We start from the raw sequence: 144,179 nt of genomic DNA on the forward strand, positions 1-144,179 counted from the left end.
CACGTACTCCGAGAAAAAAGCTTCTATGATCGAGAGACTCGTTCGCACGGTAAAATCAAAATTTTTTAAAATAATTACCAAGACCGGCGATTTACACTATCTTAATAAACTACCATTAATTGCAAAAGCTTATAACGCTCGAAAACATTCAACAACGGGAATCGCCCCTAAAGATGTCAATAAAAACAATGAATCGGCAATTTGGGAAAAAAACTATGGCAATCTTAGTATGATTGGAAAGGCAAGTTTAAAAATTGGGGATAAAGTTCGATTAGCCGTTGCAAAAACAACATTTGATAAATCATACAGGGGAACGTTTACAGCCGAAATATTTGAAATTCATAGAGTAATTACGAGAGATCCCTGTATGTATATTGTGAAAGATTTGACCGGCAATATAATTAAAGGAGCTTTTTACGCTCAAGAAATAGTTAAAATTCAAGTGTAGAGCGCTACAGTCTTTATTCAACATTTTGTTAAGCATGGGTAAAGTACACATTCTCCTGGGTCTCGCGATTGTAATATTTGGAGTGAGCGCAACAATAGTTTCCTCCGCGATGAAATTTAAAAAAAGAAGTCCAGAATACAGCTTAGATATTGGAATTTGCGACAAAGCCTTCAATTTAGGAAGAGACACGTACCTTGTAAAATGTAACGAAACTTTTGACGTGCGACATTTTAAAAAAGAAGACGGTAGTTTAAAACCATCTATCAGAGGAATCAACTTAACAAAAGATCAATATGAGAAATTATGCATTTTGACAGTGACGTGAAAGATGAATACTAATCAAATCCAAGCTATACTTAAGTGTGACCCCCGTTCGAGAGATAAATTTATCGGAGTGTTTCCCGCTAATAGATTACCAAAAGTTCCAATTAAAAAAAAATCATATTGTTTCGTAATCAACACCGATCCCGATACGCTTCCAGGGTCTCATTGGACGGCTGTTTACAAATCGGGCGACACTCTGGACTTTTTTTGTTCTCTAGGAAGATCACATCGTGACTATGGATTTTTGCTAGAGCGATATAGCAAGCGTATTCGACACAATACTCATAAATTTCAATCAAATAAAAGCCAAAACTGCGGACCACATGTGATTTATTTTCTAACCTCGAGATGTATGGGGATTTCTTACAGTAAAATAATTAACGAATTGTATAATTTCGATTTAAAAAGAAACGATAGTTTAGCGTTGTTGAATATATGTATTCATTTGATGAAAGAGTGGAAACGAAATAAATCAATTTGTTTAAAATAAAAAAAATGTTTATTTATTTCACACATAATTATTTTTACACATTTTTTATTATTCTTGCCAACGAGAAGGAGGGCGGGTCTGTCTTTTAGGCCTCGGCGATTTTTTTGGGGGGGATGGTAATTTTAATTTTTTTTGCGGCGATATTGGAACGCCACCGACAGCACCCTCCTCCTCCAAAGACAGCTCTCGATCCCAATCCTCTTCCTGGCTTAATTGACTTCCAATATCGGTATTTTCTAAGTATTCTTCAAATATTTCATTTTCTCGACTTAATCGTTTACGCATTCTATCATCGGTAATTGTCTTTTGTTGCTTAACAATCGGCGTAGATGCTTTCCTCTTCCAAGATTCTACATTTTTTAAGAGACTCGGGAATTTTCTACTCTGATCGTTTTCTCTCTCGCTGAGATATTCTTTCATTTTGCGTGTCATAGTATTTAAACGAACCTCGGCAGCGTCGCCAGCGTTAACTCCCTCGGGCGTTTTGAAGGGTGAATAAATTTGCGAGGTGAACGGGGAATTTAATGGAGCAACAGGTCCGGGGGCTTGAAAGTTTGTAATTTCAACTTTAGGTACCGGTATCGCTTTTCTCATTTCCCGGGCCTCGCTCAGTATTTTTAGAAATTCTCGCAATTTAGAGCGGCTGTTTAAATTAGAAGTTAATATATTTTGCAACTCATTATCTAATAAGTTATAATACGTTTCCTGGGGAGAAACAAGCTGTTTATTTTCTTGAGATATTTGTCCGACACTCGAGGCGGGAACTAAAATCATTTTTTTCATTTTATCTTTTATTGAATAAATTGGCAATTAAAGGAACAATAGAGCCTAATAAAGCCGGTATGAAGAATCCCGTACCTTTCTGAATTATTAGAGCACGCTTCTTTTTTTGCGAAATTTTCGGACTGGCTAAGAAGCGTATTGTTTTTTTATATTTAGAAAGTTGTTTTTTTTTGGCTTTAGATAATATAATTCCACCACCTTTCAAGTTTTTGCAAACGCTTTGTAAGGCTTTTAATTGCTTTGGAGAACTGTTAGCTAATAAATTTTTACGTACCCCTCCTTTAGATTTATACAATAAATTTAAATATGGATAGTGTGTTTTAAACCTGTCAGAGGGATTTGCAATAGGAGTAGTTTTTTTACGTACTGTCTTTTTTGGTGTCATTTTCTTTAATGAACTTGATAATAATATAGTAAATTATTTATTATTGGAAAAAACTACCATTTGTGGTCCGTTTTGATTAAATGTGTACGATCTTAATCGTAAGCTATCTGGAGTGGTTACAGATGTGTCTATAAATAGTGAATTGTAAGGTTCTCCAGTAGCCATATCGTAGGCTAATTTAATTATTTTTGTATTATTTGGAGATATTTGATTGGCCAGATATTGGATTTGACTTAGATCTCGAGGAGATTTAAACAGATTTAGATATGACATATTAAGAGAGATTAAACGAGATTGTTTGCCTCGAGGAAATAGGGTTTGTGAGATTAATACAACTGAAATTTCATAATGATGACTGTCTACGGTAACTAATTTCGCAATTTGATCATTTTTGTAAAGTTCGTCTGCTAAATCGTCAATAATAAGTAAAGAATTTCTATTTGATTCCCAGAACTCGCTGTCCATTGGCGGAAGTCCTTGAATAAACTCTATATCGGTTAAAAACTGAGATAAATCGTGGTAACCTGATTGCCAAACCGAATAACAATAAATAATTTTAATAGGAGGTTTATCAATTAATTCATTCCTCCATCTAATTAGTGAGTTTGCCCATGCTGACTTGCCCGACATAGTAGGTCCTGATACCATCATTCGAAACGGTGAAAGAAATTTTATATAAGACATTACTGTTTAAACAAAGACAACATACTACGTATTTTGTTAGTACATTGTCTGTTTTATAGAATATATGAAAAAACAAACACATTTTTAAATTTAAAAAACTATTTTATTAAAGTTTAATGTTTCTTATCAAAACTATCCCTTCACCAGTTATATAAAGTTTCAAAACAACATACAAAAATAACATTTTGAATAAAAAATAAAATCATAATATCTACTTCACCAAAAAATTATTAATTCCCGTTTTTTAGTAAAAATTCAATTTTGGAAGTTAAAAGTTTAAATCTTAGGTTATTTAAAAATAAAGTATTTACTCGATTTTCGGAAGAGATTTCATTTACGATAACTATGTGGTTAAATGACACCTGTTTTGCAAGTTTTTTTGTTACATGTTTTTTAGATTTATAATTAAAAGACAACTTTATTTTACAATTCGCCATTTTCACATTCTAAATAGCCATAGGGAACACTGGAAATATTATCTTGTAGCACACGTTTACAAAAAGTCTTTTTGAAAGTTTTACTTAAGTTGCCAACACGTAAAAGCATTTTGTACTTATCTTTTATTACGTTAAAGGGAATTTTCACCTTAAACTCGGTATTTGGCACAAAAATCATTTGTTTGAAGGCGTCGAAATGTATGATTTCTGAGTTTTCCCTGGTAAGAGTTATTCCTTTAAGTTTTATAATTGTCCGATTATTTTCAAGTTTATAGCTGTAGCTTTTTGGTCCAGTTGATACGAATTTTGTGATATATGAATTCGGAGTCTCGCACGTAAGTTCACCTAAATTACCACCAAGGGGGGGTAGCCACTCGTGTGGTTTATGTGTAAATTTTATTCCGTCCGTGTCATAATAAATTACACGCTTCCCCAGCCTATTAATTAGCTTATGCAGATGAATACGACCGTAACTGGTGACAAAGGAAGCCACTATAACATTACCTTTGCTAAAAGTTGGCGCAAGCTCACTTTTTTTTTTATAGCTTACCATGGCAACATCGTTGTTGATTAAATGAAAGTCTGTTAATTTATTCGATGTGTCTGCTATAATCTCGGTTAATTGGGAGTAGCGATGTATAATTTTAGTTGATGATTTGTCCATTCTTAACGCCATTCTGCCATATAACGAATTTTGCGCCAATTTCGCGGAAGTTCTTAAGGATGGGTTATCAACAATTTCCTCAGGCTCTAACCGTACTCCATCAGCTTCGTATATCGCGTCTAAATACTCTTTTTGCTCTTGATATGTTTTAATATTGGGTGGAAATCCTGAATTTTTAACTTTTGCTTTAAAAAAAATGTCTATATATGGTTTGAAAAAATTTGTTGTAATACTATAGTGGTATACTTCGAAAATTTCTAACAGTTTGTAGTTACATTCTTTTATTGAATAGTAGATTTCCACCGAGGGTAAGACTACCGTTATAGCTCGTTCGTCAATACTGTGGGTACATTTGTCGTCATTTTTTATTACACAACTTCCGCATAAAGGATAATAAAGTTTTTTATTAAATCGATATGGAAGAACGGGTAAGTAGAGATCTCTGGGGGGGAGGATTCGACAACTAATTATTCCAAAATACGCGTCTGGGGCATAATCAAAATTGTGTGTGATAACTTTAACATTTTTACAACCGTATTCCATTTTTTGTAAACAATAGGCGTACAGACTACAAAAGTCAAAATATCGGATTTGTTCTCCAAGTAAGGGCTCTACTTCATGATACAGTTTAATTGTTTCTACACGGCCACCCACTAGCGAATCTCTAGGGTTAATTTTAGGAATGATTTTAATTGTATTAAAAAATGCTTTCGCCTCGACATTTTTTCTCAACAGTTCTAATATCTCACATTCAAAAATTTGAATATATGTGTGTTTTGGTAAACTTTGTTCAATAAATTCTTTTCGGTCTAATTCCCTTTCTCTAATTTCTTTGAATGTTTTTCCGATAATTGAATTAAAGCTCGAGCCAGAAAAATGTTTTGGACAACCGTGCCAGAAATCACCCATTACATCAATTACTATGGGTGGATTTTCACAGTACCCATCTACAAAATACGGACCTACAGACTGTTCTCCCCCTGAACTTCTGACAGTTTGCAAAATTAAATTATTTTCCTTTTCATACCAAGATAAATATTTTAATGCAATCTCGCTTTGATTCTGTCTACTTGCCAAACCGATAGCAGGAATAGTACATAGTGTATATGGTTCTAAAAACTTGTCAATAAATACATTATTAAGTGCCCCGGAAAGAGAAATACCCCCATAATTACTGATATCAATTTCAATTAGTTCTTTATATAAGATGCAAAATTTCTGCATAGCTAAGCGTAATAAATTACAATCTAAAAGACAATACGCTCTGGATTCTGATTTAATACAATAGACCGGTTCGAGCTGTTTGTGTGAATACCAATTTTTAAATTCTCGGTATTCAAATTCTTTCATTTTATGGGGTTCAAAGTATTTTTCGTTCGGAATTTTACCTGAATAGTTCAAAGTGTCTTTCGTCCAAAAAATATAGGGAAAATATCCTTTAGATTGAGGCAAAGAAAACATTTTAGGAAAATGTCTTAAAGGAGCACTAACATAGTTTAAAGAATCTACAAAACGAATGTCTACTCCTTTAATATAAATAGTTAGTATCTTGGCTCCATCGTAAATAACCTCGGGAATGACATGATTAATTAATTTAGAAATAATAAACATTCCGTCGAAAGATCTTAGATTATGGGCCATTACGATGAGGTTGGTAAATTTTGGTCTAATAGTTTTTCGCTTTCGTTTCCCATCCATAAGTAAAACAGTTTCATTTTGAAACAAAAAATTGAGAAAGTTATTTACACAATATTGTCCTTCAAAAACCGTGGTTTCCACAGGCTGATTTAAAATTTCACTTTGGGCCACTAAGAGCATGGGTTTATGCACATTATTCTCGATTATGGTTTCAATATCGAAATATACATAGGATCTTGGATTCTTTTTAAATGTCGACTGTTTAACATAATGTTGGTTTGGAGGATGATCGATTTTACAAGATTCGCAAGCTGATTCACATTTGTGAGTTTTTGAAGTTTCAAATTGAACACAGCATTTTTCGCATCTGTGGAAAAGCTTGCAAGTTTCATTTTTTAGGTGAAAACTATAACATTCCCCTTGTTTTAAATATCTATTGCAAAGTTTACATCGAATTAAAGGAATTTCTAAAATTTCGTGAAATTCTCGACCTAAACACCTTTTACATTTTATATTTGAAGCAGAAAAACAGTGGTGTTTGTTCCTATGTGTGGTGGAATAAAAATTTTTTTCGCAATTTAAACATGAAGCTACACCGCCCCAAATGGAATGTAGATTTTTAGCTAAATGAACGTGCGTGCCAATTTTTACAAGTAGAATTTTGTGTTCGGCAGGAGGAAAACCCTTGAAATAAATTTGAAAATTTTCCGTGGCGTTAAATATTATTATCTGATACTTTGGGGCTAAATATGATTGAAATTTAGCTATATCACCAATTTCTACAGCGCCTCGAGCAATTCCTACATCATCGTGCAATTTCTTAGCGGCTTTAGTTTGTAATTTACTACGAAAGCGTGTTAAGGTTCGATATTCTTTAAGAACGGTTGTTAATGGAAGTTTATTCTTTTTGTACTCGGCAATTTCACAGAGTTTTATTCCTACTGTAAGGGCTCTTGCTACGCACAAATTATCGATATTATTGATATAGTAAAAATTGGTTTTAGTTTTTAAAAAAGCATCAAGATCGATAATATCTCTATTTTTTAGAGATAAAAATTTTTTTCCCATTTTCTGTGGGGATTTCAAAAGAATTATACTAAATTTAATTTCTCCATCTAGTAAGAAATCTTTTTTTGATTGAGCAACGCGAGCTATATGGTTAAATATTCGAGAAACAGTTAACTGATCAATTTTAATAAATTTAATGTTAATTGGATGTTCTAAATTTTCCGATTGAATTGCAAATCTGAGGAAATCGAAACCGGGTGCTTCTTGTCTTACGTATTTGATAATTTTGGACAGAATCTTTTCAAATACTGTAAAAAATAAATGTGTGGGGATTTCGTTTAAGTCTATTAGATCTAGGTCAATGTCCAGTTGTTTACATTTCCACTTTTTTGAATTTCTAGGGCTTAATTTTTTAATTTTATAAAACTTTTTATAATTAAAACTATTTAACGATGAAAAGTCTAATTGAGAGTCCGAATCGTAATCACTCGAGTCTTCCATGTTCTAATTTCGTTTCCAGGTCTAAAATATTATTCTAATTACTATTACGAATAATTAATTAATGAGTTTAACTTGCCTTCGTGGGTGGAACAACAATTTTTCCTTCCGTCTGCTCAATTAATTTTTTCAGCCTGTTTGTTGAGTTTATTATTCGAATAACATCCATGGATAGGGTGTTAGCTAAGAATTTCACCCTCTTATAATCACCCTTCCAGAGTTCATCTTGGGGAAGATGTTTGATGTTTTTATATGAATATATCTGGATATCTAGATATAATCCCTTGTCGCTCGCTTTTTTTCTCGGAGTTTTAGTTTCGTTAGACACTCCCCCTTTCTTGACTTTCACTGATTGTTCGATTCCAACTTGTTCGATGTTTGACATGCGACGAACCTCTTGAATATAGTCCCCATCCGATTCGTCAGACTCTAATAACATCTCCTGTTCAGGACTATCGAAAACTGAAACTACCTGACTCTCGGAGATTTGACTATTACTTGTGGAAGCCATTTTAGCCTGTTATGATTCAATAGAAAATTTTGCCCTTTTATACCAAATGTATTTTTCATTAATTTTTTTCAAAATATAAAACCTTGAATATTAAAGTGATTAATACTACAAGGATAGAACCTAGTTATAATTTATCAGTATGTAAATGGTATTTAAAATTGTTTGTGAATAACAATTTAAATATGTAGACATGTATAAAAATATAAAATTATTAATTATTTTTTTGAAGGACTTTATATTTAATTTTCGTGACAAAAAAGACAACGCCCTAAGAGTTTTAATATTATTTTGCTTTAAAAATCGATTATGGATGTAAGAATTTTGGTAATTACAGGGTTAGATGTTTTAAAATTCTATGGGAAGAAATATATTTCTGCGAGGTATAAAATTTAAACGAATGGATAAAATTATATTTCTGCAGGGTGTATTTGATAAAAAATTGTCTTTTGACTTGATTTTAAAACAGGTTAAAATCAGGATGTAAAAATTAAATATTCTGAAATCTTTCTTATAAAAGCGTGATTTTCAACGTATTCCTTTTATAAACCATGGGCTCTCGCGAAGTTTTGACTGTTTCTGGTAAGATTACTCATCCTCTCGCTATTAACCCTTTTTCACTAAAATATTTAGCTTTACGTAAAGTTAGGAATTATAACCTTTTTAAAATTAACGATATTTCAATTAGAGTTGAAAATTACTGTATGAGAACTGTCTTTCTTGAGTGTAAAACATTAATAGAACCCTTTAACAAAATTGTTTTTGCCTGTCCCTTTATAAAAAATTCTTTCAAATTATCACCAGCTGTTTTCGCTTCGGTTTTTTCTAGAAGAATCAATAACAATTCTTGTCTATTTGACGTTCATTCTGTTAATTTTGTCTGTCCCCACGAGGCTTTTGAGTTTGACGGCTTATTGTTCCACACTCAATCCTCTCTTGAAGGCTGGTTTTCTTACGAAATTTTACGCCTAATTGGAAAACATATGCGCCTATATAAAAATTTAAATAAGATCCCATGGTTCCGTCAACATAAAAATCGTAGGAGCCTTCAACGTGATCTTTTAATACTCTTTCAATTACAACAAGTTTCCTTTTTCCGAAAAAAACATTTATCTATTACCACTGACTTTCGCCTAACACGGTATAACATCCGTTTGGAATTAGGCATGATCGTTCTATTTTTTATTAATGATTTGGATCGACAAGAAGTTAAAATAGTTACAACTTTAGAGTAAGGAATACTAATTTTAAAAAAATAATTACAATAATTAAAATAAATATTTTTATTTAGTTGCAAATTATCTCGACCGAATCAAAATTTAAACGATCGTCGGCAACTTTTCCAACTGCGACTCAAGGTAATTACAAAAATTTATTTATTTTTAAAAAACTAAAACTATTTATTTTTTGAAATAGGACTCAAACCTGATAAAATTTTAATTTTTTTATTTAAAGACTTTTTTGTGTTTTTATTTTTTAATTTGTTTATTTTGGTGAAAGGTTTTAATTTTTAAAATGTTTTATATTTTTTATTTTAAATGTTTTTATTTTAGAAAGTTTAAGTGTTTAAATATGTTTTCCAAATCAACTAGCTTTATTAATTTAATTCAGGCGGTGGAGGTTGTTTTTAATATTTCATAATCTACTTTTTCTTTTTTAACTAGCTTTATTAATTTAATGTTGGGATTGGTGTAAAGTTCTTTTTTCTCTATATTAAAAAATCCTTTGTTTTCATCTTTTTTATCCAACGCATTTTCAAGAAATTTTATTAGTACATTTTGTACTAGATTTAATGTTTTTCTATTATTATTATTATTTTTTTTGTTTCTTCATCTTTTTCGCTATATACACTTGATCCTACCGCTCATATCAAACGACCCATTGATTATTTATTATTCTTTCTGGTTTTTTTCCGGTTCTTTTTCATGTATTCTATGTACTTTTTTATACTAATATCTGTTAAACTTTAATGTTTTATGTTTGTTTTTGTAATTGATTAGTATATTAACTGAAAAATGTCTAAGTACATTTTGTACTAGGTTGTTTTTTTAAAAATTGAATATAATTGTTTTTATTAATTTATAAAAACATGTTTAAGAAGGATAGTGATAATTAGTTAACCTTCGTTGTATTAAAAATTAATAATTATTCCCAAAGACAATATTTTTAAATTTTTAAATAAAAGTCGGGCTTAAACTATAAAATCTCAATGTAAAGGATTTTACCAGGAGAAATCTAGACTCAAGATGTCTGGTGAATTACATCTAAAGCCTGTACTTTCTTTGCCGCGATCTTTAAAATTGTTTCTCTTCGAGTAGTAAGAATGTTTATTCTTTGTAATACTCGTCAAATTTCGCGATGGAATCACAAGAATTTAAAGTCTGAACTTCGTATGTTAGATCAAATTCAACATGTTGGCATTGAACAACATTCGATCTGTTTTAATTCAGACATTCTCGAACTGTATACTTCCGAAGCGATTAAGACCAAAACCAGTGTTTTATTCGTGCGATGATAGAGCAACAAAAAGAATTCTTGTGGTAAATATTTTTTAGATATATTCGTTTTTAATAGGTTAATTTATTTATATTTATAAATTCTAGCCTGAATTTCCAACCCGACATCTCGTTTTGTACCGAAGAGGAAAAATACCTTCTACGAATTGATGTAATTATAATTATTTTTATTATACACTTAAAATATTTTTTAACATTTGTGTTTTTATATTTTTCAGCCTTCAAATTATTTATACAACCTTCTTTAATTCTTTATTATTAATTTTGTTAGCTTTTAGTTTTATTGTTAGTGTTTCATATGTTGTTAAGTGTTTAAAAAATATATTGAAATATCATAGTTATTAAATATTACAATAACTAATTGTGTTTTTTTAACTACTTAAACTAGCATTGTTTTTAAAATAATAAAATATTTGCGAATAACTTATTTATATTAGTTTAATTATTTAAAGTATTTTGGGTGGGGCCAAAACCGCCAAGGGTATAAAGCGAAGGTCTCGAATTCGTTTCCCCATCTCGCAAATAACTAATTAGCATTTTAAACGGCGAAAAAACGAAAAAACGAAAAACGATATCAAAAGTAATTTAACATAAGTATTTGGTGTGGTTACATATTACCGCCGATATCTCGGTTCGACCTTGTCCGATCGTGACCAAACTTGTTGATTTGATAGACCGAGGCTTAGTGGTTGTGTACAGGTGTCAGGCGTCGAGGTCAAAGATTATCTTCAAGGTGAAATTTGAAAACAAAAATATTTTCGATTTTTCCAAGGACAAAAATTTTTTTGGAAAATATTTTGGGGGGGTGGGGGGTTGTTTTGGTGGCCATCTTGGCGGCCATCTTGGAAAAAAAGGGTTCATATTTAGTTTCCTACTACTAGTATTCTAAATATTTCATTATGACGTCTAAACATATTGGTCGTGATCATGTTTGTAATATTCGCGCCAGAATGAATAAGGCAACTTCTTGATTTCAAACCAAAAGATCCACGGCCATCGTTAGTTTGAGCCGTGAAAGGCAAATTCACTCTGAATACACCAGTTCTCGACCGATCACCGAGGACAAGCAGCGTCGAGCGCGGTCAGTACTTAAGAGGGACACCACCTGGGAACACCGCGTGCTGTTGATTGCTCTTTTTATTATTAACGTGGTAGTAGCCAAGGCAATTTTTTTTCGGTTTCCTCTTGTTCTATTTTGAAAAAGTGGCAAAATCGACCCGTGCTTAATCTAAAAGACCCCGCACGTTTCACATGGGAAATGGCTTAAGATAATTTTTAATTAAAATTTGGAAGTTGATCGATTTGGTTGCGCTGAACAACGTTTCAATGAGGTGAAACTTCCAGTTATCTACCGTTTGCGCTCCACAGGCCGCCGAAAGTCATGTTTTCCGGTAACTTCTTAGGCTTTACCTCACTACCGATTCAGAGAATATGATAAAATAAAGCATCTTCGAAACCACTTTGTAACGCTGAATCGGGAAAAAATAACACTGATGTTTAATTCTTAATAGGTGACTTTGTATCCATAACACCAGAATTTGGTCAAAACTTTATATAACTCTTATCTCGCTACCGATTATGAGAAATCGTATAAAAATGGCATTTCCAAGTTATTTTTTAATGCTGATTCAAGTCATGTGGGTGTACCCACGAAAATACGGCATAACTTCGACTTCTGCGTCTGTATTTGCGAGTTCACGGGTGTATCTTGCCCGAATGGTAAGATACAATTTTATACCCTTTTTAGTTTTTAGTTGGTTTTTCAAAGAGTTCCCTGGGGTATCGCGGTGTTCATTTATGTACAGCACTGGGTCTGTTGCTCCATCTAGGGCGGTAATTAGCGCTGAAAATATGGCGTCACCAAGCGTGTTGATTTCCTCTATTTGGTTGATAACTGGGTTAACTATGGTTTGATTTCCCTCTGGAATATCTACAACCCCTTGATGTTGATGATTTAAATTTTCCAAAGACTCATTTATCCCCACGTCACCTTGCGAGAAGAATAAGTCGTCATAGTTTTTTGGTTGACCAGGTTGAAGATTATCTAATGGTCTGATAAGCGGGGGATATTCAAAAGCTGGTTCGAGAAATTCCATTGAGAAATCCATAATAGAATAATCCCCGGCATTTTTACCCTCGTTGACCGCGGCGTCAATACGAGGTGTGGGAAAACGGGTGTCAGTGGTTGTGACGAAACTGGCATGGAAAACGATATAGCGGCCGGTTCTGGCTGCGATACGACGGCGGCTTCGAGTCTAGGAACCACGACTGGTTTCGGGGTTGAAACCCCGTCTAAACTTATAAATTAAGTTTCATAAAGTACATTTTAAAGAATACAAAATTTATTAATAAAAATCACTCAAAAACAACGTTTTTTCGTACACTATAAAACTCTTTAATTTGCCTTAAAAATCATTCGATTTTGTACGCGTTTGAAAACGGCGGCGTAATTCGCCAATGCCGAAACATGTCACGCGCCTCTTTTAAGGCAAATTAAAGAGTTTTATAGTGTACGAAAAAACTTTGTTTTTGAGTGATTTTTATTAATATCATATACACTAGTTTGGAGTATCAAGTTATAAATACAAAATTTAATAAAGTAATATTTACCATTTTCAACTCTAATATTTTTTTGAGAATGAGTATCCGGTGAGGCAGCCCTTTTTACAGGGGGGTTGGTGTGGATACTCGGTGTGACAGCCCGGGTTGCAGAAAGACTGAACGAATCGCGGGTTCCGAGTGTTCGATACAAACGGTATGACTGTTCCGTTGATGGCGGACTAAATTATCGTTCCGGGAAAAAGATTTTCCGCAAACGGGGCAAGATAAATTTCTATTACCGTGTTTAGTATTTATGTGGCGGACAAGGCTTTCTTTGTGGGTGTAGACAGTCGAACAATTTGAACAGGGAAACAATTCAAGAGAAAATGTGACCATAAAAATCAATCCCACCCTTCTTATACTTAATGTTTGGGAAAATATTTCGTATTGATTAATTAAAAATAGACAATATCAAAATACTCTCTAGTTATCTCTCATATATTAAAGATTTTCAAATGAATTATCTCAAGAATGCACTTGACAAATAATTCCACTCTTTGGTTTTACCCTAAAATCATGAATAATACAAGAATAAATACCACTTTAGATTTTATTAAACTTTCTACTTTCAAAGAATAATTTAGTGTTTCAAGATCATTTTTATTTTTAAATTTGCTTTTTATACATTTTCTAATTGTGAATTTACGTTATAAAAATTTTTATGTATCCACTCAGAGAACTGTATAGATTTTTCTAACGAACATGAATAATTTTTATTTACACAATTAGTCCTTTGTTCATATAAACAAGAGAACATTGTCCCTTCGCCACCCAGTTCTGACAATTTTGGACAACCCACACTGTTTAAATCAATAAATTTACGGTAAATTATTTTCAACAGTAATAAACATTTTTCAAGTCCTTTGCGAAAGACACGATCGTAACCTTAAACTGCCATTGATATACAGTCATTTAACTTCCTGCATGGTGTGAAACCATAGTCCCAGGGTAGTCCGTGAAGACGTCGTATAACCCACCCGTTTTGCTGTCGACTACGTAATGGAATTTCAAATTCGTCATACGGAGGTAGAAACACCCATGAAGCCGTAGCCGAGGTGGCAGATAGTTCCTTAACTATTTTCACAGAACCCATCTTCCCAACGCAGAATTCAAAATCTATAACTATGGATTTTTTATTCTTTACAGTGTAAGACGATTTTTTTAAATAGAGCTAATAATCAAGGCACCACCTTCGACCACATAAGCAATGTTGATTGTGCGTGATCAAGTAACAGGTGGCTGGGTTACAATGCGTAGGAGGGTGGTGGCAAGCCCTTCATGCCACGCGAGCCAACAGCTCCCTACACTAACTATTACCGTTAAACTCAGCCATGGCCTTTTGTATAAGAAATGTACTTAGATAATATTTAGAGGATATCTTTAATAAGCCGTATACTAACATTGCGTTAGATGGTTTTTTATTTTTACTTGTTGATCCGTTGAGTTTGAATGAATTTTTTCCCTGGTGTCCGTCTATATATACTTACACATAGGATTATACGTCATTATAATTTTCACTATACAAAACCTCTATTTTATCTACCTGCCTCTTCGCTTTCCCCAGCCTCCCCTGCCTTTGGCTCTGCATTTCCTTTCCCCTGCCTCTGCATCCCCTGCCTCTCTGCATCCCCTGCATCCCCCAGCCTTAGACTCTGTAGTTCCTTCCCCCTGCCTCCCTGCATTCCCCAGCTTCCCCTGCCTTTGGCTCTGCATTTTCTCCCCTCCCCCCGAGGCAGGTCCTTTTTGAATCGGTATTCTGACCCTACAAGTGTTTGATAAATGGTGCCTGTGGTAAATGTTTTCAAATAATAACCAAGATGTTATAGTTTCAATACATTGTTGGTCATAATTTAAATTTAATAACGCGAGCGATGTAACACTTTGACAAGGTTTTCAAATCAACAAATTCAGTATCTGTTCATGTGGGGTGGTTAACGCTTAAACCCTCACTCAAAAAGAAGACGTGGAAAAGGGACCGAAAAGGAAAATAATTAAACTTACCCCATCATGCGACTCCAAAAGTTCTGAAGAGTGCTGGACGTTGGAAAAGAATCCAAGAAAGGGAAAAATTTGGATTTTCACCCGTATTCTGCGCTTAAGGTAAGTTGCACGTCATCTTGACTAAGAGCTTTCATTGGACGGAACGCTAACGACCCCCTCGTTTCACCCCTCTTTATTAATAGATCAGATTAGCGGGGTCAGAGTGAGTCAAAGTCACATGTTACGCTGTTGCCGGAAGAAATTTTCCATGGCCATCTATTTGAGCATAACTCAAAACTCATAATAAAGTGCCATCTATTTGGAGAAAAAACCGAAAAACCAATACGGCCATCTACAGCGTGACCTCCAAACGTAATTTGAACGCCATCTATAGCGTGACCTCCAAACTTAATTTAACTGCCATCTATAGCGTGACCTCAAACGTAATTTGACCTTGATATGAATGCCATCTACAGCGTGACCTCCGAATGTAACTTGACCTTGATTTGACTGCCATCTACAGCGTGACCTCCAAACGTAATTTGAACGCCACCTATAGCGTGACCTCCAAACATAATTTGACTGCCATCTATAGCGTGACCTCAAACGTAATTTGACCTTCATTTGACTGCCATCTACAGCGTGACCTCCAAACGTAATTTGACTGCCATCTATGCAAATCATCTGTTATTTTCTTAACTTTCTAATTGTGCGCATGGTGTGAAGCCCCCCCCCTTGATATACACCAGAAACTTCTAAAAATTTATTTTGACCCCCGCGCCCTGTTACGTTAATATCGCAACAATAGAAATTTCACGAGTTGCAGCAGGATTTAGAATTTACAGTTAATAATGGTGCTAATATTCATCCAATTACCATTAATTTAATCCAATGACATCATAGGTATACAACTAAAACAGCATGAAATACACAATTTTTAAAATAAAACAATGGTTTTTCTTTCGATATATGGTATTATATTTTGTATATAAAGCAGGTATGTCATACAAATTTCTTCTTTTGATTGTTTTGCTGATTAAGTTCGAGCTGTGATAATTAAGAAATTTTGTTTTATTTCTATTTACTGTGGAGCCTAAGACAAGAAATAAAACAGTCATGAAGAAATGGATGTACTTTTATCGAAGATGGAGGATGATAGGTTTGCTTCATTAAGAAACCATTAAGTAGGGGCTCTGTCATCCGCTCAATCTGAATTATGGTATACCATCACCAACTGTGTTAATGAAGATGGTCATAACAACAGACAGCCTGAAGAAATTAGGAAGAAATGGAGCACCCTTAAAAAAGGGTTCAGACACAAAACTGCTAATGTTAACGTGAAATTGCGGGAAACTGGTGGAGGATCTTCATCCGATGTGCCTAAATTGACTCAAACGGAGGAGATCATTAGCCCTTTCGTAGCTAAGGCCACGTAAAAAGGGATACCAGGGAGTACGACAATAAAAATACCAAATATACTAATTAACAATATGTTACCAACATGCAATTTGTGCTTAGCAATACATAGTTACGTAGGAATGAGTACCGAAATTAAAAGATATGTAAAACAATAGGTTAAGTCATTAAAAAAACCAACCAAAAACATAAGAGATGTCAAAAAAGCAGAGTACATGCACAATATTCCAGAATCAAAATACTAGCAAATAAAGAAAAGAAAATAATAAACATGCGATAAATTAATATAAACATTATTTAACACATACCCCCACAAAAACCCATTCTTTCAATGAATAACGCACAACAATGACTAGTAATATCTTTCTCCAAAAGATCTGAACACCTTGTTATATTTGAGTTTCTTCCACAGGAGTACCATCGCCTCTGCGCAGATTGGGGATTTCGCAACTCAGTACGTATTCAAGTTGAAGGTTTTCCCTGCACTTCGAATATACAGTACTTAATTGACTAAACATCTTTATTCAGGGACAGCACTGGTTAAGCAGTCACCAACTTCCTGGATTTGGTTATGGCCGTGACCATTGACATAAGTTGCCAATCTGGGTCCAGTGAGGTAGTTCATTCTGCTGACACGACTTTGTATGAACAAGGGGAAGGAAATCCTCTGGGCTTCAGTGCATCTGCTGTCTTTGAGCACGATGGAGAGATGATTCTAACCATCCACTGGTAGCAGCATACACTAGTTAGTTAAAATCCATTAGAAACAAATATCTATTGCTATTTGTTCATGAGCACTACCTGCTGAGATGAAACGATATTGATATCCACTCACAGAGTGATCTGAGAACACTTTTCTCAAGTCAGTTTCTGGCTGCTTGGCCTTCATCAGTTGTACGTAGGGAAACTTCCGCTTGAAGCTTTACCCTTTCCTGCTTCCAGAGTCTCCATCAAAGAAACGTACCCTAAAATAAATGCTGGATAGTGCGATGAACGACTTCGTGGAAGCCGAGAAGGAGATTTGTCGAGATGTTGGCGATATCAAGGATTCGCTTGCTACGATGGCATCCAACTCGAGCCAGGATTCACCTCAACTTGCTCCCGTTCACAGCAGTTTGAGGAAACTAATGCGCACCTCAAAACACTGGCTGACTGCTCCACGCAAAGAGGTGATGATTTTAAGAAATTTCTTGAAAATGACATAAGGAAGACAGATGCCTTCTGTCAACTAGTTGCCTCAATTACTGGTCTTCCGGTGCAGCCTCCTCAGCAACCTGCTCAATAAAACAATTTCTGGTTATAATGCCCGAGGACTTAAGCCTGAACCCAATTGTCTCACTTCACGCAATTGGTGGGACGGGATACCCCGTTATCATAACCGCGCCATAATTTCTACCTCCGGGGTGGTGTGCAAATGAAATAACTCAAATGGATTCGACTTTGAGAGGCGGTAAGTTACCCTTGGTCTTCTAATGCACAATTCCACCAGTTGCTGTCTAAGTAGTCTCCCCTGATCCAGGTAGTGATTGCCTTCTGCTCTCTCAACCAATTCTCGTGGCAAAACATGTGCAGTCGCAATCCTTCGAACATTAGCATTGAAATCGGCTACAGGCGGATTAATTTATTTAATTTAATTGTCTTTGATATCGATTGTTTTTTTACCAGTTGCGACTGGATGTTGAACGTTGTTGCTTATGCAATAATTATGTATATAGCAACAGGCTGTAATGATACGGCAGGCTTTTTCAGGCTCATAGCACAGATACCCTCCGCTCTCATCTAGGTACCTAAATCTGGATTTCAGGACACCATTCAAACGTTCAATGACGTTCCTCCCTTTGAAAAAAATAACATAAATGTTTGGGAACTATTTGGGCGAAAGTTATGTAATGCACCTACATACTGCTTGTCCAATTCTAAATGAAGCCTTAATATATCGCACAAGTTCCGTACATCTTCTTTCGACATCCGATATTGCGCTGAAACCTCTCTATTCGGTAGTTCGAACGGATTTCTTCGCTGCATCCTAATGGGAAAAATAGCAGATAATGGCAAAGAATAAATAAATTTCAAACTTTTGAGTACTGTTGAGAGTTTATGGAAAACATGACGGAAGTTGTGATTTACGTCAATCTTAGTCAAAAGGGGTGAACCGCGGGGCTGTGAGCATTCCGCTTAGTGAAAGCTCTTAGTCAAGATGACGTTCAACTAACCTTAAGCGCGGAATACGGGTGTTTAATTAATTCTATGTTAAGTTATTTTTATTCCGTAAAAGTTTTTAACCACTATTTTAATTTGAAATGTATAATTTTAACTGTTTAACGACTGTTCGCGCTAAATTAAATAATTAAAACACGCGAACAAAAAACGATAAAACTTTAAACAAACAACGAATCTTTTAATAAACAATTAAAACTATCTTCTCCTTTTTTCGATGTCAAAGGTCGGGAAACGAATTTAATCGAAGAGTCTTCCGACTTACCTGCCTGGTGTCTCTTGACATCCTGTTGCGTCATCACCTCAACGCTGTTCTGATTTCTGTCTCTTTGCTGTACCATTGGCATCCAGTGATGTTACAGTGCTCTTAAGACCGTTGCCATCTAAGAGACGCCTTTCCCTCCTGACTTCTACCGATCAGTCAACATGCCTCCGGTAGCGTCAAAAATACTGATCCTCCTCCAACTGCTGCTTTTAAAAATTGTACAGCTCGGATAAAGTTTGTAGAAGTCAACGTAGAAGATTTTGCCTTGGATTTGTTCGACCATGTTGGCCTCAAGATCGTAAGTTTTTCAGCTGTTGGGAAAATCAGAAGTCCAGGTTATGTTAAGCAATTCCGTACAGTATCAGAAAGCTGTGGATTCAGGAGTTGTCATTGGCGACAAACATCTCGACGTTGTCGGGGTAGCTAATCCAGTGTCATTTATCACGATCAAGGATGCGCCCAGTTGGTGGGAATTATCGTTTTTGAAAGCCGCATTGAGAAGCTACTGTAAAGTAGTCTCGGAGACCAGGGAGACGTACCAGAAAGGTAATAATCAGCTAGGCTAATACCTTCGGCTTCAGTCATGAAGCGACTTACGGAGCTGCGGACCGGAACTCGGCGTCTGGAGTTGAAGGTAAAAAGCCCTATCCCGAATTTGATGACGATCAGTGGTCATCGAGTCCAAATCACCCATCAATGCGTCGAAATGATGTGTTTTTATGGTCGTAAAGACAATCACCAAGTACGGGATTGACCTACAAAGAAAAAGAAACCACGCGCCAACGCCGAGTCGTCTGGTAACCAGAAGGCTGTAGATGAAACGGAGAAGGATAAGACAATAAGTAAGCCAGATGAAATTGTTCATGTGATAAAGAAAGTAGTGACTCTGAGAAGCAGGACGAAGAAGAAGAAGAACCGATAAAAAACAGGTCCTTCTATCTGGGAGATTCGGGCAGTTAGTAAGAGATTCTCAACGCGTCATCCACTTCTGCATCGAATTCCGTGTCTTCGGCACAAGAAAACGAACCTCGGGGGCGATGAGTTTGGCGTTTGTACTATAAATTTCTCCTCCCGGAGAACGTTAACCCCTAGTGTATCGGGCCGAAATAGCTTCTTTGCTTAAAAATGTTAAAACATATAATGAATGGGACAATTTTAAAATTAATATTGCAAATTTTATCAAGAGTAGAGGGAAGTTAATGGTAGCCAAAAAGCGTAAGAACGCGTCTGTTTACCGATGGATTTTGGGGCTATTTAGTCAGGCCTCCGATAAATTTGTCTATGTCGTTTCGGCGGAGGAACGGAGTAAAAACCCACTCCAGGAACAGAATCTCCAAAATATGAGCGGATGACTAGCGTCCGTGATATGATGGCCATTGCAGGTGAGGAACAATTCTCCTCCGCAATTTATCTTCAATTTCAAAGGAATAGAGAGAGACAAGCGATCTCAGAGATCGCAGTTGATGGAGTCAGGCGCAACGAACCTGTCATCATCGAGTCGACCTTCGTGGATTATTACGCTAATTTCTACAATAGCAAACACGTTAATAGCTTCGTTAGTCTTCCGAATCTACCTGCGGGAAAAAGCGAGCCCATAGAAGGGGACACCACGGAAAAGCGAACTAGGAAAAGCCAGGTTCGGATAGCTTGATCGTCTCCTTTTTTCAGATATATAAGTCAATTATTGGTCCCGTTGTAACTTTTGTCGTCAATTCCGCTCTTGAAGCAGGGTTGTTACCGATGTCCATGCAAAGGGAATAATATCTCTTCTTTGCAAGGACCCGCAATTTAAGCATCTTGTCGAGTTCTGGCGTCCCATAACAATTTTGAATTTAGACAGAAGGATGGTCGCGAATGTTTTAGAAGATAGATGGAAAATTTTCACAGGCAAATTAATAGATATTGGGCAGTCTTGCGGGGTTAAGGGTAGGGTTCCTTACCACAACTAGATTTAGCTTAAAGATACGATACAATATTTATATCACTTACGCCAAGCGGGTTATTTATTATCAATACATTTTAAGTGTTTTTGGTCTGGTCCCAATTTTATCCGTTTTATCAAAATTTTATTCTCTGTAAATTCTAGCTCTATTTTAATAAATAACTCGGTGAGCGCCAAATTCCCAGTTGAGAGAGGTGTACGTCAGGGTTGCTATCTGTCGCCCATTTTATTTTGTTTATCGATAGAAATGTTTTTGTTTAACATCCAGTCGAACCCCGGTGTTAAAGGCCTTCCCTGCCCGGGAGCCCCAGTCGACGACGCTTTAATGTACACTGCGCATGCAGACGACGTAAACTGCGTCGATCCTGGTAGAGATGGCATTAAAAATATAATGTCAGAAATTAATAAATATTGTAATATATCGGGAAGTATGCTTAATGTTAACTAAACCAAAATTATAAGACTAGGTTTAGGTTATTGTGAAATCACCCAGAACATGCCTATAAAATAATAGATGGCAGTGTCAAAATACTTGGTATCGTCAAAAACGCCAAAGGCGTCGACTCTCTTAAAGAGGGTATTTACAAAGCTCGTTTTAACGAAAAAGTTGAAAGCTGAAAAGAAAGGCATAGTTCTTTCATCGGCAAAGTGCAACTGCTGTGCCAGGTGGCGTTGCCATGACTAACTTACAGTGTTCCTTTGGTTAACTTTTCTTCCGTATGCTTGATTGACTGGTTCACACGGGCAGTGATTTCCTGATTTTCTCGTTTTCCACCTTTTCGAGTTGTTCTGGCGCGCTGGAAAACGACTGTACACACGGACCAAATTTAACGGATTTTTCCGCCGTCAGCGCTGCCGGTAAACGAGAAAACGAAGAAAAAAATGTAGAAATATCTCTACTCTATTTTTCCGGCTTTTTTAGCTCTTTCAGTTCGACTAATCAGCGAGCGTTTCGCTGTCACGTGATATAAGGAGCGATTTTGAAAGTCTTTAAAAGTAGGCCTTAGAATTTTGGCGTCTACCACGTGACGGCATAACGCTCGGTGACTTTAAAAAAAGGTTATGCGTTTTCTCGTTCCCCGCCAGAACCACGGGAAAAGGTGGTAAAACTAGAAAATATAGAAAACCAGGAAAACACTGCCCGTGTGAACTAGGCTTTAGACGGCCAAGCAGCGGCGGTTTCCGGGGGACGTGGGGCGATGGCGACTTTCGCGGGTCTCGGGACGAAATTGGCGGGAGCATTTTCTGTTGCATTTATGGTGTTCTCTGGTTGCGTAACAACCGATGATGGTTGAGAAATTGAACCTTAACACGTTTTCTTTTGTAGTTAATTTAATAATTTATATTTACTATTTTCGGTTCTTTTTTTCCGATATTGCGGGATTTGCGGTGCAACCCTCATTACGGGCGTATTAGGTATGTTTACCTTAAGTGAAGGTCCGGGTTCGGGCGATACTATTCTAACTACGAATACACCGTCCGGATGCAGCTTCGTTTATGGCGAAGTAAATTGTCACTTAGCTTAAACGACTTTCTGCAAATGGAACAATTTATATTAAGTTGCATGGAATTAACATGGTGAACTAGACTTGGCTTATGGTTGAAAACAGCAGAGCAAATTGAACAGGAAAACATATCGAGGTCGAACGTAACCTTAACGGTACATTCTACTACTCTTTATACTGATCAGTATTCCTTTAACAATATGATGCAATTTTCGGATTCCTAGTTTTCCTAAACTCTAATTGGCTTAAGCTTACGTATACCTAAACTTTGACATGGTCAGTGAGGCTTGGTAAAACCGGCGTAAGTTGTCGCAATACAGGTGGGATTGTATCCCCGATTTCCCCAATAAACCGCGTAGACCATGTTGCGCCATTTTCCGCTTTACTGATGAAAAATACCTGGCCCTAAATGGGTCGGAGTGTGCAATCACTGGTGGCTTTACAGGGGAGTCGGGGTCCGGCTCTTGTAACCCATAAGGGCGGTGGCGCACTGGGAGATGTTAGCTTCGATCAAATGGTCCTATCTCCACCTCCGACTTCGGTCAGGTTTGGGCTGGATACTAAGCTTCGGCTCAGGCTAACGGAGAGGGTCCGTGCAAGCTGGCCGCTTCGGCGGATTGGGAAGCCTGCTGTGGGGCAGCGGGCCTCCGTATGAGGGCACGGCGGTCCTGTTTCCCGGCCTTTTAGAGCCACACCGGGATCTCCGGTGCCAGCTGTGCTGGGTTACTTGGGCTGCTGTGTTCGTCGTTCCCCTTTAGGAGCTCTCTCTCCAAACGGTTTGACTCCTTACATACGTAGGTAGGGTGTCGGCTGGCGTTGCTACAGCATCCACTCTTAATCCCACTGCTGTGTGCGAAGTGGGGATTGGTCCACTCATTGCTGCAGTTTCTGCTGGGTTGAGTGGCTTGCGTCAAAGGTGTGACCATCAGTAGTAGGGTTCTGCTTCCCATGCTGGATTTGTCACCTGTCCGGGCTAGGGGGACGCTTGCGTAGGGCACTATGATGATAGGCCCCCGGTGGTATGGTCTTTGTTACTAGGTACACCGGGCTATAAATTATGACACTCTATATATTTAAATATTTATATATACCATAAATAATTCTTTTATTTTATGAACAGTAAAATATTAAGTAGATCAATATTGTTCGTATATTTCGGAAAGTACCTTTTATTCTGAAATCACACGTGCGATATTAACAGATTGGCATGTTTTTTTTTGTTTTTCTTTCATGAAATGATGAAAACTCCGTTTTTATAGATTTTTAGTACATACAAAACTAAGCATAGGTTTTCTCGGACCCGTAATGGAAAAATCAGGTCTGATTTCGGAATACCCGAGATTTGCCCAATACGAATCCATAGCGAATTAATCCAAAAGATAGTCCTTTTAACTCTACCACTTAGTACATCTCCTTGCAATATGGATATGAGCAATATCCTTTTTGATTGGACGTACCTGATTTTTTTTACTTTTCCCCTTGCTTTATTCGGTAGTTGTAACAAAAAAATACTTTCCATTCTAAGATTCAACCTAACTTCTTGGTAAACTATGGCGTCGCTATTCTCAGTATATCCTGAAAAAAACCAACTATTTTTAGATACTATGTTTCTTGACCATAAAAATCCTCGACCCACGCTAAAATTTTCATGGTCTAGAAGTTCAATTCCTATGTGTCTTCGAACTACTCAAGTTCCGATGCGGGTGCCACATTACCATATCCGAGCGATGAAAAATAGAATATATGGATAGTGAAGATTATTTACTACAGTTAAATGTCGCCGAAATGTAAGATTTTATTTCAATTTATGAAATTTCATGTTTTTCTTACCATTTAAATTATGATTTAAGTGAAGAATTAATTCCGGTGAATAACTTCATTCCCGCGGGATTCGAAACCCCACCCCCATCTCCTACACCTTTCAGATACGAATATGAAATATTCCCAACACAAATTTTTAATTGTAACGGATATGTGTAAGATATTCTTTTTAATCTTAATTATATAGGTTTTCGTATATTTAAAAAAACCTCCAGCAAAATAGGATCTTCGTCAACTTTACATATATGTTGTAACCCTTCATTCAATATCCTGGAAATTGCATTCACAATTGGATAGTTACTCTCCAGGATATTGAAGCGGTCAACATGTGTCCCCATCCATTAAGGAATTTAAATGGAGATGAGAAATTCCGCACCTGATCCCTCAAATAAATTCGGACGGATTCATGTAAGTTATTCTAAAATATATCTTTATAAATAAAATCTGTTTGTATCTATACTATATTGCTAAGTGTCTTCTGTCTGTTTCTCTATAGGCGTCCGAGCCGTTCAACCTAGGACCTCCAAATTTCTCACAGCTATACTTATGGCGCAAAGGCAGCGAGTCGCGCTATTTTCATCGATTTCCAATTAAGTTAATTAATTAATTAAATGTATTTTTGCCCCTAGAAAGGTGCCGTGAATCCTGCAACCTACATACACTTATACATCCAATATTTTCAGTGAATTTAGTTGCTGCGCTGGGGGGGATAGAGTTTTGTTTATCCCATGACTCAGTCTCCACGGGATTTTAGTTCTAGCTGGGGCCTGGCCGAAGGACGGGCTTCCCAGCTAGTTGGGGTAATTCCTGACGTGTAATTTTCCTTGGCTGATGAGGAATTTCTTTTGATGTCGGTAAACTAAGAAGCTTCAGCGACATATTGGTCGAATCGCTCAGGTAGGAAACCTTCTAGCCATCTTTGAAAAGATTCTGTGAAGATGGTTGGATCAACACCAAATTTCCTGTCCCCAGATTGGGCGTTGCTGATTCTTTGCGGTCATCCACGTTGCTAACAGGAGTAGGGTTATCGTCGTTTCTAGGTAGATCGGGATTATGGGTGTCTTTTCCATCGGTTATTCTTCTTTGCTTCTCAGGCAGTGGGAACATGACTTTCCTGGTCGCAAAAGAAGCTTTTTTTAGCAACAACTGGAAAGTAAACCAGGGCCCGGCTCCGGCCAGAATAAAGAACATAAGGTATAGTTTTAGACATTTTAATTTTCACCGATCTATCGCCATTTTTGATTCCTTTATGTTCCTTATAATCATTTAAGCTACGCGCCTTGATTTCTCCGTATGGGCGTAGGTTTGTTAATATCGCATACCACTGGATCCATAATAGAATCGGTTTTATAGTCAGCCAGACGCCGTCATACTCGACGCTGGTGATTTTACAGGTCTTGTGGTTAATCTTTATTTCTCCATAGGAGACGGCTTGTTGCAAGAAGGCCAGGGTCGTGCAGGTAAGTAAAATCGTTGCATTAACAATAGGTTGTAGTCTCAATGCATTCAGGTCCCAATTTATCGAGGAAGATCCAAGCGACGTTCAAGCGAGCGGTACGCTTTTTTACCTCCATAGCCATCCTATTTAAAGCTAGATTTATAATTCAAGTAAAAACAGGACCTACAAGGTGCCAGTACTTTTTGTAAAAGGTCGCACTCAGTCCGCCAGGGCCGGGCGCCTTGTTGTTTTTCAGAGATTTTAAAGCCGTGAATAATTAAGTCTCTAAAATATCCGCTTCTAATTCTCGACTATCGGTTTCGGACAATGTCGGGAGTGAGGGCGCTACGACAAATTAATCGACCGAATTCTTCTTAAACAACCCGCCATAATACTCGACGAAAGCGTGCTTGATATAGTCTGGCGTAGTGAATAAGACGCCATTCGAATTAACGGTAGAAATTTTGTTTTTCTTTCGTGACCCCTAATTTTGGAATAAAAGGACGCCGAAAATTCCTCTTTTCCAATACGTATATCTGCACTTTGGTCACTTATTAAGTGACGTTATTTGAGAAGGTATTACTCGCGGAGTCTATTCTTGAGGTCCTCCTCGGAGCTTACAGTAAACACGTTTTTAACGCCGCTACGATCTTGCGACCACTTCGTTGCGTTCTTTCAACGCTCTGTCTCGCCCTCTTTGCCTTAAGAAATTGGCGATTGCGATCTTGAATCGATCCCAATCACCGAGTTCCCCGACGGACACTTAACTCGATTTTAATTCTTCCTCTAAAGTGGTGTCATCATCGGACTGGGGGGCGAGAAGACCGTCGTTAAGACGCCAGACCCGCTTACCACGAGCAAACTCCGATGTCCAATCTAAGCAAATTATGGTCGCACAGCCTTTTACCATTCGAACCGAGTGGAATGACGTCGGCCGAAAGCAACTGGATGTCAGTTTCATGGGTGACGAATATATGGTCAAGGACGCTTTTCACTTTTTGCGCCTTCCAAATAAACCCCGGGATGCAAGGTTACTAGGCCCTCCACGAATCGACAAGTTATAGATAGTCTAAAAATGATCCTGGCTCCGTCAGCCTGTTGTCAGCGTGAACAGGTGCTCCTTCGCGGTTAAAAACAGAATCCAGAATACAATAAAAGTCCCCCGCCAACATCAAGTGGTCGTCAAGAAATTTGTACAATTCTCTGAAAAAAGCTTAACGCTCCTGAGGGATACATGGCGCGTAAAGCGAAATAACGCGAACGCGATTATCGGATACAAAAATTCTAAACTTACGATCACTGTCCGCCTGGAAACTCTTCATACTGTCCTTCAATCTTTCTTTGACGACGATCGCCGTCCCACGAGAGCTGACCATACCTTCGCTGAAGACAATTTCGACGCGAAGAACGTTTTTCTACCGTGTTCCCAATTGTCACTCGCGAGCAAATGAGTTTCTTGTAAACATAAAACGTCCGCGTCTATACCATTAAATAGAGCCGCTACAGCATAACGCTTGTTCAATTCACGAAGACCATTTACGTTGAAAGTAGAACATTGAAAATTAAAATTGGCCATTGCAAAAATAATAGAGAAAAACGTTAAACTTAAAATTCGGGGAAATACTGATTAAAAAATTGAAAACTAGTGATAAAAAACCCATTTTAATAAACAATAAAAATCGTATCTCACTGTCCGAGTCGCTAACATTTGGGTTCTGCACTTTCTTTGGTGGCATGTGAGCCGTGTCAAACGGTGACACTAGCTTCTGTCGCTTCAGGGGTGTATATTTGTTGTAGACTGGGATTGTAAAAGGCGCAACGTGGTTTTGGACGTGATTCGTAAGGACGATACTGTAGGTGACTTCTGGTGGTTCTTGAGCATCAAATAAATTTAACGCCTCATCTTGGTTTTCTGCCTCGTTAACGGAATTTAGCTCCGCGTTGTCAACTGCGTCGTTGACAATCTCATTAACTTCCGGTGTCACTGCTTCAGTGCTGGCCGCGGAGCTATTCGCTTTCGCCACTACCTCCGCGCGAATTTCCCCTCGGCTTTCCTCAGCATCATTCGCCGCGGACGGCATCTCGCCTTTTTCTTTGATGTTTTCCCGCTTTTTCTCGGGGCAATGAGCTCGGTTGTGGCCGACGCCCTTACATCCCAAACACTGCTGAGCCAATCCGGCGTAAGTCACCAAATAATTTTGACGTGCAAAACGCTAGATATTTGGCACGGACTTATTCATCCGAATTCGGACGCGACGGTTGCCGTTCCGAATCCTCTTTAACTGGTTGTCTTTTTTCGGGTCATACATTTCGTATTCGGCCTTGAAATCTCTTCATATTCGCGAAACGCCGTCGTAACCGCGTCCGGCTAAACCCAGGCCGGCATGTTGCGTATCGCGATCCACCGGTAGTTCCCATCCGGTCACAACAACCCTTAATTCTTGTCTTTGATGGTCAGGCAAGCGCTCTCCATAAATTTATAAAAAAATTACTTGAGTTAAAAACGTTATCATAAAAACTCCGCTTCCAAGAGGTTGCAACGTTTCAATGGCCTTGCTTCCTGTTTGCTGATAGACAGCTCTCGCAACGCCCAAATACTCGACAGCGGAATCAACCTCTAGCCGCGCAGTGCGCAATTTTATTTAATAATACGGTGAAAAACTTTCCCGTTAAAAACTTGCTAGAAATCCGTAACTATTACGCCGGAATAATTTTTATAAATAAAAACACTAATTTTCTAATATTTTAAACAACTACATGTAGAGTTAAAAGTCAATAAAATTTTAAATCAAAGTAGGGCATATGTTTAAAATTATTTGCTAAAAGAGGAGACGAAGCGGTCGAGTGGCAGCGTCGACTATAGTATTAGTAGTGTCGCACCACTGACGTATACATTCTTCGTCCTTTAGGCGGACGAGTTGTGCTCGGCGGAAGATGTTGAAGCGAATGTGGCGTAGTATGAGGTTTGCGCAGTCTTTTCGTTTCTCGAACACTAAGGAGTTGCGAGACTTCCAGAGTTGGAACTTTACTTCGGATAAAATGATGGCACAAGTGTAAAGACAGTTTAGGGAGACCATTAGTGACGTGTGGTAAGGAACTATAGACCAGCAAACGAATTTGGCTTTAAAAAAGAGACGTAAATGGTTCCAGTTTAATTTTCTTGACTCGCATTTGTAGAATAGGTAGACTGGGGTTTCTGTTTGTGGACATCTGGGAGATAGACTGGTTGTACTCATTTGTCTTTGGAACTGAACGTTTCTGATCGTAAGGCCATCGTGGACGAGTTTCAATCAATCAATCAATTTATTAAATCCATTTCTTAGAGGTATAGTATGGGAAGTAGGGACTAAGTCAATTCGTGACTTGTGTCCCTTACAAAAAAGCATTAAAGATAATGTGATAAATTATTAACAAGTGTAGAGGTAAATTAATGTAGCAAATTTATGGTTTTTTTTTCTTTTTGTAGTTAACAAAATTTATATTTTTAATCAAAACAATGTAAAAAATTCCAGGTAGAGTCATTACTCACAAATATATATTTTCTTTAAATTCAATTCTTAAAGGTATTTAGGCTTTTTATATTATGGACACTATGATCAATAGAATTAAAGAGTTTAGCTCCGTAATAAAAAATAGATGTTAATTTTTTAGATGTTTTACAAAAGGGAATAACTAAACAATTATAACGTCGAGTTTTCGAGCAAACAGTGTTATTATAAATGTTTACACCAGGACCTCTAGCGAAAACAAGTTCTTTGTAGATGAGAAGAATACAATTATAATCGAATAAATTATAGACAGACATAATCTTGAAATTACTAAAGTAGTCCTGGGTAGAAGCTCGAAACGGTAAATTAAATATTGAGCGTAATGCTCGTTTTTGTAGTATATGTATACGTTGTAGATTTTGCTTAGTAGTGTTACCCCAGATATCAATGGCATATGTTAGAGATGAGTTGAACAGTGCGTAATAGATTTCTAATAAAATGCGTCTAGGGATAGACGTTTTGTTGAAATCAAGAGAGCCGCAGACTCTCGCCAAGGTTTTACAAATACTATCAGCCTGTTTGGAAAAGGATAAGTGAATGTCTAGCCAGACACCAAGATACTAATATTCATTAACCTTATTCAGAATTCCACCCTCAATGGTAATTTTAATATTGGAATCGTCTTGAGGTTTTCCACGGTTAGTAAAGACGATGTACTGAGTCTTATCAACATTTAGGGAGAGACCATTTAATGAGAGCCAATTTGTCAATTTACTGAGAGAATTATTAATATTTGATGCTAAGGAGGCATACGTTCGGTTGGAGGCAATTAAAACGGCGTCATAAGCAAAGAGGTATATAAGGTCACGTGGTATACAATTGATGATATTGTTTAGGAAAAGAATAAAGAGTAGCGGAGAAAGTATAGAGCCCTGTAGGTCGCCTGTCGTTAAATTTTTAGAAGTTGAGATCATAGAACTATCTCTTGTGAAACATTGACGGTTTGCAAGGTAGCTAGTAATCCACTTGCTTGCCACAACCCTTATACCCATACGGTAAAGTTTATCAATAAGACGTTTGTGGCAAATCGTATCAAACGCCTTGCGTAAATAAAGGAAGACACCGATCGCGTAGCTACTCTTGTCCAAAGCCGAAATAATTTTATTGTAGACAGTGGTTAGAGCATTTTTCGTACTCGTAGCTTTTCTGAAGCCAAACTGATAGTCCGAAATTAAATTAAATTGGTCAGAGAAGGAGAGCAGCCTCTTGTAGAACGCCTTATCGAGAACCTTGGCGAGAAATGAGAGCAACGAAATGGGCCTATAGTTTTTCGGATCGTTTGGGTCACCTTTTTTATAAAATGAAATAATTAGAGTTTGTTTTAATTTATCAGGGTATTTATATTGGGTGAAAGAAAGATTAATTAAAAATAAGTAAGGGGTCAAAAAAGCTGCGCTGGCAAGTTTGTAGCTGAGGTCTCGACTAGTGCCTTCGATCGATCTCGAACCTATTCTACTAAAAGTTAACGGCCAATTATTTAGTGGTTTTAGACTTATGACTCGAGTTACTGCGGTATTTGTTAAGGTAAGTATATCTTGGTGGTAATTAAAATAATCAGCTAGGCTAATACCCAAGTCACCACCTTAGGCCTAAGTCATCATGCGACTTTTGAAGCCCTTAATTCAGGTAGCCGGGTTTCAATGCGTAAAAGGGTGGTGGCAAGCCCTGCATGACACGAGATCGAGCCAACAGCTCCCTACACTAACTATTACCGTTAACCTTGACAAGTTTTTATGGAAGGGGAAACCGAAGAACTTGGGGGGAAACCCCTTAAACCAGTGGGGAGAGAACTTGCAAACTCAACGCAGAAGGAGGTGTCTTAATTTACCCTTAAAGTTAAAAGTTACAAGGGATCGACTCCAATTCCCGTTGGATCACTATCAAGAATCTCCCTCCGTAGATTCAGCCTGAAACGATTAGAACTGCGCTAAAAGAATTAAGATGAAGCAGTCCCTTATTTGTGGAAATTCAACAGCGGACAATATCTTGTGGTGCTGTTATCTTTTGCTTGTAAACAACCAGAACATAAGAGGTTAAGGTTCTCGAAAAGAAAGTAAAATAGAAGCCATTTTTGGCGGGAAACGCAAAAAACGAAAAAAAAACCACACCCTATTCGTCAAACGCGCAGCATAACGCGCTTAGAGTTTTCGATTTAAGGCAAACTCTGTCGAAAAATTGGTCCGCCATACAGCACTCCACGATCTACAGATCGTTACGGCGATCGTTTTGGCCAAGAGTTGTATCTCCAATACCACTAACTTTCATCTAGTGTTCGGTTGCTTTATCCGGGGTCGTTGGTACCAGTTTTGACCTGACGTGGTGGTAAGCACATGATGTAACGTATAATCGTGAGGGTTCGAAAGGACCAAACCCAAAGCAGGGAGCGGGCTTATCTTCGAATGTTACACCCCTGGTCTTTACCTTGAGGGGGGACTTACCACCCCAGGAACCCGGCCAAACCTTCAAGGGTCTGCCTCTGGCAAGAACCAGTCGGTGACGCAAGGGTTGGAGGAGTATAAGCCCCTGAACAAAACCCAAGGGCGGAATCGACGCCGCAGGGAAAAAATTGAGGCAGGAGGAGGTCTCTGGTAAGGACGACCCCTTGCCATCACTTCCAAACGATCTAGGGAAAATGACTCCCCCGATTCCCAGTCTTATGTTTCCAAAGAGGCGAAGTCTCACAACCAAACCTATAGTGAAACCTTAAGCTCCACAAAGATGGCAAATCGTTAAAGAAGGCTGCACTGCCAAAACCATCTACGCAGAGGAGATGGGCAAGATTCAGTGTGAGATTCTGAAGCATATAGATTTGCTACCCACGGGCGACCCTCTACCTCGTTTTGGGAGCTTTCAGCTATTTGGAGGCGCCGATCACTACCTCTGTAAGGATGGGCTTAGAGCGGATTGGTTGATGGGACATTTTGACCAAAAGGAATTGGTCTCTGGGGGGTCGCGGTTTCTAGTAATGAAGGCCGCCGACCTACCGAAGCCCTTCAAGGTAGCACTGTCCTACTTCGAAGAGTCAGGACCTACAACAACGCGCTAAATACGCAATGTTGGAAGGTCGTGAACAAAGCCGACGAGCCGACTGCAATCCGCTGGATTTTCCAGGTGGATGGAGATTCGGTTAAGGCTATTAAGGAGGCAAGACACCAAGTCTTAACGGGACTGGACATAAGTATATGTATTTGTACCCCGCTGCTCCGCCTTAAGCACTACAGCGGCCACCTAAAACAACCAGCCCCGGACAAAATTTCGCTTTGCGAAACAACGTTCGGCCAGTGAGACAGGCATTTTGACCGCCTCACATATAGCAAACAAACACCCTCATCACGGCCCAACAAAAGGCGACACCATGGGCTGCCCGAGACCCACCCTCGCACAGATGAGGACTAGAGTGACTTCCTCTTCCACTGCAAACTACCCTCTTCAGTAGGTCACAGAATGACGAGTGTGGAACACCCATGAGGTTCCAGTGACCCAGCGCCCCGATCACATGACCTTGAGAGCCGGGTATGGAGCCCCCCACAGGCTCCAGTGACCCCATCACACCACTAGATAGGGACAGTGGGAAAAATAGGGACAGTGGTATCTTTTAGATACTTCATGAACCTGACCCGACAGCTCCGGTGGCTCCTGCCAAGGAGGGTGGTTCAGTCGAACCCTCTCCTTCGAAGATCTCAAGGATGGAAGATAAGGGTCTGGCTGGCGGGGACTCAGGAGAGGACCTTTCTTTGGACGATACTCTCACGAAGGACCTCAAGGACTTTGGCTTGTCGGACACCGACGAGAACAAAGAGGCTGTGCCACTGGAGGGTGCAACAGGGGGGCAGGCTAGGGATGCGAGTCGGACCGGTGGGAGTGTTGCGGTCTCCTAAACCACCACTATGTCTGAATAATCATCTCTGGCCAGCAACCAAGCTCACCTTACCCAAGATGAGTGTAAATGTGCTGCAAATCAATTTGCATCACGGCAAGGCAGCCACTGCATTTATCTGTAGGAGGTTCGCAAAGGAGCGCTTCGATGTAGCGCTCATTCAAGAACCATGGACAGCCAATGGCAAGATACTTGGTCTCCAAGTGTAGGTAATATATTACTTTATTATAACTCTTAAAAACCAAGAGCCTGTGTGCTGATACGCAAGGGCATTCAAGCGCCTCCACTCTCGGCATACACCTCTAGGGATATTTCCACTCTAAGCGGTGAGTTTGCAGAAGCCTCGGCATACCTTCCTTACGATGATGCTCTTCCGCCTCCCCCGCACGGGCTGATCAGTCTGGTTAGCCATTGTGAGGGTTTGGGGGGTATAGGCTGGTAATAGGGTGTGATACCAATGCTCACCACGATATTTGGGGTAGCTCAGACTGCAACCAACGTGGTAATGACTAAGTAGAGTACTTGGTTGGTACAAAACTACAGGTCTTAAACAGGAACAATGAACCATTTTTTGTTACAGCCAACAGAAGTGAGGTAATTGATCTTACTCTGTGTACAGAGAATTTCGCAGACAAAATTATGAACTGGCATGTGTCTAACGAACCGTCTCTCTCGGATCACAGACACATATGCTTTAACATATCGGTCAAACCCATTCGGGCTAGTACCCCCATTTGCAACCCCAGGAACACAAACTGGCCTGGTTACAAGGAAGACTTTGGCATGTTCCTAATGTTTTACAAACCGAGGCTCTCATCGGTGTTGGATTTCGATCCGGCTGTTGATCGCATGCAACATGCCATTATCGACTCATATCACCGCAATTGTCCCGCGAAGACTGTCAACCGGCAAAGGTTAGTTCCGTGGTGGTCTAACGAGATTGGCGGTCTGCGCAAAGAAGCGAGGTGACTGGAATGCTTATAGGAGCAGCCTCACTTCCTACCATAAGGCCATCCGCGATGCTAAACAAGCTTCGTGGAGGAACTTCTGTGAGAACATATCTGATGTTCCCAGCACGGCCAAGCTAATGAAAATTATGGCCCATGAAAATACCAAACATCTAGACACCATTAGAGTAAAAGATGGTAGTTTTTCCATATCCGGAAAGGACACTCCAACACACATGTTAGATGTACACTTTCTGGATTCAAGTATCATCAACAGCTGTGATACTGACCCCCTCCCTCAAAGAATCAAGCGTACTAAAAGGGAGGATTGGGTGGTGGCGAATAAAGTCGTCATGCACTCTAGACTTATATGGGCAATAAAGTCCTCTAAACCCTATAAGTCAATGGGCCCGGATGGTGTATTCCCATCCTCCTGCAGGAGGGTATTGATATTCTCTGTCCCTTATTATTGAGAATCTTTAGCACTTGGAAACTCTCGCGGGACTTATTCAAACCTAAGCCTGGTTAGTCAAATTACTTTGAGGCTAAGGCATTTAGGGCAATTAGTCTAACCTCATTTTCCCTAAAGATTCTGGAAACGTTGGTGGACAGCTATATCAGGGGAGACGTTATTATTAGCAATCGCCTGTCTGTCACTCAATATGTTTTTAGAAGGAAAGGTCTACTGAGGCCGCCTTTCGTGGTGTTAGCAGCTGCCGGTAAAACGCAATTGGATTCAAGGAAAAAGCTTTAGCGGTATTTCTTGATATTGAGGGGGCCTTTGATAAAGTCTCAAGTGCGGTCATAATGAAGGCTGCTTAGCGATTTGGTATAAATCACACGTTGTGCCTTTGGATCAAATCTATGCTTACTGACCGGAAAGTGATGTCCTCCCTGCTGGGCGACACCCTTGAGGTCACCACCAGCCGGGGCTGCCCACAAGGTGGAGTTCTTTCTCCCCTGCTGTGGTGCCTGATGGTGGATGAACTCATTCGGAGGTTGAACAGGGGAGGCTGTCGTGGTTTCGGCCTTGCAAATGATATTGCCATCATCATATTCGGGAAATTTCCCAAGACAGTTAAGGATGTAATGAGGAGGGCCCTCGCATCAGTCTAAAGCTGGTGGAATGAGGTCAACCTCACGGTTAATCCTAATAAAACGGTCCTCGTTCCCTTTACTCGTAAAAGGATTCCGGGGTCCTTTAATGATTTTTCCTTATTTGGAAGTAATCTTGCGGAAAGCGTCGAGGTGAAGTACCCCGGTGTTATTCTAGATAGCAAATTAACATGGAAGCCGCACTTTGACCACATTGTCAAGAAGGGCAGAATGGTTTTTTGGCGTATAAGAAGTACAGTCAGTAAATCCTGGGCTCTTAGCCCTAGGGTTGTATACTGGTTGTATACTGGTTGTATACTATGCTTATCAGACCCGTCCTGTCTTATGCAGCTTTAGTCTGGTGGCCAAGGGTCAAACTTAAGACCGTGCAGTCTGAACTGCGCACTTTACAAAGGCTGACTTGCGTGGGCATCACAGGAGCTATGAGAACAGCCCCAAGCGCTTCTCTTGAGATCCTCCTGTATATTCTTCCCCTGCACTTATGTATAGAGGAAGCGGCAGTTTTGGGTGCCTACAGGCTTAACCAAAATGGTTGGTGGAAGGCTAATGATTGGGAAAATAGCCACACCAAATGCTATAGAGATATCTCTAGTCAACTACCCATCTTTACAATGGGTTCTGACATGATGGTTGCTAAATTACACATTAGTAAACCCTTTGAGGTTAGCTTCCCAAGCCGCACGAAGTGGTCCTATAGTGTCCTCGGTACCAGAGTGGAGGTTGTCTGGTTTACCAATGGGTCCAAGACTCGCTCATGTGCAGGTGCGGGGATGTATTGCCTTACAAAGAACTTCGGCTTTTATGAAAGCCTTGGGATATACGCAAGTGTATTCCAGGCTGAAATTTGTGCTATTTGCTTCTGTGTTGACTATTGTCTTAAACAGGGCTTTCGCGGTAAGACTATCGAGATTTATACGGATTCTCAAGCCGCCCTTAATGCTCTTAATCAGTGCAGCATTTCTTAAAAACTGATTCTAAGTTGCCTAGATCTCCTACATGCTCTTGGGACATACAACAGAGTTTTTTCTGTTGGGTCCCTGGCCATAAGGGGTATCAGGGAAATGAGAATGATGACGCCTTGGCTAGGGAGGGTGCAAGGTCTGGGCTAATTGGACCGGAACCTGCAATTTCCATTTCCCCAGGTTTGACGCGTGACTTGGTTTCCGAGCATATGGCAGGTCGCCAACTCAAGCTTTGACTTGAGATGAGTGGTCAAAGGCAGGCCAAAGAAGAGGTCGAGAGAGTTGCTAACTCTCTCTAAAATCAACATAAGGATGGTCACTGGCCTACTTACAGGCCATTGCCAACTCAACAGACACTTAAAACTCATAGGGGTTAAAGATAACCAATTCTGTAGGGCATGCTCTACAGAGGAGGAAACCGCCTCTCATGTACTCTGCAGCTGCGACTATTACGCCGCGCAGAGATTCGAGCAAATGGGTATGCTTCGTTTGGAGACACAGGATGTCTCCAATATTTCGGCCAAGCAAATCCTTGATTTTGTCTCGGCAATAGGACTCTTTTAGAGTTAGGGCTCTGGGGACGCACAATGGACCTTAGGTCGAAGTGCTTGTTGAACCACTCCGTTCAATAGTAATAATAACGTATAATCGTTACTTTAAGTATCGCTACGGTAAGGTTCGTTCGTCTGGCTACACATTTTTCAGTCAGGTGGAAACCGCGGCTCATTTCTTTCTGAACTGTACCCACAGTTGAATATTGAACAAATTACTTCGCGGGTAGTTTCGCCTTCACACTGTTTCTGTTTCTTCGGTACTCTGATGCAAACGCCTACCAATAACATCCGTCCTCCGCCAATAGTTCTTGTTTTTTCTAGCGGAAATGAAATATCCCATACCTTTTTCGCGTAACCGTTTGGTTTTTGAAAACATTAGCGACTTAACACTTCGCGTCTGCGCACGAATTCGATACAACCTCCGCCATAAAATACGTTTGGTTTCTCATCGACTTTCTGCTCCACGTGTATCCGTCCTCTGGCTGTACGCCCATTTATTACATGGAACTCTATTGAAGATATTTTTGTGCTTTTTTGATATCCTGTTATAATACCTGACAAGTGTGGATTTGCTATTGTAGTCATGTATTTTGTTGGGGGTTTCCTTTTAACTACACATTTTTAAGTATATTTTTGGCTACTAAATTAACTTTTCGGCCATATTTCCCGGTTAACGAAACTTGAATCGAACTTTAGGGACTTTGGATTCAGAACTTGCGGTTTTGGTGAGACTTTTTAAAGTTTTTTTAAAACCCATTAGTGGAGCCATTTCTCTTTTTTGTTTGCCTTTGTTTCGGTGTTAGTTTTTACCATGGCTGTTGCTCCACAACGTTAATAAACGGTTTCAAATTACCCGCCCAAGTCAGTCGGTTTAGAAGATCTAGCTCGTAAATTTAATGTTAATATTGGCCCTGGTGCCGTTTTTTGGATCTTGCCGATTCCCTCCGACCACTTTGATGTCTCGTTCACCTCTCAACTTACCTTTGATGCTATGATGGACTCATCAACGATGAGTGTGAAAGGAAAGGGGGGGGACCTGGTAACGTCGATGCCGCTTCCATCGCCACTCGTTTACGTGATGTTGGCGACGTTGTCTCCTTGGAGTTCGTCATGAACCCAAATTTTTCCTACCCGACTATACCCTTACATCATAGAAGGCTCGATGAAGTCTAGCTGGAGTAGAGTCTCTATGCTGCAAACCAGGTCACGTTGCCTCTGCAGGCACGGAACGTACCCACCCATCTCCTCGCTCTGGTTACACTGAGGATGGCGGTGTTGAGTGCGCGCTCCAATGGACGTCCTTTAAATAGTGTCGCGCCTCTTTGTCAATTTTTTATGCGATTTAGCCTCTCGATTAACTGTCGACGAGATTCAGCTCGCGTTTGGTGTGCTTAAAACCGGCCATTTTCCTGGACTCGATGGCCTCCTGGTTACCTCGTATAAGTTTTTTTTTGGAATGGTTGGGTCTCTCTTATTGGCCTTTTACCAAGAATGTCTCGCTCTCCGACGATTTCAAGTAGAATCAAATGGCGGAGTATTTGCCCTTTGGCCCAAAAGTAACCCTCCGTGTTCGTCCCTGTATCTTTGGGGGCCTCAGACCTGCTGAAACGCTGATTTTCACGAAAGCTTTTTTTTCGTGTCGTGCAGATGCTCCCATCGCTCGTCACGCCGTCCCAGACAGGCGCGGTGCAAGGTGGAAGACAGCCTGATGTTTTTACGAGAAGCGTTGTCTTAGAGTTCGCTCATCGTCGTCCCCCGGGTAATTGGTGACATTAAACAAAGTGAGTCACGAATTAATTTTCAATAGATACTGTTTTCTGGTTCAATTAACAGAAATGATTTGTTACGTAAACGCGTTTCGCACCAATGGCTAGCTACTTAACCCTTTTTCGTTTCGAATCGTGGAAGTAAAGGTTGTCCTCTGTCGCAAGCCCTGTAAATCCTGACTCTCGGCACATATTTACGATCACTTCAAGGGTCGGCTTTGATTCTACCGTCGTTACTTCATCGGCCTCGCATATGGATGACTGTTCGATACTCTTGGTGGATACTGAATTTCTTGTCAGCGGTTTTGTGCTAGTGCAGGATTATTGTGCTGGATTCAGGGCCTTCCTCAATTCTGACAAGACCAAGATCCTTCTTTGTGCCGAAACGATTATCTGACCTGGCCAACAACAAAACTTCCGCTCTGGATGGGAGAGGTGAAGATTCTTTTTTTTCTGGTTTAGCGCTTTCCGAGAGGAGGAATTGGTTTGTTGTGTGGGAGAGGGTGAGGAGCATAAAAACATTTAAAAAGTGGAGAAAACGTGGATAAGTTAAAGGGAGCATCTTCACAGTTTAAAACATGGCGCAGATTTATTTTTTAAAATTTCGATGGATTCGCGTACAACATCGAAACCGACATCCCGCTGAAAATAATGTATCGTGAGTGTCCCAATGCTATGAATTAATTTAAAAAAAATGGATTTTTGGCCCTACCAATGAAACATTTACGTGAAACCGCGTTTATTGTACTTCAAATGGGAATGGCCGAGGCCCGAATTGCAAGGTGCTCCATAGATTCTGCTACGCAGGTAAGAATTCCTTTACCACTATTTTTATTTATTAATAAAACGAAACGAAGAAAGAACTATCTTTTCGTTTTAATATATTTAAAATATCACTTTTGGAGCAATTTTTTTAATAAAATTATATTATTGCAGATCCTCATAATCATGTGCTGTATTTGTTTTGGAAAGACGGCGAATTATTATCAAGTTGAGTGTTTGTCGAATCGTTCACAGTGTAAACTTCAATAGCCAAATAATTTTTTGTATTACACCTTGATTTTTTTACATATGCTCCACTTATAATAAAAATTATTTTAATTCTTCAAATAGAAGTATTTATTTATAATTGTAGCTATCATATAAAGAGAAAGGGGACACATCTCCCTTTTGACCTGATACCCAATGATAAAAAACTCCCAAATATACTTAATACTATGTTTATTGAAGCCCAAACTGCTTTTATGGATAAAAAATTACAGGAAGGTGATAACCACCTTAGTAAAATATCCAAATGAAATTTAAATCTACCACCAAACTGATATTAAGAGAAAAACCAGATGGAGACAGCTCCGTTAAAGAAATCACCAAAACTTTGGTCAGCTGACAATAATAAAGAAATAAGTTTCATTGTTGTGGGAAGCTTTACATCTGAAAGCTAGAGAAAAGGTAATCAGTAATATTCATTAAGTTTATTTTAAAGGAGTAGACATACTACTGGTAAATGTAATTATGTTTTAGGGTTATTAATTATTCGTTTATTAAGGCGAGATCATTGAAATTAAATTTTAAATTTCCTTTTCAGTCCGAACAAGAGAGTTGTGTATGGCCACCAGAATTTTATTGGTATTGTCCAAATGACTCAAAAAGGAGAGAGAAAATTGAACATGTTGAGCTACCATTTCGTTTAGAATCATTTTCTTAAGCCTATTCAATCGTTCTAGATCATTTACTAAGGACAGGGCAACGTTGTCTAATGTTTCGGCATTGCTACTAGCAATGGGTTCAGAGGACACAGGTTATGTATGATGTTTCTTATGGCTTCTTTTATCACCTTTAACACGGATACCAAATTATTACTTATATGTAAATTATCTGTTTTTCACGGAATGTAGGAAAAGAGCAACGTTAACAATACCACTTTTGAAATTTTCTCGTACCGTTGGCCTAGGCGGATCTAGAAGTGGTCTTTCAGCCCTTGCGTCTATTTAAAAATGTAACTGAGCAGTAAGTAATACACCTAAACTATTTTTTTCTAAATATACCCATTTCATTGGCAATATTTTGCTTTGTCAATCTTTTTTTTTTTCAAAGTTGTCATCAATATGGGAAGCTCAATGAAATTTATATTAAATATTAATAACCTTTACGTTCTAGAAATATTTTGCCGTCTCTTTGAAGCCAAATGAAAGGGAGCACTACCATCCACGCTCGGTGGAGTACTCGTAGGAATAATGTGCAAACACCCCGCACTTGGCATACCAATAAAAACACCACTTGTTCTGGCTAGTGGTGGACTTTTCTGATCCTTATGATATCTTGGCCAAACACATTCTAGCCCAGCCACAATTTCTTCCCTTTCCTTCAACCTTGGTTAAACTTCTTTGCATTTTGCACTCCTTCTTTGCTTTCCCCATTTTTAAAACAATTTCGCGTAGAACTTATGAATAATAAATGTAAATGATATATCAAAACAAATGTAAATAAAAACAAAATTTTAAAATATGTAAATTAAGTTTCATATATATAGTAAAACAACCGAAAGTCGAGAGTGGAAAATTGCCGCTGTTTACAAGAAATAAATAACAGGTCAAAGCTAAGGCTTAACTGAGCGCTTGAAGTAACCCGCTTCCCACCGATATTTTCTGGCGTTTCTATTGGCTATGGTGGGGGGTGGAGCTAATTAAAAAAAGGCCAAAGATACGAGATCGGGAGTTTATGAATTCTTGAAAAGTTGTCTCTGGAACGCGTTTAAGATACGAGAGTTCGGTTCTCGTAGATTTGCTCTCGTAACTTTTTAACTTACAAGAGTTTTGAAAATGTCTCTGGAACGGGCCCTTAATCCAGCAATCCTTGTCGGTGACAAAAATGACGTCCTCAAGACGGAACTGAGTGACCTACTTTAACATATCAAAAACCCTCAAGGCTGGGAGAACTGTGAAGCGGAGATGACCAATCGCCTGCGTCATCGAGGCAAGGAGCAAGCGGTGGCCAAGCGACAAAACTTGTATCCCTGAAAGTCCAAACGTTCAAGGACAGAGTTAATTTGTCTCTCCGAAGACTTTTGAAGCAGCTTCCTTGAAGCCCAGTCTTACAAGCTATCGAACTGTCTTCACTGAGAAGAGATATCCTCCGGAAGCTTTTACTGAAAAATGATTGCTCCTTAAGAACCAGTCACGATTAATTGCGTCAGCACTCCCGATAGTCCATGGCCAGCAGGGAATTAAAGATGTTTTCTATAATTTCTACGTGAACCTGTATAAAAAAGAGTAATGATATAATTAAGAGTCCTACATACTTGCCACCTTACCTGGTTTGTTAAGGCCCGACGGAGTCCTAGGTTCAGCCAGTCACCACTCAAAAAGTTACGAAGCCCTGAAACTGATGTGAAATAGAAAGTCATCTAGCACTGATGGACTCTTGTCGAACTTTTCTGCTTTCTTTGGAGGGCCCTCGGTCCGATCATAGAAAATTTTTCCAAGATTTTATTACACTTCATCTGGAACGACGCCCAAGAAACCATCGAACGAACTACAATGTACTTCCCACCGGGAAAAGGCGGAATGGGAACTCCTTACCTTCCACTCGAAATCCAAATTCTCAAATTTTCCCGCCTCCCTTCATGCATACAGTCAGGTAACAACGCAGTCTCGGATTCAGTCAACAACCATCTCTCAACCACCAGCAAAATTATCTTCGGAATGCCTTGGACATCGAACAAACCGCTCGCCCGCACCGTCAACAAACCATACTTACCATTCCGAGAGTCGGCGATCCACCTCAACAACTTTGATAAAACTTCCATAATCCAAGACGATATCAACAAACAAATTGAAGTAAAACTTGACAAATCCATACCTACCGCAGCACGGGTCGTCTCATTGCAGCTGCAAATCAAGTCACCTTCTGACGCTGCTCCAGTCGCTTCCTTGAGAGTTCTTAAAGTGCCTTTTCCTTAAAGGTGGCTCAGAACGCTCTCCCAACCAGAGCCGTTCTTTTCACTCGCTTCATGACAATTACCAGATCTTGTCCATTCTTATCCAGTAACGAGACATTATCTCATATGCTATACGACAGTGTGTTAGAATTTATAGCCCGGTGTACCTAGTAACAAAGACCATACCACCAGAGGTCTATAATCCTAGTGCTCTACGTCAGCGTCCACCTAGCCCGGACAGGTGAAAAATCCAGCATAGGTAGTAGTACCCTACTTCTGATGGTCTCACCTTGGACGCAAGCCACCCAACCCAGCAAAGGGTGGATCATTTCCCACTTCGCACACAGCAGTGGGATTAAGAGTGTATTCTGTAGCAACTCCAATAGACACCCTAACTACTTAGGTAAGGAGTCAAGCCCTTTGGAGAGAGCTCCTAAAGGGGAACTACGAGTATACAGCAGCCCAAGTAACCCCCCGCAGGCTTCCCAATCCACCGAGGCGGCCAGTTTGCATGGACCCTCTCCGTTAGCCTGAGCCGAAACTAAATATGAAGCCCCTACCTGACCGAAGTCGGAGGTGGAGATAGGACCATTGAACCAGAGTTAACATCTCCCAATTCTCCACTGTCTTTTTGGGTTACAAGAGCCGGATCCCGACCCACCGGTAAAGCCACCAGTTATTGCACACTATGACCCGTTAAGGGCCCCTAGCTATACTACACAGACTAAAGGATTTATATACTTCCGTACCGTAGATGAATACATACCGGGGGTGTTGAAGATAAGAAACGATGTCGGCTTTTTCCGTTTCGATTTTTTAACAGGTTAAAATGTTAAATGTAAATTAGATATTCTTTTTTAAGTATTGCTAATCTTGTTTACTATTTTTAAACCTAATATATATATATCCTCTCAAAAGCGTTTATTGTGTCATTATATTATGTCATTCCATCTTGTACACTATTCATTATTAATAGGTTTTAATTAATAAACTTTTGTTATTTTAATTAATATATTATGACTTCTTACTAGTTCGTCGGTTTAGTTTAGTGTAGGCTTTGCTGATATCATTGGTATTTAAAAAAACTCCAATAGGTTATGGGCCCAGCACGCTCCTACTGCGCAACAACAAAAATGAAGGACTAGTCTACTGCCTGCTGTAACCGGTATCCTGATCCCAGCTACCATCACCGTACTCCATGTCCTGGTCAACAGTTCCCGAAATGGATAGACTACTTCGCCAAGACGTTGAAAGGCTATCTGGTCCGGAGAATTGGAGGAGTTGGAAACGACAAATAGTCAATATCCTCACTGTACGAGATGTTTATGAGATAACTACCGGTGACTGGATTGAGCCAACGGAACCTTTGCCTTCAGCAGCAGAGAAGACAGAGTATGCAACTGTCAAGCAAAAATACCGAGTGGCATTCAGTACAGTCCGGGGTATCATCTGGTCAGCCTTGTCTAAGAAGGTCCAAAACATGATTACAAATTACGAGACACCTAAGGAGATGTGGGATAAACTACTTGAAATTTTCGAGCAGAAGTCGTCCAACCGTCTGCGTAAGCTTCTGGCGCAACTTATGCGAACTACGAAGTCACCAGACGTCGACATGGCCACCCACATTGCCCAGATATGTTCTCTCTGGACAGACAGAGAAAAACGTAACATTCGACAACTGCATCCTCATCTTCGAGTCTCTACCTCAGGATGAGTATCGAGAATTCGGTATGATCTGGGACACGCTGCAAACAGAAAAACAGACGGTCGCAGAGTTGGAACGTCTGTTTATTGGCCGTGCAACTCGAGAAGGTAACGCTTTCCGAGATTCCTCTGGTCTGATGGTGAAACGCACTACCGGAAGTCATCACGGTCACTCATCAAACGAGATGAAAGGCATGATACGTAAGCGAAAATGCACCAATTGCCAAAAGTTCGGTCACGTTGCAGAAGACTGTCGAGGACAAAAAAGAGCTCCTAGAAAGACGAACGTTGACGAAAGGAATCGCACCAGCATTGGGGGTCTGATTGTAGCAAACGGTCTCGTTGCTTGCTCATCATCTGAAGCAGCATGGTATTTTGACTCGGGTGCTACACAGCATATCACGAACGACGCCACAAAGTTCCTAAATTTCCGCAAGTTCGCTACTCTTGCGACTCTTCAGATTGGAAACAAGACGCAGATGACAGCGGATGGTGAAGGAGACATAAGGATTCAGTTCCGGATCGGAAAGAAACTATCAAGAGGTAGTCCACAATGTCTGGCACATCCGTAATTTTGCCTGCAATGTTTTCTCGCAGAAAAGTGCAATGAAGAGAAACAAGAATCTGGAGTTCAAGGTCACAGCAAATTCTTGCGGTCTCTATAAAGTTGTCGGAGGCAATAGAAAACTTTGTGTACCTGGCAAAGTCGAGAGTCTGTATCGTCTGGATATCAAAGTAGAGCAGCCATCATGCTCCGCGCAAATCACAGCAGATCCGAGGAATGACTGGAAAGCAGATCTCCAAGTCTGGTATGAACTCATGGGTCATTAGGATAAACGGCATGTAGCAGCTACGTTACGGAGACTCGGATACGAAGTTCTAAACCAGACGTCTGACAAGCTCTGTAAAGGGTGCATCTACGGCAAGATGACTAGGCACAGTTTCGGCACTCGTTTGGAGAAGGCTACGAAACCAGGTGAATGGATCCATTCTAATCTCTGGGGACCATCACCGACACCGTCCATGAAGGGCAATAAATACTACCTCCTATTCAAAGTCGAGTTTTCCAGTGTTCGAGCCGTATATTTCCTAACGAAGAAATCCGAAGTCGTCAACTGTTTCAAAGATTTCCTTGCCTTTTGCTGAACCCGCAATCACACAGTACAAGAGCTGGTCACGAACAATGAAACTGAATTCCTAGAATGGACTTCTCAAGAAGGTCTACATCACCGCCAGTCCATGCCATACACGCCCGAACAGAACGGGGTCGCTGAACGAGAAAATCGTACGATCATGGAGTCTTAGGGCCATGTTGCATTTCAGATCGGACGTACCACTGAAACTCTGGGCTGAAGCGGTGAACACGGCCGTCTATATCCTGAACCGAACAGCACCTACATGCATTGCTGGGAAGACACCATTCGCATTGTGTACAGGGAAGACAAATCCATCGATCCACATACCGAAAGAGAAGCGAAAGAAGCTGTCTCGGAAGGCGTATAAAGGATTCCTGGTTGGCTATGAAGGCAATGCAGACGGATATCGAGTTTTAGTTCCAGAGCTGAACGATGCCCTAAGATCTCGAGATGCTAAAATCAATCACCAGATGTGCGATCCTGATTCCTTGATTCCTGTCTTTGAAGAGTTGTCCAGCCAGGGCGAGCAATTGACCAACGATTTGGTTCGCGAAAACCGGCCAACCAGAGCCACCAACTCATCAAAAGACGGACCAACCAGAGCCACCAACTCATCAAAAGACGGACCAACCAGAGCCACTAATGCACCATCAGGAATGCCAACCAGAGCTGCCGATCACTCAAACGACGACAGCCAAATCCGTCGAAGCGCCGGAAGACTTGGTTACCGGACACAATGAGGCAACAGCCTCTGACGAAGTGTCAGACAACCGCTCTGAGAAGAGTGGTCCGATACTCAGAGATCGTTCAATGGTCAAGAGAGTTCAGCTATGCCATACCTGTCATCCAGGAAATAAAGCTTTCCTGATCTGTGATACCTTACCACAGACTGCAAGAGAAGAACGTTCAAGCAGCGAATCCATAGAATGGCAGAAGGCAATGCCAGGTGAGCTTTCAGCAATGAAGAAACACGATGTCTACGAGATGGTCGATCCTCCGCCTGATCGGAAAATCGTTGGAAATCGTTGGATTTTTCATACGAAGAATGATGAAGATGGTACTGTCATCAAACATAAAGCCCGGCTCGTAGCAAAAGGCTACACGCAACGAGAAGGTATCAACTACGACGAGACTTTCGCACCAGTTGCTCGCTTTGAAACACTACGGATTTTTCTCAGTCTGGGCGCCAAGGAAAATCTTCAAGGGTCGGCTTTGATAAGGCTACACGCAACGAGAAGGTATCAACTACGACGAGACATTCGCACCAATTGCTCGCTTTGAAACACTACGAATTTTTCTCAGTCTGGGCGCCAAGGAAAATCTCTTTCTAAGACAATTTGACGTACAGACTGCATTTCTTCATGGAAAACTATTCGAAGAAATCTAGCTGCGCTAACCCGAAGTTTTCGAGACGGTAGCGGACGAGTCTGGAAGTTACGGAAGTCTTTACGGTCTCAAGCAATCTCCACGATGCTGGAACGAGCGAATCCACAAGTTCCTACGTAACCATGGATAAAAGCACTGATGGAGATCGAAGCCTATATATGCTTTCAACCAATGAGGTTTTCTTGGTCCTCATCCTCAAAACTTAAATTAATTTGAAAATATTTTTGGAATAGCGTTTGATGTCAGTCTGTTTTTGGTTTTACAATTCATAAAACAAGAATTCTCAAAATGTAGGGCGCATATTTTATTATGATGTAAATGTATCGCATCTTTCAAATAAAGATCGCTTCTTCCGACATTATCAGCCATTTCTCAGAGCTAAGTTTATTTAAAAACCACATAGTAAAGATTGGCCTAATAAAAGTTCTAAATTAATTTTTCCCACCGTTCTCTCTCTTTTGGAAACTTAAACATGGAAATCCTTTGCTTTTCTTTGGAACTGTAACAAAATTTTACAGAACAATTACTTCCAGGCATTTTTCTTTATTGATACAAACCCTCAAGATGATAATTTGTAAGACAAAACGCGTATATAAATTTTTGCGCCTGAAATCCGCTGTTTGGGATTTCGAAAAATGTACTCTCTCCCGGCCGTTAGGCGTCGCTCCGCTCAGGATTTTTTAAAAATTCCGGGGGTCGCTTTTCCGGCGGAGTTTCATATCTCTATATTGTCAGTATCTCTGGTAAAACTGTGAACAACGTTTTTCTTTATGAAGTTTTAAATCAAATTTAAACCTTGAAGGAATTGTTTGAAAAGAGTTTTATTTAACAAGCATCTTACGGGACATCGGCCTTTGTTATACAGGGTGTCCACTAAAAGACGATCCAAGGCGTATAATTCAAAATCGGTTTTAGCTAGGATTTTGAATTTTTCATGTCACATAGCTCGCCCAGGGGGCCATCGGACGATGCAAAATATAATGTCCTTGAACCATGTCTTTTAAGGTCATTCAAAATCTCACTTCATAACCACTGGGTTTAGAGATTTTTTTCCAATTACAAAAGTTTGTGCTACCACATTCTACGACTAAGAAGCTTTGACCCGAAATAAATTGACCAATAAGAAGCTGAGAAAACAAACAAAGAAAACTGGGTGGTCATCAAACTAAAAATAACCACGATTTCACACTGGTTCATTAATAAACTTCAGACTACCTTTCCTGGGGTAACAAAAGTTTCAGAACCCACTTAGCAAGATGGCACAAAGAAGAGTAGTGAAAGTTCGATGACCTTGAAGTCTTTAAGGTCGTTCAAAAATCATCTAGAAAAACGTTATTTTTAGAAACTTGGTTCGAATTAGAAGGTTTTTACTTAACTTAATTTCATCAACTGGGAGCCTAAAAATTGAACGCCGAAAACAGATGGGTTGGAATCTTTGTTATTATTAGCTTGATGACCAGCCAGGTATATTTCTTCGTTTTCTCGGCTTCTTATTGGTCAATTTACATCGGATCAAAGCTTATGAGACGTAGAATGTGGTAGCTCACACTTTTCTAATTGGAACAAAATTTCTTAACCCAATGGTTTTCGAGATAGATTTTGAGTGACCTTGAATATATGGTTCAAGATTAGGAAATTTTCTTGTTCCAATGCCCGTACGCGTGCTATGTGACCTGAAAAATTCCAAATCCTAGCTAAACCTTATTTTGATTTATTCGCCCTGGATCGTTTTTGTGGACACCCTGTATCACAGAAACTGCTCGCGTGTACGAATTACTTTGATTAGTCTATGGTCACAATAGAGAACGATGTATACTTTTCTCATAAGAAATATATAATTCTGCTTTTGCTTATACTCCGCGCGATTAAGGCATTTGGCCACTTTGTATTTTGTACTTCCGTCTTCATTATATTATGTATCCATATACGTCACTTCGCAGTGACAGAAGTGTTTACAAATCATAATGCTTTTACACGTCATCGGTGTGTACCACGTTATCACAATATCGTATAATACGATACTAATATGACGATTAGTTCCTGCCCCCTCCCGTAGATATTGAGTAACCTGAAAATAAACCCTCGTAAAACTTGAAATTAAAATTTATTTTTTTGTATCGCATGTATGGTCGATTAGTTCACGTGGCACCTACACTCCTTCACAAAATTTTACACCGCCACCTGAAAATAAGTCATTAAAATTCGTTAGCTGACTAGGGACTGTGGTGGCGTCTGGGTATTAACCTAGCTAATTTTTATTAAATAATCTGGCCACAGATAAAAAGCATTACAAGCAGGGTCAGGGGCGACTTGGGCCTTTTTTTGTGATGAGGGCACTGTAGACTTGCGGCCCCCAAATCGCTTTTCAAGCGGCCCCATGTCGAACTAAAAGGTAATTGTGGTCGCGGCCCCGTGGTATAGCGCCCACCTGCCTACCGAGTCAGTCCACCCCTGAGTAGGGTACCCTGTATCCAAACGTCGAATAATCCGCGAAATGGAAAAAAAACGCTTTCATTTAAGTATTGTTTGCATATATGGAATAAAAATTAAGTCATTAACCGAGAACCAATATTAGTCAGCTGCGCCTCCTAGCGGCAAAATAAGCATCCCATTGGGAGTTCAAGGTTTCCGTAGGTGGCATTCAATAGCGGCGTTATTAAATTAACAATGCAACGAAATGAGAAATGGAAAATACAAAAATTTTAAATTATTAGAACATTAACGAAACGTAAAATATACTATATTTTAGACAAAACTATAAATGAAAGCACTAATAAAAACTGCTAAGGAGGACTACCCAACGCAGCCGATAAAAATCAATGCAAATAAAAAATCGTAGACATGAATTCTCCACCACATTATGAACACTTTAGATAAACTAAATAAAACAAGAAAAATATATATTAATAACCCAACCAAGTAACAAGTTAATTTAATTGCTTAGAAATCCAGAAAATGACAATATCTGAATAGTGAAGTCTAAACAACAGGGCATATCTCAAAATAAATAAAACCAACATAACCACATTAATGGAAATGGATCAAACATTTAAAGCCAATAAGAAAACAAGTAAACTTAATTAGAAAGTTACTAGTAAACTAAGCAAAACGAAAAAAGCGCGTTGAATACCACTTAAAATTGAATTCATAAATGACCCTTAACGTTTGAAAAGTACCGATAGACAAAATACTAACTTAATGAACTACCCACGACTCCAACCGTTTAACCTCCTTATCTCTGCTAAATACGCTATCCAAGATTTGACCTTTATAATTACATACGTAAAAAATTTTAAGCGTGCGTAACTTGTATCGGGGGTTCTGTGGTAGAACACTCGAATGTCATGCATGAGGGCAGCTTGGGTTCGAAAGTCAAAACCCACCCAATGCGATCGAAAAATGATACTACGATATAAACCGTGAATAATTGGTGGAAACCCTGTCAACTCGACGTTGAGACGTTTACTGTAACACTCAACACTCGGTCCGTCCCAAACATAAAAGATTCATCACGTACAATAACAATTCGCAAAGAAAATTATACTACACCCAATAACAAAAAGAGGGCTCCTTTGGAAAAACCTTTTCCTTAATTCCAAGAAACTGCGAACGCGGTGATTTCGAGAAACTGCGTACGCAGTGATAACACTTTGATCCGAAAATGCGAACGTGTTCGCAGCCCAGACAAACAGACCCACGGACACGGTGCATGTAAAACCCCTTCTAGGGGACTATGTCCCCTTGGAGAGGTAAAAATCAATCATCGTGAGACGAAGGGCGCTGGGATATGGAGACTGAACTCAGCGATCCCGAAAGAAATTAAGGACAATAAATTAACGTCCGAACCTGAAACAATCGTCAAAAAGTTCATTTACCCGCAGGGCTGGGAATTATGTTAAAACGCAATAGCCGAGAACTTTCGAAATTTCCCCTAACAGCCAGCGGCGGCGAAACGTCAGAATTTAGCGTTTCTCTATTGGACCTGCTTAGTGCCCACTTTAACCGCCAATGGCAAAAAGTCAAAACATTGGACTGTAGTCGGTTTCAGTTGGCAAACCGATCCGACCTTTAACCGACTACTAACCGACCGCGCTGTGCTACATGGGTAGTTTCTCTATTCGGTGTAATAGTCGCAATCCAGATTTCCCGCACGGTACTGACGAGTTCCCAATAGGACGAAACAGGTCAATCGTTAAAATATCTGGCGATTTTATTTAATTTTTCACTCTTAGATCTATTTGGTTCGAGTTTCTCGCCTTTTTGTTTGCTTGAAGACCTATCGGTACGAGCTATGAGTAAGTTTTAAAATTTCTTCAAATGTTTCTTCCCTAGATACGAAACACCTTTTTTTAGTAATGGTACCGCGGATTTAAATGCAGAAGCTAAAATATTGTCCAATCCATAGCCTTTTATAGTTGCTAACCCTCTATAGGCAGATATACCACCGAATCCAACTTGACTTAAATAGTATCTTTCGTATTCGGTTCTCCAAGGGGAATACGCAGGCATGTTAACTCTCTGCTCTCCTTAACTACCACGTAAAGATGGCGCGGTTTATAACGAGTTCCACATTTTTCGAGGTCTCAAATCAGTGGCGTAACTAAGCACCCGCAAACCCCGCAACCTTGGGGGGAAGGGGCATGACATTTTCACCAAATAGGGGGCCCTTTCGTTTTATCTATTGATTTTTAAATTATTTAAATTTTTAAATACTTAAAAAATTAAGCTTTAACTGTTAGAAAAAATGTATAAATCTGGCACAAATCCCCAATATTTTCAGACAACGTTCAAAAATGGGGAAAAATTAAACAAATTTGGTCGTTACGCCACTGTGTAAAAAGTAAGACTACGCGAGCTTTCCCTCGCTTTAACTGTTTTGGCTCACATCAGTCGTGCATAATATTAAATTTAATCATATTGATATTATTGTGTGAAAATAATTTCGTGAATGTTTTTCCGCTCGATTCCTTTTCCCCATCTACAATTATGATTCGCAGTAAAGGTACACATAAATATCCTACAATACTTCTATCAACTGAATCATAGCAAACAAACAATGATTATAAACCGGCATCCATGTCGATTGGGAAAGGGGATAACATTGATTTTTAAATGATGCATTCTTTATCTCTACTATCACTGAGTCCTAAACTAATCGCCATTTCCGGATCTAATTCTACGGTAATTTTAGGTTTCGTTTTAACCTTTACACGACTGAATTAACAACCCATGGCTTGTATTAATTCTTCTGGAGTTTGGAAGTAATCGGTAGGTTTATCTGGATGTTCGTTAGCACTCATAACTTCCGAGTAATTCTTGAGGAGTTTTATAGTACCCCGCAGGGATCTTAACCTCTCTATCGGCGCTAAGAGGGTTATTAATAGTTCTTTTTCGCATGTTTTACCATGTTCGTGGACAGGTAATTTCCGCAAACCCAACTTCATATGGCTCCTCGAATGTCAACGGTTTAGGTAAATACGTTCGAAATTTAATTACTCTATTATCGGTCTAATACATGGATGCAGAATTGGAGGGCAGAGTAGTGTAGAAACTGTATCCAAGAATTAAACGTCGTGTCGTAATCTTTCCACTAAACGTAGAGTTCAGTGGTACCCTCTGATTTCTTTCGCTTTTTCAACACCTTTTCGATATAACAATCTTCCAAGACTTTACTGACAATCTGAACCTCTGCGCGGTAGAAAACACCGGAAATGGGATTTGAATTTAAATCTACCAGTTTATTTACCGGTGGGCCACTTGGTAATCTTTCGGTGATTTTAAACAATTCCGTTGTAAAATTTGGATTATATTTTTTCTCAAACGTATTTAAATTATTCTTATCCGGCAAATATCCCCGATTTTGAAAGCGTACCTTAACGGTGGTGAAAAATGAACAGATTCGTAAAGAGTTTTCCAATTTTGAACCGTTCTGGCTTACATTTCATTCAGCTGTGGTAATTACCCAGCAAACACAAATCGTCCCTGGGACGTCCCAGCATGGTCCATAGAGCCCAGCTTCGTCCCGTCCGTTATTCGTCCAGTGGGACGAATAACGGACGTCTCATTTTAGTCCTCGTATTACCAATTTCGCGACATCCAATATTATAGCTGGGATAATGGCACTTCCAGCGACGGAACTGACGATTGATAACAATGGCGCAAGTTAAATTGTTAGAAAACCACCCTTTTGAACAAGAATCTTTCGTCGTTTAGAAACTGAACGCTTTCGAGATATTTTCCATATAACCTTAATAAGCTTTTTCAACCTTTTCCGATGTTCATCTGGTAGTTGAACGGGTGCGTGTTAAACCTTTATAGAACATTGAACCAGAGCTCTTACGGCTTCTTTGTCCGCGTATTAAATGACGGTTTTTCTTTCACTGGGATAAAACGAAGCGAGAAAGTGGAAAGTCTATATTCCCAATTACTCGTTTTGAGATTACCATTGAACTATTTTTTAGCTTTACGTAGTACGCAATGTACGCTATTAGAATGAAATTAACATTTCAAAACAATCTCTTCTAGGTTAGATAATTTGGGGCAATTAAAATCCTTGATGTTAACCACTTCAACTCCTAAAAGCTTTGATAGTACAGCAGCTTTTTCTAAACCTTTAGTGAAAAAAGTTTTCGCTTTTCTCGTTATTTGGTTACCGATTTCATGTCTCGTGTCATAAGAACGTTCTCCGTCATCCCAACGCAAAAGGCAAATGTTATACGATATCCAACGGTATTATCTTTTATCCATGTAAGTGATGTCCCTAAATCGGTATCGTGGCTTGAATGGGTACACTTCCGGCTTGCTGGTTGCTTTAGATCATAAGCTAATTCTTTTACCCGGAAAAAATTTCCTTTTATTACACAACTCATTTTGGGATAAAGACTGCAGCTACCTCGTTCGGTAAAAGTCCGGTTCAAAGAAAATTCTGATTTGGGGTATGAGGTTTCAAAACATTCATTAAATAATCAAATTGTCGGGACGTGGCTTGCTGAAATGCGTTTACAACGTATTGGCTATTGGTTGGAGATATCTGTTTCGCCAAATGAAAAATCGACGATTTTTCACGAGGTGATTTAAAGATAGTAAGTGAGTATTCCAATTGAGTCCTTATTTCTTTTCCAGGATAATTAGGGTTGTCCATTAGAATTAACACTGAACAAATTATGTGATGGGATCCTCGAATAAATAAATTGGTTACGTCTTTGTTATTAGATTTTTCACAAAATAAATCATCTTATACTACTTTATTTTTTATTTGAGGATTTAATATATCAACATTGAGTTACCCTTTCTGAAACTCTACTGAACGCAATGTTCTAAAACCGTTTGATATAGTTTCGACTGGTACTCTGTAAAACACTAAATTATTCTTTCCGGAGAAGGGGTTATGCAGTTCTTATTATGTTTGATAAGATTTGCAACAAAAACACTTTTCCGACAATGCGTGTCTCCAGAAAGAAGTCCGTTCATAGGAAGTTGTAAGCTTCAATCCATAATGATTTATGGGAAAAAAGAGTAGAGTAACAACCTACTTATTGTTTTTAACACATTTTTAGCATAACACATTATTTGAGAAACAATCATATTTAAATATTACTTTGATAAACCACATCGGAATTTTTAAATTCGGTAGACATAATAATATCGTAACAATGTTAATCCACGCGCTGATCCGCATTTAAAGTCGCATACTCGTGTTGGTTTTAAGACAGGTAGAGGATAGCGCCGCCGATCGAACGCCGCCGCCGCCGAAACATTTTCATATCGCCGCCGAATTAATTTCCATTATTAAAGTATAATAATTGCGTTTTGAGATCTAAATTCGAACTACATAGATTTTTCTTTTGGTAGTGCTACGATTTCTAGGCTGTTGGGTGCACCGTACTAGCGTTATAAAATTGAAAATAATTAATAATTTCCAAAAGATCTTTCACCACTGCACCAAGATTTTCTGCAGCAGATAGCTGGGATCGGAGAGATATTAACGAAAACGGCTTTGGAGTTGCCTCGCCTCGTATTTTGTGATAAGTACAGAAACGGATCAGCTGCATTCACCAATAAGTAGTCTATTATATTTTAAAAATTCCTTTGATACAAAGATAAAATAATTTGTGATAATAGACTTAAATGTGTGGTGAAAAAACCGGTTTTGGGGGGATGAAATTTCTGCTGGCTCGTTGGTTGTCTGTACGATAATGGCGGCGCCCAGTAAAAGTTTCTAAAAAGAGTGTATAGGTAATAATACTAGTGAAAAGGTAGTAAATAAGTAGAGTATTGTTATTACTAGCGTAAATGTTTTAGTTTAATAGTATCATATGTAACATAGTTACTCATAAGTGTGCCTCTGTTTAACATCTCTGTATTAAAAATTTAAATGAGACCTTGTTTCACAGCCACCAAAGACTATATAAAGCTACGCGTAGCTTTATATAGTCTTTGAAAGCCCCCAAAGAAAATACAGCACTAACGTCGCACAAAACTGGTTTTTACTTCCTTCCCCCCCTCCGCCAGAACTAGTTTTGATGACGATAAAACCGTCATCGACTGGGAAGTGACGTCAATGACGTCATATCCTTGCAACAAGGACTCATTATGAAAAAGTTATTTCTGGCACACTTATGATTAAATAAGTTACATATGATAGTATGTAACCAAAATTACCTCTTCTTCGTTTTGGAAACAAGTGGTTCCTATTTTAATAAAATACATTCTATTAAACATGAATTTTTTAAAATGTGTTTAAGTTCTAGCGGTCTATTTAAAGGCTGGCGCTATTTCGGGGGGGGGCAGTTTTCCCCCTTAGGCGCCGCCGCCGCCGATTTCTTTCAACGCCGCCGATTATTTTCTGCAAATCGGCGCGCCACGCCGCCGCCGAATTAATTATCGTTCCCGCCGCCGCCGTCGAAAATCGGTTCGGCGCTATGCTCTAGAGACAGGTAGTCCGTTTCAAAAGCGAAGCATGTTTTGCCTATAGTCTCACGTTATTGTTTTAAAACAATGTTAGATATAGCTTCCCTCGTTTCCTTGACGTGTTTTATTTTGAATCTGCTTATACTGGTCCAGGAAATTGGTTCAAGATAAATCCACGAGTTTTACCCCACTTTAGTTGGGAACATTTTTCCGTAATTGGATCCCACCCCGTTGAATACTAATCGAATATCTAGAGAATTTTGGTGAACCAACACCAGCCTGGGACTTATTTGGGCCATGCTAGTGTCAGAATTAGATTAGGTCATTGTTATATAAGTAATAGCTCTAACATTAAAATTGAAGGTATGCGTATCTTACCGGTGACTTTCTCCGATCATAAGCTTCTTGAACTGAGTCTGGCGTTTCATGGATACTCCTCCTCCCCGAGAGCGGAATTGGCGACCTTGTTGCCGATGAAATCCAAATTCTTTTAAAGGTAGTAAAACCTACGTAGATTTGGACCTATTTAAATTCAGTATTGCACATTTCTTAAAGGCCAAGAGAATGGAAAACAGCCTTCTATTTCCTGGGAAGTAGAAACTCCAGTGTACAGCCTTCGCAAACAGGCTTAACAAGATATCCTGAATTTATAGTACACATGTGGAAAATTAAATGTTTTTATCCCAAAGGGAAGTATTCTTTAGATATCCGCCGTTTTATATTCTATTTCTAAAATTTACATTGCGTTAATTTTGGGAAATGATTTTACAGGTTAGAGAATCTTAGATTTCGAGATGATTTTCTTAATTTAGACGAGCAAAAGTTACAATTAAGACTCGTTTGTAAGACTGTAGACTTAAAAAGTAAAGCGCGAAGATTTAAATAAATAAAAACGCAGCTATCACCGATATAAAACGATAAATTAAATCTTTAAACTTGTCAGTTATGACGACATTTAAAACGGCGTTCAAAGTTTTGCTTAGCATAAGGGCGGTTGAATTCCGGATCTTCACCCGACGAATTCTACCTTGGGTTAATTTTATAGGAAAACCGCACCTATTGAGGAAGTGTATTATAAACTCGTTACTCACTTTGTCAGTCTTTGCTCATGGCCAGCGACACCAAATACCCGTGGGACGAAGAAAAGCGAACGTGAAAAAACGAGTCATGTAAAAATATCAGGCTGTCGTGAACTGTGCGACCACGCCTGTCTGGGACGTCGTGACGAGGAACAAGAGCACCGCCGCGACACGAAAAGATAAGGCTTTCGCGAAAATGTGACTATCAGCATTAAATAAGGTGAGAGATCTCCATAGATCCGGTGAAGAAAGCTTAGGGATAATTTTGCACAGAAGTGCCTAGAGAGCGCCATTGGTTTCTTCTGTAAATCATCCGCGAGTGAAACAGTCTTTGTAAAAGTCCAAAAAAAAACCAACCAAGTCCCAAAAAATCGATTAAAAGGTAACCGGGATTCTATCGAGTGGCCTGGCTTTAACGCACAAAACGTAAGCTAAACCTCTTGGACAGTTAAACCATAGGCCAAATCCAACGAAGAATTGTCCTAGAAGCGGGGCAATACTGGTCAAACAGAGTTCTCAACGGTGTTGTAAGATTATAAATTTGCGAAGCAACCCGAAACCAGACGCAACACGGTTGGGACTGAAGACAAAATGCCAATTGGTGAGTTTTATGGAAAGTCCATGGATAAGCGGTCAGCCTTAAAGCGACAATAGAATGCTGTGGCATATGAGGTTTAACCTTCGATGTTGACAGCGGACGAAGTGAAAACGTCGTGACGGTAGTGTATGACAATTAACGAGACTTGATGGCTGACTGCAAATCGTGAACTTGCCGCAAAAACTCTGAATTGCAAATGGGCGAACGGAGAACCATAGCGACAGTTCGACGCGACAAGCGTGTACCCGCATTCGACCTTCCGTTCGAAAAAATGAAGCTGTAAAACGTAAGAAGGAAAGCCATTGCGAGACCAGATCAAGTAAAGACACATTTCCTCAATGGGCAACAAACCTCGCACGCATATGGTCTCGTAGTATGACGTCCCATAGCAACTTTTCATTGCATCTCCACACGCCAGGGCCTCGAGCCTTAGAAGCGAAAGAACGAAACGATATGACCAAAGCTGAATGTTCCAACAACTGGTCGTAAGGTGTTCCAAGGAATTCGATCGAAGCAGAAATAATAGCACCGGAGAAGCAGCGCGAGACGTACACGCATTCGATTCGCTATTGTATGCCACGAACCGACCACGTTAAACCAGGACCACCGGTTTGCAAAATTCAAAACTGTCGACAGGGACCATGTTAGACAAAAATGCTAAGAGATCCTCAACGCCAGTATCCGGAAAAACCGTACCACGAACCCTATCCAAATCCAACAAGCAGTTGAAGTCGCCAAGCAAAATAAAATGGCGAAACGGACCGTCTAAGCCAAGAGTCTGAGACTGCTAAAAGCTACTCATTTCCGCAGGAATGTACGGTCCGTATATGCTGAGAAAGCGAACGCGGTCGCAGTGGACCAAGACGTCTAAATTAAAGACATGGCAGAATCACTCTGGAAAAACAAAGGCTTTTTTTAAAAATTTGACGTTTGTGGTCAAGCACTAAACTGATTCAAAACGTACTTATACGAACGCTCAACAGAACTTAGTGAAATTAAATAATATTTGCTATGATCCGTGACCTTTGACAGTGAGATATGTCTCAGAATATTAACATGTAGGTTTGCGAAGTTTGAGCGAGTACCCACGGCTTCTAGACTCCGCACTTAAAGAAAAACAATCCGAAAAATTGAGTTATAATTAGTTATTAAAAAAACTTGTGTAAAAGACCTAAAATTATAAATTTTGTGACGATTGGAGAGGGAATGTATACCAAGAGCGTGTAATCGGGAAGGGGCTAGAAGATTTTCAAATTTGTTAACTTATTTTGATAATTGGTTTTGCGCCTTTTACAAAGCTGAAAGATTAATAGATAAATATGGAGTACAAACGGGGAAACAATCAATAAGCGGGAGCGCGAGCGAATTGTCAAGCTGCTTTATAAGTTTCGAGTTCCGAAAATTTAAATTAAATACTAATAAGACCAGCCATCAAATGGACTTGCCTAGAAATTTATTGGTATGCATAGAAAATTTAAGACGAGGGTCAACCAAGACCTCCAGGTCAACTCGGAGAGCGTAGGTATAATTGGAAAACTCTTAAAATAATTAACAAAATTCGGATTCCGGCAACCCAATTGCAACAGAGACCATTTTGTAGTATTAAGGAAAGACCGCGGCAAACAGCCCAGCGAACAACCGGTTGCCAACTTCGATTGCTTGTTGGATTTGGCGGATAGAGTTGGTGGTACGAGTTTTCCGGATACTCGCATTGATAAGCTCGGAGCATTTGTGTCTATCATGGCTCATGTCGACAATTTTTGAATTTCGCAAACCGGTGATCCTGGTCTTGTCGTGTCATACAACCGCGAATCGATCACGTGTACGTCTCGCGCCGACTTTCCGATTCTTTTATCTCCGGTTCGATCGACTTCCTCGGAACACCTTACGACCAGTTATTAGAACATTATGCATTGGTCATAACGATAGTTTTTTCGAGTCCATGCCTCGAGGCCCTGCCGTGTGGAGACTGAATAAATTGGTGCTCCGGGACGTCATACTATGAGACCGTAAGCATGCGAAAATTCTTGCTTATTTGGAAAATTTGTCTTCACTTGATCTGGTCTCGCATTGGCTTTCCTTCAAACGTTTTGCAGTCTCATTTTTACGAGCGGAAGGTCGAATGCGGGCATACACTTCTAGCGTTGAGCTGTCATTTCTTCAACTAGGGGTCGGCGTTTGGTTAATCGTTATCCATTTGTGTCGAATGTATACTTTGTTCATAAAAATAATAATTCCTACTTCGTTTTGGTACGTTTAATCGTGATATGTTATCCACCAAGAATTATTCTATCAACAAGTCGGTCAAGCCCGTAATATTACTTCTCCTCGGAGGGATTGAAGTTCATTCCCCAGGCGCTAAAACGACGATATTTTTCTTTGGTGGTGAAAATTATGTCCAAATTGGGCCGAATTGAACTATATAATTTCCCCCTTCCCACACGATAAATTCAAGGAATCGATCTTTCAATTCCCTGTCGTTATATCGAAATTATTTTTTTTGGTCCGTCCCAAAAGTCAATAAGAAAGATCAGTTGGAGAGAAAGCACCCATACATACAAAACACACACTTAACAACCGGCACGACGGTGGGCGTTAACGAAAACATTTATGATAATAACCTAATCGAACAGGCCTCATAGTCACATTAACGAATAGACAGATATTATAACGCAATCAAGGAACAAATTAATACCTTAAAAATGACACTTAGTTTGCTCCAAAAATAAACCATTTCGTGAAAGATACTCTACAAAAGCAATTAACAAACATCTTTATTCATTAATTTAATTCTCAAAAATATTTTGTGACAGGTCCATCACTACTGTACATTAGTCAACTTCTTTTTTAACGATATCCCTAAAAACAAAAAACTATAAAAGGGCATGGCTGATACACAATACAATTCGAAAGACAAAGGGTAAAATTGAAATCAAAATAAATAAACCCAAAGTTGAAAACATGTGAAAGGAAAAACAAAACACCTTAGACGGAATAGTTAGGGCTCTTTATAAATAAAAACAAACAAACCCAATTGATGAACTGCATCAAACATTTTAATCCGTCAAGAAAACGTTTCAAATAAATTACGGAATAGTAAAAACCCAGTTAAAACCAGATTAAATTACATGTAAGAGCCCGATGTATAAAACTCGAAATTATCGTTATAAATAAACCATTACACCAGAATTCAAATACGCTAAACGCACAATAGATAACAGTATAGACTGATAAAAAAAATCCGTTCGATAAAATTTAAAAACCCTCTAACGAAAATATCTTTGGTAAAATATTCTCTCGCCAAACAGAACGGCCCAAGTTCGAAACCTGGGCAGAAATTTGTTTATAATCAATAGAGAAGACGCTACATTGAAATTTATTCAATGCAATAATTTAAATTGTACACGTAATCTTGTTCTACTGAAATAAAAGCCAAAATTTAATACTCTTAATTAAACATATACGCTTCCGATAAAACTGAAGGTCTTATTTTCGATGAAGCGTAATAAGTGTCAGTGGTTCTGTGGTAGAACGCCCGCCCAATGCGGCCGCAAATTGATCCTCAGACGAATACCGTAAACATTTGCTAAAAACCCTGCCATTTGGACGTTTACCGTAACCCTCAGCACTCGGTTCATCACAAGTCAATAAGAAGAAGTAGGAGAGAAATCACCCATACATACAAAACGCAAACAAAAAACTCAACACCTTCAACCGCCATAACACAAACTCAACATTCTGACATTACAATAACAAAATTTCCAATAACACTGAGTTGAAACCGTCGTGACCTTGGGCGTTAACGAAAAGAACAACCAAAACCAACCCAGCCGCAAATTCGTCCGTTAACGCTCACCGTGGTTTTGCCAACTTTCAAACTACAAACACGGAGATTGAAAAAAAAAACACAATTAGTAAACGCAAGCTTAGTTATAACATAAGTAATTGTCAATAAATTAATGTATCTAATTCTTAACATTAGAAAAACCAGAAACCAAACACTTCCTCCCGAAAAGAGTTTTTTGACTAATGAAATTATAGCCAATGAAATAAAATCTAGAAAGCACTTACACTAGTTCCGCAAGAAGGTTTTTTATTAGTTCGTCTTGCTCAAAAACCTCAAGACTCTGTGACAGCATTTCGTCATCGGCTGAACTAACATATTCACCGTCGTCAGTAATATCAATTACTTCATGCAATCTACACATTATAAAAAACACGGATATAAGTACCAAATTGATACCACACTTTGAGAATTTTTGATAAAGGTCGTCGAGGTTAAAATCGAGGGGAATATAGCAGGTAACAGTTACTTTTTTGGGGAAGAAATGGGAATTTGCGCCCTTATCCCTAATAACGCTTTCATTTCGTCAATTTGAAGAGGTGTCATCCTAAATATATACATTATAAAATTAATCTAAAAGAACCACCTTCATAAATCAAATCGTAATAATGAACGAGGAAAGTATAACGAATGATATTATAAAAAATTAAAACAAATTGACTTTTGTTTTTAGAAAACTGTCAAAAGGCACACCAGGCAATAAAAACATATAAACCAACTAACCAAATACTGTACCTACTGTATAAAATGTAAAACGTAAGCTCATTTAAGAAAACAAAATACAAGATTTCTAAACCGAAAAAAAATTATCTACTCCACGTATTTTAGATAATACCCATGGATACCGAACTATTTACGTTAAGGTTAACCTAAGGCTCCGGTAGTTCCTCAAAAATCCGCTAGGACACCAAAAATCGTGAAATGGGAATACGTAGAAAAGGGGGAAAAATCGTGTCCAGTATAGAACACAGAATCGTACTAAAGAATTGAACGAGATAGACAACTGTAATCGGTGAATTCCCGCGACTTGATTGACAGGAGATAAGCTGATTACACTCCTTTGTCATAGTAAAATAGCCATATAGTGTAGAAATAAGCAATAGAGAAAGAATGGGACGGGTTGGAGTAAAGGTTACGACCCATATCTTTTGACACGAAAGGAAGAGGTAAAAGCACTCTACAGATAAACCCGTAAAAGGGGAGCCATCTCTCGCGGTAATAAAGTGTAGAAAGGCAAACGATGCTATTCATACGTGGACCTAAAACGAAATATCAAAATAGAAGAACGATGTTGAACCAAGGATCAGAATTATAGTAACAAAATTATATAAAAAAATGTGTAAAAATTTATTACGGGTAAAAATACAGTTGAAAATCTAGGAATAGGAACGAATGAAATATTAAAGGTTTTTAATTAAAGACCGAGAATCGGAGAACAGAGCGAAAATTCTCGTGCGCAAATTGAGTAACCCTTTTTGAATTTGCAGTTTGATTGACAACTCCCGGAGAGCGATCACGATCGCCCCGAGCCCCTCTCCTCGTCTCGTCTCTACAGCGCTAACAACTTTTCTAGACTGTCTCTTGTTATTTCTATCCGATGGCAGTGAATGCTTTTAGTAGGCGTAGCTTATACGACGCGAGGAGACCCCGGCTGGGCCGGGGAAACACTTTCGCCACCGCATTCCCAAAACCCCAGAGGACCCAGACCCGTTTCTTAGCTGAAGGTCAGCGACTATACGCCAACCTTATTCATTTAGTTTTAGTATAGTTTTATCATCTTGGCTGCTAACAATTACAAATCGTACCATCCAACAATTTTATAAATAATTATTCCTTCATGAGTTTATAACGTGAGCAAACAATAGATAATATACCTAAAATTGCAGACTTATAAATAAATAACGATAAAATAAAAATAAAAACCAAGTCCACTGTATGTATAATAAAAACTAATTTTAATTACTAAAAATGACGACAAGTTTCGCCAACTCATTCAGGGGCTTCAGTTCAGTTCGGGAGCGAGAGTTAGACCTGATAGAGCCCCCGAATCGATTGACGAAACTAGTCTGTAATTTTTAATAATTAAAATAGCGTTTTTATTATACTTAGTTTTTATTTTTTGGCGAACATTAGAAAAAGCGCGATACATTCTTCATCCAGCAAATACTGATTGTATTTTACTACACTGCAAATTTAAGGTGCATTTCAAGAGCACCTCGAGTGCACTTATGTGTTCTTAATGCGTTTGTAAGCGATCTTGTTATGTTCTTAGATTTTTATATGCGTTCTTATTCTGGTATTTGATGATCTTATAATGTTTAAGCGTTCTTGTAGTTGAAACTTGAAGTATTGGGAACATTTCACATATTAAGAACGCCAAACCATACTAAATGTCCTTAATATGTTCCTATACCACGTGTTCTTATAATGTTGTGAAAATGTTACTATGTTTGTAAGCATATAGAACTGGATTAATGAGGGGCACTAATTATAATAATATTGCAAAGCTAATTAACAATGATAAAATTAAGTGATTTATAGAAGAGATCACTGTATATTACATTAGAAACAGGGGAGACTCTTCAATATTTTGTATATATCTGATTTCCAATTACCAAATTTATTTTACGTCATTTGGTGACGTCGCAGGGTTTCAAGCTGCTGGCACTCTATTGCCGTTGCCCCTGTTAACCGGAGTCAATAAATCATCAGTTTGAACACAAGCGTTTGTTGAAAGTGGTAGACACTGACACGCTGCTTCCATTTGTTGGTGAATCTTTCTTTCTGTTTTCATTTCCTGCTTTCCATGAACTGGTCAAGCTATCTTCTGAAGAATGCAATATACGGTCCATATTTTTTTATCGACAATAGTTGATTTTATAAAATCTCTTTACGCTTGCCCAACTTGTTGAAATGTTGCCCTGGAATAGTTCAGCCAATGCCTAAGAATGAGTTCATAAACTCTTTAGAGGGAGAGAAAACGGATCCACAGCTGAAGCGGGGAGGCAACATTTCCACAAGATGGCCAAGGTTATTTTATAAAAAGAACTATTGGGATCGAGTAAAAAGAAACCCCCTTATCTTTTTCCCTACGACTATTAAAATACCATAAACCATACAACAAACCATTTGAACTAAAATAAAACATAAAATCACGCAGACTTGACTTTTGGCAATCGTCCTACGCAGTGCCGTAACTACCCCAGTAGCAAAATTTAGTCGGGCCAACGTCAACAGAAATTAGTCGGCCGACGTAGTCGGGTCTGAGTCGGCCCACTTAGTCGGATCAAAGTCGGTAGGCTTGGTCAAATCGTAGTCGGCTACCCAGTCGAAATGTCACCGACGCCCGACTGCACTTTTTTGGGTCGGTCGTGAGTCGCTTCGTCGGGGTCGGCCCAACTTATTTCTGAACTGATGGCCCACCGTTATAAAGACTATCCTGCCAATCTTTATTATTATGCTTGTATATAAGTCGGCCCAACTTATTTCTGAACTGATGGCCCACCGTTATAAAGACTATCCTGCCAATCTTTATTATTATGCTTGCATATAAGTCGGCCCAACTATTATTAGGTTATGTCGCCGACCAATATATGGCGATTGCAGATCAGTCGGCCCTAATATTTTTCAGTCATGTAGCCGACCATTATTTGACCATTGAAGATCAGTGGGCCTATCCTATAACCGACCAAAATTGTTTTATTACCGACCCCTATAAAGTTAGTCTCCCAGCTGTATTTCGAGGGTTCGAAATACATGATAACTACGAAAGTACCATATTTCAAATATGTGTCAAACTAGTGTATTTATTTAAACAATAATTCTTCAATATGTTTTAACAAAAGTATGATTGCTAAAGAAAAGTTACAAAAACTTTGTTACCACAAATACTGTTTAGTAAGAAAAGTCATTTCAAATGTATAAAAAGTCAGCCGAACAGATAAAAAAATATTATACATTTGATTATCAAATACTTATTCAGGGTTCGTACAACATTTGGAAAATTAATTTCCCTGATATTTCCAGGTTTTCTCCTGGAAATTTCCCTGATATTTCCAGGTGCTAAAGCACCGTATGTTTTCGTTTAATCGAAAAAATATGTATAATTATTGAGGCGCTTCCAGACTCAAACGAATTTCCCTGATATATCCAGGTTTTCGTTAAATATTTAAAATTTCCCTGATATCCTCCTGATTCTTTTGGAAATAATCTGTTTCACTGATATTTCCAGGTTTGTATGAACCCTGTTATTGACTAATGGCTGCATTTAAATTATTCAATAAGGCAATATCACAATAAGTAATTAATAAAAACATTAAAAAAGGTAACCGAGTGGATATTAATACAGTATGTCTATTCCGTTATCGAATACTTCTTATTTCTAGGTAGGTATATTTCAAGGCTGAAGCACTAAAACTGTATCATTCTATCAACAATGTTTTTCATATATCACAGTTCAAGTTTTGACTCGGAAAGTTATCTGAATACATAACAAAAACCTACAGCTTTCCATCACACATTTTAAATTTATCCAAATTATTTTAGTTTTGAATACTATAGCCATTTAAGGTCAAACTTTGGATACTTAAAAAAAAATAAATTAAATTATAATAAATTATTCGAAAACATCCAAACAATTTTATATGAGATGAATATCACAACAAGTAGTATAAAACTTTTATACCCGTAAATTAACAAATTTTAATACCGAAATAATTTTTCCCTTTAATGAAAAAAAGCTCGGAATTGATACCATAACAATTTCTTGGGTACCTACAACTTTAAAAGATAATGATATTTTATACATCCAAGATTGTTTATACAAAACCATTACAAAGGCCAAAATAACTACTTAACCAGTGTATACATCTACTATATTTGAAGCTAAAGGAATCTCTTTTGTCCGGTTCTTCGTTGGCATCAACAGTGTTTAAACCATGGGATTTTAGACGACCTCCTTCTCTATCTTTTGAATGTTTAAAGCACACATTTTCATGGAAGATTCTAAATCCATTTCTATGACAACTTTTAAATTGGTTGACACTTTAACAGCATCTGGAAATACACAGAAATTATTAAGTTGAATTGATTTAAGTGTAATTTATTCATGCCACTTAATGCATCCTTCAGCTTAGGGTCTTTAAATCAAGCTTTTTATTCACGCAATATCATCACCATCTTCTAACCTAATTTTTTCTGCAAATTCTAACCTCTCATCTTCTATGCCCTCTAACTTATCATCATTTACACCTTCTATACCACCATTGCCTACACCTTTGTCATCTTCAACTCTTCTCAATTCGCTTTCTAATAAACCTATATTTTTATCTTTATACAGTACCACAACAGTATCAGAATCTATATCACTATCTAAATAAATGACAGTCATAATACTTTTAAGAAGGTTCTGTTTATATCTAAGCCTTTGCCTTTTAGAAACGTCCAACGAATGCTTGTAGTAATGAAGTTTGGTCTTTTACTTTTATCATCCATTTTATACTAGTACAAGGCTTAGGTAACCCGAGTAAAGCAGTTTTAAAAAGTAGGCTTAATAAACTTGTAACTTTCTAACAAAAATAAATTTCTAATCTTTGCGATAAACATATTTTACACCACAATAATTAATAAAAAAAAAATATTACATACCTTTAGGAATAGTATTAGGAATTTTATTTACGTTAAAAACTCAAAAAGAACGCAGATCTCTCTCTATATACCTCGTGGCTGGTAAAATCACGTAACAGCGCATTTTTATTACAGCCCAAAGACTGTCGCGAGAAGGATTATATAGTCTTTGCTACCGTTGTAGTTTTGGTTAGCAGGATTGCCAGTCGAGGTTCTCAGCTCAAAGAAAAATGGTACTGTTAGCTAACCCTAAAAATCAAACAGGTGACAAAAATAAATATTAAATAAGGGAAACTAATATTTATAACGAATAGCTAACACACTACAAATTATAGTAGAAGCAGAAATTGAAAAGAACTGGCAGCTCTACTACAGTTTTTTGTTACAAATTAAAGCGCTTCTTTAGGTTTTTACGGCTAAATAGGAAAATATTTGTCGGCCCGACGTTATTAATAGTTGGGCCAACCCTAAACTTCACATGCATCTCAAGAATGATGGGCAATGCCTTTTGTCGGATTTAAAATACTTTAAAACTTTAGAACAATCTTAAGTACCCAAAAAAAATTGAGCTTATAACTAATTAAGGCCAATTTTGATAACAACTTTTATTCAAGGAAAAATGTTGAATAAATCCGCTAAAAATTAGGTCGGCCCGACTGCTACCGAAATCGAAGAAATAGAGATAGTTGGAAGTGAGTCGGTATGACGCCCAAAATAGGACTCGGACTCTCAACCGACTGTCCGACCCTAATCCGACCAAAAAACGGATTACGTGTGCTACTGGGGTAGGGGTACGTTCAGTAACAGTCAACGAAAAAAAAACCCGATGGATTTGATATTTTCCACCGATGAGCTTTTTCGTCATAATGACGTCGTAAGTTGCTGAACGCTTTTATTCAGTCATCGGTGTTTTTTAAAATGGCGTAGCTTTTATAGTAGTTTTACGTCAGTAATGACGTCCGTCATCGAAAAAACCGACCCTTCCAGCCGATGACTTTGGTGAGTAACCGATGACTATTGTGACGTCAAAACCGGAAACACGAAAAAGCGTACAGTAGGAAACCGATGTCACCGATTACTAAGCGGTGAGTCCGATGAGCGCTGCTGAACGTAGCCCAGCCTTCCGTGGGCCGTGTGAGAGGACTTTATTTTGGGCCCCCATTATAAATCACAGGAATTCAATTTATGGGCCCCGTATGGGTCGTGGGCCCTGTGCGGCCGCACCTGTCGCACCAGCCTAGTTACGGCACTGGTCCTACGCCTTTTTTAAATTGTCTGCTACATCTCCCAGATAAATGGGCAGCCCGGTACACGTCTATTTCGCATATAAAGGGTACCATTTTTCTCGGTCTAAGTTTTTAATTGATTAAAATTTAAATATAATCTATTAGTATTAACTTAAGTAACGAACGTTTTGAGAGTATTTTTTTGGAAAAAGGTGATTTTCTTCTCTTAACCACGGCCAATATCCAATTTGGCTTATATAAAGGTTGGCCGCTAAACAGCCGAATTATTGGAACGGCCAACTTAGATCTGCTCGCTGACTTGTCTAGAGCGACTACAAGTCTGGGAGCAGATCTAATAATTTGGCCGTGGGTAAGCCAATATAATTTATATAACCTTCCTCCCACGGTCCCACCTAAAAAGGCGCCAAATCGTCAACGTCAACGCGTTTAACGTGTTCGCCATTAGTGCAAGAATTCTACTGAGTAATCATTACATTAAATATCAAAGCCTTAAGTGCAACAGTATGATTGTTAATTTACCGATATTTCGTTGAATGACTTAACCAGGATGTTTATAAATATTCCATCTAATTCCTCTTAATTATATTAGGGCCTGTGAAAATATACTAGAATGTGAGGAAATCAGTTGTTTTTCACGAAGTTTGAACTTTTCACAGTCTTGCTAGTTAATTTGTGTAGCTCAAACTATAAATTTATGTCAAATCAGGGTGTTATATGCTTCGTCAACCACACAATGGTGTTTCAGCCCAGAAATATTCCATCTAATTCCTTTTAATTATTTTGGGGCCTGTGAAAATATACTAGAATGTGAGGAAATAGCTTGTTTTTCACTTTTAACAGTCTTGCTAGTTAATTTGTATAGCTCAAACTATAAATTTATGTCAAATCAGGGTTTTATATGCTTTGTCAACCACACAATGGTGTTTCAGCCCAGAAATATTCCATCTAATTCCTTTTAATTATTTTGGGGCCTGTGAAAATATACTAGAATGTGAGGAAATAGCTTGTTTTTCACTTTTAACAGTCTTGCTACTCATTTTGTGTAGCTCAAACTATAAATTTAGGTCAAATCAGGGTTTTATATGCTTCGTCAACCACACAATGGTGTTTCAGCCCAGAAATATTCCATCTAATTCCTTTTAATTATTTTGGGGCCTGTGAAAATATACTATACTTTGATTTGACATTAAATTAAAGTTTGAGCTACACAAATTGAGTAGCAAGACTGTTTGGTGCTTTTCACGAAGTTCAAACATTTAATTTCCCCACACTCTAGTATATTTTCACTTGTCCAATATAATTTAGAGGAATTAGATAAAAAAATATTTGTGGGCTGAAACACTTATGTGGTAGACGAAGCTGTTGTGGTGTTTAATCGTACTGATTGAATAATTCTGATTGATAGGAAAGATATTTACTGTGATCATTTATTGTTACATTGTTGACTCTTGTCCTATATATGTATATTCTTATGTGATCCCCCAACGCCCTCTATGTGTGTATACAGTCAAGGTCTACAGGTTCAAAGGTTAATAGAGTTCAAGGTTGGATGTTACAATAGAAGCATATAAATCTTTGGTTGCCATTTAAGTTTTGAGCTACACAAATTGAGTAGCAGGACTGTAAAAAGTTTAAACTTTGTGAAAAACACCTGATTTTTCCACACAAACTATATTTTCACAGGAATTAAGAGGAATTAGATGGAATATTTCTGAGCTGAGTTCAGCATTCTTTTGTTAATGAATACCTTAAAGAAAGGTTTTTTATATTTGAATTTTCAGTTAGGCCTAATTATATATGGAATTATTGGTCTAAAAATATATCTCTGCCCTGCTTGGAAGACATTTCGAGATACTTGGAGTTAGCCATCATCGATAAGCAACAAAATTTCAGTATTATTTGATATATTTTTTTTAAAGATTTAATTCTTAATTTTTGTCCCCTTTTGTTTTTGTTTTTGCTTGCTTGTTGAGATCTTCTAAACATTAATAATTTTAACTGTAACATTTGTAGCTATGAAGGAAAAACCTCTCAGGAATTAAGTTTACATTGCATTAAACAACATAGGAATGATCCACTATTTTTCGTATCTTGTAAAGATTGCCCATATTCATCCAAAAACTGGCTCGCGTTTAAAAAACATTGTTCAAATTATCATAACGAACCTGAATGTTTTGAACCAATTTTAAACGAATCTGATGGCGAAACTAGAGAACATGTAGACTTTTTACCAATGGATGCCGTAGAGTTTAATTGTGATAATGACGTTTTAGAACCAGGGGATAACCCTGCTCCTGTCTTGCCTTTAGTAGAAAATGACTATTTAGTGTTGAAGAATGCTTTAGGTTACTTTTTACTTAAACTTGAAGCAAAGTTTGGTTTTAGTAAAAAAAAACATTGACTCTATAGTTGAAGAGTTTAGTGAGCTTTTAAAACTTGTGGAATATTTATTCGTTCAAAATTTGAAAAGTTTGCAAACGAAGATGGGCAAAATTTGTCTGATCCAGTATTTGATCACGTTTTCAACATCGAAGATATATTTAGGTCCTTCAAATCTGATGCTTTTAGGAGGAAATTTTTTAAGTCGAATTTCAATTTAATTACACCCCAGCAAGTTTATATGGGAAAAATGCCAATTGTTTCTATGGGCAAATTGAAACAAAAATCACTTTATGGTTACAGCATTCCTATATTAGAGAGTTTAAAAGCTTTAATTGCGATACCTGATGTTAAATTTTGGCTTATCAATTCACATGAAACTACTGATCCCATTATGAAAGATTGGTGTGATGGTACGTTTTATAAAAACCATGGATTATCTGGATCATTTTGTCTGCAAATAATTTTGAATGTGGATGACGTAGAGACTTGTAATCCTATAGGAATGCACAAAAAAATCCACAAATTGACATTTTTTTCTTATGAACTAGTTAATATACCTCCTATGTTCAGGTCAAAGCTGTACATGAAACAGCTGCTTGCAATAGTAAAATCATCCTACATCAAGAAATTTGGCATGAAAAATATATTGTTAGATTTTGTCCAGTCTATGAATGACCTTCAGAATGGTTTAGATTTAGGTCTAAAAGTAAATGGGGTAACTAAAGAATTAAAAGGCATTTTACTCGGTACACCAGCCGATACTCCTGCCTCGAACCAGTTGTGGGGTTTCAAGGAGGGTGTGGGATTTGCACATAAGTGTTGCAGAACATGTCACGGTTCTAAGCCCGCTATTTTCCAACACTTCACTGAAGATCATTTTCGTTTAAGAACCACAAAAGATCACCTTGAGCTGTGTGATATTTTAGATCAAATTTCATCTAAAAAATCTAGATTAGAATGGAGTAAAGAGTACGGCATAAATCAACGTTCTCCTCTCTTTGATATAAAGGATGTCGATTTATGCATTGTCACCCATGACCCCATGCATGTTTTATTAGAAGGTGTAGTCCTTGTGGAAATTAAAGCCCTTTTAACTTATTTGATTTCTGAAGCCAAGTTGTTTACTTTAGAATGACTGAGAATCAGAGCTCAGTATAACTTGATTATAATGATTATAATCAAAAATATTATTACTTATAATTATAATATTATAATTATCATACAAATTTAGAAATAGAACGTTGAAGATTCGATAATAGATGGAACTGATAACGTGGTAAATAATTCCGTCGCAAATGAATCGATAACTGATAACCTAAATGTATTGGAAAATTGAAATTGCAGTTTCACATTCAGATTCCTAAGGAACATAGTAGTAAGTTATATTTACTTGACAAGATTCAAAAGGGAAATATCGACTAGTCAATACGTTACCTAAATTACGGTTTCAACTGCATGTTTGATATTTTGCGCGAACGTTTACTTCTTTCACGTAGGACGTAGGAATGGTGCAAAATGCAGCTTCCCTAAATTTTGAGAAGGGCGTCAAATCGGTTCAAACAGGGGCGCCAAAAAGCTAGATAAAAAACATTATAGTTTGTTGTCTTACAAGAACTAGCTTCTGAAGAGAGCGGCAATATTGTAAATATTGCATAATTGGTTATTAGTGTGGACAAAATTGCAGATTCCAAATAATATATCCAAATAGTTCATCTAGGTCAATGAAATGAAAGCTCGCTACCTGAGAGCCAAGGTGAAGCAAATCTAAAACACCTTTTTGTATCTTTATATTTTTAATAAAAAAATTGATTTTTTTTCTTGGGCCTTTTTGTGAAAAAAAGTTATATTTTATTTTACATTTAGCTTTATTACAATAGTAAACTAAAAGTGAAAATAAACAATAAGTTTTAAAAATACCTAGAAAAAATTAACTAATGTAAAGAAAAACACTCCAAGATTCTTGTTTCGAGTTCCATTCAAAAAAAGTCAATCAATTTACTTGATCTTGGCTGGCTCGCGATACTTTATTTTTTCGCAAAACCAAAGATGTTTACAAACCTTAGGCATGGCCGTCTCATTTGGGCAAGGGTGCAAATTGTAGCCGACTGGGAATAGGGTCGAATGAAATATTAAAAAGGTTATAATTATTATTTTTTTAGAAATAGCAAATAATAGTAATAATAATCAGTAAATACAGAATATGGTTTTTCACTTGCAATATACTGGATATAAATGTAGCTAATTTCTAAACGTGTTGTATTATTAAATAAGAAAAAAAAATATATATATACGAAATTCTTTATTTAATGCTTTTAAACATTTCCAAAAATAATTTTAATTTTTTTTCTTGGATGGAGCTGCCTGCTTGTTTTCTTGGCCGACGGTTATTTTTTTTTGGGCATTGACGCACCAAATGGTCAGTCGCCCCACATGTAAAACATTTCCGCAATGCTTTGTTTTTTTTTTGGCCCCACTGCTACCGCTCTGTATTCCTTAGCTGCTCCATCGGCGGGGGCACCGTCGGTGATGGCGACTCCATCGGCGGGGGCACTGTCGATCTTGATGGCGGCTCCATCGGCGGGGGCACTGTCGGTGGTGATGGCGGCTCCATCGGCGGGGGCACTGTCGGTGGTGATGGCGGCTCCATCGGCGGGAGCACCGTCGGTGGTGGTCGTTTCATTGGCGGGGGCACCGTCGTTCGGAGTGGCTCCATCGGCGGGGACGAGAGCTGTGACATTCCATTCGGCCGCGCTGGCCCAGCTTTCGTTGTCGGCCCTGGAGTCTCCTGGAGAAACGGCGATGATGGCCCAGTTGGAATTTGCTTTCTTCATCATCTTAGCATCTAATTATATCAATTACAATTAGTTTCTGATGGTCAACTTGGCGCTCCTACGACGTTTTATACAACATTCACTTCCCCTATTGTTCGTTCTTATCCCCCCACTCGCTATATTTTATCCAATTGCAAGAGTGAAAACTCAGGAATTTTCCTAAGTGACCACCTGTGCAACTGCCATCTCCCCCCCCCCCATTTGTAAAAACCCTATTTTTAGGCATACTTTCGGGATTGTATCCGCGTTGTATTGTTATTGTAAAGCGCCCCTTATTTTACTTTGGAAATACCAGTGCGTCACTAAAGTTATTGGCAACGGCCCTTATATTCTCCTTATCTGCATGATACTGGGTAGTAGTTTTTCCCCTTTGTCGTCGACTTGGGGGCGCGGTGTATTTAGGGTATTATTTGGTAATTAATTTATAATTTAAAAATTAACATTTTGAGAATTTGCGTAAATATCAACAACAATAAGGCATATTGTTCTTCAAGTTTTTAATAAAGGTTTCAGATGAAACTTGCGCGTTTCTGAGAAAAACCCTTCTGAAAATGGCAGAAATCTGTTTTTTTTTCACTATTTTTTCGTCTGTGCAGACAGTTTGAATATAGCTAAGAAGCTGAAAATTTCCAGTTAGACTATCCATTTCCGTTGGAAGTTCTTCGATATCCCTTCACTGAAGCTAGTTTCGCCGCGGTTTTTATGTTTTATAAAATCGTATAGTGTACTGAACAAGAATATGTAAAAATATTTCCACATTATCTTTCATGGAATTTATTCCAAAATTCGGGCTCTCTGGAACACTGTGCATAGGCGCATTTAGAAAAATTCCCAAAATAAACTAAACTAAAAGAAACATATCGTGTTTTCAGTCGGCGATATAAAGTAAAATATAGCTCTCCCAAGAACCAGCAAAATAATGTTATAAAATCGATTGAAACCCAAAAGCGCATTTTCTACAGTCTACACCCTCTGTTGTGTAAAGAAATATTTCTTACGAAGCTCAGAGAGATAGTAGGGGCGGCTTTTAATGACAAAAATAAGAGGGTTATTAATATAAAAATTTAAGTTATTCTATTTCCACACCACCCTTGAGGTAAGAATATGGCGCTTTGACTTTTATTTGTTTATAAATAGGAGGATCCCCAGTAGGCCTATAACTCCTATCTTGATACGAGACTATTTATGGTAGCGAGAAGATAAGTCAGCCATCTTCACTCGAGCTATTGTAGCGAGAAAATGTCTCGTTCATTTTCACTCTAGCTACTTACTAGCGAGAAGATATGGCGGCCTGAATCCTCACTCAAGCTACTCATTAGCGAGAAAATATCTAGAAAAGATATTCACACTCAAGCTATACTCATTAGCGAGAAGATATCACGGTCAGATATTTACACTCGAACTAAAATGTAACCGAATTTGATTTTGGCGGCTTGGGTTTTTGGTTTTTCAAAGCTTCAATTACGTAATTAGCTTCTCGTACGTTCATACTCCGATGACTACGAGGGTCTACTAACTCCGGTAACAAGCCTTCGAAATAAAACCTCGATAATTTGTCCTTCATTTTTTTCCCCCAAAACTCTTCGTCGAATAAAATTCGTTCGATATGAATTTCAGTGGGGCTCCACAATACGAAATCGCAAAATGGTTTACCGGTGATTTTCATTTGCCCCTGCGTTTGAAAGTAGTAATCGTGGGTATGTTTTAATTTCAAACTGCTACTGTTTTTGTCCAAAACGCAACAGAAGTTCGCCCCATCTTCTATTAGTTGTCGAAATGTTTTATCTTTGGCGCGCACTGGACACTTTATCTCAACAATACCGCCACTCGTTTCTAATATTCCATCTGGAGTGGCTGCCAAGTAGCCCTGCTCGAGATCAACAAACAAGCCGTTGGAAATCACGGATTCTCCCGTTTTTCTTTGATATTCCGCTATGGCGGTACTCTCGTTGAGTCTACCGTATTCCATGGCCGCTGATGTTATTCTCCCGCCTTAAAGAAGTCGCTTTACTAGCGAAATCACCGACGTCGTTTCTTTCATTTTGCAAATACGACCAAAGTTAGAAGCCGTTAGTCTCGAACGTCGTTCCGCAAACCAGACTTCACTGTCAGCCTGGTTTCGGGTGCTTTTTTCGATTTCATTTCTTTTCTCTACGTCGACAGAAATATTTTCGACGAACTCGAGTGTAGCTTTATGATAGGCATCTTCGTCCATATCAGGTTGCTGGGCGTTCGGACCATAGTCCACAGATTCTTTTGGCGTTGAAGTTAATTTGTTATGTTTCCTTTGTTTCTTCACTTCGGGAATAGAAAGGAGTCTACGAGCCTTCATTCGGCTTCTGTCAATCCTCGAGGCGTACCGTTTCAAAACCATCGAGGGACTTTTTTTCAACACCTTTCTCCACGTAGACTCTTGCCATTTTGCGCCATACTGGTAGCTTAGGCCCGCACCATTGACCCTAACGTTGTAGGATACTCGGCGAGACCTGCAAAACTGCTTGTGGCCAACGAATTTGGAAACAATATTCATATTAGTCTCCGCGGCATTGCTGGTCTCGTCAGTTAGGAGCTTTCCAGCCTTTTTTACCAAATTGCCAACGGCCGATTGAATTTTTAAAATTAAACTCGCTGGTAGGTCTTTGAACTGGTTGACGCTTGTGGCTTTTTACCGTCTTTAGCGGGGCTGCAGAAGTATTCTTTGCATTTGGAGTGATCTCCGTAAACATGGTGAGGCCCGTTTCTGAGGTCGTAAACCAAATCTTGCTCAGATTGGTTATTTACCGAATTATATCTAATAGCTGCGCGGGCGCAAATGGATAAACGTTTAATTCGGGCTTTACTCAAATGCTTAGGCATCTGAGCTCCCTCCTTGTTTATGCCGTGTAGAGTGACTCCGTACCGTCGGATAGCGTGATTGGCGCACTCAATTTTTTTAACTCGATGTCCATAGGGTACCTTTTCTCTAATTTTAAAAAGGGTACTAGAGTCGCCGTCACCTACCAGTTCGATGAACCTGAGATTATGCAGTTCGACGCTTTTACAAAAGCCTTCTACAATAATGTCCGCTTCCATCGCGCACGACGAACCATTCCAATTACGGAAACATTCGTGGTGTATTTCAACGCCTTTTTTCTCGGCCATGAAACAAATACTGCAATATTTGTTTCTGACTCCGAGAAAAAGCAATTTCTTGGTTTCGGCTCCTATTATCGCGGCAACTCCCGAGTTCGCCAAGTATCTCCCGTTATATTCCCGCTGAACCCAGCCTCCGTCCGCGATAACTTTGATCCGCGCCGCGGAATCGGCGTCTACGTGACCTTTGCCACGAGCTATCTCGTATTCCAAAACACCAGTGGCTAAAATTTCCGCGTGAAGATGTTCAGCCCAGTCCTAAGGAAAGAAAACGGATGAGTTTGTGAAATTACTTTGATCACAATCACTGATATCCCGTAATTCATTTTCGCTAAATAAATGAAATTGTAACAGCTAATATTGTTTGCCATTTTGTATATCAGTTACACTATGCTCCAGTGACGTAGACAAGGGGGAGTTCCCCCTTAGACCTACCTTTGGCTGATTTTTACCCCCTTCTCGCGACCCCCTCTTAACATTCACATACTTCGCCACCCTCCTTTGACGAATTTCTGGCTACGCCACTGGTATGCTCTCTATTAAATTATAGTATGTTTAAATAATAGTTTGATTAAGGATAGATTAAATATATAAAAGTTTAGTTAAACTATAATATAAAAATACTAGTTATAACCTATCAAAACCAGGTTTTATCAAACTATATATAGTATATAAAAACTACAGATAAAATGAACTTATAGGTATAATCAACCTGTTTTATCAAACTATATATAGTATATAAAAACTACCGATAAAATGAACTTATAGGTATAATCAACCGGTTTTATCAAACTATATATAGTATATAAAAACTACCGATAAAATGAACTTATAGGTATAATCAACCTGTTTTATTACGTCGTATTTTATATATTTTAAAGCTAAGGCTGCTTGGTTTTTGTTAGTGAAATTTCGAAATTTTCCTTTTGGCAGGCGAAATGGAAAACGTTGAAATTACACTTTCTATTTCGCGTTTTTTTATAATTTCCGTTTGTAAAAGTTATATTCTTAGTAAGAGAAATGTTTCAGTGGGGACGGAAGACTATGGACTACAGAGCGTTTCACCAAATATAACTTTGACAACAAAGTAAGCTTGGCAAAGCGAGGGGGAGTACCAACTTTTCCATCGATTTTGCAAAAACTAAAGAAATCAAACTATGCAAAACGTTGATATATTTATAAAAGCTACGTATCTAAGATATCAAAAAAAATATTCGTACCTTTCCTACTTGGTTTTCAAGTTTCGAATACGTAGGAAAGCTCATGGAAGGCACATTTAGCACGGATAACACTTCATGCTGCTGGGCGTGACCCGCTCCAATTGATGTAAAGGCCCACGCTCCGACGTAGTTCACGCTTTTATCATTTTCAGTTTCTTTGTTTGTTGAAATTTTTTTGGTGGCTGAACACGAATTGCATTGAAAAAAGAGATGGCTCTGGAGTCCAAGAACCAATTCTTTTTCAAACTGAAAATGGCCTTGTTTTTTGCATTCGTATCGATGCTTCTCTAATGCGCTAATCTCCTTAAAAAAAAACAATATCAACAATTCTGCGCCCTTCAAGCTTTTTCATATTTGGAGATGAAAACCCATATCCCATTTGTTCCGACGACAAATTGAATGATAGAAGTTCCGGTCGCTCCGGGAACCCTTCAGCTATCCTACATGGTAAATATCATTATTATATGCAAAAACAAAATACCAGATAATTATACAATCGTGAAAGTAAGATGGGGAATACTTACGTCTGAAAACTTTCATCCGCAGACCTATTATCGGCATGATGCACTATATAACCAAATCCTTCCGGAGATGATTGAGAAATCGGTAAAGGAGGGCGCGCTAACGGCGAGAAATTAGCCAAATCCGTTGATGAACTACCTAATACGGACGACGAATTTGCGCGCGATGACTCTTTTTCGCTACAACGCTTGCGTAAATGAATCCCTCGGTTGTTCACCTTTTTCTTATAATATTTTTGAGATTTCGGTGCCATCTCTTTACAAACTTAATTTCAAAGTAAATGTAGTGTGGACAATTTTGTCGGGCTGAATCGATAAAAATTGTAAATTTTTAAACGGCTATAACACACGTCTTACACTTACAAGAAATCTAAAAAGTGACACAACCCTCGCTGCCTCGCACAAACCGGACAGAGGTCAAAACTATTTTTGGGAAACCCTCCGCTCTCTCCCCAAATTTGAGCCTCAACGTCGACTTTGGAACATTTCGCGCGAAGGCCGGCGTATTCTTCTATTTGGACAATAGAACAATACGCCGCTCTTATCCCTTGACAGTGAAGGGTTGGGAAAGCTCTTTTACCTACATTTTTTAAATAAGTATTTACCGCCATCTATCGGAGAAATGGTGAACTAAGACCATAAACAAAATGCATAGTGGAAGCTAGAGCTTTTAGCGTTTTAAAGATTACGACTTCATTTTTGATGTTAAAAATTTAAAAATGGTTTTAAAATTAAGTTTACCTTATGTGTTATATTTTGTTTTTGACATAAACTAGAATATTTCGAAATTAAATGGTTTTTTGGGTGAAATTAAAATCTTTAAAAACGTTTTTTGTTAATTAAACAAAAACTAAGTAATAAAATTAGATTTTGCCAAAATTAAAAAATCGTCCTTATAGCCCATTGTTTATCTTCAAAATTTCAATCGTATTAAATACATAATAACGGATAAATGTTTAAAACGCTTTTAAAACTTTCAAGTTTTCGAATAATTATAGTTAATTTACCCCTATAAACTTATGTATAAAAAATAAGGAAAATATAGAGTGTAAAAAGGTCTTCACGTTGATATATGGTAGCATCAGTAAGATATTGGCGAGTTCACTTTATAAGCCTTTGAAAAACGGTCTCAATTGAAAACAAGATGATCAAGACGTCTTTAGGTTAACCTTAAAACAGACTGTTAAATAAGGAAATATTTTAAATTTCATATAGTAGTTTTTGCATAAAAACAAATCAATTAGTATGGCACTTTAAATAAAACAAACTAAAAATAAACATTTAAATAGTATCACCCATATCATTACTTAATTCCATCGACAAAACAGTATGCATTTTTCTCCAATGAAAAACTACCAATTAAAGTCGTGGTTTCCGGACATTCCTCCCACAACTTATATAAATGTTCTATTGTTTGAAGAAGATCACGGTAAGGAAGAACACCACAATTGAATTTCAAAGCGTTAACTACCATATCACTTGGAACTCCATTTAAATAGCCGAACGCCGCAATCATATTAATTTGATTAGGAAATTCTAATGATTTCTTGAAAAATAATGAGGCCAAAGGAAAAGGCCATTCATTAGAACGCTGACCCAAAACTCTTTGTAAAACAGCTAACGGGTTATTAACTAGGTCGAACTTTAATTTTCCTTTAGACATCCCTATAAAAAAATTAATCAGCAGAAATAAAAAGTGCATTAAAACTAAACCAAACTCCAAAAACCGTTAACACATTTTAACTAAACATATGTCCTTTAAAAAAACAACCATTTCAGTAAGAAAACCTACAACAAACTAAAATCCAGAAATAAACCACAATTAACAAGCTGGACATGCGTCAGATTTATAGCCTGGTGTACCGGTAAGATTGAAACCACACCACCGGAGGACTGTCATCATTATGCCCTACGCCAGCGTCCACAGACCCGGACAGGCAGCAAAACCAGCATGGGTAGTAGTACTCTACTACTGATGGTCACGCCCTCGACGCAAGCCACTCCACCCAGCAGAAGGTGCAGCAATGGGTCGACCAGCCCCTACTTCGCACACAGTAGTGGGAATAAGAGCGGATGCTCTGGCAACGCCAGCCGACACCCTACCTAGAAAGGTAGAGAGCCAAGCTCATTGGAAGGAGCGCCTAAAGGGGAACGGCACAGCCGGCACCGGATATCACGGTGGAACCCCGAAAGGCCGGGAGATGGGTCCGCCGTGCCCTCATACGGAGGCCCGCAGTCCTACAGTAGGCAACTCAAACCATCGAGACGGCCAGTTTGCCCGGCCCCTCTCCGTTAGCCTGGGCCGAAGCCCAGTTACCAGCCCACACCGGACTGAAATCGGAGATGGAGATAGGACCATTTGGACGGAGCAAACATCTCCCAGTGCGCCACCGCCCGTGCTGGGTTACAAGAGCCGGACCCCGACTCCCCGGTAAAGCCACTAGTTATTGCACACTCCGACCCCTCGTGGGCCAAATTAACAAGCTACTGTTAATAGTAGGCGGACAATTTTAACTTATAAAAAGAACTCAAAAACGTAAAATACACACGTATTTACTTCTATGTTTAAAAAATACAAAGCAACTATATAAGTTGGCGATAATGCCTACGACACCAGCTTCAATTCGGACCACATTACCATAGCAAAAATTGAACGTGGCCACTCAGAATTTGAATGTTCCTTTTGAAACGCCATAAGCCAAAGGTCAAACCCTCCAGTATGAGGGCACGTTGGTCCTGTTTCCCGGCCTTTTGGAGTCACACCGGGATCTCAGTTGCCAGCTGTGCCGGGTCATGTGGACCGCTGTGTCCCGTCGTTCCCCTTTAGGAGCTCTCTCCAAAGGGTATGACTCTTTACCTACGTAGGTAGGGTGTCGGATGGAGTTGCTATAGCATCCACTCTTACTCGCACGGCTGTTTGCGAAGTGAGAATTGGTCCACCCATTGCTCCACCTTCTGCTGGGGTTGAGTGGTTTGCGTCAAAGGTCCGACCATCAGTAGTAGGGGACTACTACCCGAGGGGCTAACGACTTCCCGTAATCGGTGTACACCCTAACTGTAATGATTACGTATTCTTATGCACTCATCCCTTATCATTACGTAATCACGTGTAATCATTTGTAAAGCGTGTAATCATCTGTAATCACGCTTATTCATTGGAATTATCCCGTACTCAATTACTCATCTGTAATAATTTTAAAGTTTTGGGTTGCCTGTGTACTCATCGTAATCATTATGTTCTCATCATAATCACACTTTACTCATCGTAATCATCTGAACTCATTAATGATTACGTAATCGGTGTAGAGGCAAATTATTACTGGCTAGCCCCACGCTACTACCCATGCTGGATTTGTCACCTGTCCGGGCTTGGGGACGCTGGCGTAGGGCACTATGATGATAGGCCTCCGGTGGTATGGCTCCTGTTGCTATAGGTACACCGGCCTAAAAATTCTGACACACTTCTATTCTTGTAGTATCGCCCAACCACTTTTCCTTCTTCATATTATATACCCTGGTTTATAATGAAAATACCCGGAAAATGCTTTATTCGTCAGAACTATGCACCGTGATTTTATGGTTTATTTACTATTGTAAAATAAATAGTCGCAAAAAAACATTCATCGACGATGTTGGACATTTTGGTTGGGAAAACGGTTTGTATTTCTAATTAGCTAAAGATTTTTAAAATTTTGTTACGCTTTCATTATAAATTTTATAAACAAATCCAATTCTTGGTAAAACAAAAAGGATTACAACTCAATTTCGGCGCCCCTCTCAAAACGGCGCCCCGGGTTGTCCGGGCCTTAAGCCGCCCCTGAGAAAACATAACGCTATCTTCTCTCTTCCGCTTAAGGCGAGTTCCTAATTTTAACTGAACCGTTGTATGTATCAGTGGTTTTATGCTAGAACTATTATTTCGGCCATTTTTAAATAAAAAGCTTCGTGCCTAGTACTGGTAATGATTCATAACGCAGCCCACGCATTCGCAATTCAACGAAAATTTTACATATTTTATAACCATAAGTTTATAATATTTTAAGTTAGTATGTATCTTAGGAAAATATTTTACTGAGTTATTCACGGAGTGACGTCATCACGGAAAAAACGCCCCCCAAATACTTGGAAACGACAATTCTTCGGCGTCCTCATTAAACAACAGAGACATCGGTTTCTGCCCTTCTTCATTAGCAAATTTAACACGCAACGTACTTGTTGGAAAAAAAATCAGCCGACGATACCAATAACGTATCCTGATTTCCAACTGGCACGGAATCTACAAAATCGGGATCATTCCAGAAACCATCGCTGTCTCTATCGGCATTCTGTAAATCCCCTGACTCACACGTCAACAAATCAGCATTACGCTCTGTTGTTTGCTGATCAATTTCATCAACAACAAAGTCAAGCTCTTCTTGAAGTGGCTCGAATATACATCTGTTTATTGCGATATCATGCTTCTAATACAACGGAGATGTTACTAAAACATTAAGGGCCGCCATAATTTTTTACCTCTCCGAGGGGTTATACAATCAAAGTGTCTGTGTGTCTGTCCTGCAAAGGTTAATCATTGCGTACGCAATTTCTCGAAATTTCTGCGTTCGCAGTTTCTCGAAGGGTTGGCAAAACCACCGTGTGACGGTGAGCGTTAACGGATACATTTGCGGTTTGGTTTGGATGGTGTTTTTTCGTTCACCGTCGTGACGGTTTGGTGTATTACGTTTTTGTAATGTTTATGCGTAGGTTGTGAATGTTGAGTTCGTGTTATGGCGGTTGTGAGTGTTGAGTTTGTCGTGTGTGTGTTTTGATGGCTGTGCATGTTGAGTTCGTGTTATGATGGTTGTGGATCTTGAGTCTGTTGTTTTTGTATGGGCGTTTTCTCTCCAACTTCTTCTAACTGACTTTGGGACGGGCCGAGTGCTGAGTGTAATGCTTCCTCTCAACGTCAAATGGCAGGGTTTCCACCAATTGTTCACGGTGTTCGTCTTAGTATCAAATTGCGAATTATTGGCGCCGGCCTGGAATCGAACCCGGGTCTGCCTCGTGCAAGAGATTTACTCTAACCACTCAGCCACCAACGCATGTTAAGTAGCGGTGTTTTTATAAAAAACAGCTTTGGCGAATGTCATTTACAAAGTTATAACGTTAGGTACTATAATTTATTCTACATCATTTTAAATATTTATAAATTATATTAATCTTATATTTAATTAAATATTTATAAATTATATTAATCTTATATTTAATTAAATATCTGGTTATTTTGATTCATTTGACCGTGTTCAGGAATTGAACTCGGGTCGAATCGTTACAATGCAGATATTTTACCGCCGAGCCATTGACCCGCCGAGCCACTGACTTCCTTTAGGAAAATAAAAAGTAAAGAAACCATTATGATAAGGCGGGTTTTTTTACCTTTTAATAACGCTTAGAAAAAGGATAATTATTCAAAACTTCCGCGGAAACTATATCAAAGTAATAATATAGCGCCACTGTGTGGAGAATTATCAATCAAACCGGGTAAAAAATATAACCTATTCAGTTTTTCGAACTTTAGTCAAATCTCGGCGGGTTAAAAAACACAAAATAAACGTATATAAGGCCGTTGCGGTCAATTTACACGATTTAGTCTTTCTTAGTTCTTGGCCGTCAGACGAACTACTACAGGACGGGGTCCTGGTGTCGGTCAAAAGTTACGAGGTAACTTTGCGGTTTTAATTAGTATGTTCGGTCTAAGGTCAAGAAAATAGTTAAATTGTGTTTCGCGTTTGGAACGTGAGTGAATGGACTTCAGTGTATGAACAGTGCGTGTTTAAGACTGAAAGTGTTAAAGTAATTGTGAATGAACTCAAGTCAGCTGTAAGATAAAACTGATTGTTATTATTTTTTGTATTGGAATAACCTAATTATACCCTAGAAATTATCAACTCAACCTGTGAGGCTTATTAAGTAGATTGGAAGTAATTAGTAGCGAACAGCTCTCAGCTGTTAATTAAGACAAAGCTTATAGTAAGGTAGTTTGAATTTAGTTAAAATTACTCAGTATAATTTATGATATTTACTTAAGTGTAAGTGTAAGTGTGTTTTGGTTTTTTTTCAATCACTATGAACTAAGACAAATCTAGTCTTAGACACTTGAGTATCAGTTCTGTACAATTACGTAGGAGGGATATATATTGTTGGGTTATTGATGAAAGTTAAATCTAGAACGTTGCATAGACTGTTCTGAATAAAAATAAACATTTATAATTTTGCATAATTCTGGTTGCCATTTTATTTTCTAATCGCTCGCCCACAACATTAGAGTTCTGGCAATCCCGAATCAAACTAAATTTTCAATTTAACGGCGACGGGAAATTATTCTCGTAAATTTATCGCGCGGGCTTAAGGAATATCATTTTAACAAAATTTCGATAAACTATCGTTTAATTAATATCGGCCTGATTCCGTATGTATCAGTGGTTTTATGCTAGAACTATTATTTCGGCCATTTTTAAATAAAAAGCTTCGTGCCTAGTACTGGTAATGAATCATAACGCAGCCCACGCATTCGCAATTCAACGAAAATTTTACATACTTTATAACCATAATTTTATAATATTTTAAGTAAGTATGTATCTTAGGGAAATATTTTACTGAGTTATTCACGGAGTGACGTCATCACGGAAAAAACGCCCCCCAAGCGAGGCGCCGTTAACGGCTACCCCACAGAAGAGAGCGACAGGACGCAAAACGGCGACTAGATCTCAGTAAATGTTTTACATTTTAAGAATAAGAAGTGCCATACTTATATTAATATTGTAAACTTATGCTATTACCCAACAGAAAATGGACACTAACGCTACTAATATACACTTTTAAACGTAAAAAATAATATTTTCAACACCAGATTGAAAATAAATAATTATATTAAAATATAATAATGAACGTATTATTTCAATCGATGAAAGAACGCGCGAACGATAAATTCGAATAAGATACTACACAAGATGCTGAAAATTAACTAAGAAACTTCATTCGCGCCCACGCAATATAGTCTTCTTATCCAACACTTCTATTTACCCTAATAAATCAAGTCATGTTGTGTGATTGGACGCTGATTAGATAAGCTGTAAGCCAATGTTTGTTAAAAAACGCGATAAAAAAATAAAAAAATAAAATAATTTGATACTGTTATTAGAGATATTCAGCGAACGGTATAAAACGCCAACGGCTAAAAATACACGTGGAAAACAAAACGTCAACAATGACACTGCAGCTCTCAACGTCGCTTTTGAAGCTTCTAGGCCGTTCGCTAAATCTCTCTAATAAAAAAAACCATCTCGAGAAAAACGCAAATAACATATTTGATAACGTTCAAATTTTATATCCAATATGACCTTTCATTTCTTTCCACATTTCAACCCCCAGACTTTTTTTTTCGGTTTTATCCGAAAACTTAATAACATCATAAAATACGTAAAATAAAATTATAACGTCAAACAACCATGGACAACTTTTTCATTGAAAAATCTGTAATTAATATAATTAAAGGGGGCAAAAGAGGGGGCAGAAGAGGTATGCACGTGAAATAGTGTTATTTCTGCCGTCGACCCGCCCATTTACAGAATAATTGCCCATACACACAACCAAAGGACGACGAACCAAAAACAGGAGAAAATCTCGAACCACTCAGGAATTTTCACGTAAAAATAAATGCCTTCCCGTATAAAACCGCTTTGAAACTATTTCGAAACGTTTAAAATAGCGTTAAAATATTTTGTTAAGCATAAAATAAAGCTGTTTTTATAAGAAGCATATATTTCACTTAGTCACTTTTTAGCCTACATTGTTGGTAATTCGGATACACCAAATACATTGTTAACAAGTATGGTTCCCTATAGTAATATATGTGCATCCAAAAATTATTTCCAGAACAAATGAAGAGATGGACGAGGACACAGTACTCGAAGAAGGATATAATAGATAATATGTTAAAAAAATTAATGAATAAAACTGTTTAAAATAATGAACGCTCATTTTCTATAGTAAATGCAACATTTAAAGCACGGTAACACAAAAAAAAACGTTTTCGAGGGATATATCCCAATTGGCCTTTCTACAGGGTGTTACGGATAAGAGTACCGAAACTTTTATAATATGTTCTATGGGTTAATACGAGTTGAAAATGTCCAATGAACCATGGTCTTAAAATGTACCGTTTAAGAGATACAAGCTTTCAAAATTTGACCTAAAAAACACCGAAATTCACTCAAATGTGAAATCCTTATTATGCCTTGATCACAATTGTTGTCTTAAAATGATCGGTTATTTTTTAGAGATAAAGTGATAAAAAATCGCCGAATATCAAAAAATCATTACAATATCGTCCGGAAGTATGCACCTCCAGAATGTGGTCTCTCACGGCACGGCTGAAATGTGGTGGGGCCCCATCGTGCAAGAACCACATCCGCTGTCTAGTCGCTAACGGAACATCTTCCAGAAGCTCTGGTAGGGCTCGTTGCAGAAATACCAGCTACGATTCTCCATTCAATCTTGGCGGAAGGAAATAGGGTCCCACTAAGTTGTCTCCAACAATGCCACACCAGACATTAAGGCTGAATTTTTCTTGGTGAGCTGCGACCAAATTTACGAGAGGGTGGTTTTCGCTTCACTGATGAGTATTGTGTAAGTTGAGAATACCATTTCGCGAGAAATTGGCCTCATCGCATGCTAAGATGACACTTTGGAACTGCGGATCTTCTTGCACTCTGTCCACAATCAACTGACAAGAGTTGCGGCGGTGTGGATAATCGCCTTTGCATAAGGCTTGAACTTTCTGTAAGTGGTAAGGGTGATAACGATGACCATGAAGAATTCTCCAGACCATTACGTGATTTACACCCAGCTGTCGTCCAGCTTGACGGGTACTTGCGCAGGGATCATCATCGAAAATTATCAGTACATAAAACATTCCAGATGGTTTTTTCAGTGAAAACATTATGTTATAAACTACATCGGGCAATTAGAGATTTCAAATAATTACCTGTTCTTCTACGTCGAGTGGAACGTCACGCACTCCTTCTCGAGAGGGTTGAAGTTGACCAGTTTCTCGTAAACGCCGGTCCACACTTTCGAAAGTCCGTCTATTCGGTAACCTTCTGTTAGGGAAAGTTTCTTAGTACAATCGTCGAGCTTCATCTCCTCTTCCTTCGGCTCGTCCGTACATCAAGTACATGTCGGCGTATTCCACGTTGGTAAAATGCGCCATCATTATCGAAAGTCCGGTGTCGAAGTAAGTACATTTCCAAATTAACACGTCGTTTTAAACCGAAAATTGCAACATTACTAGAACATCATTTACGATTGAACGTGTTGATTAAAAAATAATTTGTAGATGTATTCACAAAACCCTTTTACTTGGCGTAGCTTTGACTATACGAATTTTCCATCCCCGCCCCTTCCATCGCACAAATAACCCTTCCGAGGTATTTCTGGCTTCAGGTACTGCGAATGTTTTGCTCTTGCAAGTCACAGGAGCTACATGAAAGCTGCCAGTAAAGTAAACAGCTTGAAGATTAAACAGTACACGGATAAAATATACTAAAAAAACACTGTATTTTAAAATAAACATTATAAACGAACCAATACACAGCTCCAAAGATCTACGAAATAAAACCGAGGCGTGCCTTGAAAACGAAAAAAGCTAGGGCACACCAGACAAAACGGAAAAACCATGCCCTTAAAAAATACGCCAAGGCAGCCCCGATCCGTCTAGACCTGCATGCAAATGAGAAAAGTAAAATATAATTCGACGTTTAAACACAAATATTAAAAGGAAAACTCTAATAAAGATTACTTACTCGATTTAGCAAAAAAGGGGATATCTTGTGAGAATACAAACGTTAGCACAAAGCCAGGCCGTCAGCACAAAGCAAGGCCATTTCACAAAAAAGCAAGAGTTTTAAGAAATACCCCATTAAAATTAACAGTTTTTTTTTAAATACACATGCTTTTATGGTACGGAAAATATGATTCTCTATAACAGGCTTCGTAACGATCTCGAAAACCTTTATTCGCAAACGCCAAATCTAATTGACACTGATAATCGGTGGAATATTTATCCACAAGACCTGGTAAAAGAGTAATGCCAAATGCTTCAAAAAACGTCGTAAACGCCGTCTTACATTTTAAAAATTTAATATTGAAGTCCCCAACAACAACAACCGTTGGAACCAAAGAATCGTACTTAACATCAAACGAAGGATTAAAATCTTCAAAAACGGTTCTTAAACTCGCTCCGGGAGACTTGTACAACAGTATTAAAGCAATGGCCTCATTATAAATAGAAACATTCAACCAACAACGTTCAACATGAGCATTTCTGAAAGGTCTATCTCTTCGCAAAACTCAGCCATCAAACTCATTTAAAATGTTTTTAGCCCTTTCCTTTAAATAAATAGACGATCCAAAAGTCTTTCTGCACGCCGTTCTTGCTAAAGATATAGCACCGACTTCCCTAAAGGACGGCACACTCATGCTATCTGTCACTTTTTTCCATGTCTCAACGAAACATAATAATTCACTCCCTAATATTACATTGTCGGCTAAAATATCGGCTAAATGAGCATTTAGCGACTGTACGTTATAAATACACACTTTAGCAATACGTTTAGTTTCACGTAACCTTTTGAGTTCCAATTCAACCACATTGTTTTTAGGGGCTTTTGGAACTTGAAACTTGCCATCAATATACAAATCAGAAGCTGATTTGGCTCTACTACAAGCCACGTACAAGTGAGACTTTTGTAACTTTTTCGATGGCTTACAGTGCACTACAACCAACGTATACGTATCACCTTGGCTGTTGTGTATAATAATGGCTTCGGAAATAACGAGAGGAAATTGTTTCCTAGTCACCGAAATGTTTTGTTGCTTCCATTTCCTCGAAAAAGTGTTAGTAACTTTCTAAACGGGTGTCCATAACCAGCTAAAATCATTTACTTCATACAATCCATAACTTCTTTGTCTTAGTTTTTTACCAACATCTTTGTCATCAAATTCCAACCAAACCCTAAACGGAAATTGAATTTCGTTTCTATTTCTGCCATACTCAATTTTCCTTAACCAGCCCGTTGCCCCATTCGTCAGTCCGTCCGAGGTGTCAACGTTGTTAGTCATCATATATCTTACATCGCAAGCTAATGTTAAGTCCTTCGGAAGGCCGTATGTATCGGACGTCGCGATTGTAGCAATTTGGGTTAAAATATCACTTTTTACCCTTGGACTCAAATCTCCGTTGACCACATCGACTGCAAACGAAGAAGCCTCTTCAGTTTCCATCCTATAAAGTTTCTTCGAGTTGAACCGATTAACTTCAACATTAGTGGCGAAAAGATGGATCCCATCAACTGGAGGTGTACGTTCAGCACATACCTCAAAACTATCAAAAAGTTGTGCATCGTCCGAAGACATTTGACCAACTGCCATTCTGTTTAACACTTCTGCGAAAATTTTATCGTCTTTCTGTCTCATAATTTCATCTAATTCAGAAAATTGGAATTGGTCCCAAATAGGATTATCGATCAGCGAAGTGTAAACATTATCAAACTCATTCTGATTTTGAAATGCAAAAGAATCACACACCGGGCGAAGTTGATTAAAATCGCCAACAAGTAAAACAGACACGCCAACAAAATAGTCGGGACACCCCATAATTTCCTGCAACCTGGCGTTGACTCGATGAAAGACTTTCGACCCAACCATTGATATTTCATCTATTATTAATAATTTTAATTGACCATAATGCAACCTACACTTGTGCAGAGTTTCACTTTCTAACCTTGAGAAATTTCCTGCAAATTGTCTAACAGGTAGGCTAAATGTACTATGCAAAGTTGCACCACCAATATAAAAAGCCGCTTTTCCCGTAAGAGCGCATCTAATAACCTTTGCTTCTAATGGATTAGATCCTGGTTGTTTGTTATAAAATCTAGTAACTGATTCGTAAATTGCACTTATCAAAAGGCTTTTCCCAACACCGGCACCTCCCGTTACAAACAGACGTAAAGGAGTTTCCTTCGTTTTTACATGGAACAGGACCTCGTAAAAAATCTCCCTTTGCTTGGAATTTAACTTACGAATAATATCAAAATATTCTGAATCGTCCACTAAAGTAACTGAGGGTGAAACGGTTCTGTCAGTATTTTTTTTTTCAATTCCTTTTTTTTATTTACTATTATATTTTTTTACAAAGAAAGGGTTTGAGGGCCAAGTCATCGTGCGACTTATAGCCCTCTTATGTTTGCACAGCAAATGGATGTCAATTGTACATTTTTAGGGTATTAACATAAAAGTAGAAAAATTCAAACACAAAAACCAAGATAAAAATATCATTAACCCAAAAAGGGAAAAATAAAACAATGAAAAAAGAAGAATACAAATATAAAACAATGTAGATTTTAGTAAACCAATTTAAAAAACAAAAATTAATGTTGGTTTTGGACAAATATTTTTGTTGTCTTTTTGATGGATTGGAGTGTTTGTACATCTTTTATTTTTCCATGCAGTTCATTGTAAATTTTAACTCCAGTATAGAAAATATAATTTATTATCTTTGACGTATTGCACTTCGGAGGCTTAAGAAAGTGATGGGATCTAGTGTTCGTTCTTATCTCAGATATAGTAAATAGATTGTAAGTTGAGGTCTTTATATTTTTTGTATAAAAAGTAGGCTTATGTATTTACAAATTTGATAAATATTGAGAATTTTACATTTTTTAAAAACTGGTTTAGTGGAAGATCTCCAGTCAAGGCCGTAGATGTTTCTGATCGTACGTTTTTGTAAAATGTAGATTTGATTAAGGTTAAAATTTGTGGTGTTGCCCCACACAACTACGGCGTAGGTTATATAAGAGTAGAACATTGAAAAATATAGTTCGAACAATATTTTCCTTGGAAAAAACTCCCGATATTTACGAATCATATACGTGGAGCTTGATAATTTTTGACAAATTGAATTTATATGGTCGTTCCACGTAAGGTGAGTATCGAACCACATTCCCAAATATCTAAACTTTGAAACCCATTTAATTTCATACCCATTTATTGTTAGTTTACAAAGCTCGTCCACTACCGATTTACCTCGATTCCTAAACAGTATATATTCAGTTTTACCTTTATTTAATTTTAAACCGTTTTTATCTAGCCATTCGTTTATTAGATTAATATATTCGTTTCCTTTACTAAATAGTGGCTCAAGTGTTAAATTTTCTAAGAGTAGGACTGCGTCGTCGGCGTAAAACTTTAAGGTATCCCAGGGAACTAATTGGGTTATGTCGTTTAAGTATAAACTAAATATTAAGGGTGAGAGGACTGAACCCTGGGGTACCCCTATGGAGATAGAGGCGGCTTCCGACAGTTTTTCATTAATTTTGGTGTAACATTGCCTATTGCTCAGATAACTGGTTAGCCAGTCCAAGGCTAGCCCTCTTATGGCCAGCCGCTCAAGCTTTTGAAGAAGTCTTTTGTGGGGTACGCTATCAAAAGCTTTCTCTAGATCAATGAATATTCCTAGACAGTAATACGATTTGTCAAGAGCATTTAATATGGTGTTATATGTACTTGTAATAGCCAGATCAGTTCCACGCCCTGCCCTAAACCCGAACTGAAAATCTAAAAGAATTTTGTTTTTCACAAAATTTATTCATTCTCACAAAAAAACATTTATCGTAAATTCTAGCGAAGGCGGAGAGTACCGAGATTGGCGATAGTTATAGATAGGAGTTATAGATGTTTTTTTAGCCGATCTGGGTAAATCCCTTTTGTAAAAGATAAGTTAATAAGGTAAATAAGTGGGGCTAAAAGGTAATTCATTGCATATTTAATTGGTTTGGGGTGCAACGGATCTAGCCCGGGCGCGGAAGATTGGGGTATTCGGTTAATAATATGTTTGACTTCAGTTTCTGTGGCTTCAAAGAGGGCACACGTTGATGGATTAGACTGAACTTCAGAGGGATAGTCCAGGTCTTGTTGGGCATTAATTATAGTTGAGAAGTGCGTGTTCATCTCACTTGGTGAAATATTACCAGGGATTGATTTTTTTTAGTTATCCCATTTATTTCGTTGATAATTTGCCATTTTTCCTTATTTGTTTTAGCGTTTAGAATTTTATTATTTAAATAAGTTATTGCAATAATTCCTTTTTTTTGTAAGCAAAATGGTTTTCCGAATTTGGGTTACGTTTGTATTTATTGTTCATTAATCCAAGATTCTTTCGTAAGTTTAATTGTTTTCAGCGGGAAATTTGATCTTTAGACTTCTGATAAGGTGTCGTCAAAGAAGTTATACGCATCGTTTGGGTTGTTAATACTGTACAGACCCTCCCAGTTTATTTGCGATACTTTTGAAGTAAATCTATTTATATTTTTTAGACTAAGATACCTAATTTTTATCGAGGTCTCTTTTAATTGGGTAATTTCATATTTAAACATAATAGGGGTTATTATTATTATTTATGTTGGTAAAATATTGTCAATACATTTGGACGTTTTTATCGTCACACGAGTTTGACTAAAGACCTTTTTTATAAGCCCGTAACTGTTAAATAAATTAATCCTAGAAGTTGAGCAGGGGGTGTCGAGATTGAAGTCTGTATTGAAATCGCCACCCACAATTTTTTGGACATTAAAGTTCCCCATTCCGCTTAGAATTTGTTCACATTTATCTAAAAACGCATCGAATTTTGCAGAATGAGGCCTATACATAACTAGGATAAGGTCACCGGAGGACTCTAATTTTACACAGTAGCTTTCTATATCAAGATTAAAAAACCAGAATTCATGCTTAACTGTGTATTGTAAGTTTTTCTTTAGATATAATCTAACACCCCCGCCAGATCTATCACCGATACCACAAAAATGATAGTTTGGTATGAAAGTACTTTGACCGTGTTTAAACCATGTTTCGCTCAAAGCAAAGATATCAACAAAGTCGTTAGGGAAGTGTGCAACAAGATTAGCGAGGTTACAATTTGCACTACTTACATTAGCAAATAAAATTTTCATTAATATGAGTTTTTTATATAGAACATATTTTATACAAAAAAATATACTAATTTAAGATGTAGGTTCTACTTTAGATTTAGTTTCGTTGTAGATATAAGTCACACCGTCAATTTCGATAGAGAACTGAGAAGAGAATTTGGCCTTTCCGCTACCTTTGTTCCTAATAAATTGTCTTAGATGATATCTGGCAGTTTCCTGCCTTATTGTGTAATCGTGCGAAATGAATATATGACATTGTTTTAACTTATAAGTATTTTGCATAATTTCGCGTTTTATATTGGGATCCTCTAATTTAATTATAATTCTTCAGTTTTCTCCGCGTCTATATACTTGGTGTGGAAAAATTGTCTTATCTACTCCTAGTAGATCTCTAAAGATATCAGTCACTGATGAGGCCAATTTAATTCTGTCCTCGCCAGCTGACTCAGGTATTCCAGTAATAACAAGATTATTGCTCCTTTTCTCAATTTCTAGTGATTCGACTTGGGTTTTTAGGGTTAAAATTTCCTTTTCTCTATTTACAAAATCTGTTTCTACTTGGCCTATAAATAAGACACTTTCTAATTTAAGACAATTAACTATCACTGGGATTCCTTCCAATTTTTGCAATCTAGTTTCGTGCTCATGAACTATTCGACATACTTGGCTAAGTTTTGAATTGGACTCTTTAATTGTGTTGTTCATTGAGTCAATCTTATTATAGATAGCAGAAGAGTCGGATTTTACTTCGGATCTAATTTTCTCAAATTCTATCTTTGTGTAAGCCCTTAGGCTTTTAATTTCGTCTAAAATTAGTTTTAGATTCTCATCCCCCATAATGCAGTGGGCAAACGAGATTTGTGTATTATATTGAATGGTACAAAAATAAATCTAGCATTGAGAGCACCAGCAAATATAGCCAAAAAAAAACAGATTGGATACTAAAGTTCCTACTACCTAGAGGCGATTAGTCCAAGTTCAGGTAGCTGGCACTCTGAAGTTCGACGGCACAAGACGGCTTCTTATAGAACTTCGGCAGAGGCGTGACAGAACGTTTTTTATATATAAATATATTTTTTTTAATCCTTTTCCGTTATCTCTTCTCCACGGGCGTTGGAGTTGAACAGTATCGCCGGGAAGATAAAAAGTGGCACTTTCCTATGATATGAGTGTCAACGTGAAGAGACAAAAAATGCATAGATCCAACGGTGAAGATTAAATTTTAGAGGCGATTTTCAGCACCGTATTTAAGCGCAATGATAGCTGGGCACTTTTAACGGATATTCCAGGGATATTGTTGAAGCTCAGACTTATCGAAAATGGGTGAGTGTACGACGTCAACAAGAGAGTAATAGAAGTCAACCGTGAATGTTCTTTGGCTTTGTTACCTGCAATGTATAGAGACGATTAGTCCAAGTTCAGGTAAAAACCTCCCTATTGATGTCACCTACAGCATCTTTCTCCGTATTCACTAGGAAATCGAGATCAACCACTAATTTATCCACTTAATTTTGGTGTTCTAATTCCGGTTGAATATTAGTCAAATCGGGTTCAACCAATTCATTTTTAAAAATCTTCTAAATCTTTCTCAAATGCTAACTCATTGTTAAATTCTTATCTTACTTCGTTAATATTTTCTAAGTTTACCTCATACTCTGTTTTAAAGTCCTTCCCCAAAATATCTACATTTTCATCACGCCAAGGCACAAATAACATTATTTGCTCCCGATAAAAATTATCCGGATCTTTAATTAAACTAAAATTTCTATGTCGGATAATTTAAGACGGACCTCGTTTTCTAACAAACCCATAATCACCTTTTAACTTCAACCAGTTACCAAACGATACGCCATCATAAATTCCGTCAACCTCATCATCATGAATTTGGGCAGGAGTAGGTTTACGACTTTTGGCATATTCATACCAACCCGCAAACTGCGCTAACGTCACGGCCTCCAACACATCTGGCCTCTGTACATAATGGTCCACCAAACCACAGGAAAACACATCAATACTGTCCTCCGGCAACTCACGAAGCTCCGTACAAGTTTTAAGAATGCGCACACGATTCTGTGGCAAATTCGTGTTAATGAAAAAAAAAAGATCTACTACTCCTTGATACTCGAATTTGTAAACTACTATAAGCAGCTTCCTGCGTGCTAACTTCGTGAGCATTTAAAAACTTGTAAGCTATAATTTTTTATTTTTCCTTTACAGTACATTTATCTTTTTTCGCTTCTTTCGCAGCGTCACGTAAAAGCAATGACACTTCGCGTTGCTACTTTCCGATATATGAAACAATATACATAACACAGGAGTATGCGTCGAGATCAAACTAAACATCTATATTGGCTTGCCAAAGGCGCAAAATATCCTTATTATAGGGATTCACTCTGGTATATTTCAGGTCTCTTTTGAATAAAACAGTTTTCTTTTTTAAAGCGTATGTTACAGCTGAAATGTATTCGACTTCCGTCATTTTAAATTTTGTTAGCAGCGCCTCAAACATATCGACCCAAAATTCGGCTTCCTTCGACTGCAAAGTATCGTAAAGCAATTAACTATTTTTTTGCACTTGAATTCTTCTCCTGGTGCTCCAACCTTTCTAAGTTTTGGATCGTACACTACGGTACGGGACATTGGTGGAAAAGGAATTCCAAAACGACAAACATAAATATTTTTCACTTTCTTTCTGCACGTTGTCGTGTGTCTATGCATTTGTAATTTGGTCAAAGCATTTAGATTTTCATTACCGAGATCAGCAGCGCAAACTATTATTTTATCAATAAAGTCTTCAATTTCCATGGCATTAGACAAATCGTCCTTCAGTTTCGGTGCCTCTTTTATCCATATAAGCCCATGTTGATGGGGAGAACCTTTTTGCTGTATTTCAACCCTAAAGTAGTAATCTTCAATGTCACCCAGACGACCTAATTTCTGAAGAGCTTTAAGTAGAGCTCGAAAACGATGCTCAAAATAACGAGTGCAAGTAACGGGATCTTCCTGAATTAATTTAGCTTTTTCGGCGTAAGTTAAATTTAACAGTTGGGGAACCTCTAAAATTTGTTGACCAGAAGTCACGCACAAAACGTTTGAAAGTTCAGGCCACCTACTTTCGGCAGCAGAAAGCGTTATAAAAAGGGTTGGAATACCCAATTGTCTAATCATGGCCAATATTTCCTTCTGCCTGTGTTGCCAATAAGAAGGAGACGACTGTAACCTTTCAAGCACTCTAAAACCATCATCCTCCTTCACAAGCGTGTCAAGAGCACCTCCACTCACTAAATGCCCAACTGTATAATTCGGACCATCGTTTTTTTTAGATTTCCTCATGCAAACCTGGATAGCTTGGCTCACTTTCAATGTTTCCAAATTAACAAAAGAATCAAAAAGTTTCGAAGAGTTTTTCACGCATCTGCGATCAGAATTACGAATCTCCCACTTAACAATATCCCCATAGCTTCCTTTAACTTTAAGTTCTCTTTTCTGACCAACGTAAATACTTGGAAACGACAATTCTTCGGCGTCCTCATTAAACAACAGAGACATCGGTTTCTGCCCTTCTTCATTGGCAAATTTAACACGCAACGTACTCGTTGGAAAAAAAATCAGCCGACGATACCAATAACGTATCCTGATTTCCAACTGGCACGGAATCTACAAAATCGGGATCATTCCAGAAACCATCGCTGTCTCTATCGGCATTCTGTAAATCCCCTGACTCACACGTCAACAAATCAGCATTACGCTCTGTTGTTTGCTGATCAATTTCATCAACAACAAAGTCAAGCTCTTCTTGAAGTGGCTCGAATATACATCTATTTATTGCGATATCATGCTTCTGATACAACGGAGATGTTACTAAAACATTAAGGGCCGCCATAATTTTTACCTCTCCGAGGGGTTATACAATCAAAGTGTCTGTGTGTCTGTCCTGCAAAGGTTAATCATTGCGTACGCAATTTCTCGAAATTTCTGCGTTCGCAGTTTCTCGAAGGGTTGGCAAAACCACCGTGTGACGGTGAGCGATAACGGATACATTTGCGGTTTGGTTTGGATGGTGTTTTTTCGCTCACCGTCGTGACGGTTTGGTGTATTACGTTTTTGTAATGTTTATGCGTAGGTTGTGAATGTTGAGTTCGTGTTATGGCGGTTGTGAGTGTTGAGTTTGTCGTGTGTGTGTTTTGATGGCTGTGCATGTTGAGTTCGTGTTATGATGGTTGTGGATCTTGAGTCTGTTGTGTTTGTATGGGCGTTTTCTCTCCAACTTCTTCTAACTGACTTTGGGACGGGCCGAGTGCTGAGTGTAATGCTTCCTCTCAACGTCCAATGGCAGGGTTTCCACCAATTGTTCACGGTATTCGTCTTAGTATCAAATTGCGAATTATTGGCGCCGGCCTGGAATCGAACCCGGGTCTGCCTCGTGCAAGAGATTTACTCTAACCACTCAGCCACCAACGCATGTTAAGTAGCGGTGTTTTTCTAAAAAACAGCTTTGGCGAATGTCATTTACAAAGTTATAGAGTTAGGTACTATAATTTATTCTACATCATTTTAAATATTTATAAATTATATTAATATTATATTTAATTAAATATCTGGTTATTTTGATTCATTTGACCGTGTTCAGGAATTGAACTCGGGTCGAATCGTTACAATGCAGATATTTTACCGCCGAGCCATTGACTTCCTTTAGGAAAATAAAAAGTAAAGAAACCATTATGATAAGGCGGTTTTTTTACCTTTTAATAACGCTTAGAAAAAGGATAATTATTCAAAACTTCCGCGGAAACTATATCAAAGTAATAATATAGCGCCACTGTGTGGAGAATTATCAATCAAACCGGGTAAAAAATATAACCTATTCAATTTTTCGAACATTAGTCAAATCTCGGCGGGTTAAAAAACACAAAATAAACGTATATAAGGTCGTTGCGGTCAATTTACACGATTTAGTCTTTCTTAGTTCTTGGCCGTCAGACGAACTACTACAGGACGGGGTCCTGGTGTCGGTTAATAGTTACGAGGTAACTTTGCGGTTTTAATTAGTATGTTCGGTCTTCGGTCAAGAAAATAGTTAAATTGTGTTTCGCGTTAGGAACGTGAGTGAATGGACTTCAGTGTATGAACAGTGCGTGTTTAAGACTGAAAGTGTTAAAGTAATTGTGAACTAACTCAAGTCAGCTGTAAGATAAAACTGATTGTTATTATTTTTTGTATTGCAATAACCTAATTATACCCTAGAAATTATCAACTCAACCTGTGAGGCTTATTAAGTAGATTGGAAGTAATTAGTAGCGAACAGCTCTCAGCTGTTAATTAAGACAAAGCTTATAGTAAGGTAGTTTGAATTTAGTTAAAATTACTCAGTATAATTTATGATATTTACTTAAGTGTAAGCGTAAGTGTGTTTTGGTTTTTTTTCAATCACTATAAATTAAGACAAATCTAGTCTTAGACACTTGAGTATCAGTTCTGTACAATTACGTAGGAGGGATATATATTGTTGGGTTATTGATGAAAGTTAAATCTAGAACGTTCCATAGACTGTTCTGAATAAAAATAAACATTTATAATTTTGCATAATTCTGGTTGCCATTTTATTTTCTAATCGCTCGCCCACAACATTAGCGTTCTGGCAATCCCGAATCAAATAAATTTTCAATTTAACGGCGACGGAAAATTATTCTCGTAAATTTATCGCGCGGGCTTAGGGAATATTATTTTAACAAAATTTCGATAAACTATCGTTTAATTAATATCGGCCTGATTCCGTTAAAATTATAAACTAAAAAGCGAACGGTCGTTATAATACCCTCTGTAGATATTTTTTCATTAAAATTTGCTTTGTATTATATTCAACTGATAAACTTGTACTGTAAAAAGGGTTTAATTCAATTGCGCATTGTTATAGTACATCTAACTCACTGCTGTAACTACTTAACTTATGATATTCTGAATAAATTAAAATTGGTCGTTTCATCTCAATTATTTTAATTATAATTAAACTTCTATACTGGGCGGGATAGAACTGGGATAACATTTTTAACAAGTAACTCTAAATTGCGGAGACATATCTTTAAGGGATATCTCGAGAAATTAATACCACTAGGGACAATTATTCCGAGGAGAGGTATATTTTGGCTTGCCAACTTGTTTAGATCTGTTTCATACATAAACGGCGACTTGAATTGCATTCTTCTCATAAATTCAATCTGAATAGTATCCGTGTCACGGGGCAACCTGGGTAAAACTGATACCGTAGACTCAATTTTGATTGGCACATTGACAACATTCCCTTTAATTCCTCTTTGTTGATCACATCCCCCTTACGAAAAATATCTTACGATTTCTTAAGACTTTTTTTAACGAATATTTTTGGGAAATTCTTAAGAAATTCTTCAAATTAAACGCGATGGGCATTTCGCCTCTTTTGGGTTGTGCATTATGCCTCTTTTATTGGGACTTCGGGGACTACGTTCTAGGGATATCGCGGCCTAAACCCGGACTGGTTTGGGGATCTCTTCTAGTTCCGCTTATGTTTCGGAACTCTTCCTGTTAGAATCTTACTTTTTCCTTGGCGTTGTCTGGTTTTGTTCTTCTTCCGTTTAGGGGGGGGGGGTGTAAATGTCGGGTGTTGGAAGTGTAGGCTTGGTAGTGGATTTTTCTGGTGGTCACGTCTCGGGGTTTGGAAGGCGTGGTTATTATACTGGAGGGGTCTCTGTTTCTACCCCTTTTGGGTGACTGTCTATTTTTTCGTCCTTGGCAACTAAAGTTCGGGGATTTTTCCAGAGCCGAATATGGCCTTTCACACTGTAAGGCAGGGATGAGGGCGGCCGCTGTAGTTTGCATGGAAATGGGGGGAAGGGGGAGATTAGGACGCTCTTTCTGTTTGGAACTGTCGCTTCATGGTGCAATCTGGTCTTCTGGGTTTCTTATCTATTTGTCTGGGCGCCGGCTTGTCTATCTTGATGAAAGTAACACGACGGTGCGACAATGAATAGAATAGATTCGCTTAACTATGGTTTTAAATAGACTTTTCGGTTTTATGGGTTTTTTCATTTAATTTTTATTTTTAGAAATTACAATTATATCCATCTTCTGGGATTTTTCTGGGGCTTTCAAACTATACCACTCATGTCATACCAAGTATCGAAGGGGTTAATTAAGTTTATTAAAGGATTTTTAATTAAGTGGGGAATTTTGATTAAACTTGCGTTATATTTTGGGGAAATATTCCAATATAGGATTATGGGATACACAAATGAAAAACAGTCTTATTTCTATAAATGGGATACACAACACAATCTTAACATATAACTTTCACAACTGAAACAAACATTATTTATGACAATGATCTTATAGATTTAATTTATTGTGGGTTTTAAATTGTTTATTTTATTTATTAGATTTACTAGTTTTACTTTTTAATTTTAATTATAGGCTTACTTAGTCTTATTTACTTATGTGGTTAGATAAATCGTTAATTTTCTCTCGCCATATGGCGCCAAAGGGGTAACATAACCTTTGAATGTAAAAATAAACATATTTTTATTTTTTAAATTATTAAAATTAAACTTTTCCATTGCCAATAAAAATATTTTGAAAAGTATTAACTAGATAAATATGCAAATGCCACTTGAGATTTCAAACCTCTTAATAACTAAAATTCAACTCACTAGCTTTCAACAATCAATAATGCCAAAACCATAACACAAAATAAAGGTGGATATTTATTTTTATACTCTTACTTTATCGTGTTATGATATTTAAATAATTATTTAAAAAGCCGCGATACTTTTATTACTACATATTGGTTTTATTTTAAAATATTCAACAAACTTTCGAACCGTAGTTCTTCGTCAGGTCACTTGTTACCAAACTAATAGATTTCGACAAATTCTTAATTCCCGACAATGAGTAATGAATTTAACTGATTTTAAGCCCTCCCTCCAATTTATTATAACTATTGGCCCTTTATATAAATTAATTTTACCTCTATATATATATATATATATATATATATACCAACTCTTTAACATTTCTATTTTATATAATCACTTTCTTTGGTCAATATTTTAAATTTTTCTCATTCTATATTTGTTTTCTTTTTTTTTTCTCTAAATTCAGTGGTGTGCCTGGAAACGAGATTATTTTTAAAGTATTGAAATAATCGTCAAAATGAGAAAATGTTTTAATTATGTGTTTAAGTCATTTATATATTAAACTAAAGATTTTATAACCTAAGTAAATTTGATTAATATAAACTATAATAATAATTGACGAATTTTAAACTACATTTACAACTCTAAAGAAATTTCATAAATATATATTAATAGGCCAATATATTTAATAAAATCAAATATAATTAGCAAAATCTAAAAGTTCAGCTGGATACGGCTTCTTTTGGTAAAATACATCAGTAATGGTGCCTTTAAATTTAGAAATATCTTTTGCTAAAGCGATTTCCGAAGCTAATTCTTTATTTATTAATGCCTTTAAAGAATAGACAACTAAAGTTGGAATTTTTTCTGTCATCCATTTGACAAGCACGTGAAGTTCGCAATAAGAATTTGTATTTGCCATCGTAAAGTTAAATTTGAACTGTTCTAATCATTAATTACCAACTCAAGCGCGCACCGATTCCTTAACTGCTTCACGGGAAATCTCGTCACTCTCTTCACCAGCTAGGGTTGCCAATGTTTGACGAGCGAAAATCCCACAGTCCAGTTCCAAAATTTCCAGCCAACACGTTTTTAGCCACGCCCCCTCCCAAAACTCAGCAGAAAGCATGCCAAATATTTTCAAGTTTCGTAAACAAGACAGCATCACGGGTGGTAGTCTGGTAGAAACTTTCACGCCGAGTCACGGCAGTCCGAGTAAAATTTCCCGAAATACTGCAACTAGAAGGGGAAAAGGAAGAAGTAATTTCCAAGCACTTGCATCTAGCGTTAGAGAAATAGAAGTCTTATATTTTCGGTTTATGAATTTCTGGAAATTGTGCTTTTTCCAAAATCCCACCAAATCAATGATTTTCGCTTAAAAATCCCTTTATACCACACAGCCCAAAAAATCGCCAAAAATCCCACAATGTCGGATTTTCCCCACACATTGGCAACACTGCTCTTCACTATACAGCGTTGCCAGGTAAACAAGAGATAAGTGGGTGTGTATGCCGACAAGGGGGCACCTGCGGGCGGGGGAAACGGGGGTGAAACGGGCCCCTGTAGGGGCCCCCCATTTTGCGTACATTTTCGGCGGGTCAATAGGTCAGCTGATTTACGAGGTTGATTTACGATGTTAGGTCAATAGGTTATCTATGGTGGTGACACGATGTTATGCAAACAGCCGGCCCGTCATAGTTAATAGCTGGAGGCACCCCATTCTAGGTCAAAAGGTTAGCTGATTTACGAGGTTGATTTACGATGTTATAACCCATAAAACCCAGGTGTTAACCCATTTTAGGTCAATAGGTTATCTGCCCCTATGGCGGTGACACGATGTTATGCAAACAGCCCACCCGTCATAATGAATGTCTGCCCCCTGTCTTTCAAAGGGTTTTCACCGACAAACACTTTCGGCCCCTAAGGGTAGCGTAAAATAGCGGGCGGTCATCGGTAAAAGTGTTTTGGAAAAAAAAAGAGCAGAGTGTATACAAATTATAAGGTTTTATTTATATATTTTTCGAGTACAGGCTGTATAATACGATTTACATTGAAAATACGTCTTTGGAAATGTATTTTATTTATATCATGGTAATTACGTCGATCTTCGTAGGGTATATACCAAAGTTCACTCAAAGGGTTGAAACGAACCATCTGAAATTAGCGTTTTTACGAGCATTTTCATTAAATGTTCTACCTCGAGGCGTTTGATGGTAAGAGTTACGATTACGTCGTCGCCGGGTCCCTCGGGGGTGGTTGTGGTTCCGCCGGAGATGTATTTTTCGGATGGCAGGATATCTTTGCCCTCCAAAGCGGCGGGTAACGGACAGTTGGGATAAAATTTGTCGTGTTCCGTTTGGGGTACGTCGCCGGATTCCCAACTGCCTAACTGTCCGTGGCAGAGGTAACATTCGACTATGCCGTCCGACTCTACGGCGAAAAGTCCTGCGTGGGCCAAGTCTTCCTTGTTCACGTGTACGTTGTCCCATTGCTTGTACGTTTCTAGCCGACCGGTTACGGTGGTGAGATCCTCGTGACTAGCCATCCCGATTCTCTTTGAACTACGGAATAATATTTCTGGGTCTAAACCCCAAAATGACGTAATTTAAAAATGACTCACTAAAGATGACGTAATCTACACCATGAAACGTAAAGATTACGTAGATGCGTTGTGGTTTTCATAAGCCCGCCGCTATGCGAAAGAGGAAGATGTCTCCGCTTAGGGTACCAAAGAAATGCTGGATATGCTCGGAAATATACCGGTCCGTGAGAGGTTTCAAACAACATTTAATGACACATTTATCGTGTTATACAATGAAAGAAGATTCGGATCTGGTGTGTGATTGTGATGCCAGTGAATCGCTCCATTACACGGAGGCCGAGGAAATGTCAGATGATAAAATTATCGATTATCTTAACGAACTTATTGGGACATGTAAAAAGCGCGGTGCCACAATGGAATCAACCGAACCAACTACATCTAACCAGCCAGCCGAATTAAAAATGCCGACTGAAAAGGAAATGGGTGCTCATCAAATTCATAATATTAAAACAGCTGTAAAGAAAATGTGAATAAACGTTTTTATATTGAATACATTGTTATTTTTAAAGGTGACCGTATAAAGTAAATTTTTCATTGGTAAATTGACACTTAAAATTCTAAAATACGTTTATAATATTTTTCCAACGTGGGCGAATGAATGGACACAATGAACTATTAATTACGTAATCTAAAAAATGACGCGAGCAATGAGAAATAACGAGTCGGATTTATAAGATAATAAAAATATTTATTTTTACAAAAAAAATGTATAAGATGATATACTACAAAAATTATTTTTCTTTGACGAGTCAAAAAAATATTATATGGTGATACAAAAAAAATTAAAATGGACATCGTATTTAACTGTTTATTTCAGCGCGGTTCTGGGTAATCCAGTCGGCGAAAAGTAGACTTCGTTCCAAAGAACACGGTTGTCGGGTGTTTAGAGACAATTCACTGGTGGGGGGAAGTCAAATAAGACAACGGCCATGCCACCGACACGATACTGAGGGTTTAGTTATGAATAAAACGGGGTATAGTCGCGCGACGGGAATTTATACTCCGTTTATGATGATGTAACAGGTTGTTAAATTTTCTCGTCGCCATTATATAATTTTTGACGTCTCTTCGTGAAAAACCCTTAAAGAAGCTTTGGTGACTTCTACGTTTTGATCGGTGACGTATATAAATCACGCAATAATGTCCGCAAATGACGCTCGTTGTCGATTGAAGTCGCCGCTTGGTGGGCGTGATTTTTCTCGAATTTTGTTTTAAAAAAAGTTTAATGGCGGGCAAAATGGGCCGTAGCGCCAAAGAGTCAAAATACCAAGCCCGTTTTAATTTATCAAGGTAAATCGCGACCCAATGACTGCCCGGTTCATCGTGGGGGTCCAGATTTACAACCAGTGACGCTGGAAAACTATTAATCTTATCGGGTAGACAATCCGAGGCGAATACGCCCATAAAATTGCGCGTATGTCTCAAAATGTTTAAAATCTCGGATCCGCGCATAATTACACGTTTTCAATAGAAACGTTACGATCTTTGTCTACGCTAAAGCTGGCTTGAAATTCGGCGAAAACTACGCAGCTTAACGTTTGCGGGACTGGTTTAGCGAACGAAAGCTCCAAACGCATCTGGCCCTGTCTGGATGGACTCCAATAATGACTCTCACCCGCGCTATGGTCGTTTGAAATGTCGAAGACGTAAAAAGCGTAGCCCCCGGCATAATCTCCACGGGAAATATCGATCCCGGTGTTTCTATAATTAATTCCGCTACCCGTGAATAAAGTATGATAGGCTTGAATATATTGACCCGCATCGTAGTTTGGCGTAATAGGTTTCGAATCCACACCGTCAGAATCAACGTAAAGAGCTAAATTCGATAAATCTTGATGTTCGAAAGCGTACGGGTTTTTTGCCAGGGTTCCATTGTAGGCTTCGTGATCCACCAGCGCGACAATCAAGCGAACCGGGAGGGTACCCAAATATACGTTGGGAATAACGGTGTTTCGGATATTCGAGTTGATGGTGAATATTTTAGTTTCGGTGCGTGTAAAAGCGTACTTTGCTGCTGCTCGTGACAAGGCGTTTTCGTGAGCGATAAGTATTTTGGGTGCAATTTGTACTCGACGTACCAACAAGCTCGCGTCCGTAATGATAATTTTATAGTCAACCCCGGGCTTCGGCGTACCCATTAACGCAAAACTCGCTTTACTTCGCGATAGTTTAATACGTAAATCTACGCCATTAATTAAATATTTTTCGACATTGAGCGCGTCAAGAAGCAGCGGACCAATTAAATCTATTTCTTTCGACTGATCCGTGAATCCCTTCCTCTGTTTAAAACCCTCGTTGGCCGTGACCGAATTCATTTCGCCAGGGGTATCCTTGTACCACAGCGCGCCTGTTAAATGGGACGCTTTGGCACCCTTGTCAAAATTTAACAACGTTTCAATGTACGCCCGATAAGCGTACGAACAAGCTGACCGAGACAGTAGGGTTCCGTTAAGGTAAACTTCCGCGTGATTAAATAGCGTGTGCAAAAAATTATTACACCCCCCTACAACGTCCGACGGTAATAAACTTTTTCCCGCGTCATCGGCGACGATTTTAGGTTTAACAAGTAGGTACGTAAGCGGTAAATCAATGTACTAATGATTTTTTTCCGCCGCGTTTTGGTCTTTTCTTAATTGTTTTAGTTTTGCGTTTACGTTTCCCAGTCCCGTATTGTTGTTTGAGATCATCGTACTTTTCTGTGAGGCGCCGTTTGGTGGCTTCACGTATGGATGACCCCGTCGATACATCAGCCAAAACTTGTTTTCCCGTGGAGAGGGCTTGGCCCCCCAAAAATTTCGCCCCCCGTAAAAGAAACGGTTTCGCTATCTTGTACAAGCCGGAGAAGAAACTGCCAAACCCGCTTCCGAATTGCCCGTGCCCCCGCTGATAAGGTGATCCCACTTATACTTGGGGAATAGCGCCACCCGCCTGAGTGGCATAATATTTGGCGTACGGGCACTCTGCGCAGCGTCTTTTTTCAAGAACACACGTGTCTTAAGGCCATCTTGGACGCAAATGAAGTTTTACTGTTAGATTGCCAAACTCAAGGAGCTGGTTTCCCATAAACATCGCGTAGATCTATTTGGATAGTATCAAAGTATTTCTTCTCAATGGGCACGTAATGCGGCGAAATGTTTTCTCGATATGAGTACCAAATCGGGCTGATTCGTCAACCACTATTATTCTTAACAATTTGACGAGCGACGAGCCCACCACTTGATCCGCGACGATATCGGAATAAACGAAGATTTGGGGCGGAATGTGGAAATTTAAGCAAGCCGGGGTTTCGCTTCTACCCGCGATAGTTTTAGTTCTTTCAAATCCTAGCGTGTTGCTCAGTCCGTCACTCTAACCAGCGCCACGTGTCCGTTCAGCGGATCGTGGGTAAGACACACATTAGCGGCGGTGCATAGCGCGGTGTCGTTTACTACTTTAAGTAAATGGTCTATACTCAAGTAATGCCCCGGAGGGATTTCTCGCATCGTCCCGACCATTTTAGGGTCAGCCTGTCCCCCATGTTGGGCGGGATTAACGCGGAAATAGACGTAATTGTCATAGGGCAACATGTTGTAAAACGAAAAGGGATACAATATTTCCACCAACGCAACTTCCCACCACCCCCCTTTAATTCGATAGGTTCGGGTAATTTTATCGTGAAACAGGCTACCGTATTATTCGGGAATATCTCGAGATTTGAATTACTGGGTATCGTTAGGTAAAAGGCTTCGGACATCTTTAGCAGAAACCCAAGAATTGAATGTAGCCGGATACCCTAACCAGGAAACGAAATATTCGACTTTACCCTTTGAGCGTCGCTTCTTTAATACTTTGTCAATTGTATATTCTTCCGGTTTTATAACTCGTTGAATTTCTTTGAAATAAAAATATCCCGTGATGGGTTCGTCAGCCAAATCAACGAGCTTAAATTGAAGAGGTCTTTTAGTATTCTTGAAAACAACTTTAAATATTTCGGCGCTCCAATTTTGATCGCTGTATCCTTTTAAAAACGGTCGGGCAGTTCGGGTAATCCTTACGTAATCGCCGACTTTGATACGGCATTTTCGGGGCTTGAGGGCGGCTGGCTGAGACTGCCCTGGTTTGTAAATATTTCTTTAAACTTGAAGAATATTTTTGTCGTTTACATCGAAGGGAGCCATTTTAATTGCAGTATGATAACTGGCGTTATACGAATGAATTAAATTGGGTAGCTCGTCGAGATAGCGTCGCGTGTTTTTATGAGTAAAAAAACGATACATACGCTGTTTCAGGTTCCTATTAAAACGCTCTACCATCGCGGCTTTAACGTTACTATTTTCAGAATGGTAATGTCTAATGCCCTCCTCTTTTAGGAGTTTTAAAACAGTCGAATTACCGTACTCCAACCCACGGTCGATCTGTATAGCGCGGGGCTTGCCCCGCTCTTTAAAAATTATTTTCAGGGCGCGGGCAACCTCCGCGCCGGTCTTACGTTTTAGGGGGACGGCAAATGCCACTCTCGAAAAGCAATCTATACAAGTAAGAATAAATGTGTACCCTGAATTGTCGCTCGCTAAAGAGCGCATATCTGCCAAATCAGTCTGATAGAGGTCTAGTCTGTTTCCTACACGAATCTTTCGTCGTTGGATTATCACAGTTGTAACATTATACTTTGCGGGCCTAGCCAAAGTGGTAAGACATATTTCGTAGAAAAACTGATTAAACATTTAAAACAAATGTTTGAACCTCAAATTGAAGAAATCCACTGGTTTTACGACGAGGATCAGCCAGGATACGATAAACTTAAAAAATATAACGTTATATTTCATAAGGGTTTACCTGATCCTGACTTATTTGACGGCTCGAAACGGATACTGGCCGTTTTAGACGATTTAATGGGGGCGGGTCAAAAAGGAGAAGTTGCCCAGTTGTTCACCAAAGTCTCGCATCATCGTAATGTTAGCTTTATCTACATAAGTCAAAATTTATTTCATCAGGGTCACGGGTGTCGCGAAATTTCCCTCAATGCGCACTACATACACTTAACGAAAAATGTACGGGACAAAACACAGATTAATTGCTTGGCATGCCAAATGGCCCCTGATAACTCCAACTTTGTTATCGAAGCGATTTCTGTCGCGACTAAGGAACCAAACTCTTACGTAATGATCGACCTTCAGATTGCCCCGACTCACATCGGATCAGAACTAATATTTTCCCAGGCGAGCAAGTCTCGGTATACATCCCGAAATAATACTTTTCCGAGGGTGGTTAGTTACCACACACCCCCCAGCGAGTCGAATTCATTCGATGTACAATGTCTCGACGAGTCAGGTCGCAAAAACAACTGATCGAATCGATCGGCAAATTAAAGGGCGTTAAGAGACGTAATATTTTAATTAACGCCAATAAAGCGTTGATCGAAGCGATATCTGATTGCGTGTATAATACGCTTATAGGGAATATACGTCTAACCACGAGGCAAAAACTACGATTAAAAATACACCGTTAAACGTTATGCAAAATTTCCCAAAAAAAAATTGGGCTGGCAAACTAAAAAAAACGAATATTATTAAATCAAAAAGGTGCCGGATTTTTCTCGTTTCTTCTGCCTATTGTGTCGTCGCTCGTGGGAGCCCTAACTGGTTGAACATAAAAAATGTTAAGATACTCGAAAAAGATGACTTTAGCGCCGTTTACGCCACTTCCACAACTCAAACCGGATATTGACACGGAAATGGCGGATATTTTAAAAAGCGAAGCGCTCGATGACCGAACCAAGTGGAAGATATACGAAGAGATGCTATTAAAAAAGCACGCTCGAAATAAACCGATTGAAAATAACGATAACACCAGTTTCGACACATTAGTCAATCTGTTCCCGCTAGGATACAGAGCGAGCGCCCGAGCTATATTTAATCATTTGATTTCGGACAGCGGTCGACTGCGGTGGGACAGCCAGGGGCAGATTTTATTAGACGGTGAAATACAAACGGATTCTGATATTGTTGATTTAGTATATTACCTAATAAGTCCACACGCGCCGAGACCCCAGAGTTGGTCAAAATTTAATAACCTGGTGGGTAAACTACGGAAAATCACCCCTCAAGCCCTCCCCACCACCACCACCCCATTACCGTCTACTTCGTTCGTAACAGCTTCCGCCCCCGGGCCCCCATCCTTCGCTCGCATCCTCCAAACGAAAGAAAACTTTGTCGTCAGCGGTCGGGCCTAATTCTTTCGCGACACCTCGACAGTCACCGAAACTTTGGTCGCCTACTATTAAGAACCGTTTACGTAAAAAAAACGACGAGTGCCAAAATTTTGAAATGGGAGAGTTGCCGATAAACGTAACGACTTGACTCGAAAAAATATATTTCGATTCTCGTAATCCAGCTAGCTACGGGGGTGCTGAAAAATTATACGATTCTGTCAAAGAGCTCGGAATATCTAGGGATAATGTTGAAACGTTTTTGCAAACTCACGACGCCTATACGTTACATAGACCAGTCATTCGAAAATTCCAACGACGAAAGATTCGTGTAGGAAACAGACTAGACCTCTATCAGACTGATTTGGCAGATATGCGCTCTTTAGCGAGCGACAATTCAGGGTACACATTTATTCTTACTTGTATAGATTGCTTTTCGAGAGTGGCATTTGCCGTCCCCCTAAAACGTAAGACCGGCGCGGAGGTTTCCCGCGCCCTGAAAATAATTTTTAAAGAGCGGGGCAAGCCCCGCGCTATACAGATCGACCGTGTGTTGGAGTACGGTAATTCGACTGTTTTAAAACTCCTAAAAGAGGAGGGCATTAGACATTACCATTCCGAAAATAGTAACGTTAAAGCCGCGATGGTAGAGCGTTTTAATAGGACCCTGAAACAGCGTATGTATCGTTTTTTTACTCATAAAAACACGCGACGCTATCTCGACGAGCTACCTAATTTAATTCATTCGTATAACGCCAGTTATCATACTGCAATTAAAATGGCTCCCTTCGATGTAAACGACAAAAATATTCTTCAAGTTTAAAGAAATATTTACAAACCAGGGCAGTCTCAGCCAGCCGCCCTCAAGCCCCGAAAATGCCGTATCAAAGTCGGCGATTACGTAAGGATTACCCGAACTGCCCGACCGTTTTTAAAAGGATACAGCGATCAAAATTGGAGCGCCGAAATATTTAAAGTTGTTTTCAAGAATACTAAAAGACCTCTTCAATTTAAGCTCGTTGATTTGGCTGACGAACCCATCACGGGATATTTTTATTTCAAAGAAATTCAACGAGTTATAAAACCGGAAGAATATACAATTGACAAAGTATTAAAGAAGCGACGCTCAAAGGGTAAAGTCGAATATTTCGTTTCCTGGTTAGGGTATCCGGCTACATTCAATTCTTGGGTTTCTGCTACAGATGTCCGAAGCCTTTTACCTAACGATACCCAGTCATTCAAATCTCGAGATATTTCCGAATAATACGGTAGCCTGTTTCACGATAAAATTACCCGAACCTATCGAATTAAAGGGGGGTGGTGGGAAATTGCGTTGGTGGAAATATTGTATCCCTTTTCGTTTTACAACGTGTTGCCCTATGACAATTACGTCTATTTCCGCGTTAATCCCGCCCAACATGGGGGACAGGCTGACCCTAAAATGGTCGGGACGATGCGAGAAATTCCTCCGGGGCATTACTTGAGTATAGACCATTTACTTAAAGTAGTAAACGACACCGCGCTATGCACCGCCGCTAATGTGTGTCTATCCCACGATCCGCTGAACGGACACGTGGCGCTGGTTGGAAAAAATTTTACCCGCTATGGCGTATTTATGAGTGACGGACTGAGCAACACGCTAGGATTTGAAAGAACTAAAACTATCGTGGGTAGAAGCGAAACCCCGGCTTGCTTAAATTTCCACATTCCGCCCCAAATCTTCGTTTATTCCGTTATCGTCGCGGATCAAGTGGTGGGCTCGTCGCTCGTCAAATTGTTAAGAATAATAGTGGTTGACGAATCAGCCCGATTTGGTACTCATATCGAGAAAACGTACATTTCGCCGCATTACGTGCCCATTGAGAAGAAATACTTTGATACTATCCAAATAGATCTACGCGATGTTTATGGGAAACCAGCTCCTTGAGTTTGGCAATCTAACAGTAAAACTTCATTTGCGTCCAAGATGCCCTTAAGACACGTTCTTGAAAAAAGACGCTGCGCAGAGTGCCCGTACGCCAAATATTATGCCACTCAGGCGGGTGGCGCTATTCCCCAAGTATACGTGGGATCGCCTTATCAGCGGGGGCACGGGCAATTCGGAAGCGGGTTTGGCAGTTTCTTCTCCGGCTTGTACAAGCTAGCGAAACCGTTTCTTTTACGGGGGGCGAAATTTTTGGGGGGCCAAGCCCTCTCCACGGGAAAACAAGTTTTGGCTGATGTATCGACGGGGTCATCCATACGTGAAGCCACCAAACGGCGCCTCACAGAAAAGTACGATGATCTCAAACAACAATACGGGACTGAGAAACGTAAACGCAAAACTAAAACAATTAAGAAAAGACCAAAACGCGGCGGAAAAAAATCATTAGTAGGCAGGAAACGAGCTAGAAAGGTTGTTGATATTTTCTCCTAAAATCATGCGTTGAAAAGTGAACTTGATATTTTTGAAAGCGCGCCTATCCAAACGTCAATTGAGGGAGGAAAATGGACCACCTTCAAACCCATCTCGTCGCTGCGAGGCGATACCGTCGAGTTTAATATTCCTGGAAGCGGGCACGAGTACATTGATTTACCGCTTACGTACCTACTTGTTAAAGCTAAAATCGTCGCCGATGACGCGGGCAAAAGTTTATTACCGTCGGACGTTGTAGGGGGGTGTAATAATTTTTTGCACACGCTATTTAATCACGCGGAAGTTTACCTTAACGAAACCCTACTGTCTTCGTCAGCTTGTTCGTACGCTTATCGGGCGTACATTGAAACGTTGTTAAATTTTGACAAGGGTGCCAAAGCGTCCCATTTAACAGGCGCGCTGTGGTACAAGGATACCCCTGGCGAAATGAATTCGGTCACGGCCAACGAGGGTTTTAAACAGAGGAAGGGATTCACGGATCAGTCGAAAGAAATAGATTTAATTGGTCCGCTGCTTCTTGACGCGCTCAATGTCTAAAAATATTTAATTAATGGCGTAGATTTACGTATTAAACTATCGCGAAGTAAAGCGAGTTTTGCGTTAATGGGTACGCCGAAGCCCGGGGTTGACTATAAAATTATCATTACGGACGCGAGCTTGTTGGTACGTCGAGTACAAATTGCACCCAAAATACTTATCGCTCACGAAAACGCCTTGTCACGAGCAGCAGCAAAGTACGCTTTTATACGCACCGAAACTAAAATATTCACCATCAACTCGAATATCCGAAACACCGTTATTCCCAACGTATATTTGGGTACCCTCCCGGTTCGCTTGATTGTCGCGCTGGTGGATCACGAAGCCTACAATGGAACCCTGACAAAAAACCCGTACGCTTTCGAACATCAAGATTTATCGAGTTTAGCTCTTTACGTGGATTCTGACGGTGTGGATTCGAAACCGATTACGCCAAACTACGACGCGGGTCAATATATTCAAGCCTATCATACTTTATTCACGGGTAGCGGAATTAATTATAGAAACACCGGGATCGATATTTCCCGTGGAGATTATGCCGGGGGCTACGCTTTTTACGTCTTCGACATTTCAAACGACCATAGCGCGGGTGAGAGTCATTATTGGAGTCCATCCAGACAGGGTCAGATGCGTTTGGAGCTTTCGTTCGCTAAACCAGTCCCGCAAACGTTAAGCTGCGTAGTTTTCGCCGAATTTCAAGCCAGCTTTAGCGTAGACAAAGATCGTAACGTTTCTATTGAAAACGTGTAATTATGCGCGGATCCGAGATTTTAAACATTTTGAGACATACGCGCAATTTTATGGGCGTATTCGCCTCGGATTGTCTACCCGATAAGATTAATAGTTTTCCAGTGTCACTGGTTGTAAATCTGGACCCCCACGATGAACCGGGCAGTCATTGGGTCGCGATTTACCTTGATAAATTAAAACGGGCTTGGTATTTTGACTCTTTGGCGCTACGGCCCATTTTGCACGCCATTAAACCTTTTTTTAGGAAAAATAATTTTTGTAGTATATCATCTTATAAAAAATTTTTGTAAAAATAAATATTTTTATTATCTTATAAATCCGACTCGTTATTTCTCATTGCTCGCGTCATTTTTTAGATAACGTAATTAATAGTTCATTGTGTCCATTCATTCGCCCACGTTGGAAAAATATTATAAACGTATTTTAGAATTTTAAGTGTTAATTTACCAATGTAAAATTTAATTTATACGGTCACCTTTAAAAATAACAATGTATTCAATATAAAAACGTTTATTCACATTTTCTTTACAGCTGTTTTAATATTATGAATTTGATTAGTTTTACAATATTCTTGAAAATAAATCAGAGCACCCATTTCCTTTTCAGTCGGAATTTTTAATTCGGCTGGCTGGTTAGATGTAGTTGGTTCGGTTGATTCCATTGTGGCACCGCGCTTTTTACATGTCCCAATAAGTTCGTTAAGATAATCGATAATTTTATCATCTGACATTTCCTCGGCCTCCGTGTAATGTAGCGATTCACTGGCATCACAATCACACGCCAGATCCGAATCTTCTTTCATTGTATTACACGATAAATGTGTCATTAAATGTTGTTTGAAACTTCTCACGGACCGGTATATTTCCGAGCATATCCAGCATTTCTTTGGTACCCTAAGCGGAGACATCTTCCTCTTTCGCATAGCGGCGGGCTTATGAAAACCACAACGCATCTACGTAATCTTTACGTTTCATGGTGTAGATTACGTCATCTTTAGTGAGTCATTTTTAAATTACGTCATTTTTATAGATTACGTCATTTTGGGGTTTAGACCCAGAAATATTATTCCGTAGCTCAAAGAGAATCGGGATGGCTAGTCACGAGGATCTCACCACCGTAACCGGTCGGCTAGAAACGTACAAGCAATGGGACAACGTACACGTGAACAAGGAAGACTTGGCCCACGCAGGACTTTTCGCCGTAGACTCGGGCGGCATAGTCGAATGTTACCTCTGCCACGGACAGTTAGGCAGTTGGGAATCCGGCGACGTACCCCAAACGGAACACGACAAATTTTATCCCAATTGTCCGTTCCCCGCCGCTTTGGAGGGCAAAGATATCCCGCCATCCGAAAAATACATCTCCGGCGGAACCACAACCACCCCCGAGGGACCCGGCGACGACGTAATCGTAACTCTTACCATCAAACGCCTCGAGGTAGAACATTTAATGAAAATGCTCGTATAAACGCTAATTTCAGATGGTTCGTTTCAAGCCTTTGAGTGAACTTTGGTATATACCCTACGAAGATCGACGTAATTACCATGATATAAATAAAATACATTTCCAAAGACGTATTTTCAATGTAAATCGTATTATACAGCCTGTACTCGAAAAATATATAAATAAAACCTTATAATTTGTATACACTCTGCTCTTTTTTTCCAAAACACTTTTACCGATGACCGCCCGCTATTTTACGCTACCCTTAGGGGGCCAAAAGTGTTTGTCGGTGAAAACCCTTTGAAAGACAGGGGGCAGACATTCACTATGACGGGTGGGCTGTTTGCATAACATCGTGTCACCGCCATAGGGGCAGATAACCTATTGACCTAAAATGGGTTAACACCTGGGTTTTATGGGTTATAACATCGTAAATCAACCTCGTAAATCAGCTAACCTTTTGACCTAAAATGGGGTGCCTCCAGCTATTAACTATGACGGGCCGGCTGTTTGCATAACATCGTGTCACCACCATAGATAACCTATTGACCTAACATCGTAAATCAACCTCGTAAATCAGCTAACCTATTGACCCGCCGAAAATGTACGCAAAATGGGGGCCCCTACAGGGGCCCGTTTCCCCCGCCCGCAGGTGCCCCCTTGTCGGCATACACACCCACTTATCTCTTGTTTACCTGGCAACGCTGTATAGTGAAGAGCAGTGTTGCCAATGTGTGGGAAAAATCCTTCATTGTGGGATTTTTGGCGATTTTTTGGGCTGTGTGGTATAAAGGGATTTTTAAGCGAAAATCATTGATTTGGTGGGATTTTGGAAAAAGCACAATTTCCAGAAATTCATAAACCGAAAATATAAGACTTCTATTTCTCTAACGCTAGATGCAAGTGCTTGGAAATTACTTCTTCCTTTTCCCCTTCTAGTTGCAGTATTTCGGGAAATTTTACTCGGACTGCCGTGACTCGGCGTGAAAGTTTCTACTAGACTACCACCCGTGATGCTGTCTTGTTTACGAAACTTGAAAATATTTGGCATGTTTTCTGCTGAGTTTTGGGAGGGGGCGTGGCTAAAAACGTGTTGGCTGGAAATTTTGGAACTGGACTGTGGGATTTTCGCTCGTCAAACATTGGCAACACTAGCTGGTGAAGAGAGTGACGAGATTTCCGAGGAAGCAGTTAAGGAATCGGTGCGCGCTTGAGTTGGTAATTAATGATTAGAACAGTTCAAATTTAACTTTACGATGGCAAATACAAATTCTTATTGCGAACTTCACGTGCTTGTCAAATGGGTGACAGGAAAAATTTCAACTTTAGTTGTCTATTCTTTAAAGGCATTAATAAATAAAGAATTAGCTTCGGAAATCGCTTTAGCAAAAGATATTTCTAAATTTAAAGGCACCATTACTGATGTATTTTACCAAAAGAAGCCGTATCCAGCTGAACTTTTAGATTTTGCTAATTATATTTGATTTTATTAGATATATAGGCCTATTAATATATATTTATGAAATTTCTTTAGAGTTGTAAATGTAAGTTAAAATTCGTCAATTATTATTATAGTTTATATTAATCAAATTTACTTAGGTTATAAAATCTTTAGTTTTAGTTTAATATATAAATGACTTAAACACATAATTACAACATTTTCTCTTTTTGACGCCTATTTCAATACTTTAAAAATAATCTCGTTTCCAGGCACACCACTGAATTTAAAGAAAAAAAAGAAAACAAATAGCCTCCAAATTCACTGATAAGTCAAAAATACAAAAGAGAAGTAAAAATCCTGCAATTAATAAAGTAAGATTCTTAATTTGAATAATTGCTTTAGTCATGGTTTATTACAATGCTATGATATTTAAATAATTATTTAAAAAGACAAACCCTCATTTAAAAAAAATGTCAAATTGATAAATAATAAGTACTAAAATCTAGCAACCATTCTGTTAAGAAATAAACCTAAGATAGAAAATGAAACCGGAAATGTTTAACAAATACCATGCAATTGTAATAATGTATACAGGCCAAAGAAAATGGAAATAAGGATTACAGTTGTACTATCGCAATAAATTGTTTTATCACAATATAGAATGAGAAAAATTTAAAATATTGACCAAAGAAAGTGATTATATAAAACAGAAATGTTAAAGAGTTGGTATATATATATATATATATATATATATATATATATATATATATATATATATATATATATATATATATATATATATATATATATATATATATATATATATATATATATATATTATTATTATTAAATTAATTTATATAAAGGGCAATAGTTATAATAAATTGGAGGGAGGGCTTAAAATCAGTTAAATTCATTACTCATTGTCGGGAATTAAGAATTTGTCGAAATCTATTAGTTTGGTAACAAGTGACCTGATGAAGAACTACGGTTCGAAAGTTTGTTGAATATTTTAAAATAAAACCAATATGTAGTAATGAAGTATCGCGGCTTTTTAAATAATTATTTAAATATCATAACACAATAAAGTAAGAGTATAAAAATAAATATCCAACTTTATTTTGTGTTATGGTTTTGGCATTATTGATTGTTGAAAGCTAGTGAGTTGAATTTAAGTTATTAAGAGGTTTGAAATCTCAAGTGGCATTTGCATATTTATCTAGTTAATACTTTTCAAAATATTTTTATTGGCAATGGAAAAGTTTAATTTTAATAATTTAAAAAATAAAAATATGTTTATTTTTACATTCAAAGGTTATGTTACCCCTTTGGCGCCTTATGGCGAGAGAAAATTAACGATTTATCTAACCACATAAGTAAATAAGACTAAGTAAGCCTATAATTAAAATTAAAAAGTAAAACTAGTAAATCTTATAAATAAAATAAACAATTTAAAACCCACAATAAATTAAATCTATAAGATCATTGTCATAAATAATGTTTGTTTCAGTTGTGAAAGTTATATGTTAAGATTGTGTTGTGTATCCCATTTATAGAAATAAGACTGTTTTTCGTTTGTGTATCCCATAATCCTATATTGGAATAATTCCCCATAATATAACGCAAGTTTAATCAAAATTCCCCAATTAATTAAAAATCCTTTAATAAACTTAATAAACCCCTTCGATACTTGGTATGACATGAGTGGTATAGTTTGAAAGCCCCAGAAAAATCCCAGAAGATGGATATAATTGTAATTTCTAAAAATTAAATGAAAAAACCCATAAAACCGAAAAGTCTATTTAAAACCATAGTTAAGCGAATCTATTCTATTCATTGTCCCACCGTCGTGTTACTTTCATCAAGATAGACAAGCCGGCGCGCAGACAAATAGATAAGAAACCCAGAAGACCAGATTGCACCATGAAGCGACAGTTCCAAACAGAAAGAGCGTCCGAATCTCCCCCTTCCCCCCATTTCCATGCAAACTACAGCGGCCGACCTCATCCCTGCCTTACAGTGTGAAAGGCCATATTCGGCTCTGGAAAAATCCCCGAACTTTAGTTGCCAAGGACGAAAAAATAGACAGTCACTCAAAAGGGGTAGAAACAGAGACCCCTCCAGTATAATAACCACGCCTTCCAAACCCCGAGAAGACGTGACCACCAGAAAAATCCACTACCAAGCCTACACTTCCGACACCCGACTTTTCCAACCCCCCCCTAAACGGAAGAAGAACAAAACCAGAGAACGCCAAGGAAAAAGTTAGATTCTAACAGGAAGAGTTCCGAAACATAAGCGGAACTAGAAGAGATCCCCAACCCAGTCCGGGCTTAGGCCGCGATATCACAAGAACGTAATCCCCGAAGTCACAATAAAAGAGGCATGATGCACAACCCAAAAGAGGCGAAATGCCCATCGCGTTTAATTTGAAGAATTTCTTAAGAATTTCCCAAAAATATTCGTTAAAATAGTCTTAAGTCGCCGTTTATGTATGAAACAGATCTAAACAAGTTGGCAAGCCAAAATATACCTCTCCTCGGAAGAATTGCCCCTAGTGGTATTAATTTCTCGAGATAACCCTTAAAGATATGTCTCCGCAATTTAGAGTTACTTGTTAAAAATGTTATCCCAGTTCTATCCCGCCCAGTATAGAAGTTTAATTATAATTAAAATAATTGAGATGAAACGACCAATTTTAATTTATTCAGAATATCATAAGTTAAGTAGTTACAGCAGTGAGTTAGATGTACTATAACAATGCGCAATTGAATTAAACCCTTTTTACAGTACAAGTTTATCAGTTGAATATAATACAAAGCAAATTTTAATGAAAAAATATCTACAGAGGGTATTATAACGACCGTTCGCTTTTTAGTTTATAATTTTAACGGAATCAGGCCGATATTAATTAAACGATAGTTTATCGAAATTTTGTTAAAATAATATTCCCTAAGCCCGCGCGATAAATTTACGAGAATAATTTCCCGTCGCCGTTAAATTGAAAATTTATTTGATTCGGGATTGCCAGAACTCTAATGTTTTGGGCGAGCGATTAGAAAATAAAATGGCAACCAGAATTAGGCAAAATTATAAATGTTTATTTTTATTCAGAACAGTCTATGGAACGTTCTAGATTTAACTTTCATCAATAACCCAACAATATATATCCCTCCTACGTAATTGTACAGAACTGATACTCAAGTGTCTAAGACTAGATTTGTCTTAGTTCATAGTGATTGAAAAAAAACCAAAACACACTTACACTTACACTTAAGTAAATATCATAAATTATACTGAGTCATTTTAACTAAATTCCAACTACCTTACTATAACCTTTGTCTTAATTAACAGCTGAGTGCTGTTCGCTACTAATTACTTCCAATCTACTTAATAAGCCTCACAGGTTGAGTTGATAATTTCTAGGGTATAATTAGGTTATTCCAATACAAAAAATAATAACAATCAGTTTTATCTTACAGCTGACTTGAGTTAGTTCACAATTACTTTAACACTTTCAGTCTTAAACACGCACTGTTCATACACTGAAGTCCATTCACTCACGTTCCAAACGCGAAACACAATTTAACTATTTTCTTGACCGAAGACCGAACATACTAATTAAAACCGCAAAGTTACCTCGTAACTTTTGTCCGACACCAGGACCCCGTCCTGTAGTAGTTCGTCTGACGGCCAAGAACTAAGAAAGACTAAATCGTGTAAATTGACCGCAACGACCTTATATACGTTTATTTTGTGTTTTTTAACCCGCCGAGATTTGACTAAAGTTCGAAAAATTGAAGAGGTTATATTTTTTACCCGGTTTGATTGATAATTCTCCACACAGTGGCGCTATATTATTACTTTGATATAGTTTCCGCGGAAGTTTTGAATAATTATCCTTTTTCTAAGCGTTATTAAAAGGGAAAAAAAACCCGCCTTATCATGATGGTTTATTTACTTTTTATTTTCCTAAAGGAAGTCAATGGCTCGGCGGTAAAATATCTGCATTGTAACGATTCGACCCGAGTTCAATTCCTGAACACGGTCAAATGAAATAAAATAACCAGATATTTAATTAAATATAATATTAATATAATTTATAAATATTTAATTAAATATAAGCTTAATATAATTTATAAATATTTAAAATGATGTAGAATAAATTATAGTACCTAACGTTATAACTTTGTAAATGACATTCGCCAAAGCTGTTTTTTAGAAAAACACCGCTACTTAACATGCGTTGGTGGCTGAGTGGTTAGAGTAAATCTCTTGCACGAGGCAGACCCGGGTTCGATTCCAGGCCGGCGCCAATAATTCGCAATTTGATACTAAGACGAATACCGTGAACAATTGGTGGAAACCCTGCCATTGGACGTTGAGAGGAAGCATTACACTCAGCACTCGGCCCGTCCCAAAGTCAGTTAGAAGAAGTTGGAGAGAAAACGCCCATACAAACACAACAGACTCAAGATCCACAACCATCATAACACGAACTCAACATGCACAGCCATCAAAACACACAAACGACAAACTCAACACTCACAACCGCCATAACACGAACTCAACATTCACAACCTACGCATAAACATTACAAAAACGTAATACACCAAACCGTCACGACGGTGAGCGAAAAAACACCATCCAAACCAAACCGCAAACGTATCTGTTAACGCTCACCGTCACACGGTGGTTTTGCCAACCCTTCGAGAAACTGCGAACGCAGAAATTTCGAGAAATTGCGTACGCAATGATTAACCTTTGCAGGACAGACACACAGACACTTTGATTGTATAACCCCTCGGAGAGGTAAAAAATTATGGCGGCCCTTAATGTTTTAGTAACATCTCCGTTGTATCAGAAGCATGATATCGCAATAAACAGAAGTATATTCGAGCCACTTCAAGAAGAGCTTGACTTTGTTGTTGATGAAATTGATCAGCAAACAACAGAGCGTAATGCTGATTTGTTGACGTGTGAGTCAGGGGATTTACAGAATGCCGATAGAGACAGCGATGGTTTCTGGAATGATCCCGATTTTGTAGATTCCGTGCCAGTTGGAAATCAGGATACGTTATTGGTATCGTCGGCTGATTTTTTTTCCAACGAGTACGTTGCGTGTTAAATTTGCCAATGAAGAAGGGCAGAAACCGATGTCTCTGTTGTTTAATGAGGACGCCGAAGAATTGTCGTTTCCAAGTATTTACGTTGGTCAGAAAAGAGAACTTAAAGTTAAAGGAAGCTATGGGGATATTGTTAAGTGGGAGATTCGTAATTCTGATCGCAGATGCGTGAAAAACTCTTCGAAACTTTTTGATTCTTTTGTTAATTTGGAAACATTGAAAGTGAGCCAAGCTATCCAGGTTTGCATGAGGAAATCTAAAAAAAACGATGGTCCGAATTATACAGTTGGGCATTTAGTGAGTGGAGGTGCTCTTGACACGCTTGTGAAGGAGGATGATGGTTTTAGAGTGCTTGAAAGGTTACAGTCGTCTCCTTCTTATTGGCAACACAGGCAGAAGGAAATGTTGGCCATGATTAGACAATTGGGTATTCCAACCCTTTTTATAACGCTTTCTGCTGCCGAAAGTAGGTGGCCTGAACTTTCAAACGTTTTGTGCGTGACTTCTGGTCAACAAATTTTAGAGGTTCCCCAACTGTTAAATTTAACTTACGCCGAAAAAGCTAAATTAATTCAGGAAGATCCCGTTACTTGCACTCGTTATTTTGAGCATCGTTTTCGAGCTCTACTTAAAGCTCTTCAGAAATTAGGTCGTCTGGGTGACATTGAAGATTACTACTTTAGGGTTGAAATACAGCAAAAAGGTTCTCCCCATCAACATGGGCTTATATGGATAAAAGAGGCACCGAAACTGAAGGACGATTTGTCTAATGCCATGGAAATTGAAGACTTTATTGATAAAATAATAGTTTGCGCTGCTGATCTCGGTAATGAAAATCTAAATGCTTTGACCAAATTACAAATGCATAGACACACGACAACGTGCAGAAAGAAAGTGAAAAATATTTATGTTTGTCGTTTTGGAATTCCTTTTCCACCAATGTCCCGTACCGTAGTGTACGATCCAAAACTTAGAAAGGTTGGAGCACCAGGAGAAGAATTCAAGTGCAAAAAAATAGTTAATTGCTTTACGATACTTTGCAGTCGAAGGAAGCCGAATTTTGGGTCGATATGTTTGAGGCGCTGCTAACAAAATTTAAAATGACGGAAGTCGAATACATTTCAGCTGTAACATACGCTTTAAAAAAGAAAACTGTTTTATTCAAAAGAGACCTGAAATATACCAGAGTGAATCCCTATAATAAGGATATTTTGCGCCTTTGGCAAGCCAATATAGATGTTTAGTTTGATCTCGACGCATACTCCTGTGTTATGTATATTGTTTCATATATCGGAAAGTAGCAACGCGAAGTGTCATTGCTTTTACGTGACGCTGCGAAAGAAGCGAAAAAAGATAAATGTACTGTAAAGGAAAAATAAAAAATTATAGCTTACAAGTTTTTAAATGCTCACGAAGTTAGCACGCAGGAAGCTGCTTATAGTAGTTTACAAATTCGAGTATCAAGGAGTAGTAGATCTTTTTTTTTCATTAACACGAATTTGCCACAGAATCGTGTGCGCATTCTTAAAACTTGTACGGAGCTTCGTGAGTTGCCGGAGGACAGTATTGATGTGTTTTCCTGTGGTTTGGTGGACCATTATGTACAGAGGCCAGATGTGTTGGAGGCCGTGACGTTAGCGCAGTTTGCGGGTTGGTATGAATATGCCAAAAGTCGTAAACCTACTCCTGCCCAAATTCATGATGATGAGGTTGACGGAATTTATGATGGCGTATCGTTTGGTAACTGGTTGAAGTTAAAAGGTGATTATGGGTTTGTTAGAAAACGAGGTCCGTCTTAAATTATCCGACATAGAAATTTTAGTTTAATTAAAGATCCGGATAATTTTTATCGGGAGCAAATAATGTTATTTGTGCCTTGGCGTGATGAAAATGTAGATATTTTGGGGAAGGACTTTAAAACAGAGTATGAGGTAAACTTAGAAAATATTAACGAAGTAAGATAAGAATTTAACAATGAGTTAGCATTTGAGAAAGATTTAGAAGATTTTTAAAAATGAATTGGTTGAACCCGATTTGACTAATATTCAACCGGAATTAGAACACCAAAATTAAGTGGATAAATTAGTGGTTGATCTCGATTTCCTAGTGAATACGGAGAAAGATGCTGTAGGTGACATCAATAGGGAGGTTTTTACCTGAACTTGGACTAATCGTCTCTATACATTGCAGGTAACAAAGCCAAAGAACATTCACGGTTGACTTCTATTACTTTCTTGTTGACGTCGTACACTCACCCATTTTCGATAAGTCTGAGCTTCAACAATATCCCTGGAATATCCGTTAAAAGTGCCCAGCTATCATTGCGCTTAAATACGGTGCTGAAAATCGCCTCTAAAATTTAATCTTCACCGTTGGATCTATGCATTTTTTGTCTCTTCACGTTGACACTCATATCATAGGAAAGTGCCACTTTTTATCTTCCCGGCGATACTGTTCAACTCCAACGCCCGTGGAGAAGAGATAACGGAAAAGGATTAAAAAAAATATATTTATATATAAAAAACGTTCTGTCACGCCTCTGCCGAAGTTCTATAAGAAGCCGTCTTGTGCCGTCGAACTTCAGAGTGCCAGCTACCTGAACTTGGACTAATCGCCTCTAGGTAGTAGGAACTTTAGTATCCAATCTGTTTTTTTTTGGCTATATTTGCTGGTGCTCTCAATGCTAGATTTATTTTTGTACCATTCAATATAATACACAAATCTCGTTTGCCCACTGCATTATGGGGGATGAGAATCTAAAACTAATTTTAGACGAAATTAAAAGCCTAAGGGCTTACACAAAGATAGAATTTGAGAAAATTAGATCCGAAGTAAAATCCGACTCTTCTGCTATCTATAATAAGATTGACTCAATGAACAACACAATTAAAGAGTCCAATTCAAAACTTAGCCAAGTATGTCGAATAGTTCATGAGCACGAAACTAGATTTCAAAAATTGGAAGGAATCCCAGTGATAGTTAATTGTCTTAAATTAGAAAGTGTCTTATTTATAGGCCAAGTAGAAACAGATTTTGTAAATAGAGAAAAGGAAATTTTAACCCTAAAAACCCAAGTCGAATCACTAGAAATTGAGAAAAGGAGCAATAATCTTGTTATTACTGGAATACCTGAGTCAGCTGGCGAGGACAGAATTAAATTGGCCTCATCAGTGACTGATATCTTTAGAGATCTACTAGGAGTAGATAAGACAATTTTTCCACACCAAGTATATAGACGCGGAGAAAACTGAAGAATTATAATTAAATTAGAGGATCCCAATATAAAACGCGAAATTATGCAAAATACTTATAAGTTAAAACAATGTCATATATTCATTTCGCACGATTACACAATAAGGCAGGAAACTGCCAGATATCATCTAAGACAATTTATTAGGAACAAAGGTAGCGGAAAGGCCAAATTCTCTTCTCAGTTCTCTATCGAAATTGACGGTGTGACTTATATCTACAACGAAACTAAATCTAAAGTAGAACCTACATCTTAAATTAGTATATTTTTTTGTATAAAATATGTTCTATATAAAAAACTCATATTAATGAAAATTTTATTTGCTAATGTAAGTAGTGCAAATTGTAACCTCGCTAATCTTGTTGCACACTTCCCTAACGACTTTGTTGATATCTTTGCTTTGAGCGAAACATGGTTTAAACACGGTCAAAGTACTTTCATACCAAACTATCATTTTTGTGGTATCGGTGATAGATCTGGCGGGGGTGTTAGATTATATCTAAAGAAAAACTTACAATACACAGTTAAGCATGAATTCTGGTTTTTTAATCTTGATATAGAAAGCTACTGTGTAAAATTAGAGTCCTCCGGTGACCTTATCCTAGTTATGTATAGGCCTCATTCTGCAAAATTCGATGCGTTTTTAGATAAATGTGAACAAATTCTAAGCGGAATGGGGAACTTTAATGTCCAAAAAATTGTGGGTGGCGATTTCAATACAGACTTCAATCTCGACACCCCCTGCTCAACTTCTAGGATTAATTTATTTAACAGTTACGGGCTTATAAAAAAGGTCTTTAGTCAAACTCGTGTGACGATAAAAACGTCCAAATGTATTGACAATATTTTACCAACATAAATAATAATAATAACCCCTATTATGTTTAAATATGAAATTACCCAATTAAAAGAGACCTCGATAAAAATTAGGTATCTTAGTCTAAAAAATATAAATAGATTTACTTCAAAAGTATCGCAAATAAACTGGGAGGGTCTGTACAGTATTAACAACCCAAACGATGCGTATAACTTCTTTGACGACACCTTATCAGAAGTCTAAAGATCAAATTTCCCGCTGAAAACAATTAAACTTACGAAAGAATCTTGGATTAATGAACAATAAATACAAACGTAACCCAAATTCGGAAAACCATTTTGCTTACAAAAAAAGGAATTATTGCAATAACTTATTTAAATAATAAAATTCTAAACGCTAAAACAAATAAGGAAAAATGGCAAATTATCAACGAAATAAATGGGAGAACTAAAAAAAATCAATCCCTGGTAATATTTCACCAAGTGAGATGAACACGCACTTCTCAACTATAATTAATGCCCAACAAGACCTGGACTATCCCTCTGAAGTTCAGTCTAATCCATCAACGTGTGCCCTCTTTGAAGCCACAGAAACTGAAGTCAAACATATTATTAACCGAATACCCCAATCTTCCGCGCCCGGGCTAGATCCGTTGCACCCCAAACCAATTAAATATGCAATGAATTACCTTTTAGCCCCACTTATTTACCTTATTAACTTATCTTTTACAAAAGGGATTTACCCAGATCGGCTAAAAAAACATCTATAACTCCTATCTATAACTATCGCCAATCTCGGTACTCTCCGCCTTCGCTAGAATTTACGATAAATGTTTTTTTGTGAGAATGAATAAATTTTGTGAAAAACAAAATTCTTTTAGATTTTCAGTTCGGGTTTAGGGCAGGGCGTGGAACTGATCTGGCTATTACAAGTACATATAACACCATATTAAATGCTCTTGACAAATCGTATTACTGTCTAGGAATATTCATTGATCTAGAGAAAGCTTTTGATAGCGTACCCCACAAAAGACTTCTTCAAAAGCTTGAGCGGCTGGCCATAAGAGGGCTAGCCTTGGACTGGCTAACCAGTTATCTGAGCAATAGGCAATGTTACACCAAAATTAATGAAAAACTGTCGGAAGCCGCCTCTATCTCCATAGGGGTACCCCAGGGTTCAGTCCTCTCACCCTTAATATTTAGTTTATACTTAAACGACAGTAGAGAGGGACTAAAACTTAGCGCTTTTATTTCCAAGATGGCCGCCAAGATGGCCGCCAAAACACCCCCCAAAATATTTTCCAAAAACAAAATTTTTGTCCTTGGAAAAATCTAAAAACATATTTTTGTTTTCAATCTCAAATTTCACCTTGAAGATGATCTTTGACCTCGACGCTCGAACACTGTCCACAACCACTAAGCCTCGGTCTATACTCCCAACAAGTTTGGTCACGATCGGACAAGGTCGAACCGAGATATCGGCGGTAATATGTGACCCCACCAAATACTTATGTTAAATTACTTTTGATATCGTTTTTTCGTTTTTTTCGTTTTTTAGCGGTTTAAAATGCTAATTAGTTATTTGCGAGATGGGGAAACCTTCGTTTTATATCCTTGGCAACGTTTGGCCACACCCAATCACGTGATATCCAACTTACCCCTGTTGAAAATTAAACTTTATTTACTTTTTGGAAATAAATAAATAAACAATCAATACATAGTTTGCATCCCTACGTCATCAATGACGCAGTTCCAAGTATAGATATAAGAACCAAGAATAAATATTTAATTTGAGCTAGAATGAACTATGCCTCCATTTTGCCTGTGTAGATTTCTTAGTAAAACGGGAGGGTTAACAGTTTCAATCGTCTGTTTGCGGATTTTAATTATTTTCAAATGATTAGGAAATTAGTTTCACGTTAAAAATGGTTATCTGCCTGGTTAAAAATTGTTCGAGTAGTTCAATTACCAAGGGAGAGCGAAAATTGTTTATTTGATAGCGAAGGTAATTGTAAAAAGGATGACCGCAAAGGCCTAACTTTGATAAGCTTTGTCAACTTCTTTTCGTAGATATTTCTGTCTTAATTTGATATTTTATTTAAATAACCCGGCCTTAGAATCTTATCTGACTTTGTTTAGGGCCCATTTAAAATTTGAAAGCATAAATCTAATTAGTTTTGTCGCTTTGACGAGATTACCAACAAAAGGGCTACCTATTTAGTAGCTACGCGCGAAATGGTTTGAATTTTTGATCGCCCTCCCAGTTTCCTTGGAGACCATAGGCCCCTCCCTTCGGTGCAAACTATGTATACACATTTTAAAACAAATTACAATGGGGCTGGTCAATATCCGCCCAATAACTTATGTTTTACCCCTGTTGAAATGAAACTTTATTTACTTTTGGAGATAAATAAATAATACAATAACGACATAATAAACAATCAATACATATTTTAAAAACACAACAAATTACAATGAATAAAAGCGGTATTTATTTAAGTAATTGTTTGTTTTTATTTAAATAATAGGCTTATTCACTTTCAATTATTTAAACATTTTGCAATTTTTATTAAACTATTGGTTATTTAAATAAATATTGAAATATAGCCGAGCTTATTTTATTCATGGATTAATCTACTGCCGAGCACTAACTTTTGCAACTCGAAAGGCTATAATTTTACCCAAATGGATGGCTGGTTAATTTTTAATAGTAAAATAATATATTCTAAAGTTGGAAAATCATTTTTAAGTTACATAATCAATAAAAATTCCAAAAACCATTTATTGAAAATAAATAAAAAATAATAATAATTAAATTAAAAATAGCAACATTGTAAATAGAATTTTCTCTGACTATACACAGTGAACGAACGGGTGTTTAACGGTGGCTAAATTAAAACAACATTAAGTTTAATAATTTTAATTATTTTCAAAATTAAACATTACTTACTTTGATTTATAAGTTTATTTTTCTGATGAACAAAGTTACCAGAAACACGCAAAGCCATCGTACAAGACACGGTATATGAAATTCTGCCGGATTGCGAGCTATAACTGGTTCAACATTCTAAAACTGATTTTATAACCACACCCTAATTATCGTCATGCGTAGAATTTATTAACTCATTACAACCTTGTAAAACTAGTTTGGATTTTTCAACAATTTTCTAACAAACGATAAAATTATAAACGCAGATCACGTTTCACAAGGAAACATTCAACAGAGCCAGTGAGAAGAAAAAACTGGTTTTTACAAACAACCGCTAGATATTAATAAAATATCAATTAATAAATCCTCTAATTTGAAAAAAATTGAAAATAAAAATGAATGGTTTTAGAAACAAAGCTTATTGACAATTTACTTTTTGAAGATAATTGTTTATATTACTTAACAACTATTAATAATAATAGTAATAATAATAATAATACTTCTTTCGCAAAAGACTAAATGTATTGGCTACCAGGATATTGCAATAAATAAGATAAAAAAATTTACACCAATAAAATTATTTTTTAAACAATTGCAAATTAAATTATAAAATTAATAAGCATTTTAAAAATAAGACAATCTCAAAATATGTACAAACTAGCCTATTTAATTAAGAGATAATTAGTAATATGAAAAAATTCAAGGTTGTAAAAATAGAACATTAAAAAAATTATAAATATTATAAGGATACAATTAAATATATTTATATTTACCTTAATCCGTAGAAGATATTTCTTTACTATGAAATTAGGTATCAGGTTTGAAATTCGGGCTAAAACTTGTAATTGTTAATTAGTATAATTAAATAAATATAATGATAAATATTAACTAACAAATTATTTGATATTATGATGTTGTAATGTGTTTACGTTGTTAAAAGAGCGGTTTTTATGCTGAATTTCCCTACACATTTGAACAACAGCATCATTGCTAATAATGGAATGGATTTGGTTTTGAATATAAAAATGTTTTTAAATTTAATTGTTTTCTTAATTTTACATTAACTGTGGAATTCAAAATAGAAATATTAATTGCAGAAGCATGTTCCTTAAAAAAGAGGATATTTAAATCTATTTTTTTAATTTTAAACCTTAATTAACGTGTCATTATTAATTCTGTTTAATTCACAATGCGCTTCTGATTTGATCTGTCTGTTTTAAAATTTAAATATTCAGTTTTTCATGTTTGCAGATTGAATTTCGTCAAATAAAATTAAAAAAATACTGGTAGAGATAAAAATATTAAATTAAAATTGATAAAAAGTAAATTAAATCTTATAAAGAATCTGGAGACTTTAGTTGATTGAAGAGTAGGTTGGTTTCTTCGTAGTACACCTCTGACAGGTGGCTCAAAAGTTCTTCCTCTTCTAGCAAAACGTATTCAATTAATATTTCACACATGTTTTCAATATTAATATAAAATAACTCTTTCGTGTTTATAATTTCAATTCTTAAATTACACAACTTAACAATAAAGAACCGATATCATATTAGTGTTCTTTTCGGAAATGTGGTACTGTAGAACTCAGGATTAAACTTTTTAAAGGCTTAGACTACACTACAGTAAAACCCAAAATTTATTAATAGGGCGTGAATCACCAGATATTATCTATCACACAGATAACACTTCTATTTTTTCGAGTTAAAAGTATAAGAAGTAAAAGGTAATTGCCATGGTACATACATACGTCTTATTTTATTTATTATTTATTTATTTATGGTTATTTACTGTTTATTGCTTTGAAAAGCAAGTTTTCTAAAACCACCTCAATTTGTCAACCATTGGATAAAATATTTATTTGAACCGTGTTGTATTTAATAACATTTTTACATAATTTCACCGCTAGGTTTAATTATGGATTCATATTGTACCCGATTAATGTTTTTATTGCATTTATCAGAATTACGTTAACATAACATGAAATATTTGACTTGATTTCATATTGTCTCGGATATATTTTAGAATAAAATGTTTTAATTTTTATTAATTTTGTGTAAAACATTATGGATTCATATTTTACCCGATTAATGTTTTATTGCATTTATAACATGAAATATTTGACTTTATTCCATATTGTCTTCACGCGTACGGATATTTTTTTAGTATAACAAATTTGTATTTGTATTATTTTTGTTTAAAACATTTGCAGTTAAGGATATAAAAACAGATATAATTGGATTGAAAATATTGCAAGATAGTTGGAAGAGAGCAGAAAACTAGAAAGCGTGTTTACAAAAGGTTCTTTTAAACGTAACTTAGTACATTATTTAAGTATTTTTAAATATTTGAATATCGGAATTGTATTTTGTTGCATTAAAAGTAGAGTTTAGATGTTTTTCTAGTATTTTTCTATGTATTTGGATATCTGAAATATATTTTATCCGATTTAAAGTAGAGTTAAGACATTTTTGTAATATTTTCTATGTATTTGCGTATTGGAAAAGTATTTTAACGTATTAAACGCCAAATTTAGGTGTTTTTGTACTATTGTTCCACCTATATTTGCGCATTGAAATATATTCTAACGTGATGAACGTAGAGCATTTTCCGACCTTTATTTACACATTGGAAAGTTAATTTATCGTATTAAAGTTGATTAAAGAGTTTTTATAGTATCTTTCTGACTATATTTGTGTGTAAAAATTTAATTTTACCGTATTTAAAATATAGATAAGTGGTTTTTGTCTTATTTTTATAACTATATTTACATATTAAACATTTTTTTAATTTTAATTTTCCTATTTACAACACTATCTTTAATATATAAGTTTATTCCTAAATTTATAAGCTTGTTACAATTGACATATCATTTTCGACTAATCTTACAAAAATTCTTTAAGAAATAATATTTGTAATAGGAAAATCGTGGATGTTAAATTACTTGAAATACCGTAAGCCTATGTAGTATTTTTCTACCTATATTGGCATTTCGGAAATATATTTTAACGTATTGAATGTAGAGTATAGAGATTGTTGCAGTATTTTTCTTCCTACGTGACTACACCAGAAACGTCAATGTTATTCTCCTTATTAATCAAGCCGACACTGAACATATGTTTTACACTTTGTTCTACGACGTTTTAACATAAACCATTTCAATACATTCTTAACTTATTCCATACGCTATTTAAAACACATGAGATAAAGATAACGAGGAAACAAGTTGACTCTGAACAAATATGTTTTACTCTACGGGAAGGATGTTGTAAGATTAAATTCATAATGGTTAATGTGAAGTATTTTTCTACCTTTTTTGGTATTTCTTTATCTATATATGTGTATCAGAAATGTGTTTTAAAGAATCGAACGTAGAGTAAAGAGTTTTTTTTAGTATTTTCTGTCTATATTTGCGTATCGGAGTTGTGTTATGTAGAAGAAGAAGGAATTTTTATATTATTATTCTACCTATTAACATATCGGAAATTTATTTTATCAAATTTAAAAAGGGATTTTAGTAGTATTTTTCTATTTATATTTTCATATTTGAAATGTATTTTAAAGTATTAAAAGCAGAATAAAGTTCCATAAGAATTAATCTTTCTCACAAGTCTTACCCATCATACATACATCATCTAATGTGGAATTTATGTTTAACAAATGGATAAATTCGTGTTTACAAAAGGTTCTTTTAAACGTAACTTAGTGCATTAATTAAGTATTTTTTTAAATTTGAATATCAGAGTTTTTTTTATTTTAAAGTGTAATACCTAGAAGGATGTAAGACAATTTTTCCGAAAAAATAATAACAATTTTACAAGTATATTTAATTTCAGCTTCCGAGTTGAAAATTATCTTATAACTGTATTATTCATTTTGAATTTTTGTTTAAAAACAAAATTTGGAAAAAAGTTATGTTATCAATTTTATTCAAATAAGCAACACTCGTTAGTTGTAAACTAGATTAAGTGTTAAAAACTAAAACCCAAAATTTGTTAGTGAACCATGATTTCCAAAAATTTACATATCAACCTCACAGAATGCTAAGCTTATCAGACAGTAAAGAGAGTCATAAAATCGATTGATTTAAAAGTTATTATAAATCCTACAAAATAAAGGTGTTTCGGATAGTTAAATTGTTCTCTTGGTAATTTGTATGATCGCTTACATGTATCGACTCCATTTTTTAAATTTCAATTAATTTAGTTTTTCATGATATTTATTATAAAGAAAAAATATCCAAAATAATGCAATAAAACCTTTAAATAATATTTTACCTCCGCTAATCTCGTAATGAGATTTTATCAAACCGCAAAATCTTCGTCACGAAATTTAAAAAAATATATAAAATATTAAGAAATGAAACATCTACATTTTAACCAAAAAAATAAAATATTGTATCTATCTTCGGGGCAAACGTTTCTAATATTACGCAAACATTTAAAAAATTTCTTGTGGTTTCGGGCTACTATTTTTTGCATTGTAACACATTTTTCGTATACAGTACCTGTTTATTTATTTGATCTGTTTTAAAATACTAATTGTCTGATTATTATAGGACAAGAAAATTAACACTTATACGAAAATATTAGTATAATTTCTACTAAATCATGTTTAGATGGATTATGAATTAACCGTTTGAATAATACGTATAAGAATTAATCGTTATCGAGATGATTAGGGTTATTTCAAACTTTAAATACTTTAATTCGTAAAATATTTTAAACGTAACAAGGAAAGACTAAGCGACATTTACCCCGGAGAAAACAAAGCGTATTCTAGCCAAGGGCTGTACTATTAAGGAAACGTAATTGACTTTTTGTCATTTTTACCTGAGAGTAAGAGTGATAGAAATGGAGCCAATCAAGCCTATGGTAATACTGTGAGGTTAGTGGGTGGCCGATTCTGTCCACCTTGGTATTAGGTGATTATTAATGTATTATTTTTATGGTCCGTTATTCAGCGTTAACATTTCACTCCTATACGCTTAAATAGGATTTATTGACCGTCGTCTTGATTGTTGGCTACTGTTATAATTACTACAATGATTACAAGAACTTTAATTTATTTATTCCGAGAGATTGATTTGACATTCACTTTACAACGATAAGTTATGAATGCTTTAAATTTTATTAAAAATGGTGTCCTAGGTAAAATATTTCTAAGTCAAAAACACCCTTAGATAAATGGTCAAAGTTTAAATATTTTATTTAATTTAAAAATATAAACAGATTTGACATATTATATATTACATAGAGTTGAAATCTTTGAAAGATGATATAATTATTTTTAGTGTTTTTTAATGAAAATTATAATAAAATATCGCATTAAGAAACATTTTCATAGAGTAGGTTTTAATGGAATATGCAATTATCAATATAAAACTATCATTTGATATTATAGGTTATGTTGTTGCAAATGTGATTTTTAAATTTTAGAGTTATTCCACGTGAAATCATTTTTTAGTTATTACAACTACTTTAACACTAACACAACTTTGTTTATTTCAAATAATGTTTGGAATATAGACTATTTTCTAAATCTTGCAGGTTTTACTGGTTTTATTAAAAAATCTATTGCTTTTGGTCCCAGTTTATTAATATTTTGGTAAAGAATATTTTTTCACATACAACGAGACAACCCGAGGTGTTTCTCACTGATTTTGTTCAAAGTTGGGGAATAAAGTCCGAAATGTAACACGAAAACAATAAAGGGAAAATTACGCTTGGCTTCCGTTTTGTTATGGAAACCAAAAAATGCTTCTGACAACTTAAAAAGAAAAGTTCAACGTAAAATAACATGGTAAAATAACAATGTTAAATTATCTGACCGATTAAAAAAAAATCCTATTTATTTGGAAAGAAATCTTGTTTCGTTTTGCAAATAAGCTCATATTAATGTATCTCTTTGTGTGATAAATTCGATATTATCATTGTTATTAAAAATTATGTCAAATTCATATTAAACGAGTAAATTTGAATACATTTGGGCAAATTAAAATAATATTGAGTAACTTCTTATATTATTGAATTAACTTAAATATTTTTTACTTGAATTCGTATTAAATTGTGAAATTTAGAATACATTTAGGTAAATTCTTGTATCTTGGCTAAATATAAAAATATTTTGTATATTTGATTAATATTGAATAAATTCAAATAATACTTGGTCAATTCAAATATTCTAGTTAACATTTAAACAGTTTTGAGTAAATTCCAATAGTATTGTGCCAATTGATATAAAGATAAGTAAATAAATCGTTGATTATATTTATATTTTTATTAGATTCCAATTATATTTGGGTTATTTTAATTTTTTATTTGTATATTCGAATAATATTGTGTGAATTCCAATAATAATAGAACAATTCAAATATTGTTTTTTTATATTTTGATTAAAATCCCATAAAATTGTGTTAATCGATATAATGATAGGAAGCGTCTCCGATAAGACGTGTGAACAGCTCTAAAAGGAACTGCACCGAGTGTCTTTATTTTACTTAAATGAATACGGCATATAATTGTACGTCTTTCAAAACCTAATGATATTTTGTAGTTTAAATTGTTTGCTCTATCAAGCGAGGATAATTTCAGAAACAAAAGAAGGGCATTAGAAAACTCACGAATCGAGCCGAATCGTTACGTTTAAGGATAAAATTAGTTCACATGGTTCGTGAGGCGGTAATTTAGAACGTTTAATTGCTTTTTAGGTCTTCAACTTTTTGTAATGGCCCGAAATTGTGTGATCCTAAACATTTCAACCTTGACAGTAGTTTGAAGAACGTTTATAGTTTTAGAAAATGACGTCTTATCGGAGACGCTTCCTATCATTATATCGATTAACACAATTTTATGGGATTTTAATCAAAATATAAAAAAACAATATTTGAATTGTTCTATTATTATTGGAATTCACACAATATTATTCGAATATACAAATAAAAAATTAAAATAACCCAAATATAATTGGAATCTAATAAAAATATAAATATGATCAACGTTTTATTTACTTATCTTTATATCAATTGACACAATACTATTGGAATTTACTCAAAACTGTTTAAATGTTAACTAGAATATTTGAATTGACCTAGTATTATTTGAATTTATTCAATATTAATCAAATATACAAAATATTTTTATATTTAGCCAAGATACAAGAATTTACCTAAATGTATTCGAAATTTCCCAATTTAATACGAATTCAAGTAAAAAATATTTAAGTTAATTCAATAATATAAGAAGTTACTCAATATTATTTTAATTTGCCCAAATGTATTTAAATTTACTCGTTTAATATGAATTTGACATAATTTTTAATAACAATGATAATATCGAATTTATCACACAAAGAGATACATTAATATGCGCTTATTTGCAAAACGAAACAAGATTTCTTTCCAAATAAATAGGATTTTTTTTACTCGGTCAGATAATTAAACATTGTTATTTTCCCATGTTATTTTACGTTGAGCTTTTCTTTTAAGTTGTCAGAAGCATTTTTTGGTTTCCATAACAAAACGGAAGCCTAGCGTAATTTTCCCTTTATTGTTTTCGTGTTACATTTCGGACTTTATTCCCGAACTTTGAAGAAAATCAGTGAGAAACACCTCGGGTTGTCTCGTTGTATGTGAAAAAATATTATTTACAAAAATATTATTAAACTGGGACTAAAAGCAATAGATTTTTAATAAAACAAGTAAAACCTGGAAGATTTAGAAAATAGTCTATATTCCAAACATTATTTGAAATAAACAAAGTTGTGTTAGTGTTAAAGTAGTTGTAATAACTAAAAAATTATTTCACGTGGAATAAAATTTAATAATCACATTTGCAACAACATAACCTATAATATCAAATTGATAGTTTTATATTGATAATTGCATATTCCATTAAAAACTCACTCTATGAAAATGTTTCTTAATGCGATATTTTATTATAATTTTCATTAAAAAACACTAAAAATAATTATATCATCTTTCAAAGATTTCAACTCTATGTAATATATAATATGTCAAATCTGTTTATATTTTTAAATTAAATAAAATATTTAAACTTTGACCATTTATCTAAGGGTGTTTTTGACTTAGAAATATTTTACCTAGGACACCATTTTTAATAAAATTTAAAGCATTAATAACTTATCGTTGTAAAGTGTATGTCAAATCAATCTCTCGGAATAAATAAATTAAAGTTCTTGTAATCATTGTAGTAATTATAACAGTAGCCAACAATCAAGACGACGGTCAATAAATCCTATTTAAGCGTATAGGAGTGAAATGTTAACGCTGAATAACGGACCATAAAAATAATACATTAATAATCGCCTAATACCAAGGTGGACAGAATCGGCCACCCACTAACCTCACAGTATTACCATAGGCTTGATTGGCTCCATTTCCTTCACTCTTACTCTCAGGTAAAAACGACAATAAGTAAATTACGTTTCCTTAATAGTACAGCCCTTGGCTAGAATGCGCTTTGTTTTCTCCGGGGTAAATGTTACTTAGTCTTTCCTTGTTACGTTTAAAATATTTTACGAATTAAAGCATTTAAAGTTTTTGAAATAACCCTAATCATCTCGATAACGATTAATTCTTATACGTATTATTCAAACGGTTAATTCATAATCCATCTAAACATGATTTAGTAGAAAATATACTAATATTTTCGTATAAGTGTTAATTTTCTTGTCCTATAATAATCAGACAATTAGTATTTTAAAGCAGATCAAATAAATAAACAGGTACTGTATACGAAAAATGTGTTACAATGCAAAAAATAGTAGCCCGAAACCACAATAAATTTTTTAAATGTTTGCGTAATATTAGAAACGTTTGCCCCGAAGATAGATACAATATTTTATTTTTTTGCTTAAAATGTAGATGTTTCATTTCTTAATATTTTATATATTTTTTTAAATTTGGTTTAATTTAAAGGTTTTATTGTATTATTTTGGATATTTTTTCTTTATAATAAATATCATGAAAATTGTATATTTAATTTTTAAATACAATACAAAACTAAATTAATTGAAATTTAAAAATGCAGTCGATACATTTAAGCGAATATACAAAATAGTAAGAAATCAATTACCCGAAACACCTTTATTTTATCTGATTTTTAATAACTTTTAAATCAATCGATTTTATGACTCACTTTACTGTCTGATAAACTTTGCATTCGGTGAGGTTGATATGTAAATTTTTGGAAATCATGGTTTACTATCAAATTTTGGGTTTTAGTTTTTAGCACTTAATCTAGTTTACAACTAACGAGTGTTGCTTATTTGAATAAAATTGATAACATAACTTTTTCCAAATTTTGTTTTTAAACAAAAATTCAAAATGAATAATACAGTTATAAGATAATTTTCAACTCGGAAGCTGAAATTAAATATACTTGTAAAATTGTTATTATTTTTTCGGAAAAATTGTCTTACATCCTTCTAGGTATTACACTTTAAAATAAAAAAACTCTGATATTCAAATTTAAAAATATACTTAATTAATACACTAAGTTACGTTTAAAAGAACCTTTGTAAACACGAATTTATCCATTTGTTAAACATAAATTCCAGATTAGATGATGTATGTATGATGGGTAAGACTTGTGAGAAAGATTAATTCTTATGAAACTTTATTCTGCTTTTAATACTTTAAAATACATTTCAAATATGAAAATATAAATAGAAAAATACTACTAAAATCCCTTTTTAAATTTGATAAAATAAATTTCCGATATGTTAATAGGTAGAATAATAATATAAAAATTCCTTCTTCTTCTACATAACACAACTCCGATACGCAAATATAGACAGAAAATACTAAAAAAAACTCTTTACTCTACGTTCGATTCTTTAAAACACATTTCCGATACACATATATAGATAAAGAAATACCAAAAAAGGTAGAAAAATACTTCACATTAACCATTATGAATTTAATCTTACAACATCCTTCCCGTAGAGTAAAACATATTTGTTCAGAGTCAACTTGTTTCCTCGTTATCTTTATCTCATGTGTTTTAAATAGCGTATGGAATAAGTTAAGAATGTATTGAAATGGTTTATGTTAAAACGTCGTAGAACAAAGTGTAAAACATATGTTCAGTGTCGGCTTGATTAATATGGAGAATAACATTGACGTTTCTGGTGTAGTCACGTAGGAAGAAAAATACTGCAACAATCTCTATACTCTACATTCAATACGTTAAAATATATTTCCGAAATGCCAATATAGGTAGAAAAATACTACATAGGCTTACGGTATTTCAAGTAATTTAACATCCACGATTTTCCTATTACAAATATTATTTCTTAAAGAATTTTTGTAAGATTAGTCGAAAATGATATGTCAATTGTAACAAGCTTATAAATTTAGGAATAAACTTATATATTAAAGATAGTGTTGTAAATAGGCAAATTAAAATTAAAAAAATGTTTAATATGTAAATATAGTTATAAAAATAAGACAAAAACCACTTATCTATATTTTAAATACGGTAAAATTAAATTTTTACACACAAATATAGTCAGAAAGATACTATAAAAACTCTTTAATCAACTTTAATACGATAAATTAACTTTCCAATGTGTAAATAAAGGTCGGAAAATGCTCTACGTTCATCACGTTAGAATATATTTCAATGCGCAAATATAGGTGGAACAATAGTACAAAAACACCTAAATTTGGCGTTTAATACGTTAAAATACTTTTCCAATACGCAAATACATAGAAAATATTACAAAAATGTCTTAACTCTACTTTAAATCGGTTAAAATATATTTCAGATATCCAAATACATAGAAAAATACTAGAAAAACATCTAAACTCTACTTTTAATGCAACAAAATACAATTCCGATATTCAAATATTTAAAAATACTTAATTAATGTACTAAGTTACGTTTAAAAGAACCTTTTGTAAACACGCTTTCTAGTTTTCTGCTCTCTTCCAACTATCTTGCAATATTTTCAATCCAATTATATCTGTTTTTATATCCTTAACTGCAAATGTTTTAAACAAAAATAATACAAATACAAATTTGTTATACTAAAAAAAATATCCGTACGCGTGAAGACAATATGGAATAAAGTCAAATATTTCATGTTATGTTAACGTAATTCTGATAAATGCAATAAAAACATTAATCGGGTACAATATGAATCCATAATTAAACCTAGCGGTGAAATTATGTAAAAATGTTATTAAATACAACACGGTTCAAATAAATATTTTATCCAATGGTTGACAAATTGAGGTGGTTTTAGAAAACTTGCTTTTCAAAGCAATAAACAGTAAATAACCATAAATAAATAAATAATAAATAAAATAAGACGTATGTATAAACACGAAAGAGTAATTTTATATTAATATTGAAAACATGTGTGAAATATTAATTGAATACGTTTTGCTAGAAGAGGAAGAACTTTTGAGCCACCTGTCAGAGGTGTACTACGAAGAAACCAACCTACTCTTCAATCAACTAAAGTCTCCAGATTCTTTATAAGATTTAATTTACTTTTTATCAATTTTAATTTAATATTTTTATCTCTACCAGTATTTTTTTAATTTTATTTGACGAAATTCAATCTGCAAACATGAAAAACTGAATATTTAAATTTTAAAACAGACAGATCAAATCAGAAGCGCATTGTGAATTAAACAGAATTAATAATGACACGTTAATTAAGGTTTAAAATTAAAAAAATAGATTTAAATATCCTCTTTTTTAAGGAACATGCTTCTGCAATTAATATTTCTATTTTGAATTCCACAGTTAATGTAAAATTAAGAAAACAATTAAATTTAAAAACATTTTTATATTCAAAACCAAATCCATTCCATTATTAGCAATGATGCTGTTGTTCAAATGTGTAGGGAAATTCAGCATAAAAACCGCTCTTTTAACAACGTAAACACATTACAACATCATAATATCAAATAATTTGTTAGTTAATATTTATCATTATATTTATTTAATTATACTAATTAACAATTACAAGTTTTAGCCCGAATTTCAAACCTGATACCTAATTACGGATTAAGGTAAATATAAATATATTTAATTGTATCCTTATAATATTTATAATTTTTGTTATGTTCTATTTTTACAACCTTTAATTTTTTTCATATTACTAATTATCTCTTAATTAAATAGGCTAGTTTGTACATATTTTGAGATTGTCTTATTTTTAAAATGCTTATTAATTTTATAATTTAATTTGCAATTGTTTAAAAAATAATTTTATTGGGGTAATTTTTTTTATCTTATTTATTGCAATATCCTGGTAGCCAATACATTTAGTCTTTTGCGAAAGAAGTATTATTATTATTATTACTATTATTATTAATAGTTGTTAAGTAATATAAACAATTATCTTCAAAAAGTAAATTGTCAATAAGCTTTGTTTCTAAAACCATTCATTTTTATTTACAATTTTTTTCAAATTAGAGGATTTATTAATTGATATTTTATTAATATCTAGCGGTTGTTTGTAAAAACCAGTTTTTTCTTCTCACTGGCTCTGTTGAATGTTTCCTTGTGAAACGTGATCTGCGTTTATAATTTTATCGTTTGTTAGAAAATTGTTGAAAAATCCAAACTAGTTTTACAAGGTTGTAATGAGTTAATAAATTCTACGCATGACGATAATTAGGGTGTGGTTATAAAATCAGTTTTAGAATGTTGAACCAGTTATAGCTCGCAATCCGGCAGAATTTCATATACCGTGTCTTGTACGATGGCTTTGCGTGTTTCTGGTAACTTTGTTCATCAGAAAAATAAACTTATAAATCAAAGTAAGTAATGTTTAATTTTGAAAATAATTAAAATTATTAAACTTAATGTTGTTTTAATTTAGCCACCGTTAAACACCCGTTCGTTCACTGTGTATAGTCAGAGAAAATTCTATTTACAATGTTGCTATTTTTAATTTAATTATTATTATTTTTTATTTATTTTCAATAAATGGTTTTTGGAATTTTTATTGATTATGTAACTTAAAAATGATTTTCCAACTTTAGAATATATTATTTTACTATTAAAAATTAACCAGCCATCCATTTGGGTAAAATTATAGCCTTTCGAGTTGCAAAAGTTAGTGCTCGGCAGTAGATTAATCCATGAATAAAATAAGCTCGGCTATATTTCAATATTTATTTAAATAACCAATAGTTTAATAAAAATTGCAAAATGTTTAAATAATTGAAAGTGAATAAGCCTATTATTTAAATAAAAACAAACAATTACTTAAATAAATACCGCTTTTATTCATTGTAATTTGTTGTGTTTTTAAAATATGTATTGATTGTTTATTATGTCGTTATTGTATTATTTATTTATCTCCAAAAGTAAATAAAGTTTCATTTCAACAGGGGTAAAACATAAGTTATTGGGCGGATATTGACCAGCCCCATTGTAATTTGTTTTAAAATGTGTATACATAGTTTGCACCGAAGGGAGGGGCCTATGGTCTCCAAGGAAACTGGGAGGGCGATCAAAAATTCAAACCATTTCGCGCGTAGCTACTAAATAGGTAGCCCTTTTGTTGGTAATCTCGTCAAAGCGACAAAACTAATTAGATTTATGCTTTCAAATTTTAAATGGGCCCTAAACAAAGTCAGATAAGATTCTAAGGCCGGGTTATTTAAATAAAATATCAAATTAAGACAGAAATATCTACGAAAAGAAGTTGACAAAGCTTATCAAAGTTAGGCCTTTGCGGTCATCCTTTTTACAATTACCTTCGCTATCAAATAAACAATTTTCGCTCTCCCTTGGTAATTGAACTACTCGAACAATTTTTAACCAGGCAGATAACCATTTTTAACGTGAAACTAATTTCCTAATCATTTGAAAATAATTAAAATCCGCAAACAGACGATTGAAACTGTTAACCCTCCCGTTTTACTAAGAAATCTACACAGGCAAAATGGAGGCATAGTTCATTCTAGCTCAAATTAAATATTTATTCTTGGTTCTTATATCTATACTTGGAACTGCGTCATTGATGACGTAGGGATGCAAACTATGTATTGATTGTTTATTTATTTATTTCCAAAAAGTAAATAAAGTTTAATTTTCAACAGGGGTAAGTTGGATATCACGTGATTGGGTGTGGCCAAACGTTGCCAAGGATATAAAACGAAGGTTTCCCCATCTCGCAAATAACTAATTAGCATTTTAAACGGCGAAAACGAAAAAACGATATCAGAAGTAAATTAACATAAGTATTTGGTGGGGTCACATATTACCGCCGATATCTCGGTTCGACCTTGTCCGATCGTGACCAAACTTGTTGGGGTGATAGACCGAGGCTTAGTGGTTGTGGACAGGTGTCAGGCGTCGAGGTCAAAGATCATCTTCAAGGTGAAATTTGAGATTGAAAACAAAAATATGTTTTTCGATTTTTCCAAGGACAAAAATTTTTGTTTTTGAAAATATTTTGGGGGGGTGGAGGGGGTTGTTTGGCGGCCATCTTGGCGGCCATCTTGGAAATAAAAGCGCTAAGTTTTAGTCCCTCTCTACTAACGACATAACCCAATTAGTTCCCTGGGATACCTTAAAGCTTTACGCCGACGACGCAGTCCTACTCTTAGAAAATTTAACACTTGAGCCACTATTTAGTAAAGGAAACGAATATATTAATCTAATAAACGAATGGCTAGATAAAAACGGTTTAAAATTAAATAAAGGTAAAACTGAATATATACTGTTTAGGAATCGAGGTAAATCGGTAGTGGACGAGCTTTGTAAACTAACAATAAATGGGTATGAAATTAAATGGGTTTCAAAGTTTAGATATTTGGGAGTGTGGTTCGATACTCACCTTACGTGGAACGACCATATAAATTCAATTTGTCAAAAATTATCAAGCTCCACGTATATGATTCGTAAATATCGGGAGTTTTTTCCAAGGAAAATATTGTTCGAACTATATTTTTCAATGTTCTACTCTTATATAACCTACGCCGTAGTTGTGTGGGGCAACACCACAAATTTTAACCTTAATCAAATCTACATATTACAAAAACGTACGATCAGAAACATCTACGGCCTTGACTGGAGATCTTTCACTAAACCAGTTTTTAAAAAATGTAAAATTCTCAATATTTATCAAATTTATAAATACATAAGCCTACTTTTTATACAAAAAAATATAAAGACCTCAACTTACAATCTATTTACTATATCTGAGATAAGAACGAACACTAGATCCCATCACTTTCTTAAGCCTCCGAAGTGCAATACGTCAAAGATAATAAATTATATTTTCTATACTGGAGTTATAATTTACAATGAACTGCATGGAAAAATAAAAGATGTACAAACACTCCAATCCATCAAAAAGACAACAAAAATATTTGTCCAAAACCAACATTAATTTTTGTTTTTTAAATTGGTTTACTAAAATCTACATTGTTTAATATTTTTATTCTTCTTTTTTCATTGTTTTATTTTTCCCTTTTTGGGTTAATGATATTTTTATCTTGGTTTTTGTGTTTGAATTTTTCTACTTTTATGTTAATAACCTAAAAATGTACAATTGACATCCATTTGTTGTGCAAACATAAGAGGGCTATAAGTCGCACGATGACTTGGCCCTCAAACCCTTTCTTTGTAAAAAAAATATAAAAGTAAATAAAAAAAAGGAATTGAAAAAAAAAATACTGACAGAACCGTTTCACCCTCAGTTACTTTAGTGGACGATTCAGAATATTTTGATATTATTCGTAAGTTAAATTCCAAGCAAAGGGAAATTTTTTACGAGGTCCTGTTCCATGTAAAAACGAAGGAAACTCCTTTACGTCTGTTTGTAACGGGAGGTGCCGGTGTTGGGAAAAGCCTTTTGATAAGTGCAATTTACGAATCAGTTACTAGATTTTATAACAAACAACCAGGATCTAATCCATTAGAAGCAAAGGTTATTAGATGCGCTCTTACGGGAAAAGCGGCTTTTTATATTGGTGGTGCAACTTTACATAGTACATTTAGCCTACCTGTTAGTCAATTTGCAGGAAATTTCTCAAGGTTAGAAAGTGAAACTCTGCAGAAGTGTAGGTTGCATTATGGTCAATTAAAATTATTAATAATAGATGAAATAT

Source organism: Leiobunum rupestre, chromosome 9, assembly GCF_980474605.1.
Source record: "Leiobunum rupestre chromosome 9, qqLeiRupe1.1.hap1, whole genome shotgun sequence".
Classification (NCBI taxonomy): Eukaryota; Metazoa; Arthropoda; class Arachnida; order Opiliones; family Sclerosomatidae; genus Leiobunum; species Leiobunum rupestre.